The sequence below is a fragment of the Melanaphis sacchari genome, unplaced genomic scaffold (genome assembly GCF_002803265.2).
Source record: "Melanaphis sacchari strain LSU unplaced genomic scaffold, SCAv2.0 Contig0_pilon_pilon, whole genome shotgun sequence".
NCBI lineage: Eukaryota > Metazoa > Arthropoda > Insecta > Hemiptera > Aphididae > Melanaphis > Melanaphis sacchari.
The window spans coordinates 25,326,815-25,469,064 of NW_020270366.1; the positions used below are offsets into that span (position 1 = coordinate 25,326,815).

Here is a 142,250-nt window from a genome sequence, read left to right on the forward strand (position 1 = left end):
TACACAGGACGTGTTCTCCTGGATCGCGGTAGCTGCGGGATGACGCTGGCGGGGACGCTAGTCGTGAAGCGAACGCCGACGACGGTCGTTACGCGCCGCACAGCGATAATAATATGTTGATAATAATAGCATTCATAATAACGACTACGACGATGACGACGACAAAATAATCGTAAACAAAATAGTATTCAGATTATGATGTGCGGCCCAAGCGTAACTTCGGCCGATGGTCGACGGATTCTCGAGTGAGAATTTAATAGCCATTTATTTCTGAGGGGGAGGGGGAGAGATTGTGCACATAATCATTGGAATTAAGCTCGTCGTAATCGGTTTTGAAAAAAAAAAATGTTCCAGTACATGATAATATAATTATCGACCGGTTTTAAAATTAAAGAATTTTAATAACGCGTTATTTTGAAAACACAAAAGGTAAATAAAGTCCTAAAATTGTCTCCCTGGTATGATTCACATAAATAATTGTGATGCAGCGTAGACTATTCTTTACGTAGTTATTATATAATATAACATAAATAGTGGTTGTTTTGTTGACCTTGTATTTTACTTAGTAAAATGAAAAAGTTTGGTAAACTGATATGGTTAATTTTACGGCAAAAAAGTTTTTAAGCCGAGAAAAACTTATCTCGTAGAGAACTCGTGCGCAGGGACTTAACTCAGAAATTTTATGACAATTTATTTTCTTGGATTATTCTGTCTAATGTAAAAAAAGAAAAATATCAATTTATTAATTATTAATAATGCCAAGATAAGGATAAGCTTTCAATAACGACATATCTCAAAATTTATTTTTTTATGCATAAAAGTTTAGACCTATTAAACAATGATCAAGTTAACTATGTTATTTTTAAAATATCTATTACAAGTAGTATTACATTTTTTTTTTTTTTACAAAATCAAGATAGTCGTTAAGAAAATGGTAACTTTTACATAAAACCAGTTTCAACAGAATCGATTTTGTTAAACAATGATTCAAAAATCAATAACTATAGAAATTTATTTTAAACTTTATTTTTAGACAAAAAATTAATTTGAAATTTAGTATTTTTTTCGATTTATGAATGATGGTATTTTTGTTTCTCATAAGAGGTTTTTACCATTGTCAATAATTGTTGTTTTAGCATTGTATAGACGTAGGTAATAGTTAACAATTTATTAAACCGTTATAGAAAATTTTATGTATATAATTTAAATAAATATATATTATTTTCGATAACATTCATATATTATACAACAGTCAAATATTGCATAAACATCAATATAATTTTAATAGAAGAAATTTAGTTTTTATTACTTATTGTATTACCGAATTTTGAATGACTTGTCGTGTTGTATATGAATTATTAGTTATAACTTATAACTTTTAAGTTTGATATTGCATTGTTGTATAACATTATCATAACCTTTAATCCGACATGTAACTATAATATTTTTATGATAAGTTGAATTTTTATTACCCGAGTTTTAGTCTCGTGATTTTTGCAATCGAGATATTTATGTTTTTATTTTTAAAGGGGGCAAAAAACTGTTTCATAAGTTTCAAAACACAGTTAAAAAAGTATCCGATTCGATTTTTTCGTGACTATTTTATTAGTAGACAAAAATAATACTGGATATTTTTATAAATATTTTTCTAGTTCTGTGACGTAGTAGGTACCTATGTTTTTAAAAAATTCTTTACTTATACTATTTTCTTTGACTGTTGTATTTATTTTATTGTAAGACATAATATATACAGTATACACAATACAAGTAATTTTAATTTTTCTTATTTACAGTTTAAATATGACATATTATGTGTAGGAGAAGAGTGCGGAGAAATTATGTATGTTCATCTAAACAAGTGTATTATATACTTTATAATAATATAATCATTATATTAGCGAGTCCATCTAATCATTGATGCTTACTTACTGGCTACTATAATAGGTACTTAAATTTTTTAATTATTATGTAATCGACATTTTAATTTTATTGTTATAGTTCGCATATTTTATAATGTCTATCTAATCAAGACGTCAAAGTTGTGAATTTGATTATGTATTATCATTAGTTGTGTATTGTTACTGACAATTGACAATTGTGGTGTTAATATTTACCAATTTGTTTTGGTAAAATAAATTTTTATAAATATATTTTTAAAATGTAAGCTTTATATTTTTTAGCCAAAAATAAATATTATAATTTTAAGAAAAATTAAATTTCAAATACGTGCTATCTGACAGTCGGAATTTATATCCTTTAGAATCTATGAAACTCTGAAGTTAAATAAATTATAAAAATTACTTTGTCTAAATAATATTCAATCATTGTGAGTTTTGAATGAGCATCGTATAAAATTCTCAACATACATCATGAAGCAAAATATTTTTTTGATGCATATAAACTAAACTTTTAACGAGGTATTTAAGTATTTAAAGTATTTTTATGAGTGAAGTAGTTTCATAGGAGTACACCGTAAAATGTTGGTCCACTACTCTACTCATCTTAACTTGAAATGCTTATTCACCATTCGTACAATGTATAATTTTATGTATCGACTTTAAAGTATATTATATTTTGTTGCAAGAGTAAGCTATTTCAGTTACGGATGACGTTCAAAGGCAAGGGTCGAATTTTGCCAAAACTGAAATATTAACATCTCACTTAAGTTATAAATACTATTTATTGTTTCATTTTTTTTGGCATTTCATTTTTGTGAAGGTAAACAATTGCTACTATTCAAAACTAATAAATGTGAAAATTTCCAAACATGTCTTAATATTCTTTCATCATTGTGTTAAAAAAATAAAATAAAATAAATAAATAGATATTTTTTCGTTAAAAATCTGACAAAGGCTTAGTAGACAATAATAAGTTATGTGCTGCCTCTTTCAAAGAATCACGTTTGCGCTATTTTTATTATTTTATGTGGATCTATACGTGTAATTTGTGTACTTATCAACATAACGCGAGGTCGTGGTGGCGGTTAACTCTGTGTTCTGATGTTCTACGGAATCATTAAATTTATAAAATAGAGCTATATTGTGTAACTATACCATATAAATAATAACATAGCGTCATCGCATTCGCGTTCGCCTGTCACGCATTATCGTGATAAACTCCATATGTTTTCCCTTATACGAATAATGCAGTTTTACTTAACTTATTTAGTTTCCATAATAATTGTGTCTATAATTTATGTTATTTTTTAATTTTAAACTATAACAATTTAAATCAACAATATTTTATAATTAAAGTAATTTTAACTATGTATCTTTATTTATTTTTCAGATTTTCTAACTGTTTCAAAAGCATAGTGAACTACGTAGTAGGTACAATGTAGTTAACTAACATAACACTTACTAGCTAGTATTTGAAAAATTAGAAAAAAAAAACGTATAAATATGTTTATTTTTTATTTATTAACACACTTTAATCGGATTTAGAAAATAACTTTTTCCTATCGCAGTAGCACTAAAATATATCACTTTGTATTGGATAATTTATGTGTTAATAGCGTATATTTTTATTTTTAGGGGAAATAGTTTTTTTTTTGTTTTTTTTTTTTTTTTTTTTTTTTTTTAAGCAAAGCAAATATAATTGTTTTTTACCTCTTAAAGAAGTTTGCATGTTTTTCAATAATCATTCAAAACATAGTTAAATAATATAAACATTTATTTCATAGTACTAGAAGTTTAAAATAACATTTTTATTTTGCATATTTTATTAATAAGCACATACCTATTTCACATGTTTTATTAAAAAATAAATTAAAAACAATATGTATCATAAAGAATAGTATTTTATACATACTATTTTATAATAATATTTAATAATATTCAACTGGAAAATAATAAATTAAAATAATTAAATATAAATAATCCATCTACCATGTGTTCTGCTATTGATTATATAAACCATTATACCTGCATTTAAATAATCAATGGTTTTCCCAATTATTTGTATATTGTGAAAACACAAAATCAGTCGTCAAAGAATACGCCGAATACGATCAGTTGATGTTAATACGTTTTTTCGTGTGGTATGCGTTAATATAGTGAGTATAATATTTTGAACTAGATACTGTTTTTTTTTCTTTTTGTAAAAATTAAATTAAAAATGACTCAATTAATAATAAATACATTGATAATATTTAATAAAAAAAAAAAAAAATTTTAAGGCCATAAATACATGTAGGTATATTCAATCTTCAAAGTTTTTTAGAACATAAAGTCTCTAGTTCTACTTATAGTTTTGTAAGACGTTATTTATCTAATATTAATTGCTAGTAATAACTCTATGTTCATAAAGTTATAGTATAATAACATGAAGTTATTTTATGGACTGCATTACAGTTTAGGTTAGATATACCATATATGTTATATACTGTTGTTTTATAAATTAGTTTTTTTATTAATGCACTCGTAAATGTATTTATTTTTGTTTTCGAACTTACCAAATACGCTATAATTGCTAGGTATAATAAAAGTGCATTGGAGAATATAAAATAATATATACTCATTTACTTACTCATAGTCCTGTATAAAATTCTTTTTTATCAATTTGATTATATTTTTATATTATGTTCATTTAGTAATATATTTGATTTTAAGTATAGTTTAAACAGTGGTGTGTATATGTGAGGAAATGGTTGGGTTCAGATTTCTTCATGATATATGTTTTTTAATGTATAATAATTTAACACTATTTTTTACAATTTTACATTCATAAAAAAATGGGAAATTAAGTAATTACTTTGCTGTATACTGAATGCCGAGTGTACTTCTAAATTAATAACTTTTAAGTAAGTCACTGTAATGCATGTGTTAAATTTAAATTCAATCATAAATCATTGCATACAAAAAATGATTCTGAGTCTGTTAGCCTATATTAATAAGTATATTTAAAGTATAAATTTTAATAAATTTACTATTTAAACTCATTGTTTTTTCATAGATTAAAAGTAATTGTGAAAACATACAACTTTAATGTACATTATTGTACTTTATACGCACAATAATATTTTAAAATGCAATGTTTTCAAATCAACCTTTTATATTATTATAATAGTAAAATAAATTACTTTTCTAATAGTTATATCAAAAAAACATAACACGAAATATGTTTGTGGTATAAGCTGATAAACCGTTTCCACTTTTCGTATACATTATACCGTATAATTGAATTTGAATCGAACACATCAGTCACAGTGGTCTACTCGAAAATTACTGGTACTCACTAATTGTCCACCCTTTTTATTATTTAATCATAATATTGTATATCTACTAAAGTTTTGAAGTGGTATAAACATCAATATTAGTTTTTTATAACATTATAATGTGCAACTTTACAGCTGATTAATAACTGTAAAACCTTATAATTACAGTTTAGGTTTAAAATTTACTACAGAATAAATAATTAGTTTAACTTAAATTAAATAAATTGTTAATAAAGTTTAAGTTTCTCAATTTTTTTTAATGATCAAAATAATATACTAACATAATGTTAAATATATTTTAAATAATAATAATACAAATTGAAAATAGAGAATTAAAATTTAGTAATAATATTATAGTACATTTTTATCACAAGTGCTAAAAAAGAAGCCAATAGTCATATTACTCATATTATTTTTGTAATTATTGTGCTGTAATGTTTCAAATAAAAGCACTAAAAAAAAAATACTCATATTATATTACATTGAAAAAATACTAAGTATTTAATTTTAAACTTGAATTTGTTTGAGAAGTAAAACATCGGCATAATATTTTCATCTACGATCCCAGCATTTTTTCATGTGCGTGAAATACGTACTGTCAGTTTCTAATTTAAAATAACAATAATATCACACATTCAGTTCCCTTAAGATTATCCATGCGTGACGGGATTGTGTTTGTATGGTACAAAGAATTTCGTTGGTGGTTGTTTTTAATTTGTCTTAGTTGATATATTTTTTTAGTTTTTTTTTGATCAACTGAATAGATATATATGTATAGAAAAAAAATGAAATATTAAAAACCTTACGTTTTGAATCTATAAATTAAAACAAGTGTAAGTTTATTAACAATTTAAAAAAATCATGCATCAATCAAATTTGCCTTATTGCATTAATTTTGAATTTGGAGTATATTGTTAAACCATTATTCCCATAGGGCATGGATAATGATCATTTATTGTTAAAAATATCCACAGAGATAGATGCGAATCCGAAAATCGAATATAAAAATAGCTACCAAGTCTGCTAAAATTGAAAATATATTCGATGATATATATTTCTCTAGATTTTTTTAGTTTTACACACGAAATGTTACACAAAAAAACATTCGTTTTAGATGTGTTTTGACTTTACATTGCACCAATTTCGCGGGTGACTCATTTATTTTAATGAGCATACAATTTGTTGATGCTTCTTATATTTATTTCAGTTCAAAAATAATTGGTGACAAACTGAACAACTTTCATATTATTGGGACGAATACGTCTAATAAATTTGGTATAGGTATATATATATATATATATTACTTTGGACTTTGAAGAAAGTAATGTATTATTCGACGAACTAAATAAAATAATTCAAAGGTTTTTTTATTAATTATTATAAAACATAATGTACAATATTTACTATAAAAAATATGTAATTTTCAATAATAACTATACCTAATTTTGTGTTTTTGGATTTTATATAAGGATTTATGAAATATATTTTCCGAACTATAGCATTACATTGAAATTAAATCGTCATAAAACAAATAATTGAAACAAAGATATGATATGTTTTGTGGGAAACGTTGCACGTGGTAACTATACGGCTGATTGCATTAGTAATGTTTTGTCCTTTATTGTTTCTGGCATAGTCCTTTGTGCGGCTGAACGGGTATGACTACAGAATAGACGGCAGATAACTGATAAATAAGCACACTGACAGACAGGCAGCCATGGGGTACACGACCAGAACGGATCATTATAAGCACGTCTCAAAAGCGCAGTAAACTCACTCGATGTTGTTAATCAGCGAGTAATATCAATGATAAAATAATGTGTATTTATAATTTAGTGAATAGCGTATACTGGCGATAGTCATCCTACAGCGGTGGAGGAATATCGGTCTCCCAGCTAACTTATCATGCTACGTGATAGTGTATTGTCTGTGTACACGAAACACGATTTCTTTGTAGACGGTCATCTTATCTCAATTATGTTATTGCGTAGCATTGTTATGATATCAAAGCCGTGTAAAATCTATTTACTAAATACAGTAGTACATATTGTTTACGAAAAATCCGATACGATGCAATAATGATAAGTTAATAATTATTAAAGTTTAACAGTGCATATTATAAATTCTAATGTATAATAATAATATGATTATTTCAGTATTTTTTTTATCCTTTTAGGGTGTTTAATTACACGTTTAATATATTTTAGTGTATTTAAAAATTCTGACCGCTTTGACTGTAATAATATGCATAGGACAAGAGAGCGTGTATAAGAGTATTTCACTGTTATGTATCATTTCTCAATTATTAAGTGCTTCCTTAAGATTTAAAATAAATTTAACTAAACTTGGAAAATTTACATTTCCAATTACATTCTGTTAGGGTTGTAATGGAGTTTCTCACCTCGTTAAATATATAATATCATGTATTATTATTTATAATCATGATATGATAACAGTATTGTATATAATAATATATGGTCTCATGGTTAACAGGTAGGTACTAGTTGAACTCAGTTTTTACTTGTTGATATTGCTCTATATTATTATTTTATTTAGAGTTATTTAGAATTAATAAAAAATTTATTTAATTCTTATAATAACATACATATAATATGTACGGTAAAACAATAATAAGACGTGAGAAAAAACGTACAGTGAGATACAATATAGTGATAATTAAAATAAGATTTTCTTTTTTTATGTGGTTTTTATGTACTATCGTATAATATTGTAGAATCTCTGCGCCACGTTGTTACAAATAACGCAGATTAAAAACAATATAGGTAAAATTTTATTATTCTATAAGGTATAAAATAAAATTACACAAAGTAAAAAAAATAAGTGGTTTTCGTTTTTAATATTACGATATGCATTACCATATTTTTTAACTAATGGGAAATTAATTTAAACAGGAGATTCGATATAGATGCCGATATCGTTGGGCAGAAAACTAGTTAGAAGTGTATTACCTGGTTCTTATGATAAGCTTTTAAAGTCGCCTTAACTGGTATTATATAGTTTCAAACCTATCCACTTAAAAACTGCAGGAAATATTCATAAATTTTGTAAGTAAATTTTATAATGTCATTATACCTGTAACATATAGGGAAATTTTCTAATAATTATATTATAAATAAAAACGTAATATTTTTCAGTGATTTTGTTGTATTTAGCTGTATACAAAATCAAAACATTGTCGAACAATATACAGGTACTTAATCAATTACTTACATTACTATAAAAATGCACGGCTTTATTTATGAATATAAATGCATTAAAATATATATATATATATATATAAAATATTATGAAATACATTAAATTAAAAGGGCTGCTCACATAGTGACTTGCCTTACAACACAGTTTAACTATCTATAACTTACTGTACTCTATATTTATTTAAATCTAATAAAATTTTTTAAAAATTATAAATAAAACGTAGTAGGTACCTACTTAACATAATATTAAAAATGGCATTTAATACCGGGTGTAGTATAATACGATAATAATAGACACTTATATATATATATAAGTGGTAGTTTATTATGTGTAGAGATCTAGAGTATTTAATAAAATAGACAGAAATATTTTTGTTAGGTTTCTAGTAGTAGACCTTAGTTATTGAAGGAATCTAAATGAAAATTTGATATTTGAAGTCCAACGACTTCCCAATTCTTTACATTGTACAGATGGATTAATCTGAAGATTCATGATGTGTATATGACTTTTTTCTCTTCGTTCACTTTGGTATTTTGCAGTATGTCGTTGGTCTCTCATCGAATTGTGGGGTCTAGGAAAAGGTGACCAGACGTCCCGTTTAAAAAACGGGAGTGTTCTTTTTAAGTTATCATGTCCCATAGTCACAACAAATTTTGAACGGGACGTTTTTTATCAAATTTTTATAAGATGATCCCGTTTCAACTCTGTTTTTTCATATTATTACATTGTATCTTAAATAGAAATCAATGTATGAAACAAATCTAAAATAGTTATATAAAATAAGTTATAAATTAGAGATAATAGTTTTCGCGGATCGAGGATTGAAAGCTAATGCCGATGAACAATTAAATTAGCAATAATCACGAGACAGAAAAAAGGTGTGATGTATTTGAAACACTAAAAATAAACGGCATTCCTGTCAAAATTTTCTCAATAGTTATTGAACTATTGATTATTCCTGAAACAAATGCATCGGTAGAAGTAAAATTGTCAATAATAACTGTATTGTGGATAAATGAAAAACTCCATTTTAATATCGTATCAATTAAAGCGGTAATAATTACGAAAAAAAAAAAAATCACTTTAAAAATTAAACTTTAAAATTTTATTATTTCTTTTGAAACACCCAAATTTGTTAAATTCAATAAGTTCTTTAGAAAAGTATGAAAAAGAGTAGGATGTATTGAAGAAGGACTAATATAATTCATGAATAATAAAGATGAAGAATCACGTAATTTTTCTTATTCTTGTAAAAAAAAAAAAAATATATTCCTAAATATTATTTGAAAACTTATATATCATTTAGGTTAAGTTAGTTAACTCAAAAAAGGTAATTAATAAAAAAATAATTATTTGTGATAATATGATACAGATTTGGACTTATATACTCTACAGTTGTGAGTGTATGTGTGAATGTATATGGAAGTTATAACTGTCTTGATTTTTAATTTTCTTGAAATGGTCGCCCTAGACTTTAAGATGAGATCATATCCTCTTTTTCGGTCAACAGTTTAAGTATCCGCCTTTCGGTTCTGAATAAGTCTTTCTCCTATAAATTATTGACTGTGTTATATAAATAAATTTAAGGCAAGTAAATATTAGTTATTAGGTTATTGTAAACCAGATAATGTTTTGGAAAATATAATTAAATTGTTTGGTTTAATTTTAAGAACAAATAAAAAATAGTTTATAGAAAATCTTTGACGTTAAAAAACGATTTAAAATTAAATTGTATTTATTTGGGTCATTATACAATAATCATTCTATACGCCACATCATTATAAGATAAGTATCACAATTTAAAACTGATATGTAAATGTAAATATTAAAAATTATTTGATTCAATTATTGTTACAGTGGTAAATTTAAGAATTTGAGTTAAGTAATTATTTCTTATTGTGTGAGTACTTTAATAGTGTACACTACACAACTACAAATTAACAAAATGATATAGGTAGTATGAAGTGTCTAAATATAATGATAAATTCGTTTATGATGTTAACTTCCCTCTATTTCTCGACAATTATTTATTTATTTATTCTAAAAGTTGCTTTTAACAAATAAAATCAAATATATTATTTAGCTTATAATAGTTTAAGAAATATAATTTATAACATGTATTTTTAAAATTGTTGTTAATATTTTTCCTACCTAACCAACAAAAACCCTAGCTACTGTAAATTAAAATATATATTTTCATTATCTGTTAATTATTTTAGATTAATAAAAAGTAAGAGAATATAAGCATATTATTTGTTTTTTCATTTTAAGTTACGCACCATAGAAAATTTTAGTTCAGCAGAACACTAGCATTATACTAGCTTTATATATATATTTTAAAATTATCTTATTTAAGCCTGACAACTAAGGCCATTAGTTGTGGATAGGAAGAGTAGGTTTTTTTTGTGTTAAGTTTTTATTTGTAAGGTTTTATTTAGTAGAGTTAGAACACGTGTGTGTATGTGTGTGTGGCGTAGATTTGTCATTAAGAATTCGGATGGTCACCTATCCGAGAGCTGGTGATATCGACCGATGCTTGACTTGAGAATACGAGAACACATTAACGATTGAGATTAACCACCGCGCCACACCAGGCCACACTAACTTTATAATATTACAGTAAATTGACATTATGAAGTTATAAGAACATCATTTGTGGGTTTTGCATGCTATGTGTACGTACTAAAATATTATAATAAAAAAGCTCGTTATTTAATCATTGAAACATGAAATAGTTCTGGTTACAAACACAGATAATTTTTTTCACTTTAAGTTTAATAAAAGTTGAGTCACATTCACTCTAATAATATTAGAACCATCAATAATAGATAAGTTCTAATTTGCTATTGTTATAACATATGCCCAAAATATTCTTTTAATAATGATTATTGTTGTACTTTTTGCTATCATACTACCATGTTGTATTATTTTTGTGTGTCACTAATGAGGTTGAATAATAATATAATTATTATTATACGGATTATGAGATGCATTAATTTGTCAGCAAAGCAAATTTGCCACTTATAATTATAGAATATAATATTATATTGTATTAATAATGTTTTTAATATTCGAAAAGTATTTCTTTTGGCTATTGACAGGTGACAACACACTTTTTCGTTATGCCTGTCTAGAGATTATACAAGTGGTCTACTAGTTAAAATCTCCCACTCGTAACACGAAAGGGTACTTGTATAAATAGAATACTGTAGTCGTAATTAAACCTGCGTGGTATGAAGACGGTGAAACAAATTGCAGAAGTGTGGATTGAAAAAGTTTTAAGATCAAAGCACATCTCGTCGAGACTGCTGGACAATAAATAATTCGAAACAGCGTGAAAACTTTTTTTCCGGAGGCGTCCGCCTACCAACAATGGTTTTGAGACAGTGTCCTCACCGTGCGGCCCAAGCAATCTTCGCACATGGAATTTTAATTAAAACTGCTTTCCCGGCGTTTAAGTCTAGGGATTAAAATAATTGTTTTTGCCAGTAAATCGGGTGTAAATGTATAATTAATTTTTCGGTCTCGTTTGTTTTAACAGCAGTGGTGGTTCGTGTATGATTTCTACACAGTACACAGGTACATAATATTATATTCAACAAAATGCACCTGTAGGTACTTATATAATATAATATATTATTACGATCGCACTTTACGTTGCGCCAGTGATTGTATCTCCCCACTGCAGGGAGTAAGCTACCGGAATTTTTTAAAAATGGATATTACTTGTAGTTTATTCAATTATTATTATTTATTATTATTATTATTATTATTGTTGTTGTTGCTTTTGTTGTAATATTTGCCATCGCCGGCAAATCTCCCGTGGCGGACCTATAGAACTTTAGTACTCGCTTACCATTGCACCGAAGGACAGACTGAACCGGCTACAATTATCAATCGTCAGACAGTTAGTACAATCGAATTATAAAGTCATAAACACGTTATGAACAAAACATAGATGGTGTTGGTGGTCACAAACACAGTTTTACTTTTAACTAATTTATTTATCTTCGAATTTATATGTATCGTGTGATATTATTATATTCATGAACGCGCGGTACACAGTGTTGTCTTTCTTTAATCTCTACCGTCCGTTCTATTATGTAAAATGCACAATTTATTATGATTTATAATGCATTATACACATTTAACTTACAAAATTATTGTCATCTAATTAGTATTGTCAGTTACAGTGTCGCACATAGAAACAAATAAATATGATGGGAGAGAGGGGAATGTAATAAATTCATAAAAAAAGATTGACATTTCTATATTATATAATTACTACGTATAAATACTAATTATATATCTATTTTACTCCATAGATATACTACCTGGTAGCTAAATTACAATGAAATGTTTTAATCTAATTTATAAATTGAATAATTGTTAATCCTAAAAATATTTATCAATTTAACAAAGTGTTTAGTATGACTTCTAATAATTGCGTAGTAGCCTTATATGATAAAACAAAATCTTGTAAAACATATTTACAAAGTTTGAACTATCTTAATTCTATATAACTTACTGCAATTTATAAGTGACAGTTCTACATGCGCAAGTATTTAAAAATTATCAAAAAGTTAATAGCTTTTTAATATTGCATATTGTACATAATTTATAGTTTAAATTCTTCTCTTTGGACTTTTAAATAATAAATTTACTAGTGTTGATATCATTAAAAATTTTCCGTAAAATATAAACAATATTTATATATATATATATAGGTATGTACATACATAATATATTTTAAAGTTAATTAATTTTATAAATATATATTTTATTATCCAATATATTTTTATTATTATTTTTTATACGATGAAATATCAACAAGAAAAAAATGTAGGCAAGTGGATAACATTCTATTGTACATTAGGAGTACAGTGGGTCACAGTTTTATTATGGGTGTGTTAAATGTGAATTCAATGATAAATCATTGTTTTATACAAAAAACGATTCTGAGCAGAGACAGTTGGTTAACATATCATTACTCGTAGATAATATATTTTGTGATATTTTTTTATTGATAAATTTATTTTACAGTAGATTCTTTTCATAGAGATCGCCGATATATCGAATTTTTCATTGTACTATTACACTCATTAGAGTTTTGTTTTTGAGTTTTTCCAAAAAAATAAATTTAATTTTGTCGAAAATTTCATTCACGTTAAAATCCCTGTTTTTCCTTAATTTATTTTTGTTTTGTTTTTATCTGTAAAAAAAAAATATTAGAAAATTATTTTGAATTGGACTTTTCAAATTTTCAAGTAGATCCAATTTTTTGAGAGAAACAATTTCTATTTTTGAAAATTAAAGCATTTAATTTTTTGAACACCAAAGGATGATGAAATACGGAATAATAAATAAAAAAAAAATACATTTATTATTATAAAGTTAAGTATTCATCGTTCCGTTTACAATTTTAAATTTACTAATAATTAATACCTATAATTAAAAAATTTAAAATACCATTCTTACGTAAATCTTAGCTATGAATATTTGATATTTTTTTAAATTATTATCATTATATTGTATGATAATTATTTTTATATTATTTAATCGCATTAAAATTATATATTATACGAGTATATCGCAAATATTTCATTTTTTTAAATAAATCCTACGTTTCAAATTCCTATTTTTACAAATAATTCTATAGGAAGAATGTATGCTATTTGTTAGTTATACCACATAAAAATGAATACCTTTACATTATTTAAATTATTAAAATAATAACCAGGGTTCTATCCTGTTATCATTATATTATTATGTAACTAGCTTTATAATCGAGTAAATCATTATTCTTTTGAAACTGTAATTTAACGATTATTCTACATCATATAAATAATAAATAACTTATAAAACTAATTATTCTTCTTATAGAAGGAAACTGACCGTTTTATATTTTTAATTAAAATGTTTCCATCATCCAACAATCGTGCAGAAAAACGCATGTGTTTGAATCACACTTTCGATAATATTTACCGTTCATGTATCATACATCCGTTCGTGTATTAATGTATAATTATGACTCTTCACAAATACTTATTGTACTATTTCTTATAATTTTTATATTTACGAATCTTAATGATAATAATAATAATAATAAAAAAAAATAAGGATAGATGAGATTTAAAATTTTAAATATGGGTCTAAAATTAACTTTTTAATTAATTTAAGTGTGATTTCAGATCGTTTATCATATTTTATTATATCTAATTTTATACATTGGAAAAATTTAGCATATTTCCAATCATTTTTATTTGGTATTAATCCTCCTTTAACCTTAAAAATTTTAAATTTTCGATAATTATAATTTTGAAAATTTTCAGGAAGATATTATTAATACTACTAATATTTAATTTTAAATTAAAAAATGAATGACATAATTTATGATTTATACTTTATTATATTTTGTATCGTCAGGAAAAATATGCATATGATCAATTTGTGTTTACATTTCACTTGAAACTTAATACTTTATCAACTGAAATACATAATGAAAAAAAAAAAATCAAATAAAAATTAACATTTTCGTATCAAACGTGTTCGTAAAATGAAAATTTTCTCTTGGGAAAATGGAAGTTTTATTACTCAGATGTATAATTTTACAAGCAATGTACTAAAACCTAAATTGAATGTTCAAAAAAGGTTGTGAAACAGCTATCATAGTAAGGATATGACAGTGTTATATTATACTAGCTCACTGAAAACCATGCCGTAAATCGTTTGTATTTTATATGTTTTTTTTTTGTTTCTACACAAATATTTTAACGAGCAATAAAAATCTTTTGTGAATAAAATGAATATTGTATAATTTTATAGAATTCGATTATTTTCGATACTGTGATTCATTATGCATGTATATAAAAATAGAATAAATGATAGTTATATATTTTTTTAGTTATTTCTTCATTTCTATGAAGGTTTATTGATTTAAATATAAAGATAACACATTTCCTTATTTAAATTTTATTTTTAACACTCAATTTTTAAATAATCAATAAAGGAAACACAGAAACACATAATTGTAGCTAATTATCAATGATTGTAACTTAGTATATAGTTAATATTAGCAATTTTAAGTATTAACACATATTTTTTGAAAATGTTTCTTAGAGAATACAATTGAATTGATTTATTTCGATATAATTATGTTTATTAAATACAGTGACGTTCATTAAAAAATATTTTTAGAGAGCTTATGTGATTTTTTGCAATTTAGTATAATTTATTTGGGTAGCACATGATGTGCTCATAAAACATTTTAATATTATCTGTTTATTCCACTTATCATGACAAACGGGACTTATTGTACACATTATACAGTATAGTACGAGTATTGTACTTGCAGAATTATCGTACGGTTTTTATAAAACTTACACATACAATGATACATTTATGTCGAGAACTTACCTATATAGTTCGCCGTAAATCATACTATTCTCATTCTTAGTTATTATTGGCTAAAAATGAATAATTACTAATGTATACATTTATCTATCAAACCTCTACGTTTTATGATATATATATATATACATTTTTATCTACAAATCATAAATTATTGTTTATCAAAACTAGTCATTAACAATATATAATTTTATAATATTTGTATTAAAATAGGTATTTATTGAAAATGTATTGTTAATTTATGTTGTCAAACATAAACGTTTGTCATAAAATAATTAACTGTTATTAGGTGCGTGCCCAAATTTTTTTTTTCATGTATACTAATAAACAGTTCTATTATTTCAAACAATATTGAAGCAAGTGGCTTAATTAATGAATCAATTGAAGTCAAGGGCTTTCGATATTATTTTTGGGGAAGGTCAAGTGATGAATAAGGGAATTATTATTTTAAAATATCGTTAATTTTGAGAAATATTTAACGCAATGAAAATTAGTTTAATGCAATTTTAATTTTTTGAGAATATAATGTTTAATACTTATTATAGTTTTATCTAGATTATTAACTTAATAAATGATGTATCTTTTATTTCATTATCAATAAATAGTTATACACAACAGATATAGGATTTTTGGGTATTGATTGCAGTTTTAATTTAAAAAATATACTGTCATAACACTCATAACCATGTTTGTATTTTGATTTATTTATAGTCTTATTTACATTTTTTAAATTAAATTTATTGTATAACTTAGTATAATAGTATATATTAAAAGTGTGATTTTTTTTTTACCAAATTCTTGCATTATAGACAGTGAAATAATATGAATGATAAGTCTTCACTAATTTATAACGTTTTTATGGGTTAGAATATTTTCTTCATAGTATTTTATACTTAATAAATAAATTTGTAGCTTGTTAATGATATTTGTGTGATCAATTGTCATTTCATTAAATAATAATATAACAACTTGAAGACATAGTACCTTTAATTAAAGGTAACTGAGTTAATTAACTGGTGGCATAATTGTTTATCAAGTCTTATACATATTGATAAGATTAAGCGAGTTATAAGGATAATGCATTTTCATCGCATAATCGTATCTCAATAGGATTGAAATCCATCAAGTATTGTTCTAAGAATTCATTCTTTGAATTTCCTAGTCATTTTTAAGAACAACGTCAGTCATTCTAAAGTAACATTATATAAAAACGCAAGTAAGTCTTGGAAATTTGTATTGTATTTCTTTCTATTATCGGTCTGTTTTAGTGATTTTGTTTAATTTAGTTTTTATATAACACCAGCTATAAGTATCTTACAGATTTATTAATGCATGATGTTTTAATAAAGTTTGTCAAAAAATGTAACACCAACAAAGAACGAACAATATATTTGTAATTAATATCTATATAATTGTGTTTTTTTGTTGTTGTAAACTGTAAATATCATTATAGTATTATGATATATGAAACTTAATAATTAATTTGACGCAAAATTATAACACAATAAAAATTATAATATACGAGTGTGTAACATAAAAAATGTTTACACTATTGGTGGTTAAAACTCTGTCAACAAACGTGGTAAAATCTCTTGTGATCTATGAACATTATTGTCTTAAATTTAATTGTTTTCTTCAAATTTCATTCAGAATGAATACATTAAATTAAATTTTAGAATATCACGTCACAAACATTAGCCTACTCGTGTTCACTATATTTTAACCATTCGTTTAACAAAATAATCATATGTCGAAACAATAGCCAATTTACAGAGTTATTGTGTTGTATGTACGTTATATCATCAATCGTTACACTACTCCAGTAATATTGTTATACATTTATATTATCAGGCATACTGCGTGTCTGTGTGTTTATATAACATATTTATTGTTTGCATAATATGCATAATATATCTACTCGTAAAGTACTATAGTTTATTATAAATCTACGTATTTTACAGTATTTTAATAGCATTGATATTAATATAGGTATAGATATACTCGTAGTATATAGATATTTAATGGTCGAGACGTAATTGTTATTTTATTTATTTTTTTTTTTTTGTTGTGCTCTAACGTTTAAAGTTAACTTCCCTCAAAAAGTAAAATTAATAAATAATAATTAATAAACAAGCAGGAAAACCTTTTAATATAATATTTGTGATTTATGATACAACATAAAGATTTTAGGTAGTGACAATTTCTTTTAAGGTACCTAATTATATACATATATTCCTTTCATGCTCTATTATTTTGGTGAATTGTGTGTATTGTGTATATATTGTATAGTGTATACCGACTCAGTAATACTATTATAATATACTACAAATAAAGTAGTTCACTATTTTCGATCACGTAGATGTTATTATAAATCAAAACACGCGTACATTTTTTTCTACTCGAACTGCAATCATTATTTTGTTTATGCATTTTCATAGATTACAATTTGATTAAAAAAAAAAAAAGTTATAAATCGAGTCCAGCTGTAACTGTCGTTGTCTAAACTAATTTTGAGTGAAAAATTTGTGTATATCATGTATAATAATGACGTGTTATAAATTATAATATTATTTATTGTTCACTGCGCGTTTCGCGTATAAAATGATAAAAAATATATATAACTACTTATAAGTATTTTTTGTAGACTGTAAAATCAGCCTCATCTGTGTTTGGGTTTCGCGCGTGAAATCTAAGCCTCCTTCCTCGTAGGTTAGGTTTGCGTTTCTCAGAAACGTTCGTAAGGCCGTGGGGACATGGTGTTTTAAAAAGGTCCGTTTTTGTGTTCGATAACCCATTCGAATCAAATTTATTAGACCGCTGCAGGTCGTTTGCAGCTTGACATTAACACTATACAGACGGATCGTATTGTGTAATAAATTATGTACACGTCATCGGGTGTCGAACATATTACATTATTAAGTCTCTAACCGATCCAACGATATAATATCTCGGATATAGCAATTTAAGTGTGACGGGCGGGGGCCGGATTTGCTAATGATGGTTTTTCGGCAATTAAAAACTTACCAAATTACAGCGTGTAATCATAATGGTAATGATATCATATGTCCGAAACAAAACCGACTTACTCATCGCACACAACAGCCATCGATTGTGTGTGTAATGATACTGCTGTACTGACGCCTTTATCGACCATTTTCGCGTTCAACTATCGAGCGGTGTCGCGCTATGGAGATCGTTGACCTATTCTATTTAATAAAATATATTATATCCTTTAGAGAGTTTTCGGTCGATTGAGGTTGCCACCGCAAAGCGTTTAAAACGTTGGTGGTTGTGGTGTGAAACGTCGCAGGGTGACATTTTATTTTTTATGTATTAAAATGAAATTAAATGTCGCCTTAACCGCGGAGTCGCCCCACGGGTAATATTGCATATATACGCGTGTCGCGCGTGTATACTGTTTAATATATATTCCGTTATTAAACGCTGTCGGGTTTATGTAAAGACAAAGTAATACGATGACGTATAATGTAAATAATCCAATTAAAACGATCTAAACCATTAACCAAGTAAATAGCTATAGTTGTTGTTCTTTTTGTTTAATTTAAAATAAAATTAATTAAATCATATTTTTCAATATTATTATCAGCGCGACAACTGGACGACATAGTATAATATTATTTCATAATTTGTTCTTAAAACACATCGTTACACATTTTTTCAGCTGTCCCGGAAAACTTTCACGATCCCTATTCCTAATTTAGTACACCTACATTAACCGATTTATCATATCACTATGTCAGATCTAGGTGATCTCTACAGTGCGCTTATTATTTATATATACATCCATGATTTAGATTAAATTATATTATGCATCATACCCAATATACTCTTATTTGCAATAAGTTTATTATACTTATTTATAAAAAAAAAAATCATTGATTGTAATGCATTTGTTCTAAATATCGGTAGGTCTAAATTTGAGCTAGCTATATATTATGTCTAAACTTCGAATTTTTTTTGTTATAATATATAATAATATATTGTAAATTATTTAATTAGTATCTATCAAAGTAGACAATGATGTAATATTAAATTTTAAAGTTTTTTCATTATACTATGAGATTTGATAGTATAATACCTATTCATATAATTGGTAGGTGCATGTCGTGCATGATCTTCTCTAGTTTTCTGAATACAATTCAAAAGTCAATATACCTACGTAATTTTTTTTGGTTTTTGTTTAATAATGTGTTTTTATTCATTCTAACTTAAAATACATATACATAATATATAGTATTAACTAGATTAAAGATTTATCGTTAGACGTAGACAAAATATTAATCATTAGTGACATTTTAGACCATAATTGATACCATACTATATCACGCAGCGTAATATTTCTGAAACGTAAATTAGGGTTTGGATTTTGGTTTAAATTTCAGTAATTATTTTTAACACGTAAGCTTTTGTACTTCGGTTTCCTTTAGATTTCTTTGCATATGAAAATGTTTATCCAAATTTTCGCGTAAAATTAAAACTTTCTACGAGATCAAACGCTTTTTGATGATTTTTGTTTTGTTTATCGCTCCCACGTAAAAAAAAAAAAATCGTGTACCTATAAATTAATATTAATCGTCAATATATTAATAATATAAAGCCAGATTTCCTTTTATCGCACATCAAGCCTATACAGGCTTGAACGTATCCGTGGTTTTGATGTATGCATATTAAAGCGGTCGTTGTTTCTCTGTGCGCGAGTAACCGTTTGCACTATGGTCGTTTGATCCTATACTACGTGCTATTGATTTCAATCGTTTTGGCCATGTACGGTTCATTTGAATTATCAAATTAATCATCATTATAGAGTGGAAATTTTCACGCATTCGCACCCACGCATTTGAAACCTGTCAGTACCTAAAGAATTTGCGTGGGAAGCTCTTATACTTGAAAAAAACTCTCTTATATAATATGTAACAATATATTATATCTATTAAATAAGATTTTCTAGTACACAACCTTACCCCTCGGTCATACTCAAACATACTCATAAACATTAGAGAATATATTTTATTTCTTTTTTCTTTATATCAAAACGCCTTTTATCATATCATGGGTGTCTATAGGTATGTATTTGATCGTTCGACTTTGTATACATCAAACATAATAAATACTGTAATGTAGTACTTATATTTTATACACGAGATTAATGTTTAAGTTATTGGTGATTTTGTATAAAGTAATATTTATCACGATAAATTTAATGGAATCCATACATATTTAATAAACTAAATTACTACCTATTAGAATTATTTTATAAAATTCAATAAAAATGTTGACATTTATAATAATTAGTCACTAATTACATTACATAGGTATGTTAACAGTAAATTTTCTGCATAATAGTAATACAAAGAATAAAACAATAAAATATAAATAATATCGTAATATCATAGCACTATTGTTTTATAATATTATGTTTATGTACTTAATCTATAATTTATATATTTTATTATGTTTATCTACTCTAGAAAAATAATAGAATATGTACTCATTAATTGCACCCTCAAATTTCAATTACTTATTAGTTATGATTGTAATACTATATTATTATTTCTACTATTATTTAAGCGGTGTCATTAAAAAATATAAATATTTACAAAATGATTCTATTCATATTATATTATATTTATTATTATACACTTGTCTAGTATGTACTACCTACTGCTGGGGAGTAAAAAAAGAAATGCTTTGATTTTTATGCACAAGCACTAAGTTTTTTGGATCATTACTTAAATTTAATCAATATAAGGCTGTAAAATAGAAATTCTACAGTTTTACAATTAATATTTCAAATAATGTAAAATATTAAAAATCTTAACTTCAATGAAAAATTTAATTCAAAGACTTAATTAAACGCCTGCGTACAGTGTTAAAACGACTTATTTAAAGCAGGTACTTTGTAGTGAATAAGAAGTAAGTATGTCATTCAAATTAAAATTACCTTAAGTTTTTAATTGCCTTTACATAACGTAATGTTATGTTCAACAATATGATGATAACGTATAAGAAATGCTAACAACTAAAACAGAGTACTGTAGTAAAGGTTTATTTTTAACAGACTTTATTAGTCAACTCTACATTATGCTTTTACGACGAAGTGTTTGAATATTTATTAGGGATTTTCACGTAATTAAAATTATTTAATTATTTGATACGTCATGGTCTTTTAATTTTAATAATACTATATTACTACGAATAATTGTAATTTAAAAATCTACTTTTTATTTCAACTGTAATAATTATTATTTCTTAGATCGATCTTTTAACATATTGGTGGAAATCATATATCGTGTTTTTGTGTTGAAGACACTAAAATATTCACATAATGTTGTGTGTATAAATATAGATAAAAGACGGTTATATAATTATTAAATATCATTTTAAATTTATTTTACCTTCAATAGGTTTACAGAGAGATATTATAATACGATAGACTGGACGAAAAGACACAGACACGTAGGCCTCTATGATGAATATAAATGCATAACATCAAGACACATTATTGGTAACTAATTTATGAAGCATATTTGTATGATCTATAATTCATACCTTTTTTTATACATACAATTTATTTTATAAGAAAGAATATAACAAGTATTTTGATCTACCAACGTACCAAATATCCAATTTTCTACAAATAACTTCAATTTAGATTAATTATCAAAGCATTTTTCTATTAGAAAAGTATTTATAGATATAGAAATTGAAATAAATAAAAACACACATCATTGTGAAATTAATGCATTCATAGACACATTTAGAATCAAAAGAGATACGAGTACATTAAAATTTTTATTAACAATATCATGACTTAAATAGTATTATATGTTATAAAGAATAATGTTAGTTTAAATATCTTATCAATATTCAATCAATTATTTTCTTTTAAACATTTTCTTTATTTAAAAGTTTTAGTTATGAAATTAAAATAAAATGTCAAAACCACACTAATTTTCAAAACCACAAAACTAATTAATTTTTATATTTAAATTAGGTCGTGTAGAAAAGTTTTGAAAATTGTCATACATAAATTAATTTTAGGTAGTTTGAAAATAAAAAAAAGTATTGATTTAAGATGAAATATGAGTTATTTAAATGATTCAAAGTGATTGAAGTTTTAGTTTTATATTACTATGGATTATTATTAAAATATAATAATATTATATGAAAAAAAAAACTCAAATTGTTATAAACATCGAATGTATAGTTTTAATTTTATGAAAAAAATCAATTCATATTGAAATAAGTGTAGATTTTTGATGTAGTGATGAATTTAGTAAATACTTTAAATTGTTTTATGAAATTATATTTACAATTTATTTTATTAATTTCATTTTGAATAAGTTAAGAAATTTCAAATCTAAAAATAAGACTTGCATTCAGTTTTTTTCAAGCGATTTGGTCTTAAATAAATTGTATAAATATAAATATTATAAAATAAGTTAAGTGTAAAACCTATTTAAATTATTAATGGACATATTAAAATATTTTCTTTTAAATATCTAATCTCTGGCTGATGGAATTTATGGTGAGTTGTGGATTATAATTGAAACTTCCATAATATTACTGTGTATATTAAGATTAGTAAATGCCGTTAGACACATGCTACACAGTTTTAGTTATTGTCAGCGGTATGTTCTTGGCGAACCTTACATATTTTTTTTTTTTTAAGAACAGGGATCATGGAGATAAATGTTAAGTAGATATTAAAATTTGACACGGAATGTATTCATATGATATTCACTTCGGTTTGATTTTTGTTTGTCCAATGTGTTATAATTAAAATGATATCACATTATATTGCAATAATGTCAGGCTGAAGGTGTCATATATACATAATAATAATGTTATCAATAATATCATAATAGGGCAGTCCATATCCATACCATGGGCAGTAGACTCTTACGTTGTATTCTTGGTATATAAAATTGTTTATTATACGTTTTCTTTACACAGGTAGATTCGTTTTAAGAAAAATATTACAACCGTTCGTCGTTCAATCAGATGATTACATAATTTATATTAAAATGGAAGAGTATAATAATATTATGTTGGATTTAACGTGTGGCCGGTTTTTTTTTTTTTATAGCACCTTCGCACTTTTTTAGTAGCCTTTTAAAGTTGCTTTTTTTAGACCATCTATTGACCTATCCGACAACAATGCCGTTCCAGTTCGACTAAAATCGCAGTTCTCCTACTTTCGACATTTGCTAACCGCGGTAGCCGTTCGTAAATAATCCAAATGTGTCGTTGCGGGCCATCGACTTGGCAGTAACACGTCTCTTCTACCATGTATACACTTCGTCGAGTGCCAAATCCCCGGTGAAGTACTTTGAAAACGGAGTTCTCTTTCATGATTAATGCAGGTGCATCTACCGCATCCAACGGATAACCCGCTAGCGTTTTAAGTCCAAGGAAAGCTGAGAGGGTTGCATCACCGGCCGTCGCTGGTATATCCACGATATAGATCATCTATTTAATACATATTGAGTATTAATGTATATATGCTATAAATCTGGGAGCATGGTTAGGTTAGGTTAGGTTTGTTAAATTGTCGCATCAATGGTGGCATCTGATCAGAATAATTATGAATTTTTTGGAAACAAAACAATGATACACATTATAAACATTATTATAATATAAATTGTGTCAATATGATGATTTGTGACAATTAAATGCAGTTAATCTTAATATATTCTCTTTTATAATGTATAATTTTTTGGCATGGTTAACCTTGGCATGAGAAATATCGTATCTACAGACGATCAGTTTTGTAATCAAGTTTTTAAAACTAATACAGCTATTTTACACGATTTTAAACGTTTTTTAAAAACATAAAAACTGCCTCGAAGCATATAAAATTAATGTATCAGAAAAAACAATTGAAACATTACAAATAACTATAATAAGAAAACTATTATAATATGTGTACTTGGTCAAACGAATTATAATATTATCTATCTGAATAAATCTAAACGTTGAATGTGCATTTCGTGATTTTATGAAAATTGTGTACTATAATTATAAAGGTATGTTTGATTAAATTGTATTGTAAAGGAATGAATTAATTACATATTAAGTTATACATGATATAGTTAATCACGTCGAGGTTTAATAAGACACGAAAATATGTTGCTGAAAATTTATAAATTTAAAATATATTATATTAAAGTTTATTGTTTTATATTTTATAGATAGGCACTTAATTTCGTTATGTACGATTTGTAAAAATTATAAAAACTAATGATCAAGCTTCGCGTTCAGTTTTTGAAATGATTCAATTAATAAATGTTTTTTGTACGTCTTTAAACTAATATTTTGGCACGAAAAAAAGTGTAAATAATGTGATTAATTTGTGATTAAAATATTCTTTCCCTACGATTCATTATCATTACTTTATTCTTCATTTCATTAGGTTATTTACAACGTGTTAGATTACTAAAGTTGATTTATTCGATTCCAATGTATTTTGATGTATCAAAGTTACTGAAGTGTTCTATTGGTAAAATTAGTAATTTCATATATGTACACTTAACAGTAATTCACGCTTTGGGGACCTGTCTCACTATAAAAACTACTCGTGTGTACAGAACATCTATTCATAAGGGAATTAATGAAAATAGTATGAAGGTGAATTATTTGTTATTACATTGCTGTGACTAATGGTTACCAAAAAATACTATTTAGGAAAATAATATAAATTTTCATGAAAACGTTTCCTTAAACCTCGTTTTTTAGATTCATATCATCCAAATTGTTCGTTATTTCTTTGTTCTTATTAAAACGTGATTGAAAGTTCTGAGAGATGATTACAATGATTGCGTCTTGATTTTACTGAAAACAATATTATATAATTATTTTAGTAGGTGTATTTTCGCATAAAATGTTTACCGAGTAAATAATAAATCAATAAATACATTGAAAATTTATGTACTGTTAAATTGATTAATGAGAATAATTCCATGTAATAACTGAAAAGCAATTGTATATATTTTGTATTTTATATTTTTTTACATAATATTTGCATACACTTGATAGAGATTCTATTCATCTGATAAATTAGGTATATATAATAAATTAATAGTATAATAATACTGACTTTGAAATATTCGAGATAATCACATTAACCAATAACCACGTTAATTCAACCTTAAATTTTATTATTATTATAATATTATTGTACTCCTAAAATTACGTTTGAAATTTATAATGTTAATTAATCAGATATAATCTTTAGTGTAGATGTATTAAGGTCTAGGGATTTATGTCTTTTCGCCCACTTTGTCAATTTTATCTTTTATGTCATTAGGTCACCCGTCTAAAACAACCATCGTTAATGTCATGAATTGACACAAACTACATATATTTTATAGAACTTAATATTAAATATATACTTATCATAGTTGATATTATTAATACGTGAAATTTAATCTGCGTGAGAAATTCGAACAATCATTACGATATTAATATTTACTATATATTAATTGTATTGTTAGATCCACTTCAAAGAGTAATTTAAATTGTATACAAAAGTCGTCTCATTTTACTTGTTTGATCCACTCGTAAGATAATTATTTCAGAAACAGAAATTTTCACTAATAATAATTAGTTTGTCATTGGATATTATAACATTAATCAAATGCTATAACTTCCCGTATCGATAATATAATATGGTCATTGACACCGAGTATTGGCGTGAATATGTTCTATCTTGGGATAATATATTTCGCTAATAATTATTTTAAAACATAATAATACGAAAATACGAAAATACGTTCATTAGATTTTAAACTTGCGTTATTATAATAATTAATATTTAATACCCACAGAAAAAATTTGGCTGTTGCTTTATTTGTAAATATTTTTACTTGATAGGAAAATCATAAAATCAATTTTTCTCAAAATACTGCTAAATACGTATCACTAAAAATGGAGTTTTTGTGTTTATGTTTCAGTCTGCGTATTTAAAACATTTTAAAAATACAATTTTTACCAGAGTTTACTTGTAATATATTAATATTGTCAAGATAACTGACTGAGACATATTTCATACGGATCTAGTGAGTTTTATTTTGAGAATTAACATATACGTGCATAATATTTGAATTTGTATATATTTAGGGAATCGCTTATACTAGAGGTTTGGGGTTACAAAAAGTGACACAAATGTCCCCGATGATATGTTTTACTGATAAAAAAATAATAATAATAATAATTTTAAAAATTAATTAAAATCAGATAAATGTAGACAAAGTAAATAAAAGTACATGATAATTATTTACCCGAGTTAATAATATACTTAAAAAAAAAATAATGATTTAATTCCATACACGTTTGCTGTCGTCACCTATCTATGTCTGCGAATTTATTTTTAAAAACCCGTCGATAAATATTTATTTATATATTTCGATTGAGTTAGCACATAATATATTTTTTTAATTGTATCATCGTGAAAAAATATGTGTTAGTGTAGGACGTAGGTGTTAGTCACTGAGGTAAAGGTCGTACACGTTTGGACACAAAACGATATTTTTACCTGAAATTTAGTAGAATGATTGGGAATACACATTCAGGTACACTTTTTTTCAGACCCCAAAAATCAATACAACGTTTGGGTAACAAAATATTTTTAAAACAATACTACATTTGGGTACCAATGTTTAGGTGCAAATTTTTTACTTTGATACTCTTACACTTTATTTTTAGAACCTATTAGAGTTACCCAGGAGACTCCGCGAGGAGGTTGGTTCTTAATAGTCTCCAAAAATGTTTATTTTATTTTTTATCATTAATTACTTTATTTTATATAGGATAACAATTACGTATAAGTTTGTTGTCGCATATATTACGATAATACTCATAGAATACCTAATCAAAATAATATAAGTAATGATATTAATTGATTTGGAAATATAGTATATCACTATTGTAGATCACGTGTACCCAAACGTGTCTTGTATAATATGCGTATTGTGTAGCCAAACGTTCTCTGATTTACCATGTAAAATTATAATATATCTTTTATTTTATGTGTTCAAACGTTGTGTCTATTTGTACCCAAACGTGTTGGCTTTTGGGTCAATGTGTCTAAACATTCAGCGGTCGAGGTAAAATACCTTGGTAGTTTGGTAAAAATTTAACAAAAGAACACCATACTATAGGTATTCAAAAAAATACTTAATCAGTATTTCATCAGGTGTGAATTATTATAATTTTTTTTGTTTGAAATAATTTTCTCGAATGATTCAAATTTAAGTTCATAGTAACTAATAATTATTCAGTCAAGTTGTATAAACTCATCGTCATTAAATCATGTAATGTAAAATTTTATACTTCTTTATGGATAATTTTAAAATTAATCATACATTTTTCTATTCCATAACTATACTCGTAATTTGAATAGTGTAATCTAGAATACTTTAGTTATTGTTTCTCAGTTATTACAATTATTGTAGAAGACGCTTAATTTTGTGAATTAAAAATTCTATTATAACTTCGTGTTTAGTATAAATATCAAAGACTGCAGTAAACAGTAAATATTACTGTAAACGTTATTATAGTCTTAAAACTATTTTTGAAAAAATAACGAAAGTTTGGCATGATTATTATATTATTTAGAGAGGAATCATAATTAAATTAAATAAAGCACCTACATGTATTTTAAAATAATAAAAAGGTACTTTAATATAGATTGATAAACTATATTTTTTTTGTATTACCGTTTAAATATAAACTATAAATATATGTAAATTGAATAATACTTTAAATAAGTATTTTAGTATATTAATATTATTACATATTTTACACGAAATTATGGTAAACCAATAATAAGGATTATACAATTAAATAATAAAGATTGTTTTTTATTAGTGAATCGTATTAAAAATTTAAATAAGATTAGATTTACTTCTGCAATAGTCAATATGATGGATGCGTATTAAAAATGTTGTAATTTAATAATAATATAATATAACAATAATATGTAGGTATTCATTATTTTTAGATTAGACATGTAAACAATTTTCTCAGAACTTTTGTTTTGAATATTTACAATGCAATATAGTAATAGAACATACAATGTATTAAGTATAATTGTTTACGTCATTTGTCCTAACTAAATTTACTTATTTAAAGTTTAAAATCAGTTACTATATTTCATGTAACTTTGCTGATATACATATATATATATATATAAATGATTTTTTAAGAATAAATTAAAATTATAGTTTACTTAAACATACATCGTTTCATTTATTTTTTGTTTTTACTAGTTTTAGGTATTATGTATTTGATATTAACGTATTATGTTATTATAACTTTTCTTAAATTATTAAAGAAAACGAGAATAAAAATGTTTGTTTACATTTATCACATTAAGTTGTACATATAAGTAAACGTGTTCTTATGTAATAATAATACATATCGTATATATAGGGAGTAGATTTTAAAGTTGAACTAATATTATTTTATGATTGAAATATTTAAGTTGATAAATAAATTTATTACTCATTTTACAGTATTATGATCGCAATATACATTTGATACATATTCAAAATAATACCATGTATACTAGTACATATTACATTTTGAAACTATCTACCTCCACAGAACTTAATCTCAATTGTATATAGAACAAAATATACTGTATTGCATTTTAATTTCCGGTGCGTTAAAAAACATTAATGGTTAATTAAATTAAAATATTAACATTTTCGTTGTGCTTTTAGTAGTAATTTGAATGTGAATATAAAATTTAGCACTAATCGAATTTTACAGCAATAAAATATGTATTTATCCGATTAATAAATACAAAATCTTATCCAATATTATGTACAAATATTTGATTAGTAAACTATGATAATTAATAAATATTTTATTTGGTTTAGCGTAATGAATGTACATAATAATAATATGTAGTGTTATGTCCGTGCTAACTTGTTTTGCACTGGCATACTTCCGATTCATAAGAGATCAAAGGCTAGTGGGCCAACGGTGTTATGATAAATTATAATAGTTCCATGGGCATACATTCAAAGTGTGATATCGTAATCGCGGGAACAATATGAACATTATATACAGGCAATCAAAAATAAAAAACCATTTTGACGATACTGCATCCTGTTGTACATGGATATTACAACCGGTAAGTAGTATATTATGAAGTTAGCAAAAAAAGGAAGTCGTCAAATATTATTTAAGTTTATAAACTTAACTATAAACAGGTACAAAGTACAAAGAGAAATTAATTGTCCAAAATGATTAGAATTATTACTTTTTAATACTCTAATTCCCGTCGTTCTTGGTATTAATGTTAAAGAATACTAAATCCATACAAATATGATATTCATATACCTTAAAAAAGATTTCTTTGTAAATTCAGAATATCTAGATTTTTCAAGTCATGTTTGTATAATAAAAAAAAATTTCTAATTTTATTCATATCTTAAAATTTGGGTATCCGAAATGTTTTTATTTTTATTTATTTCTATAATATTTATTAATAGGTGTATAAAATATTAATTATTATTGTTTATAGATTTATTAATATTAATATTAACATTTTTAAATTAACCAAAAACATTAAATATACATTTGAATTATAAGTATACACTTACAATATAATAATAATAATATATAATATATAATAATAACATACCTACCGAACTGAAACTTACTTTTATAGATTTTTATCATTCATGTAGAATTAATATTTTTAATAATAATTTATCGAAATGGTAAATTGAATTTGTTAAAAAAAGAAGTACTACCGTTTAAAATAGATTTCAATTTTCCAAGCGTATTGAATATTTTAATTTTAAACTAAAAAATAATAATATTCATATCATACTAATAAATCTTATGCGTGAAAATCGTTATAAATACATTTGAACGTAATTGTATTCAAACGAATCGTTTTTATTCCTTTTTCATTTTAAAATAAAGTTAAGCATTAAAATTAGGAAATGTATATTTTAAAATGTATTTTTAGTGTTTTAAATACTAAAAGGTTTTAAATATAATCATAAGACATTTTTAGGAAACTGTTAAAATGAGTTGTTCATTGTATCTTACTTTTGTAATCTGTTAAATGTTAAATGCTGTCTAAGTGATGCGTGGTGCATAATGAATATATTCATAAAAATGTTACCTCACTTTATTCAATTTTCGATTTATTATAATTTATTATATATTAACACCAAACTTGACATTAAAATTTATTATTTAAGAATTCAAAGGAAATTTTACATAATCTTCAATCTTCAATTTGCTTCAATATAAATTCGAAATCATTGATTTTATTTTTAGAGCATGGACATTTAAAACATACGTACCTATACTATTATACTTAGATGTAAATCATTTCATAATAAACAAAATCAATAAATTAAAATAAATGTGTTATAATAACTAATAAGTGATAACTTTATACCTATAGACAAGTTTGTGTTTATAAAATATGTATGGTTTTATTAACTCTACAAATTGTTATAGGTTCATCAAATCAATTTACGATAAATATATGGTTAAAAGTTATCTTACCGACTTCATACTTAAAAATAGTTATTAGTTTATGTAATTTTACTACCAAAATATTATTGAATAATTTAAAGATTTATTTTTCATGGGGTGTATAATTTTCTAAATTTTTTAAAATTATTTCAAATTAATAACGTATTGGGTTATTACCGAATTATATATGTACTTTGTTATTAATGTTTAATTTAAAATTGTATTGATTTCTAAATGTCTACTGGTGTTATACAAATTATGTGCCTACTGCAAGGTAAATTAAATTTAATCAATAATAATTATCTAATTTAATTGATACTTAAATACTTAATTAAACGTTATTTACGAGTTTAAGATTTTGTGTTTATTATAAACATTACGATAATGTTATGTATTTATTTTATGGTAATACAATTTAAACAATAAATGTATTAAATATAGTTAAACAACATTATCTATACGTAGATAGTTAAGAAGAAAAATGGATTAAATATTTAATTATTGTGGTTTCGTGGGACGACTAACTATTAACTTTTTTGCATTAATTAAGCAAACGAAAACAAAAATTTAGATGATACAACTTTTAATAGTTTTTTTTTTTTTTTTTTTAATTTTTTATTGTTTAATTAATAATATATTAATATTTATAATTATTTGTTACTTTCTCACCGTTTTATTAAAAATTGTATTTGTGTTCTTCTTCTAATTTATTCTGGTGTACTTAAAAATATTTCTAAAATGTTATAAAAATGCATATATTATAAATTTGTACGCAAAACTAACTATTTTAACGTAATTCATACGATACCACAATTTATTATTTACAATTTTGACTTCAATTGTTTTGCCCAGCAACAAATCCAATAGACACATGTATTTGTTTGAATTAAAATGTATCATAAAATAGTGCTATTTTTATATCTTCTTATCATTAATATTATTAAGTATTGTTTTAGTAATAAAATTATTTTTCGAGGATATACCCGTATGTAGGCTATTGTGAACACACCCAATTTGGGCGTGTTCCTATTGAGAAAGGTAATAAATAAAAGGTAATAATTGTTATTGATAAATTCAAGTGAACAGATATTTTAATAAAATAGTCACTGTAATATTTTTATCTTATTTGTGCTCTAATATATTATATATTAAATAATGTTTTACCGAAATACTTTTTCATACCAATAAACTTATAGATTATAGTTTCCCCATTCATTATAAATAATAAATAATACATAAATCAATGATTATATCTATATATTATATTATATATTAAAGATGATTAGCTACATATAAGCATATTCGTTCAAATTGTTTCCTTTAATATACATTTATTTACATTATGATTTTACGAATTTTCGTTGATCTAATATTATTACGGTAGAAATTCATAAAGACCATAATAAAGTGTGAATAATATAACATAAATATGAGATATTATCAAACTCTTAAATTATTTATGATTTTGAGGTAAAATTTTTTTGTTTTATGTTTATTCAATCTGTTACAAAAAAAAAAAAACAATAAGAAAAATTGAGGAAGTAATATAATGAGGTAATATAAACTTGTTTTAAAAATTAATACTATCTTATTTTACTGTACATTTTTATGTTTTCATAAATAAAAAGTATTTAAATGTATTAAAAAATATGATTTGTCGTAATTATATTTAAAATTTTCAAAAAATCAAAATTTAAATAAATATATTATTCAATAATAAAAAAATTGTGAGTAATGTTGCAATGCCCATGTTTGGTGAATTTTGAAGTATATAGTATACAATATACATCTATATGTACCTATATAGTAAATTATTAACATCATTATAATCAATGATAATATTATGTTTGTATTAATTCAAAATTCGTCAACTTTCTAAAATCATTGTGTTGTCTTCAAGTAAAATATATTATAAATCTTAATACGTTAACTATGTCACCTGTATATTTTTTAGACTTATTAGCCATTACTCTGAATTTGAATTAATTATTTATGATATGCCCTCTGCGAAGTATATAAGAACTTATTTTGTGAGTAATTTGTAATATTATCTGTATTTCTCAATTTGCTAAAAGTTGTTGAGAATACGGGATTTACGTAGCTTAAGCCCAGTAAAGCGTGTATACTTATTATGATGTTGCTTGGGGGGGAGGACGAAAAAGAGACGCGCTGTAGTTACCTTTTTGCGTAATATCCAGGTGTGGCTTGTACTAGTAACTAATTAGTAATTACTATTTATAAAGTTATTCTGCTACTACAAATAATTATAAAAGTTTAATATTTTTATTATTATTAATATTAAGTACTCAAGCCTTACGTACGTCAGCACGTGCGACGAGACATGTCAGACGGTTCACAGTGGAGGCTGAGGTGACGTGTTATACTATAAATACAATAGTATCCGTATACATACATATTATTATTATACGCATACAGTATACAGGGTGATTTACTTTTAATGCACGAATGCACGACGTTAATAATTATTGCTGCCGATTTTAATTTATTAATTTTTCAAAACAATAATGGACTTGCATAGGTGAGTTACGTATAAGTGTTAGTTATAATAATTTTTCTTTTCTTTTTGAATGATTTACCGTACCTATTTACCGTATTTATAATTGTATATAGTTTACGAAACGTTTGCGTATATTATACTGCCGTAAAATACATCGGATTGGAAATTAAAAGTCGTGTCTTGATTTACAGGTATTTCCCGATATCTAACCGAGGTGTCGATACTTTAATCGTTTACAAACTATACCATTATAGATTACATTATCCAATATCATAATATTATATTATTATTGTGTTTCAGAATACCTGTTACGGGCAAAAAAACGCCAAAATATAACCAACGATAAAAATCTCACGGTATCTCATGTTAATTGTTTTCGATCGTCTTGCGGAAACATCGGCGTCACAGGACAAGCGCTAAGGTTAAGGAAATAATGAAACCTGCAAACGTATCGCGTGCGGCCCGTCGAAAAAAATATCATCCTGTATACGCCAGTAAAACATAGAGCCTTGTGCGTGTGTAGAACGCGGCGTTATAACCGGTGGTGGTCGCGTTTCCCGCACACGATCGTACCGGGTGGGATATAATTGTGTTAGTATGGGTGTGTTAGTGCGTGTTTGTGTGTGTGTGTGTGTGTGTGTGTAGCGTATCATAGACGAACGTGTTGTGCCGTCGTGTATCAATGTAGCCATATCAGTGTCGGGCAGCGTGCACGCTGCACTATACCGATCAGCCGAGTTCAGTCGGTTCAAATGTAACGCGCGCGCGATTCGTGCGAATCGATGAAACGTCGTCCTTCGTCATAATTTTCGTCGTACGTCCCCCGGGCAAAGGAGAAACCGTCAAAAACCGTTTCGATCGGTGCGAATCGATAGCTTCCGTTTTGTCCACCGCCCGCGATTAATATTTTACTGCGGAAGTCGTTCACGACACGTTATAGTCTTATTGAGTACGTTTCTGTCTCTTCCCGTGTCTCTCGCACACTCGGGCCGCGACCGCGAGACTTGTCGAACGGCGGACAAATATTGTTTGTACGTCGTCGAAATACGGTGCGGAAACAAAACTGAACACGAAACATGAAGACGATGAGGACTCAGCTGACGGGCGGCCGCCGGATCCGTCGTTGATCTCGTTTTTCCGTGCGACGATAATATAATAATATTAAAATAATATATACGGAACGCGTGCTCGGCAATAGCAATAACAATAACAATAATAACAACATAAGTAACGGACTTCCACGTCGTATTCGCCTACATTATTTTACGACGACAGCGGCGACGGGTGTGTGTGTGTGTATTTGCTGCACAAGTGCAGCTAGCAATAGCGAATTATATTCGCGCGCCACCAGGACTTGTAGGAGTCTTGCAACGCGTTGGAATGACTGTGCGCCGCACCGTGATCGCCCGAGTCGTAGCGGGCGCATGCTGCGTACTGGCCGTGGCCGTGTTCACGGCCGCACAACCACCAGCCATAAACAGCGCTGACCCCGGAACCGATTTGGCTCGCCAAACTCCAGTTGGAGGGTAAGTTTCACCATTACTTCTGGCCCTTTAAAAATCATCCTTGCCCACAATATCCCGTGTCTTTTGTGCATGTATTTACCCTTTTTCTAGTGTACTTATTCTTTTGTTCGGCACTGCGGTGCCATCGCGAGTGTACTGAACGTAATACTATATAAAATACACCCCCGAGACGCGTAATAGTATGCAATTTTAGTGATTATAAGAGCAACTTAGTCTATTTAACATTTTTTTTTTTTTGTTTTGCACCAATTCCACGGGTAAAATAGGGTGCAAACGATAACAACGGTCTCGCGCCGAGATATGTATAATGTATGTATATATATATATATATAAAGAAACCGTGTAAAAAACGTAACTAATAATTTGATTAAAGCCCACCCACACTACAATTGAAAGGGTTGACATGAATATGTAAATATACGTGTACATAGAGAGAGAGAAAAAGAGTAAGCCGTCGAATTTTGGTTCTATGGGATCCACCAAATTACTGATTCTAAGCCTTTTCATTCTAGCACGAGTATTACGTGCTTATTTTTTTTTTTCTGGTGATATAACCATATATGATTTTATTTTTATCTAAAGCGAGATTAAGAGCAGTTCATTTTTACTGTCAAACAGTGCTTTAAAGATGTAGTACTAGTACTCTATGTCTACTTTTATGGCGTATAGGAACATTTTTTTTTTTTTTTGAAAAAATCAACACTATAGTATGGCTATTATATTGTTTTAGTGAAATAAACAAAACTATAAGCCAATAAATTATTATTACACAATATTATAGTCGATCGTAGTTTATAAATCACAGTAAGTAGAGTAACTGCTAAATAACGTGTTTAAAAAATACAAATATATTTTGAAGGGTTGATGATGTTATAATTTATAGTTTTTAAATCATACCTATTTTATAATTGTAAAATTCGTTCTATTGTGCATATTAATTAATATTTTAAGTTGCTTTAGTCGTCATAATATTAAGTTAAACACCAATGTGAATATAAACACTTTTATTTATTTTTAAATAATATTAATAGTTTTCTTATTATTTTATTTGAAATAAAAAAATGTATGGAAATATATTTTTATGTAAAAAACCTGCTTAACGTAACAAATAACAACTATATAAGTTATTGAAAACGAAACATTTTTATTTGTATTTTCATTGGATAATAAATATTGTACGATTTTTTTTTTATACAATTTATATTTTAGTTCCCCACGTACGAAATGTATCAATAATATTTTTAAGCTTTGTTGTTGACACGCCTTGACGCCTTGTGTAATTATGTTTTTTTCCGGAAGATTTCAAGTGTTTTTAGAGGGACGCCATAGATTATTTAATTAATAATTCATTTCACGTAGTGTATCTTTTTTAGTATTGTCACGGGATAAGGTGCAACGTTTTTTTTTTTTCAATTTGTAAAAGATTATTGTAATTTTTACTCATACTCGTAAGTTTTAAGATATCTATGTACATACGTGCATTTTCACAATAGATACACAACAAGTACAATATACTTAAATATTATTAAAACTTAAAAGTATTGAGTTTCGCTTTTGTACATAAACTATGACAATTTATTTTGACACATTCTAATATTTGTATTTTGATTAGCATTAACTTAGTGTTATGTGGCATATTTGTAATAAATATTTGTCGGCAACGAAAGTCAAAGAAAAAATATATACTTACATTATAATGTAAACCTTTTACGAGACCGTATGAAATGCTAATTTTTCTTGAAATTCTTTATTATTATTTTTTAATGGTTTTTACAATAGTAACGTTTTTAAAAATAATTTAAGTTCAATTAAATTGATTAAATCATTTACGAGGCAACTATAAAATGAATGATATAATATTATTATATATGTTTTTAATCATATAACATCTTTACAACTCTAATTATACACTATACTACATAATACTAAATTGTTATTTTAATATCTGAAACAATATTAATGACTGAATACGGCGCACGACAATGAGTGCGAAATGCAAAAATTTAGTGATGTCACAGACAGGAAAAGTACCATACAATTATTTCTGTAAATTGAGGTGTCAGGGATCAAATAATAAGTGTCAAGTATTTGTCTGGTTAATAAAATGAAAATTATTACTTATTAGTTATTAGAACTAATAATTGTTTGAGAACTTTTGAAAGAAATCAATTCAATTTTGACACTGCAGTGAGTGTCTTATTACACTTATATACAATATTTTTTAAAAAATCGAGTAAACAAACTTGAAAAGTTTAATTTTCTTTGAAACTGTCGTATCCAGATAAATAATATTAGCTTTCTATAATTGTTTTTCTGATACAGGAATTAACGACTCAAGGGGCTACGAGATAATAAATGTGGACTGTATCTACGCTGGTTTAATATTTAATATATTCATATTTTTTAAGTAGAAATAAATAGGTATAATAAGTATAACTTTAACGTTTATCAACTAGTTCAAAAATTAATAGTGTGTATAATATAAATTTTTAACGTGCGCTAAAAATATTAGTCCTGCGTTCCTGCCTCTGCCATACATGTATAATACATATATAAGCTCGAGAGTGTTCAAAAGTAGTTTCCTTACATGTGTCATACAGTATAATAACAAATATTATAAACTTACCATGAAATCCACTTGAACTCATTTCATATAAATCATCCGAAATATTCCGGTTCACTTAACAAGCGCGTAAAGCTTTATGACGTTTAATAGCTATATGTATCAACCGTCACCCCTCAGGGTCCACACTCAACCGAAGAGGAGAAAATAAGGCGTTTATAAATACAATTACTATTATATTATATTCCACGTATACACACGTGCGTTTATGTCATTATTCTTGTTACAGGTCGATATAAAATTGTGTTTTTATTTTTTAATTATTCCTCGTGTCTGTCAGGTGAAATTATTTATTTATTTGTAAAGTTCACGCCAATATTAACAACATAATATACACTGTTACTAAACGAACGATCCTATTTTTATGTAACAATATATATATATATATATATACGGTTTATAATAAAAATTCCAAACGGTTTTAATATTGACACGCGCAGTTTTAATGTTATAATATACTTATATTAAAAAAGCGTTATAGGCGAGAACCTACTGCGTGCGCAATTCGCTATTATATACGTATATATGCGGACATAGTACATGCATATCATAAATATCATTATTTTTTGCTCAATTTTCAATTCATTGATTTAATAAGTGGAATCTATAATTTGATTAATTTTTATAATCCTAAAATAATCTAAATATTATAGGTTTCGAATTCGTTGTATTGGCATATTTTTAATTATAAATTCAATTATATTTCATGTACGCCTACGTATAATATTTTTTATATTGCTTAAATTTATTAAAAATGACAATTTTAATTATATTTTCATAGCCATACATATGTATATTTGTATAATTTTATAAAACGTGTAGATGCTTACATTTGTATAGTGTGATTTAAACGTATGTAACTTAATTGTTAATGCGCACCATTTAATATAATAATAATCTAAGTAATCGAAAAAATGTCGTTATTTTTTAAACAAAAACATAATTTTAATTTATTTTTTCATTTGTTTTCATTGTTTACAGTTTTTATGATAGTATTTTCAGGAAGTTACAAGTATTATACTGCGCATGACTTATAAATATAATAAATAGAATATGTTAGGTTTACCTGTGTTTAGAAATAAAAAAAAACACAATCGGACGGTTAATTGTTTAAGACACTGCACGTGAAACGCGATATACCTTATTATCCGATACGTATCGATCGCTATAATATATTATAGGCACATACGCACAAAGTATAAATCCTATGCAAACGATCTACCTAGCGCCCCAAATATACCTCGAGGCGTGAGGGCGTTCGATGTGCGTACGGTATACATGTATGGATAATTAATTTTCCGTTATGATCTCTGATGTGCGTACGATTCGTCCGTTTTACTTTCACACGGAAATCACGATCGTGCCCTACGCACACATATTATAACAATGTGGCTGGACGAATATTATTTTCCGTAACAAACAAACAAACGCGCGTCTCCTGTCGATCTAAGCACTTTTTAATATTATATTTAGGTATAATATTTATAGTGTTTGTGATAATTCTAATAAACGAAATTTTTACATAATAGTGCGAGTGAAACGCGCAGTGTTATAAATATCATCGTCGTATTAGATATCATACTACTGGCGAGTGCGTTAAAGTATGATTGTAAAGTATTTTATCTTATTATCCATCCGTATAAAATTATAATAATATTATGCGTATAGGTGTACTCAAAAACGGAGTGGCGGTCGTCCGAATAGAATATAGTGACGTTAAAAAGAAAAAAATATAAATCCGTAACACATATATTAAATTTGACAACACTCAAAAGAGACCTCTTTACGAAATCCAACGCACAAATTATAACACAGATGTCAGTCTCCCGATAATCTTCGTCGCGTCCCACGCCCGTTCACGTAATATTATTGTAATATTATCATCGCGGTCCGGCGGAACATGTGTGTTTTACGATAATAGATTTTTCGAAAAAAAGTCATAATACCATGCTAAAGCAGCCTTATTTATTTTTATTTTTTTTTTTATTTTTTTTTTTTTTATACACACGTCCGTTTAAACCTAATCACACGGTGCGATGCTGCGAACGCGTTACCAATAACGTTACATTATAGATACGATTTAAAAATGCGTGTACGGCGTATATTATACCGCATGCCTCACCATATTATAATGCGCGACGAATATAATGACGTTTGGTATCGTTGATATTATTTTTTCGAACACAGTTTTATGAAAGCTATTTACACTGATATTTATTGTGCTGTTATTATATCGATTCACGGCGTTTTTAAACACATTTCCGTAGTTAATACCTAAACTCGAAACAAAATAGTTTGAAAACGTTTGTTTTTGCGATTCGCGTTATAAGAAGTTTTTGATTCGTATTGATTTGTTACATTATATCCGTTTTTGTTATCACGTATCATATTACTATCCAAAAAGTCGTGTATAAGTTTTGCATTAGATAATATTATGTATAAATATAAACCCGATGTGCGGATGAGCGATACACCACAGTATAACTTATTATTACATTTGTGATAAAATATAAATTGATCTATTTTACGTGCTTTTACTTTTTTTTTTACAAAGAAACGTAAATATAATAGTTATAGTATATATTTACGTATATTATACATATATTTATATGTTTATATGAAATTTGAATTTTTTTGGAAAATTATTGACTCTTAAATGGCAATAAATAAGTTCTAAAAATAAAATACATAGCTCTATTGTATAAATTGATCGATAGATATTTAATGATCAATAATAAAAAAGGTTTATGTACTCGTATTTTAAAATTTTAGAATAACCTAATTTAACAAATGTTTACTTTAAATTAAGGTAACTAATTACTGACATATTAACCAAAAAAAAAAAAAGAAAAATATTAAATTGGAGTGTATAAAAATTGTATCATTTGAATATATATTATATTTTAACATAAATTAAGAATTAATTTTTACTAAGTTAAAAGATATCAATATAATTTGCAATGTTCTTAATAGATGGAAACTAAAAAAACACATATAATGTGTTAAATAGAGATTTAATACGTTGACCATTCAATTAGCATGAGAATTATAATATTATAAGATTTCACCATAGTTTGCTCTGACTACGGAAAGATTTTTCATAAGTTTAGAGAAACAAATTTTCGGAAAAATAATTTCAGAATTTAATTTGTGACTTATTAAAAAAGTCTTTTAAAGAAGTTGTTTAAGTTACAATTCAATTAGAACACAGAATAGATGATATTTTTAAAATAAATTATGTTACTTTAACATTAAGAACTCAAATGACAAGTGACCACATGATCTTTGGTTTCGACTATGGCCCCTTTTATGGATAATAAAATGGGTCATAACATATAAAAATATAATAATGATAATAATATTTTTTACATAAACAAAATGGTAACTTTATTTTACTGTTCATATTATATAGGTACCTATCATATATTCATATAACGAACTAATCCTCAAATATGTGTCAGATATTAGATGTAATCAGTCGTATGAGTATATTAAATTTTGAATAGTTTACTAATAATAAAATTTGTTAACATTAAAATTTGAATAGGTACTTTTAATGAATACGGCTAAGATTTTTATGCTTCTAGAACAAGCCGATACTATAATTACAGGCCGTGATATACATTGGAATATGAAGAAAAAAGTGACAGAAAATATCATAAAACGTAAAGGGACCAAAAATTCGTGTAACGAATTAACTGTTGAAAAAGCATCATTTTTCAAAATATTTAATGACCATAGTAAGCTAAAAAATTACGAAAGATTATCTTTTCAGAAAATTTTTAACCATAAATATTGCTATTTGATATTTTATAAAGCTCTTATTGCTTATCACTATACAAAACCAAAGTACGAAAGGTATTGTCCTATAATAGGGAATCTGTACAATTCTGAAGATAATGAATCTGATTGAGAAGATATTACAATTTATGATCACTCATAAAGATGAAAGTATAATAATAGATACATCTAAATGAAAACGTATTTTTCATGAACACAAGCCAAAAGTCCAGTATTCTTTTCGATTCTTATTGACAAGATTCAAGTTCTATTTCTCCTTTTTCGTTATAATTGGGAATTTGTACATCTTTTTCCTCTGAAGAAGAATTGTATTCTATTTTGGTAAGCTAGTACTTTCCTTGGATTTTATTCGTTTGTTTAATAAAATATGGCTTTTTTCTGGTATTCCATTTTAAGAAGATGAAATTTGGCCATGAATCTTAATTTAATTTGATTTTGTGCTATAATTGGATTTTTTAAAGATTGTACATGCTTTTTTTTTACTTGTAACGACATATTTTTTTAATTTTTTTTTATCTTTAACTGTGTTTTGTGATAATTATAATTATAGAATCTGATAAAGTCAGAATACGTCAATGAAGAATCATCAACAGTTATTTTCTGAAATCATTTTGCACGTAATGTATTGATTATTAGCTGTTGTCAAAATTATACCACAAATCTAAGTATCTATTTAACTACAATTTCTAAAACTGATTTAAATTACTTCCGAAAAATATCTAATACAAGAACAAAATCTATTTTATTAACTACCTATTTATTTAAAGTAACATTAATTATATTATGTATACGTTATCATCGTTATAAATTCTATTAATTGCGTGTATGATAAATAATAATTATATAAAAGTGCACCTAAAAACGTAATAATGCTTAATTTATCTATTATTTTCATAGTTGTATAAAATTACCCCCAAATTTACCATTATAATGTATATTATGAACATAATATTATATTATATTATCTGTATACCATTTATATATTACAGTGCAGTTCCGTATTTTAGTTTAACGCGTGCGAGTCCGTCCAATTAGGTTTGGGTTTCATATAGCGATATACTAACGATGTATAGACTTATATAAAGTATTATAATGATGGTATTTTATAATATTATTATTATTATATCGGTTTAGTATGCATTCATTCCTCTTAAAGAATATTATACAAAAATGTACGTTCGTCTGTCTCGCTAGTTTAAGTATATATCTACCCTCTACCTACACGTTCGTGAGTCGTACGACTTGTTGATGTATATTTTAATGTTTCTTATTATGATACAATGCAATACAATATGTATTATATTACGTTTATATAATTTGTCGCGATGTACTCACGTCCCACGCAATCCGATAGACCTGTCGTATGTATCACGTTATTATTGTTATATATCTGTGTTTATATATTTATTGAATTCTTAGACGGACTTAAAGCCCAATTACAATATAATTAGTATACAATAATACGTATCATTTAAAAACAACCATATACAAATTCTTCTTAAATTGATAAAAATAACTAAAATAAGATATAAAAAAAATATCTGTTTAAAATCAATAAAATAAAATAAATTACTTCCTTATTTAGGTACTCAGACACTTACAATTATAAAAACTGTTGGCAAGAGTATACCGATCTGCACATTAGGTGTTAAGTGGAACTCGTTATTGGACCACTATAATTGATTTTGTTAAATTTGAATTCAATGATAACACATTATTGTATATGGTGAAAAATGATTTTGAGCGAAGACTATCTAAATTTTGGTAACTATGATTACAAAATAATTATTTTAATAAAAATATATGATTCACTTAAAATCTCTCAATTTCTCCTTGGAGTTTTGTTTATTTTGCCCAAGTATAAAAAAAAAAAAAATAATAGACATTTTTAATTTTGATTTTTTTCAAATAATCTTATTGACAACTATTATCGTGTAAGTACCGTACACAGACGTAAAAAAAAAAAAACATGAATCATCATAAAATCAATACATTTATTGTTCCCTTCAGAATCTAAAAGAATCAACATACATATTAGCCAATTTCATTAATCGGCTTATAAGTGAATTAGACATTCAGTTAGTACCTAGTTGTTGAAGACAATATTAAAATAATTCAATACCTATATCTTAAATTTAATTAAGTTCTCTTAAACATGTTATTGAAATATTCATTTTTATCCATGCTCTTAAACGACGCAGGGTCATTCCCTATAATAATAACGATTTTATAATATTGTACTCGTGTTTGTAGATTTCATACCTCACACATTTTGTATATTTTTTCGTTTTTTAAACTTAGTAAATTTCCCAGCGGGCATGGAATATAGTTGGTAAATTAGCATGTATAATACTTAATAGTATTATGCACAATATTAGTTAATTTTAATTAAAGCAAAATAATTCATAATGATAATATTAATTAAAACAAGTACGATGTTAAGGTGTAAACATAAATAGAACATATCAAACTGGGATAGGTATTTGCGTTTTAATAGCCAGAACGGTAACTGATAACTTACACATCAGAAAAAGAATATTGTAAAAACGCATACGTAAAGGATGATAATATAATCGGTTCTAATAATAGTTGCCATATAAATTGCAAACATCCTTCGTATCTTCGAATATTGTTTTACATGACGTTTATTTAAACATTATAAAAAATTTATTCATTCGTAAGGGAATATTCGAATGTAAAATCGTATGCAGTTACGTAATTACAAAATAAATCAAAAAAATAAAAATAAAAAATTTATAAGTTTTAGCAATAATATTATGTTATAGAAATAGTGTGGAAATCTAGTTGAAACTAAAAAGCAAAATAAAATAATATTGTGATAGAAAGTTTTGAGATTTTACTCCAGAGTTTTATATTAGTCCAAAACAATTTTTTTTATTATTAATAAATTATAAAGAATATTAAAAAAAAAACTACATGATATACACAATTTAAATGATTTATCTATCTCTAGTAAGTAATGTTTGTGTTGAAGATAGAGTTATTAAATAACAATAGGTATCCGTTTTTACATAAATATTACTTAATTATAATTTACGAATATGATAATTAATTAAACAATATAGAAGAGAAAGTAATTTATTAAAAAAATTTAAATGTGTAAAATTTGAATTAAAAAATAAACCATTGTATACGATGATAATACTATTCAGGGCAGAAACGAATGTCCATTTTATAAATTTAAGGTTATTTTAAATTTTAATTTTTATTGTTAAATTAAAACAAAACAATATAATATAATGTATTAATAATATTTAACAATATTATCTATGCTGTTAAGCTTTGGTACGTAGCGAGTTAAAATTTCCTTATGATTAATTAATACTATACTAATAACTAATTTACCTGATTTATAAATGTAATTACTTAAACTATATATTTTGTATTTCCAAATTATAAAAACTACTATTATTCATTAAATAACACATCATTAATTAAATCCATAATGTAAGTATTATTATTTATAATATACTTTTACAGTTATTGTGTATTAAAATAGTGGTATTATTTATTAGTTCTTTCACAAGTAATGTAGTAGGTTGAAATAATTGTTGCCAAATACAAATCGAATACTATAATAGTTATTATAATATTATTTCATATTAAATCGACTAAAACTATAGTTTTACATAAACTTTAAATCTATATACCAATGTACTGTATAGGTTCAGGGTACAAATAGCTTAAAATTACATCTTTTTGTTTTGAAAATTGCATTGTGTATTAAACAGTAATATTATTAATAATGTAGTATGTAGGTTTACCAAGTTTCAAAACCCTATAAATAATATATTTTTTTTTAATTACAACCAAATAACTAAAATCGTTATTTTTCGTATAAAATATCTATTTTCAAAATCAACATTTTAACTTAAATACATATAACAATAATGTGCACATTCTTATGTAGTCTAATGTTTTGAATTTTCATGGGTAAAGAGTTAAAAAAGGGTAAATTATATTTTATCTTTAGGTAAGTTAAATAAAGAGTCTGTTAAAAATTAGTATTTTTTTTCCCTGTAATTTATATCTTAGTTTTTCCTAATATTTAAATGAAACGTGAAAAATATTTTACAGTTAGATGCAATTTGCTACCAAAAACACCCTAGAATTCGAAGATTTTGAAGTATTTTTACTATTTTAATAGGTTATCATCGTCTATTTATAATCATAACACATTTTAAAATCACACGTTATATTATTTTAAAACTAATAGATCTATTGATTCTTTTTAAAAATAATATTAAATATTCCCGGTTTATGGTTTATTAGAAACAGAGAACTAGAATGATTTTTAAATTCCCACTATAGATGCATTATTGAAATATTATCGACCTAATTTCACTTAATAACAATATAATTTATTTAAAGCTTCCCAACATCGTCAATTTGAACGAGATAGTCCGCAGGATAATTGGATTAATCTATAAACTACTCATAATATAGTCATGAGTGAATTAGTCCCATACTCCTATGCATCAATAACTGTAATATTATAATTAGATTTTTCTTATATTGTATAATTAATTTAGTGTAGTATTAGATATAAATGAATTATTAGTACTTTTCATGCAATCGCTAAGTTAAAAAACGACGATAGCGATAACTTTGATTTAGATGATGTACACATTTTTGTTTTTGAATATTATAAAAGCATTAATTAAATGTTAACATTTGATAATTATTATTATAGCGATAATTAGTGCTTTTGATGCTCTCACTAACTTCACGAATAAGTTAATAATTTATTATTTATTAATAATCGTTCTAATGTTAGTAAATCATACTAAACATTAAAACTACTATTAAATCCCAATCCGTAGATTTTAATCTATGTGATTAAAGATAAAATACCAGACTGTAATACGTGCATAAAAATACAATGTTAATTCAAGTATTTTTGAAAATAATTAAATTAAATATAATATAATATACCTATCTATCGTCATATTATATGTATACCTTAAATACTGTCGAATAATGACTACTAATCTAATTATTTAATCGTCTTCAATAAAAACACAATATTATGATCACTGCACAATGTTACCTCTATAGATAATAATAATGTGGTAATGGATTTTTCAATTTTTTTTTCCAGGCCAAATGTGTGTCGGTCGCGGTTTAGAAATTACTGTTGTCCTGGTTGGTCATTGAAACACGCGACTGGGCTTTGCATTGTCCGTGAGTATATATTACAGTTTATGATGTGTTAATGTGTGTATGTTGTTTTATTAATTACTGTTAAGTACTTTTTTAATAAACATGAAACGGCTGAGGTCATATTTTATAATATTATACTTCGTTAACAGAAGAATAATAATAACTGACCATTTATATTTTTATGTTAATACTTACATCTATACATCTATAATAATAAAATACTACATACAAATTAAATATTAACATAATATATTTTTATTTTTTCAAATAATTTACATACTTGTGTAGTATTTTTGATAAACGTTATCGACACATAAGGTATAAATAAATGTTTCCTTTGTGTTGAATCTCAAATATTGCTAAATGTTAATGTAATCTTTTGTATTATATAACGATTCACAAAGGTGCCGAATTCTATGTATGTTAAGGTCAGGCCACGGCCCAAACTTGATTTAAAATTATGACAGAAAAAAAAACAACAACAACAAAACAAAACATTATCTAATATATGAGATTTTTTTTTATAGTTCAACTACCTTATTACTTATAGAAAAATAAATCAATAATAGCTGTTTATTTAAACTATATGTACTATAGCCAAATCAACTATAAGGATAATATTTTTTAATAATGGCTCAACTCGAAATCTAAAATTGATAGTTTTGTATAAATTATTTTACTTGGATTGCAAATTGAAAAATGTTAAGATTGTGTATACGTATATATCAATATTAATTACTATATTTTTCAAATTTTTTTAATTCCCATAAATTATAAGAAAATTGTTATGGGTTATTATTTTTAACACTCAAAATTTAAGTCAAAATAGTTATTTGTTTGCATTTTAATTTATAACAATATATGTATATACCAATATTGAAACAAAAAAGTATTTGCTAAATAATTAAAAAAAAAAAAAAAATGATCTCATTTGAAAAACAAGGAATTTTCCTTCCTAAAAAACACTCATTTTGAGTTATGGACGTTATGTAAAATGAAAACTAAAAAATTTAAATCATAGTTAAATATAACTGCTTACTCAAAAATTGAAAAATCAAACTTTTATAATAAATGCATAATAAAGTAAAAGGAGAAAAGAGAACTGAGCATTGTTGATAAATCAGTCTATAGTCTATCTATTATACATATCACTAGTTCGATTTTGTTTATTTCGCATTTCGTTTCCAGCCGTATGTAATAGGCCCTGCAATGGTGGTCGATGTATCAAGCCCAACATGTGTCTCTGTGACGAAGGCTCTGTGAGGTCGGCATGTTTGCCTGACGACCTCAGAGATTCTTACAACAAAGACGACGAACAATTACGATTGCCTCAGGCATCTGCGTCAGACAAGTACGGAAAACTGCCATCGACCGGAGGAAACAACGGGATCATCAGCAGTGATAGCAGTATTGGCGGTGGTAGTGCCGGCGGAAGTAGTGGAAGTAATGGCAGTGGAGGAAATAATGGTGGAATAAACGGCATCGGCGGAGGGAATAACGGCAAAAATCACGGCAATGGAGGCATAAGTAACAGTGGCGATAGTGCTAGCAAAGACTTTGGTGCTGGAAATGTCAGCCGAGTCGCTACTACAGCCGTCAATTCTTTTGCAGTAGCGTCGCGGAACGCTTGCAAGTTTCCATGTTTGAACGGCGGAACATGTCAGGGATCGGTTTGCGTTTGTCGACAGGGTTACGCCGGCGAAAACTGCGGTGACCGTAAGTGCATCGATCTAATACATATATATATTATTTATTATAATGTCACATGCTCTGTGAAGAGTTGTTAAGTTATTGAGTATTGCGATATATACCCCGCTAAACACGTCCTTATTCCTAACGGCCCGACGTAATTCTAGTGAAATATGTACTTAATTCTAATCGTTTCACGAGTTTTCTTTTTTTTTTGTTTTCAGCCATCTGTCGAGACGGATGCTTAAACGGCGGCCGATGTATCGGTCCCGACCGATGTGCGTGCGTGTACGGATACGCTGGACGCAAGTGTGAAGCCGGTAGGTAAATATTTGTTCATAAAATCTGTGAGGAAATATTATATGCGCACGTGTCTGTTTGCCTAATGGCCTCTGGTTTATAACCACGACTTGCGACACGATGTGTGACTATTTTAACCGGTGGTTTACTTTTATGCTTAGGACACGTTTCTTGGACTTTTTCCAAATTAGCATTTTACGCAGATGAACAGTATAATTATATAAACCTATGTTATATAATAGGTACACGTGTATGGTGTATAATGAATTGAATGATTTAACGCGAAACCCTTTCAACGGAAACGACGTTTTAAAAGAAATAGATTGTGAACCAACTTGACAAAATCTACCCGTGATAATATAATATTATAAAAAAATACTATAATTTATAATGATATATTAACAGTATGCAAGAATATTATAACTAAGATGATAATATTATATATATACAGCCAATAACATAAGGACCAATTATAGGATATAAGGATGTTAATTTCAGTACATTTTTTGTTTCTTTTTTCTTGTCTACGTTAAACATGGTAAAATTGCATAATAGAAATAATAATATTCTTAATCTTAACTTTCATCATAAGTCAATTCAGTTTAATATTAAAGTTAAAAATGAAAGATTATAGTTCTGCTGAATAAAAATCTGCTACGTTGTGCATAAGACAGACACAAAAGAAAACAAACAATGCATCGATATACCATTTTAATTTTACACATATCTTATTTAAATGATGCATGCTAGCTTATATTAATTAGCTGTAAGATAAAAAAAAAAAAATAAGTAGGACAATAGAAATATAATTTGGTGTTATATATTAATTATAATATCTATTTGTATAATAGTTATAGTCACACTCATACATTTTATAGGTATAATACAATAAATAGTTTCAAAAACATTTCCTAATGTATTTATTTTTTTTACATTAAGGGAAGATTTTATCCTATCTATCATTTTATAGTATTCAGGGAAGTAAATGTCTTAGTTGTTAAAAGATTTTTTCAGTTTGGCCTCTATTAAATCTATATCGTTTGTGTCCATATGTTTGATTATTATTCATAACTATAGACATAGCGACATTATGGTGTGTCATCAGATAATTCCATAGATGAAAACACGTAAAATTACAATATTTAAAAATAATTTTAAATTGTTACATAAAATAATATAACGAAATCATGAATAAAATAATATAATATTAATTAATCAAGTTATTAATTATACATAGGTAATCTACAACTTGGAGATATATTCATTTTAATAGTTCTAACTGACTATAAGGATTAATACGTTCTTAAAACCATATCGTATATTAGGTAACGATATTTTTGCATATAAATACATTTTAATCAAGACTCAGTTTAAGTTTTGTAACATTAATAGAAATAGAAATATTTGGCGCGTAGAAACATTGACTATCACATATTTATATCAATATTAAAACTATGTTTCATTCAACAGGATTCAAAAACTGTTAACACTAATAAATTCATATCCAAAATTAAAATCAAAGTAAGAATATTATAAAATTATATGCTTTGTAACAGATGATCACGTAACCGATATTGTATTACAGTGTTCAATATATATATGTGTCTAAGTGTACGTCAATCAAAAACTGTACATAATATAGTGCGATGTTAGAAGAATGAATAAAATAATATAAAAACAGTTCACTAACGAGTTCTATAATTTGGAAAAACTGTTTAATAGATAATATTTTTCTTGGGCACAAACGAGCCGTCGTTTATTAGGTCGAAAATGAATGATGAGCGCAAACGAGTTCCACCGCCCAATAATATGTATAGAATAAAAAAATAAATCTACAGATAAGACAGTGTTTTGTGATCGAGTCAACATTTTTTGTACAATATATAAAATAGGTATAATGTACCTATTTGTATTTTGTAGACATGGTAATTTTTAAATAAAGACTCCGATTGAAAGTAATTTAATTTCCATGTATTACAAAAAAGTTAAATACCTTCATAATAGAAATGTATTTGTAAACCGTACGACATACTTAGTAAATATTAGATTATACAAAACGTGAATAACTGTATGAAATAGATATTTGTTTTATCGCCTTTGTTGCTTTTAGATTACCGAATTGGCCCGTGTTACACCAGGGTGATCAATGATATGTGCCAAGGACAACTCGAGGGTGTTGTTTGCACCAAACAGTTATGTTGTGCAACAATTGGCCTAGCTTGGGGACATCCGTGTGAACAGTGTTCGCTGAGCTACGATTGCGATATAGGTTTTCTCAAGAACTTGCACTCTAATCAATGCATAGGTAAGTGGCTTATAAAAATGATTTGGAGCTCGTTACGATAGGTTAAAAAAATGATATTCTTTCCACAAATAATATTTGGACGTTAATTAAGTATAATATGTAATTACTTTGGACGAACGACAAAACTGTGAAATAGAAACTTGATGGATGTCCACTACAGGTAAAAAATGTTTTCATAAAAAAATAAAATGTAATTTTAGATTAAGTAAGCAAATGATACTATTATAGTATAATATAACATAAAAGCTGCTAGAGGTTGTTTTTAACATAAAGTTATAAATCAATGGTGGTATATTTTTAAATTTAATTTTTTTTAACAGTGTTTGTTAAAAATAATTACAACTAATTAAATCAAATATATGATAATTATTTACTATTTTTCGTTGAAGATTAATTAATATTTTAGAACAAACATTACGCTCTACGTAAGAGTATTTATTTATCATATTTATTTTTATTTTTTATAATTTTTGGTTTTGATTATGTTATTGGTATGTATTTATTATAATTGACGATTTTCCAATTATAATTTAATAATTTAGTATGAAACATATTTTTAATGATATACGTCATAAAAAAAAAAATTATTTTTGATTTATTTTCAGATATTGACGAATGTGAGGCAATTCCAGGTATTTGTAAAGGTGGGGCATGTGTAAATAGCGTGGGGTCTTTCAAGTGTGTATGTCCCGAGGGTCGAGTGCATAACCAAGTAACGAATGTTTGCGACGACGAAAACGAATGCAAAAGAGGCGATCCGAATATTTGTCAAGACGGTTATTGCGTGAATACTGACAGTTCTTATTATTGTATCTGTAAACAAGGATTCGTGCCCACCACAGACCGAAAAGGGTGTATAAGTAAGCTCAAGGTTTTTTTTTCCGGTAATATTAAGGTTTAATAAAATGTTCATAATAGAAAAACGGCATAAAAAAAAAAAAAAAGAAAAGGTAAATAGAGAGAGCTATTTGTATATTTTTTGTTTTGTTTTTCATTTCTTTGTAGACACTCAACAGGGCCAGTGTTATACGAGACTTGCCTCGGGTCAAGACTGTTCAGATCCGTTGCCGATGAAACTATCTAAGAAAGACTGTTGCTGCGGTAAAGACATGGGAAAGGGCTGGGGAAGTACTTGTGAACATTGCCCGCTCCAAGGAATGGGTAAATTATACAATAAGTTGGTTAACGTGAGGTTTATGTCAAAATAATACTTACATAATTTATTGTCATAACTTAATACTAATACCCAATTAACTATAGATATACTTATAAAGTTTGACGGTTTACCGTATAACGCGTATTTTATTATTATATTTCATTGATCAGAAATTTTCTTAAAACTTTTTATTAGCAACTAGGATTATGCAAGTTATTTAATTATGTATTGCAATTTAAAAAATGCAAAACTTTTCAATTTTTGTTTTTAAATAATTAAAATAATAGAAAGCCAGATTCGGTTGTTATATTTCTTATATCTTACCTATATAATTAAATGTTATAATTTAAGACACAATTGTTGTAGAAATGCGTACATACTGAGTTAAATTCACAGTATTTTTCATAAGTAATTACTAATTACCTTTTTAGTCTTTTAAATTGTTTTTCTATTATATATTTTATTTCCGATTAGTAATATATAATAATATAGTAGGTATAGTGTTCATTACTATTATGAATAAACTGTCTTATAACTAATAAATAATACGAAGTTAAGCTTAAAAATATATTATCATTATTATTTAATTATGATTTCTAAACTATTGAAATTCACAAATTCTCTATTGTAGTAAATGCAGTTTCGATCATTTTGTATTGTTCACACGTTATATTATGTCGTTTTGCGATTAAAAATGTATTTCTATAATTTAAACCCATATGAATATATGGCTAATAAAATGTTAATAGCTATTATATTCTTATGTATAACGCTTTTATAACTTAATATCAATACATTTATGTTTATATATATATATACAGAGAGAGAAAGGAGGATTAACTGGGTATACTGAATTTTAAAAGAACTTTTTGTAAAATAAAGTGTAACATATTTATTTATTTATTTTTTTGATCGAAAAATATTAATCCAATTAAGTGATCACTCAGCGTGTATCATTATAGAGTACTTTTATCACGTTTCGTGGTTATCATATTTCCCAAGTCATTTGACGATTTCGTAGGGTTATCACTCAGAATCCGATAACGATTTAGTTAAAATATATTAACATGTGAAAATATTGTCTAAATGGAACTCTTTGGTTGATGTATTTCTTTATTTAGTTATAATGCAAATTGCAAATAATATAATATTGTATCGACATTACTAGATATAGTGTTGACAACTCACCGTATAAGTATGTAGCTTTTCAACGGTGTGATTTTGACCTGTATGCGTTTGGGAGAAAACACCTTTAATTTTTATATCAATACGATACAATGATAGTTGATAGCCGTTAGCTAGTAGAAGCATACTATGTGTTATAACTTATAAGATCTTCAAGCTATTCATCATGATATTTTTGCTAATTCTTAAAAACTTATGACTTTCAGCCGAGTACGTTAAACTCTGTCTCGGCGGCAAAACTAATCAAACGGTGCTGAACTTGGTGGACGAGTGCGGTTTGAGACCAGAGATTTGCGGATCCGGTGGAAAGTGCATCGATACAGTGGACGGGTACGCTTGCGAATGTTTCACTGGTTTCACGAAGAGCAGACACGAGGAGTCACAAGTGTGTGAAGGCTAGTCATCTTATGTGTAAATAATACGCTTGTGCCTGCACAGACACGCATATTTTCGGAGATCGTGTTAAATTTTCAATGGACTTTTCGTTTGTTTTCTGTTTCATTTTTACGCAGATATCAACGAGTGCGCGCATCAGGGGATTTGCAACAACGGACAGTGTATAAACACTCCTGGAAGTTTTATATGTTCTTGTCCGCCGGGCTATGATTTGGCTTCAGACGGAAAACATTGTATAGGTATATAGATACTGGTGTGAACTAACTGTATCTTATATATATACATGACTCGTTTTTTTGTATCCGTTTATAGATCACAACGAATGTGAAAAGAACGGCATGTGCGCGAATGGAAAATGTTTGAACGTACAAGGGTCTTTCCAATGCCGCTGCAAGTCAGGATTTGTCATGTCACAAACTGGCCATTCGTGCATAGGTATTATATTATTATTATTATTTTATTGTAATAGTTTATTTGATGAAAACCGTATGTTTTAAAATTGCCTACTACGCTGTCGATTTTCGAGGACTAGGATATTTTGTAATGTATACCATATATAATAACAATTTTTCAATTATTTAAACGCGATAATAATTATATTATAATTATTACTTTTCAGGGTTTATCTTATAAAGTTTGAACGTCATTAAATTTTTGCTATACACCGAAATTAGTTGGCTATAAAATAATTGCATCACTAAAATATCGTTTCATTACATTTGCAGATGTTGACGAGTGTTACGAAAACCCAAAAATATGCCTCAATGGTAAGTGTCGAAACACTCCCGGTTCCTACATATGTGAGTGCCAACTGGGATACACGGTTTCGCCTGACGGAACGTTTTGCACAGACATAAATGAGTGTGAAAAAAGACCGGGTCTTTGTAGCAATGGAAAATGCGTGAACACCGAAGGATCGTACAAATGCGTCTGTGACTCTGGTTACAGATTGACACCCGATCGACAGAACTGTATAGGTATATTTCTTCACGAGAATTTATGTTTTGGACGATGTGACATATATCTTATATCTAAATAAAACTACAAAACTTCCAATTTATAATTTTATCGAAAAAATGACATATCCTCCAAATACACCACTCTGCATATTCAGTGCATAGATATTCGTGGTCGGAGATTAATTTATTTGTTTTAATTTTTTTAGACATCGACGAGTGTTCAAATAACGGTGGTCCTTGTCAAAACGGCAAATGTATAAATATGGCTGGGAGTTACCGTTGCGAGTGTCAAGACGGATTTTACTTGGGACTCGACGGACGTACATGTTTGGGTATGTGGTTTTCGATAACAACAGCTCATGCTCATCTATATATAACCAAACCGCTAAACACCATTGAAGTTCATAATTTATAATTATATATTTTGTTTAGACACACTCCGTGACCTCTGTTATGCCAACTTTCAGCAAGGCTCTTGTCTACAACCCCTAACCGCGCCCATAACGAAATCCAGCTGTTGTTGTTCGTATGGTGTACTTGGTCAGACACCTGGATGGGGCTCACCGTGTTCGAAATGCCCTTCACCCGATAGCTTGGAGTTCAAAGGACTCTGTCCTCAAGGTTCTGGAATGACATACAATGGCGATGGTTTGTATTTTCCATATTTTTTGCATTTTGAGATTTAAATTACTATATAAATAACAATTTTGTTTCAGACATAAACGAATGCGCTCAAAACCCAGCGGTGTGTTCCAACGGCGCTTGTGAAAACACAATAGGTAACTATCGATGTATATGCAATTCCGGTTACGAAGTGGACGATACGGGTAAGATTTGTAAAGATATTAATGAGTGCGACATGGACGACACAATATGCAATGGCGGTCAGTGCCGTAACACACCAGGAAGTTTTCAGGTATAAATATAAATACTTTAATTAACCTGACATAACCTTTTTCATAATATTTATCATTTTTTTTTTTTTTTAGTGCACATGTCCTGTTGGAACCGTATTGAACTCCGAAAGTCAAGCATGTCAGGATGTAGACGAATGCGATGAACTTGGTCTTAACGCATGCGTAGCGGGCCAATGTATTAACACGGTTGGTTCTTTTGAATGTGAATGTCCACCTGGTACAATTTTAGATAGTACCGGACGAGTTTGTTTAGGTAATAATAATAATAAAAAAAAATTATAACGAAATAATATTATTACGAGTATAATGTATAATATATATGAAACAGAAACGGTATTGTTTTCTAATTATTCTCTTTCATATTATGTAGACAATCGTCGTGGATCATGCTGGACCCGTTTAACTGGCGGTAGGTGTGAGAACAATCTCATGCAACTCACTTTAAAATCTGATTGTTGTTGTTCAATTGGGCTGGCTTGGGGTAGTCCGTGTGAACCGTGTAAGCCAGAAGATTGTGGTGGTGAATGTAATAAAGGATATGTGGTAATGTGTTTAAATTAATGTTTATAGTTTTTTTTTTTATTGACATTTTTATATAGTGACGTTTTTTAGTCTGTAGGTAAAATATGTCGTGATATAAATGAATGTGAACTGAGCCCTGGTATATGTAGAGGTGGAGGTACTTGCGTCAACACAGAAGGATCGTTTACTTGTGTGTGTCCCCCTGGTTTGACATTAGATACTACTGGTAAGGACGAATTTAAAATAAGCAAACTAGTAAATCATTTTAGAAAAATATACGTTTCTTTTTATACAGGAACTGTCTGTTTGGACGTACGAGAAGAGAAGTGCTACACAGATTTTAAGCACGGTTCTGGTGTTAATCCATTAGACGGAATATATCCAAAAAGCATTTGCTGTTGTTCTACTATAGGAAAAGCTTGGGGCGGAGGAATAGAAGGATCTCTTGGTAAGAGTGAAACTTGTCCTCGACGTGGTACTCCTGCTTTCACGGAATTATGCCCGAAAGTAAATAAACATTAATTAACTCAACCTGTTCAATTACGTAATATACGTTTTAAACTTTATAGGGACCTGGTTTTATTGATCGAAAAGATATCAACGAATGTATTGAGTTTCCTGGTATATGCAGTAACGGACGGTGTAAGAACACCATGGGAGGTTTTACGTGTAAATGTAGTCAAGGGTACACTTTGGACGAATCTGGAATTCGTTGTGTTGGTACGAAAGTTTATTTTGACTTTTAAACATACGCCAGATCACATTTAATACCCTTAAAACTGTGACTGTTTAGATATTGACGAATGCAATATTATGCACGGTGTTTGTGGTGATGGAGATTGTCAAAACATACCGGGAAGTTTTGTATGCAAGTGTAAGGACGGTTATGAAACATCTCAATTGATGCAAGTTTGCATGGGTAATTGTTTGATATTAGTAACTAATAATGATACTAGACATTAGGAATAGGAAATCTATTTAAAAGCAAAATGTTTGTAATTATTACAATTTTAGATATCGATGAATGTGAAAGAACGCCTGGACTATGTCGTGGTGGTACGTGCCAAAACACACCAGGCAGTTATAGATGTGAATGTCCTCCTGGACATGAACTATCAGCCGACAAACAAAGCTGTAAAGGTGTGTTCGAAATAAATACGTTAATTAAATAAATGCAAAAGAACACTATTAATTATGGATTGTGTATTAATACAGATATTGACGAATGTTCAAGAACTAGTGGAATCTGTTCTAATGGCGTTTGTGAGAACATGATGGGAACATACCAATGTGTGTGTGATGATGGATACAGGCAAACAGATCAAAAGTTTTATTGTGAAGGTAAATAAAAATGTTAAATTTTAAACTTATTAAGATAGTATTTTTATTTTATTTTTTAATCTCTACTAAATTTTAAACTAGTAGTATGCTATAATTTATTGATGAATGATAAATGACTTTTACTATATTTTTTAAAATATTGAAAACTACATATCTTGATTATTTTTAATTTTTTTTACTCCACATATTTGTTTGAGTATTTATACTATTTTATTTTTTTATTAGATATTGATGAGTGTGAGATAAATAACGGTGGATGTTCGTCCATATGTATCAATGTCCCAGGCAGTTACATGTGCACATGCAAGTATGTATTATAAAAATAATTTTTATTTTTTTGATACAACTTGTTTATTGCACAGGACCGGATTTAATTTGTTAGCTGACAAACGAACATGTGTAGATGTAAACGAATGCGAAGAAAATCCTAGAATTTGTAACGGTGGCCAATGCAATAACACGATAGGCAGTTTTCTGTGCTCTTGTTCAGATGGTTTACTCAAAGGAGCAGACGGTTCATCGTGTATAGGTAAGAATTTAAGATCTAATAGATCTGATATTCTTAAAAAAAATTAATAAATTATATTTTATACAATAAAAAATGTGTAATATTGTATTTTAATAGACATTAATGAATGCAATGATAAGGACGTGTGTGGAAATGGAGTTTGTAGTAATACCATTGGGTCATTTACTTGTCGTTGCGAAGAAGGATATTCAGCTAAATTAGACTCTGGGCCTGCTTGTACTGACGAAGACGAATGCGAGATGGGTACCCATAGATGTGATTTAAATGCAGCATGTATAAACAACCCGGTAATAATAATAATAATAATACAATAATCCAATAATAAAACCAATAATTATGGTTAGGTATTTAATTAAACAATTAAAAATCATTATTTCGTATATTATTATGTTATTAGCAGAGCTTGCATTTGACAAAAAAAAAAAAAACATTAATTGTCATACGTTATTTATAATTAAAACGTTATTCAACTTTTGCGTTTATCATTATTCAGAATTAAAATTTTGAATACCTATATTTTATAAATTATATAATTAATTATTATTAAATAATTGGAAATTAATTATTACCATGATATACCATATAATATAACTTTCATGTTGTTTAATTATTTATTTTTATCGTTTTCTGTTATAACCACGTTCACAAATTTGAACTGTTTTTTGTCAAATATAACGTTATAATCACAACGTTATTATAACGTTTGCAAGCCCTGGTTATTATATTAAAAAAAATATATCTATAAGCACAAAAAAAAAATTAATATTTTTTATAATCCTTATATTATGGTATAAATATTATATATATATATATATTATGATCTTAAAGGGCTCCTACAGCTGCCGATGTCAAGATGGTTTTACCGGCAACGGATACAACTGTATGGATATCAACGAGTGTTTAACTAATAACGGAGGTTGTGACCAAAATGCACAATGCATAAACGAAGAAGGCTCGTTTAAGGTAAAATATATAATTTTTAATTTTAACTCTAGATAAGAAGTGCTCAGAACCTAAGTAATAATTTATAAAAAAAAAAAAAGTTCAAAATTTTTATTACAAAGTTACTAAAACAAACTCAAAAATATATTACTAATTATTAGTTATTAATTGATAATTTTAGTGTGTATGTGATGATGGATTCCGTGGGGATGGCTACTCGTGTATAGATATTGATGAATGCGCTGAAGATTCGACTCTTTGTGAAAACGGTCATTGTTTAAATTATCCGGGATCATTCAGATGCGAGTGTGAAATGGGATTTATTAATCCAGATGATAAAAATGAAAGATCTTGCAATGGTAAGATTTTAATTACTATTAATATGTATAAAATGTATATATATATATTTTTTAATGTTTGTTTACAAAAATCTAGTACTTGAAATTTATTTTATTAAAATATTTTGGTGGCCGGAGGGGGGGGGAAATGTAACATTATTTTTAAAACAGTCAACAAATTTCTTGTTATTATTTTAAACATTTTAAATGATTAAACTTGATCGAATATATAAGTACCTATAATAGTCCCGAAAAGGAAGGAATCTCTTGGACTTGTCAGTATTAAAAGTTATCTTATTTTTTCTAGTACTATTTATAGTTAATAAATTATCTTGATTCTATTACAATCATATGATTGTCATTAGAAATTCTATATTTTTATTTGTTATTATAGTTTGAAAATATTAATTTGTTAGAATAGACTGAAATTCAATAGATTTTATATTTAATATATTTATCAAAATAATTTATTGCAACAATAATTAAGTAATACATGTTTCAATATTACAGAAAATCACTTACAACTTGAACTAACATGTCTTAGATTCTTACACAAATTCCCTTTTTTCCTAATTATTAAAAAAATGTTTTCGATAGATATAAATGAATGTCACATGTTCAATAACCTATGTGTGTACGGTATTTGTGAAAACATATTTGGGACGTTCAGATGTGAGTGCAGTGGAGGATATCAATTGGACAACACAGGAGGTAACGTTTTATTAAAATTTTTCACTAAGAATTATATTATACATATTAAATTTCATAAAAAATCATGACATATAGGAAATTGCACTGACGTAAATGAGTGTGAAAGTCCCCAAGCATGTCTTTATGGCGAATGTATTAATAACGAAGGCAATTACACGTGCAAATGTCCACCAAATTATCAACTAGTTCCAGCTGGAAACGCGTGTGTCGGTTTGTAATATTTTATTTTATTTTAAATACGGGCTTCGCCCAAAGTAAGTAAATTTTAATTAGACAGAAGTACGATAAACCATAATTAAATTTTAAATACAAACAGTAAAACAGTTATATCGTTAGTTTTGAATATCATAACTTTGTAACGTAGGTATTTACTGATAATTTTAGTATTATAAGTACTTAGCATTAAAATATCATATAAATACTATCTGAACTGTTTCAATATCGTTCTGAAGTCTATGTTTTAGAATAAAAATGTTTTTGTGTCAAAATCATAGATAAGAGGGAAGGGCAATGCTATATGGAAGTGGAAGATCGAGGTGGTCAGAGAATTTGCCATCACGAGATGGGATCAGCTGTATCGAAAGCCACGTGCTGCTGTTCTGTAGGTAAGGCCTGGGGCTCCAGATGTGAATCGTGCCCTGGAGTCGAAACGGAAGAATACAAGACTCTCTGTCCCGGAGGAACAGGATACAGGCCCAACCCGACCACGGTAAATCATAATATTAAATACCTATTCGTTATAATACGCGTATACTACGGTCAGCTGTATAATAAGACTATTAATAAACATTTTTTTTGGTTTGTTGATACGCATTTTTGTGTGCTCGCTGCAATCCGATTGTAAAGGTGATACTTGAAGACGTCAATGAGTGCGAGGAACACGACAACCTGTGCACAAACGGACACTGTACCAACACGTTCGGTAGTTATATGTGTTCGTGCAACGAAGGTTACCGTCTGGACAACACCAGTACATTCTGTTATGGTAACGTAAGAAGCACACGCTGATCGGACACCGTGTGCCCTCGCATAGTTATACCTTTTTTTGACTTTTAGATGTGAACGAGTGTGACGAGAACCCAGACATCTGTGGCGTGGGATTTTGCTCGAACGAAGTCGGCACATATCGTTGCGTTTGCCCGGATGGATACATGCTGTTGCCCAATGGAAGTACGTATAGCGTAACCCGCGTGACCGTCGCCATAATCATTTTATAAATTGTACATAATAATTGTATATAATGATCATTCAATTTTATGATTCAAAAGATACAATAATATGACGTATTTAGCTGTACAGGGCAAATCTAGACGAATCGATAGCTCTAAACGGAAATCACGTTTAAAGTCTTTCACGTCGTGTCTTGTACTCTTGTGTACAATAAACGAATATCCTTCAGTTACACTCTATACTGTTACAGCGATAAATGTGTGGTTTTTTTGTTTATTTCGTTCGATGGTAATTAATTATTATTGTTTTTGCAGAAGAGTGTGTGGACATGCGAAAAGACAATTGTTTTTTGAACTACACGAACGGTCAGTGTTCTGTGCCCATGTCCAATAGTCAAACTCGAATGATATGCTGTTGTTCAATGGGTCAAGCTTGGGGATTGCCATGTCAACCTTGTCCGGCGTCTAGTACGAGTAAGTTTTACATGGGTTTCTCGTCGGTTTTATCCTTACACACTTCACCGGACTCGCTTGTCTTAACTCTAAACTTTGAAACATACATGTTAATACTGTTTGAACATTTCCAATTGTTTGAGGCATTTGCGTTGTAAACTAAATTGATATAAATCGTACATAGTTATATATACAATTATTGAAAAAGATACAAATTAAAAAAATATAGTTATTTTTCAAAAATATTAATCAAAACTATTGCGCAATTTGTTGAACGCCGTAATTAACTGCATATGATTATTATATGACACATATATGTGTAAGTTATGCATCCGTAGATTTTGTATAGTTTAAATTATAAGTTTGAAAAAGCTATTGGTTTTTATAAAATCCATTAACTAAAAATAGTTTAAAGGACCATCTAATTTTATTTTATTTGAAATAAGGCACTTAAACCACTTTGTGTTATACATTAGACTTCAAATCGGTTCTTACATTAAATAATCGTTATTTTTGTGTATGTCAACAAAATAAGAGTTGATTGTTGATTATTTAGTCAAATTTTTATACATGTTAAGTGTGAACAGTAAACAATTAAACCTATATTTTAAATAGCAATAACTAAAATAGAGATATGTTTACAGTGATATAATGTAATAATAATAATGATGATAATGATAACATTTTACATGACTATATAAATCGTTTAATGATTTAGATATGATCAAACATTGGTGTATACATTAAATACGTATTTAAATGAAATCTGTATACAAAAAATAAACGAAATAGTTATACTAGCCATACGTAGATATATATTTTAACTAGAATATTTATTATGTTAACATCATATTATCATAATTTATTAGTTATATATTTTATCGACAAGTTGCCAAGCTAGAAAATTATTTCAATCGTATTAACTAGTTGACGATAGCCTTTGTCACTTTGTAACGTTATTGCTTTTTTTTTCTGCTTTTTCAAGAGGAATACTTACTCCTATGCGGGTCAAGGCCGGGCTTGATCATGAACCCGATGACCAACCGTACCGAAGAAATCGATGAGTGTACACTGATGCCGAACATGTGCAACCACGGAACATGTGTCAACACGCCTGGAAGCTTCCATTGTTCGTGCGATAGTGGATATGTTTACGATGCCAACTCCCATCAATGCATCGGTGCGAGCGCGTTATGAGCCCGCAGTAGTTTTCTGAGTCACTAATATAAAATGTATATTTTTTTTAGACGACAACGAATGTTTGCGTATACCAGCTCCATGCCGGGGCATCGCTCAGTGCGTCAACACGCCCGGTTCCTTTGAATGCCAATGTCCCGAAGGGTATAAGCTTGGGTCCACCGCCAGAGAGTGTGTGGGTAAGTCGTTACGTCCGCCGCTGTTGTACCAAAATAGCTCAAAAATAAAAACAATTCAATGAAAACTTGATGTTTAAACAGACGTCGATGAGTGTTTCGAGCGAGATGGAATATGTCGAGACGGTGAATGTACGAACCTGGACGGTAGTTTTCAGTGTATCTGTCACAACGGGTATGCGCTAACGGCAGCTCGCGATACATGCGTAGACGTAGACGAGTGCAGTCGTCATCAGAACGTGTGCAACAACGGCAGTTGTCTCAATACTGTGGGATCGTTCAAGTGCAGTTGCTTCGATGGGTTCAAACTCAGTCATAATAACGATTGCATAGGTAACATTTAAATTTTAAACGCAATAATAACATAATAAACTTAACCTTAAAAAAAAGCTAAACATAAAATATTATATAGATACAGATATGTTTAACGTCTAATAAACAGCATATGAATAAGATATATTTATTGGGAATAATGGAACTGCAGTTAATCGCATTGGAAATGTAATTAACTATATTTTTAAGATTTTAATGTTGCACGATAAAAATCCAAACATTTAGATGTAAAAACAAGAATATAAAAATATTATTTTAACCTGAAATAATATTCCATAATATGTGTATATACATAAAAATTATATACAAAATATATATCGATTAGTTATAAGAATAAATCAATAATAAATATAAAAAATATCAATAATTTTTGAAAAAAAAAAAAATAATATTAATAATAATAATTGATATAATATTATTCTATTTACACTATGTAAATATTTTATTATTTTTATACAGATGTGGATGAGTGTAGAATGATGCCGTTCTTGTGCAGAAATGGTCGATGTAGGAATACTATTGGTGGGTTCAGCTGTGAATGCACTTCCGGTTATACACTTTCGACCGATAATCAACATTGCAGGGATATTGATGAATGTACCGAGGTAATTTATTTACATAAACAAGTCTACTTACGTGTTGAGAGTCAATATATGCATATTATAATGATATATAAATGAGTAATTTTGTAGAATAAAGGTGTGCGGTTGCATCCTTTATTTTTAAAATAGTACAAATTGCCCTGCGCTCTGCAAAAAAAATGTTCAAAATTAAATATTCTTAAATAATAATATCACTTTTGTCTTGACATTTATCAATATTGGTAAACTTACTGTCAATTATTTCTAAAATATGAATATTTAAATTTAATTATTCTATTTAAATTGATGCAATTATTCAAAATAATATTTGTCGAAATAATTGAAATCAAAAATATATAAAAATACATCATTTTAAATTTATTTGAAGTGATTAAATTTCAAAAGAGCCTAATTAAACTTCAAATATCCAAAAATAAACATGAAATAACACAAATATTCTAAAAGCAACTAAAAATTTTGAAGATCAAAGCGTATTCCCTCGCCAAGATTTTGAATCAAATGTAGTTTTCATAAAAAAACGGTTTTTCGGGGCCTTTCATTGTATAATTTTCGAAAATGATATAAATCAATACATAAAAAGGTAGAGCGGCATTCCATTAAACGTTATAAATTTGTTTCAAACCGATTTACAAACACCATACACTCAAAAAAATAGAAATTATTTTTTTTTTTGCAAAAAAATTCAACAGGTTGCTGCAGGACTCGTAAATGATAATTGTTTTATATTAATTTTAATTATTTTTAAGCTCAGTATTTTCCGGCTCCTCTTCTCATTTTTAATATTGAGTTTCGAAACTAAAAACGTATTCCTCCACCTATATTACGAATCAAATGTAGTTTTCATAAAAAAACGATTTTTCGGGGCCTTTCGTTGTATAATATTCGAAAATGATATAAATTATTACATAAAGAGGTAGAGCGACATTCCTACAAATGTAAACTTGTTTCAAGCCGATTTACAAACACCTTACACTCAAAAAATTAGGAATTATTGTTTTTTTTTTTTTTTTTTTTTAAATCAACAATTGTCTCCGGTCCGTAACAGATTGAAAATTGTATTTTTTCACTATTTTTATTGTTTATTATTTTCTGGCACCTCATTTAATGACTGACATATTGACACGTGTATTTTACTTGATACGATTAAACATCTACAAATAAAAATTAACTGAATTATAATGAGTAGAAATGTACTACTTTATTTGATTTATTGGTATGGCCTTCTCTGATACTATTAAGTCTAATATTACTTCATGTTGGAATCGAAACTTATCACATATATAACTTTTGTTTTATAATTTTTCAGTATACTATGTTTATTCATACCATATTAATAGATATAGTGTATTGTATTATGACGTACATAGCTAATAAATATTCTTTATTTTATATTAAATTATGATATTAATGTGCTTACATTTACTTACGTCATCTGTATAATATATACATATTTTTTATAAATTTGAAAGGAATAATATTGTAAACAATAGGTAGCCTTTATAACATGAATTTATAATTTTTTTTTAAATTTTTTGATGAAATGTTTTGTATTAAATAAGATATACTTTTACATGGGAATTTAGACCATTTCAAATTATAATTTATGAAATTTTACATGTGATTTCTATGGGATCTTTTCCTCATCGAACTCAGATCTGCTTGCAGATAATTGACCCTAAGTTAATTCGAAATTATTTCAGATACCGGACACTTGTCCTCAGCCGGGGAGATGTCAAAACTTGATGGGATCGTTTTTATGCACCTGTCCACCTGGATACCGATTATCGGCTGCCAAAAACTCGTGTCTCGGTTAGTATTATAGTATACCCATCTACCTTTTGTTTTTCCCCAATGAGTAACAACAACTACCTAAATTTTATCTATTGTGTTTTATTTATTATTATTTTTCTTATTCTAGACATTAATGAATGTCAAGAAATGCCAAGTATATGCGATGGAGGTACTTGTATGAACACTGACGGCGGCGTCATATGTGACTGCCCCGAGGGTTTCGTGCTTAGCTCCAATGGCATGAAATGTATAGACACCAGACAAGACCACTGTTATGATAAATTTATGTCCGGTTAGTATTTTATATTAGTGTAATAGTTTAAAAGTAATCGATTTAATTTATCAGGGTGCTGTTCAAATTGCATCAACTGAAATGTACCCCATACATTTTAAATGTTTGTCTTTGGTAAAAAATGATCAATAATTAAATAATAACTTTAATAATATTGTTAATGCCTTTTTTCGAAAACTTGTTGGTAATTTCTTGTGCGTACGTCCTAATAGTTTTCAATCTAACTGCATTAATTATTTACTAACATAATAAAATGTTATGTATTTTATCGCGTTCCGCAGGAAACTGTTTGGCTCCCAGAAAACAGAGAATCACCGAGAAGGAGTGCTGTTGTTCGATGGGAGGTGGTTGGGGTAAACTTTGCACGGCATGCCCGAAACCAGGAAGTGGTAAAGACAAATTATCTTACTTTATCACATTATCATAAATTATTATCAATATTATTCGCGTTCATGTTTAAATTTATCATCTACTTCACAGATGCATTCGCGAAACTATGCCCGGAGGGTGTCGGCCGTGGGGACAAAGGCGAAGACCTGAACGAATGCGACTTCATGACGAACCCGTGCGACGGCGGTGAATGCATAAACACAGACGGATCTTACCGGTGTGAGTGTCCGGCCGGCTACGTTCTGGATTCAACAGGGAAAAAATGCGTCGACGAGAACGAGTGTAAGATAAATGTAAACATTTGCGGAAACGGAACGTGTACGAACTTGCAGGGTGGCTTTGAATGCATCTGTGCTGATGGATTTGCACCGGGACCGACGCAGGTAAGCCAAACGGTTTTATGACTTTTAATGCGCAAATTCGTGTACAAAGATGTATTTTTATTTTATTTTTTCAAAAAAGATCTGCGAAGACATTAACGAGTGTCTGGAAATGTCCAATCAATGCGCCTTCCGTTGTCATAACGTCCCCGGATCATTTAGATGCATATGCCCATATGGATACGCCCTAGCACCAGACGGTAGACATTGCCAAGGTATACCATGAAAATAATACCTGTATGATAGAAACTTTGTTTTACATGGCATGTCTAATAATTAGTATGCCGTATTTTATTTTTATATTTATACTATTCAACGGTTTGCAAATCACAATAATTTATAGCAAAATATATTTTATCAAAAATAACTCATAATGTTGTTTTTTAGACGTCGACGAGTGTTTGACGCCAGCAAACAATTGTAAATTCGCGTGCAAGAACCTTATCGGATCTTTTGCTTGTATTTGTCCTGAGGGTTACGTACAAGTCGGCTCGGATGAGTGTAGAGACATCAACGAGTGTGCCGAAAACATAAACGCGTGTCAAAACGGATATTGCGTCAACCTACCGGGCACTTACAAATGCGATTGTTACGATGGGTTCAAGACCAGTTACGACGGAAAACAATGTATAGGTAAGTACTTTACCACAGCAACAACAATTATTCGTGCATTGTGTATACAATTTATAGTGTATTCACCTACATAATATTATACAGAGTGATTCACCAAAGGCTTACAATAACTTACTCACCACAATTGTATCTTTTAATTTTTATTCAAATTCTGAGTTTTCAAATCTTTTGGTATATCGTTTTAATTACCTTACTAAATAATTTATTTTTAATTTCATTTAAAAAGCGTTATATGTCTTATTTTATACAAAATTGTTTTTTTAAATAAAAGCTATTTTTTCCGCGAATTTCAAAGGATAAATACTTATTACTTTTAGACTTAACACTATTGAATATAATTTTTATAATACTATAATATAGTATAAGTCTTAAAAGTTAATAAATCGATTAAATATGACCGTTTGACAAAGTTATATATATATATATATATATATATATATATATGTGTACGTTATTTTTCATGTTTATATAAATAATATAGTTTATCATTGATTTATATAGGTTGTAATGATTCAAAAATTAAAATAAATGTAATTAAAGGATAAAATAAGGGTATAGGTCGATAATATTGATGAATCAACCTGTATAATAATAATAATAAGAATAATAATAATAATAACATTGTCCTTTACCCGTGACACGGTTACAATGTGTTGGACCGATTAATAACATTTCGATTCCCTGTAAAAGATTCTAGAGTCGGATTTTGCTACAGACATTTGCTGAACGGTAGGTGTATCAATCACGGCGGTGGTAATGGCGGAAACATCACGGGTGCCGTGGCCTATAAATCCGTGACAAAAGCTGACTGCTGTTGCTCCATGGCTGCCGCTTGGGGACCTCAGTGTCAACCATGTCCGTCTCCGTCTTCAGATTCGTTTAGACAACTGTGCTTAGAATCCGGTTACACGATTGATGGTCAAGGTGAGTGGCGACACGATGGTATATATAATATGTAAACATAATATTATTATAGCTGATCATCGATGAATTGACAATATTAAAATTACGTTCAATGTTTTTTCACTTATTTTTTAGCTATATACATTTTTTCATTAAAAATTAAGTAAAACAAACACTCTAAAATTATGTTTCTATTATGAATTTTGGCTCAAACTATAAGTATATAAAGAATATCTAAAATCAGAAATTAAAACATTTCCTATTGCTGATTATAATACGTTAAATTATATGAGCGAAGACAACAAAAATATAAGGCGATTCATTTTGATTTACTCGACTCTTCGATTTTTCTCTGTATTAATTTAACAAATTCTAAACGGTTTAATGAACTTTTCTAGTCTTGGTGGATAATAATAGAATATGTATTTACTTGCAACAGCCTTCGCTGTACTACTACGATACACGATTACGTTACGTGCAGGCCTATAAATCCAATGTATGTGTTTCAGATATAAACGAATGTGAGACTTTACCAGACTTGTGCGCCAACGGTAGGTGTATAAATACGCTGGGATCGTACAGGTGCAGTTGCAACAAGGCGTTCAAAGTCGATCACACCGGAACGCATTGCAACGGTAAGCGAATCCGCCGTTCACTATTATGTTTTAACGGCTAGGTCAAGTATTATTTTTTCGTGTAAAAGTCCTGTGTTAGGATAAGAGTTTTGGACAACGTTTAAATCGTAACGTTTGTAATCTCACACGTATGCGTTACGCGCGTATTTAATGTGTTGCAGACGTAAACGAGTGCTTGTTCAATCCGTCTCCGTGCGAAATGTCGTGTCAGAATCTGGATGGCGGCTACGCGTGCGGCTGCCCCGTTGGTTTCCTGCTGAACCCCGACAACACAACTTGTCGGGACTTGGACGAGTGCACTACTGGCCAACACATTTGCCAACAGTTGTGCATCAACACTCATGGGTCGTACAAGTGTGGGTGTCAACCGGGCTACCGGCAGATCGGAGATCACTGTGCAGGTACCTACCTAACAAAACCACATAAAAATCGTGTTTTACTTGCTCACGTCTATAACGTTCTATTTTCGTTAAAAATAGTTTTTAAGACTTTTCCGAGTCCATCAATCAATCACTAGGTAAGTGACTCTGTAGGCATGCGTGGTTTAACGTCGTGTTTTAATTTTAAAGTTATTTATGTCGACTGCGTTGGAATTTTAAATTAGTTTATGACTTTTTGATTTCTTGTGAAATCCGTCCGGAACATCATATTATTTACATTGTAAAAATATAAAATTTGGTTAAATCGGTGTAGACATATTTTTTGAAAATAATACTGTAAAGAACTTATATAAAATAATGCTTTTAATACCAATACGACGTAGGTATACAATTAAAAATAAACAACAATTATTAGATTTTTATTCAAATATTAATAATTGCCTTGCAATATTATAAACTTGAACTAGTTGGTATGATATTTTTTCTATAGAACAAACATAACATTACTGCGACAAGTATTCATTGATATTAAATTCAAAAAATGTCTAACTTTTACAGAAATATCAAATAATATTCGTAATAATATTTAAAATATAAATTTTAATATTTTATCTAAAATCAATTTGTAGTCTAAAAAAATAATTGACATAATATAATCATAAATTCATGAAATAAAATAATGTAGACCTTTTCAACTGAATTATTTTTGTTAAAATATTTTAAAATAAAAATAATGTAACAAAATACAGTACTGTGTGCTGCCACCTAACGAATTATGTTCGTTGAATACGTGACAGTTGTTTGTAGATATTATAATCCGCTAGATAGAGCTTATATAATATATGATACAATTTTTTTCGAGTAATATTTCATTGCATTTTTGTAACAATATAATTGTAATTTATAATTAAATATGTGAAATTTTCATTTGTTTTAAGTTAAAACGTATTATAAAAGTTCATTATTTAGTAGAAATAGTAAAATAAATGTCAGTTGTGGCTTTATAATTAATATACAATTATTATGATACTATTATTACAATTTAAATAATGATATTTTAGTTAGCTAAAGACTACAATATAATTATTTCAGATTACGTTTAATTCAGTGAGTGCGGTTATTCCCAAAGTTGAAAAAAAATTGTCAACAAAAACGTTACTATAATATAATTTACTCATTGAATGTCAAATATTATTGTCATAGACTAGTAGGTACTAGGTATGTTTTACAATTATTGGAGGTGGCTCGCATCACACATCCACAAACGTTATTGTGAGCCACGATTAGTCATGTAGGTTTTGTATTATAACCTGACTATGGAACGATAGTTTTGGATAATTATATCGTTCATTATTATGATTTTATTAAATGTTTCCGTCAACAAATTTTATATTAACTTTTACTCATATGACTATAAATAATATATCCTATCTGATAACTACCTACTGTATTATTATTATTATTATTATTTTACGATTGACTAATATCGACGATTTTTTTCACGTATAGACATCGACGAGTGCCGACAAGAACCAAACATATGTCCATCGCCGGGCAATTGCGTCAACACGTTAGGAAGTTACAGATGTCTGTGTCCGAAGCAATACAAACTCGACAGCACCGGTACTCGTTGCGTAGATCCAAAGCAATTATTACAATCCAAAAATCAACAGAACGAGTGTTTTGGACTCGACTGCAATCTGAACGTTCCCGGTAATAACAACAACAACAACGGGTGTCATGATCAACAGGTACCACAAATTTATTTCATTATGATTTTACTTTATAAAATTACTACGATACGTATCTCAAAAATTGTAATTGACTAATATTTTACCATAACGAAATTAACCAATTAATCACACATCATGTAGGTACATTCGTACATCATTATATGACAGAAATAGGTACGTACAATTTTCAAAAAATATCATCCGTCAGTTATCTACATATTTTTGCTAGCTGAATAGGACCATTAAGAGATGTAAACGAAGCAAATTTCCGAATCGATATTAGATATTTATATTCCTGCCTGTCACCAGAGCCCAAAAGGCATAGTTCGCAGTAATATGGAGATTATGCATAAACGATTATTTTATGTCTCTCTATAATTTATTTACCTGTTGAAAATAGTGGTTTAAGCATGTTTGTCGCTTTGGGTATATTTTGAGTCGCAATATTTGCAGTGATAATCAAATAAAACTGTTCTGTAAATATTCGAGTTGTGTGCGTGCAATAAAAAAAATAATACATTTGTTAAATGCAATTTATTAAACTTGCGCCACATTAAACACTCTATATGTAGAATTAGTCACATCCATAACTTCGTCACGTGACGAGTCGCAAAAATGCCACTAGACGTCAATAATATGTTGAAACACGTTGGACGCGCACTTAAGTGTGTTCTTATTAATATTTTTTAAAATCAGTTGACTGCCGACGACGGTATAGGTATGGAAAATAAATATTACATTCGACCAATTTGCGTCGAACTGCGGTCAATAATATTATATTCGTTGGCATTTTTTGATCGTATTATATTATATTGTTTGATACCAAATTTTTGTTTGAATTTAGAATGCTCAAAACGGTACTTCCGGCGGCATAAACGGTAACAATTGTGGATGTCCAAAGGGCTTCCGGAAGTCGGGTTACCGCGGAGAATGCGTGGACATCAACGAGTGTCTTGACTCACCGTGTAACTCTAACCTAAACTGCATCAACACGCCCGGCGGCTACCAATGTGTGTGCGCCAACGGACAGATTTACGACCCTCAGCACGGTGCATTACAAGGATGTAACGGTCGACCGTCGTTGTCTCAGGTATGAAACATGTTTATATTGCATATTTTACGTCGACATGAAGTATAAAACATAAACGATTGCACGATTTACACGTTTTAGTCGTTCACGGTAAAATGATTACACTGTTTTTTAATCAAAACCTTACTTAAACATTCTCGTGATGCACAGTTTTTGCCGATTTGACAACATTATTATAGGTAACTTGTATAATATTATAGTGTGGGTTTTTTTTTTATCAGTCTTTCTGGTCTGGTAATCATAGGTCATCATTCTTATCTATTTTTTGCACCCAATTTTTATACATTTTTACTCAGGTTTAAACACACAGTACCCCTTTCACTTTATCTCAAAACCAAATTTTGAATCCAGGTCGCTGTAAATTGTAATAATGTCACCCGAATACCAGGCTTATTAGAGAATTCTCTAGTTTTCGTGTCTATAAATCATCTCTAACTCGTATCGTCTAATGTTATGTATTAGTGTTTACTTGTTTTTATACGCGATCGAATAGTCGACAACTCGGTTTGTCAACTTATAACTTTTACCGTATAGTTTAATGTAGGTACAATATTATGATTAATATATCAAAATGTTTTTATCACAGTATGGCGGTATTGGTGGTGGTGGTGGCGGCAGTGGCATAGGATGCTATGGAAGTCCTTGCGCATTCGGTTGCACTCCACTCGGACAGAGTGGTTTCTCATGTGGATGTCCCTCGGGCTACCAACGGATTGGCCAGGTATGAGTGCATGTAAACTTAATATTATATACATTCCGGAGGTTTTAATGGTATTCTATTACGTTGTTTAAAATATGGACAAATTATATTGTCAACCTATATTATTAAAAAAAAAATATATATGATGGGTACCTATACCATGGCTAATTTTTTATATATAAAATTATCCGTAACTCGAAAATAATAATAAACGAGAACACTCAAATTGTATATAATTTGGTTGTCATTTTGAGTGAAAAAAAATATCACTAACCTATCTTATATTTGAGAGCCAATATTCATGTGATCCATGTTATAAAATATGTATTATTATACTATAAAAAATGTGAACTTTGTACATTAATTATAAAATATATCAAGTTTCTGATTACAATATTATTTACCCAATCGTTTGCTACTGCAGGGTCATTGTCTATCGACCATAAGTCCCCTGACTAGTGCCTCGAACATTGGACCACCAGATCTGGGTGACATCCCGACGTTTCCCATTGAACCAGAGTTGTATCCCAAAAGTTCGGGCGGAAAAATAATATCGACCGAAGGCTGTTTCTCGTGCAAGGTAAGCATATAATAATTATCAACTTCTTATTATAAAACATTTCGATTGAATATTATATATAATAATATATATATATAAAGTATACATATAGATCATTCTAAACGACTATTTAGTCGAGGTATTTACCTCAGCCGATCTTTGTAATTTAGTATATTTTTTATTTTTTTTTTTTATTGTTGGCTGCTTTAGACATTTTTAGCTAAGAAGCAATTTTTTTTTATGAATTTGTGGTTTCCAAAAGTATTTATTATAAGTTGTTAATTTATATACTCGAATATTCCCTATTCATTAAATATTATTTTTAAACAACAGTTTTAAAAAAAATATTTTATTTCAAAATTTTAATTTATTGAAATGCTATGGGTTATTTTGAAATATAAAATCATCATTTTTTTTCCAAAATTATTTAATTTGATGGTTGAAAATTAGCATAGTTGGTTGTAATTAATAATTACTTTAAATCTAATATTATATATATTTTATATGTGCGTCTATGTGTATTTTCACGCATTCATTAATGTATTTAATTTTGGTACGTATGTAGATAAATGGAGATGGTAGACTTCGCCATAGGAGGACGACAAATATAACATCAGAAATCATGACGTCGGATAAAAATAATGATCGCTTAATGGTAAGTTCCTGCGAAATTATTTTGGTTAAGACTGTAAGACAATTTTCACTACTTAATCTGATGATATATTCATCATTGAATGATTGTAAATATCAATAATGATGATTTTTCGGCTGTTTTACAGAAGATACATAGACATAGGCATCATCGGGACGACGGAACGCACAAGACCATCAGAATGAGAATTTCTGACGCTAAACGGAACACACGAATTTTGAAACTGCTTCCAGCCGTCAAAGTGAGCGTTGAAAGACTTTATTTTCTTAACACAATTAAATTATTATAATATTATATCATATGACTAATTGTAATAACTGTGATAGAAATAAGGTCAAAACATTTTCTATGGCGATTTACGATTAGTATAAAATAAAGTTTTCTACTTTAAAATAATAAAAAAAAAAAAAAAATATGAAAAATATGTCAATTTTATGGGGTGTGAATTTTATCTTTGTATAGCCATTTTTCTATCGTTGAAATTGTCTGACTTAACTTTCTGTACGGCTTATTGTACTATTATTTTGTACTAATGTCCAATGTAAATAAAAATTGCCATTATTTTTGACTCTTAATAAATAGCCGATTCCAATCGCCTTAATGGTGGCTGTTATAATCACGACAGGCAATACAATATTTATAAAAAACATGGTCGGCAAGGTTTTCCGAGTTGGAAAATGCCGTTCGTAAGTTAGAAAAACTATATGCGTCGTCATAGACGTCCTTTAGAATTTGCAATTGCTGCAGATATACCGATTGATGCACCGTATCTAAACGAAAATACTTCATATTATGTATCGGAATAATACCTGTAACACTGACCACACATAGCTCATTAATAGATTCCATGCGAATATCTGATAATTTTACCGAAGTTCTTCGGAAAAATCTGTCACAATATTTTTTTTAAACTATTTACATCAAACATTCTCATTTTCAGGAAAATTACAATTACTTCGTGGTACCAACCGGTGACTCGACCAACAAATTCCGGATAAAACGAAACTCTAAAGGCATTTGGGGATTGCATTTCCGGCGTATTCCCAGGAAACCTAGCAAATATCATCTAGCCATAGACGGTCAACGCACTGCAGCCGATGGCCAAATCGAACGTCAAAAGCTTCCGATTTTGCACGTCAAACTAATTGTGACCGGAAACTGAACACCATGAATTTTTTCACTGTCTTAGGAAATGAAATTGAATATTTATACGAACCGACCGAGTTAGATAAATAATATATAAATAAAAAGTATAACTTGCATAACTTGTGTTACTTGTAATTTATACATAATATTATTAAATAATATTAAGTAACATTTGTACTTATAGTATTTACCAGCTATACCATATTACACATACAAGTAACTAAAGATCTTGATCAACAGATTTATCCTTTTGTTTAAAGTCAAGTCAAAGGCGATATCAGTTTAAATTAGTATGAGTATTTTTTCTTAAAAGCAAAAATAACTATACAATATGTCCTTATATATTATGACAAAACAATTTCTTTAACATTTTTAGCTTAACTCTTCTATCGATTGGTCATTTAAATAAACTGAAATTCTACAATTACAATATTAATTTCAAATGTTAAACAATACAATGTAATTGATAATTATTAGTTATATATATCATATATATACAAATTTATACCTACTTAATAATATATACGAAATGTATACAATTCGAATGTTATCGTAACAATAATGGACACATTTTGTTCGTTTTCGTGATCAATCACTGTATTACTTTATTTTATGTTATTTTAATTTATTATTAAACTCTATTATAATATTAAAAATTTACCTATATATAAGTATTTTTATAAACATAATAGTAATTTTAAGTCATTTTTTGTTTACTCACATACATTTTATCATACAAAAAAAGTACATAAAATAGTGCATATTATTATTATATAAGGACATTTTATTATATATACAGTTTTATTTATAGTTTTATATTATGTAAAATAATCGTAATTATAATATAAATGTACAATAACTGTAGCAAAATAAAAACATTTAAGTATATTATATTATGTGTAATAATAAATGGAAACATATTAAAATTAACATTTACCTAAACTAAAGCTAAGGCTAATCTTAGTATAAGTAGTATCTTTACCTTGGTTAAATATTATTTAGTTGTGATCAAGAAAAATCATATTTTATTATTTTAACTAGCTATCAGCTGGTTGTTGTCGTAAAGTGCTTTTCAGAAGCTTTGTTTTTACTTTTTTGTAATGGTTTGCTAGTCAAACTTATTTATACTATACATACACGTTATTGCAGATTATATAAGTATATTTTTATAGTACCTAATTTCATCGTCGTTTAAATAAATGTGAACTTAACTGTTGACCTTTATCGGTATAATTTTATTAGGTATATAATCTTCCCGAGTATGCAGTACTTAAAGTTAAACTTTAATTGTAAAAAATTAACGATGATTTACCAAGTTTTTAATATTCCACAATAATATATTTCACGATATTTGTTTAAAAGCTTTTGACCATAAATCATGAAGAAAAAGGTTGACACCAAACGACGGTATTCAATTTAAAAATGATAAATTATCACTTTCACGAAACAATATTATAATATTTGGTGTACAAATATGGTAATATATTATGTATTATAGTATGTAAATACCAAAACAACTTGCTAAATACTGTGAAAATTTCAAATTCACTTAAAAATATGGAATTATAAATGAGTATGAATATTTTTGGAAAAAAGTTTGGTTGACGGTATTGAAGGTATCATGGTTGAAAATATTCGGAGGATAGTGGAAAAATATATAGGTTATAACTTCATGCAGGTACCGGTATTTATGACTTATGTTGTATCCTCAAAATATGACTGTGATATTTTGAATAAAAATATAAAATTTATAATAAATTCATAAGATTTTGATTATTATAGATTCCAAGATGGGCGATGAATGAATCGCTTCCACAGTCATATAATACGTTTTTATTTGTCTGTGCCACTCTGTAGACACCTTTTGAAGCAATACAAATTTTGAATTTGGAAAGTTATTTGTGATACCAAAATTAATTTAGATAGTATTTATTTTGAGGATCAAAATAGAAATGTCTTAGTATTTTTTTTTTTTTAAATAATTGGAGAAAAAACAAGTAAAGTTGCTGTACTGTATAATTGTGTATATAATGTGTCAAATGTACTTTCTTCGTCATTGAATATATAGGTCACTTATAGTGCCCATAAGTAAAAGTTTGGAAGGAGAAGACACAATTTTAATTTTTATTAGAAATCAAAAGCAATAATATTACATATTTTATTGTCAGTATAAAGTAGTAATTTTTAACTGTAAAATATTTAATAATAATAATAATTATAATAATAATACGACTATAAGTTTTAATTAAGTATAAAATGGACAAAGGACAATTTATTTTTTAAGATTTATGATGTATTCAATTATTATTTTAGGAAACAGAACAATACATTTATTATTAATAACAATTTGTTTTAATTTTTTCGTGCCAACAATATCGTAAAAATATTATGGTTATTATTCTACTGTTCTTAATCGTACCTACGTTACGTTTAAATATCAAATTAAGAGGTGTTTATTTTAAAACGATATTTCCTTGAAACCAGACATATTTTGTAAAACTCGTCATTCTAAGACTTAAATCGTTATAAAATATTGTATTACCAGCGTGAGGTGTGTGGCTGACACATAAATCTAAGTATAAATGTTTTACCAGAGGAGTCAAAACGTTCAGGGAAATCATGAGGCGAAAAGTAATGTCTTGTATATAAAAAAAGTTTAACACGTCGTGATAGGGTGTATCGATAGTCATACAATCAACGGTAATATCATTCATTGTGGTGTCTCGCGTGAAGTACACATCGTCCTGCACACCCTTCTCGGAGGACACATCGACGGCTGCGATTTTTCGGATCCCGCAGTCCTAAGACGGCGGCGGCGTCGTCGGTTATACGCGTCTTTCAATATACGGTCACACAAGGCACAGGCGATATTAAATGATAATTAATAACGATCGGAAACCGGATGAGGGGAGATTTCTTGTTTCCCGCGCCCGTCGTGCTGCGCCGGCTATAACGCGTAATGATATAACGTACGATTTTCATACCTTTGCCCGGACCGCAGCGGCGCGTACAAATTTCGTACGATCAAAATATAATATAACGTGTATGAGACTGAATGTGTCTGCAGTACAGTTCTAACCGTATTGCGTATTATTATTATTATTATCATCATCATCACCGTCGTCCGTGACTTTGTTAGCCGTGATTAACGACGCGTGTACATAATATAATAATGTATAGGTACCGATCGATAGACCAGCTATCGGTGTGTGTGTGTGTGCGTACGTCCGGGTGACAAATAGCCGTCGCCCGGTACAGTGGAAATAATATATAAAACGGTCCATTGACAACGGTAAGATTAATGATGACGAAAAGCTGACGCCGTCGTTGGACGAACATTAAATCGTATTATATTATAATATTACTGTTATTTCCGTAAGCTATGTGCGTGCGCGCGTGTGTATGCGTGTATGTGTATGTGTGTAGGTAGTTATAATGTCACATAGGTAATATTTTTATCGTAAAACACGACGTATTATGTGGTACACGTAAAATGCTGTGTATACCTGTGTACATATTTAGCTGCTACGATTTGTCGTGTATTATATTACTATACAATACACCCAACTCCATCGCCGTATAACATAATGCGTCGTATTTACATTATGATGATAGTAATAATAATAATAATAATAATATTCGTAGTATTTTCACACGGTTCCTATATGGAGGTATATACACGCGTATTATAATATAATAGTAGGTACATAAAGCTACGTTTTTCGTGCTATTATTATTTTTTTTTTTTTTTTTTTATAAATATATCTGATCATGAGTTGAAATTAAAAAAAATCACAAAATATATACAACACAGCAACACAGCGTGAGTATTAAAATATTCAATTAGTATATTATTTAGGTACCTACTTTAAGTTTACTGAATATTAACTAAATGCATGCTATAATTATTTGCTAAGCAACAAAACAGCACTGTTATTATTTTTGTTGTAATTGTTTTTTTTTTTTTTTTTTTTTGACTAAAATATCTATTAAAAAATATATAATAGAAAAAAAAACAATAAATCTTAAATTCCTCAAAATGACTCATCATACAGAAAACATTGAACATAAACAAATCATTGAAGAATCAATTGATGACAATCAAATTAATGACACTCCTTTGTATAAAAGTAGTGATTTTATATCCAAACAAATCAAAAGTGAAAAATGTACGATGGATGAAAATATACTACAACTCCAGTATCCTTTACTAAAATCAAATCAATCTCTTTACACATAATTATATATTTAACTTAGATTACCGACTATACTAGAGTATAAATGATATTTAAAGACCATTTTATAATACTTAGTTAGTTAAAGGATGGTAGATGATACTTTTTATATGAATATTTAAGTTCCAGTTTCCAATTTGTAAAATATAAATCCTTATATTTTATAACTTAAGCCATTCATTCGGTTATGATTGCTGTTTCAAAATGTTCAATATATGTGCAGCAGATAACCACACAATTGTGTATGCTGCAGGTAGTTATATTACCATGTTTGACATCAATGATGGGCAATTGGGTTTTAGAAAATGTGCTGGTAATGGAGGAATAGGGTACATAGTTGTAAGTTTATTTGAATATCTATTGTTGTTTTACTATACATAAATAATAATTAATATATTTTTAAATAGAAAAATCCTGTTTTGAACCATATAGCAGTAGGAGAAAATTGTAATAATCCTCTGATAATTGTGTACGAATGGCCAACATTTGAAATAGTTAGTGTTCTTGAGGGCAGTGCTAAACAACAAATATGTTGCTTATCATATAGGTAAAACAAAATATACCTATGTGAACTTAAATCTTATAATTTGTTTAACGACTTAATTTAATGTGAACATGAAATAAATTAAAGTTTTGTTTTCAGTGAAAACGGTGACTATTTGTGTTCACAAGCAGGAAAACCAGATAATACTCTTACAATTTGGGATTGGAAAAAATCAAAAATAGTCTTGAGGACCAAGTCTCACACTCAAGATGTATATATTTGTAGATTTTCAAACTTTATACACAACCACTTGGTAACCGCTGGTTCAGGACATTTAAAATTCTGGAAAATGGCCAAAACTTTTACCGGATTAAAGCTTCTAGGCCAGCTTGGACGCTTTGTAAAAACGGAAATATCAAATGTTATTGGAGTTTTCTCGATGGCCGATGAAAAAGTAAAGCCATACCTATAAATAATAATTTAAGTAAAATAAGTCATTGTTATTTATTATACAATGATAAAGTATGGTTCATATGAAATATCTCTTACTTATATATACAGAAATCAGTAATCTTAGTTATTAAAACGATGCTGTTTGAATTGATATATTATTACAATATCTAAGCTTTTATTACACTAAAAAAACATCAAATGTGTATATATACGATATCAACGAACAATTTTTTTAAAACATTTATTTCTGGTTAAAAAAATATAGCAAATATTATGATAATATTATGATTAAAATATAGATTCATTAGTAAAATTGTATATACATAATATAAAAAACAAGTCAAACTTAAAAATTTAAATTTTATTGAGACTTATAAGCAAAAGTAATTTACTGTAATAACTTGATCTGTTGTTGTATATGTTTTTTTTTTAAATTTCGATTTCAAAAAAAAGTTACCTACATTTTAGATTTGTAAAGTCGTAATTATTATATAATCATAACGTTAATGACTATAGTATATAAACACAATAAATTGTTAATTAAGTATACATCTATATATATGCACTTATATGTTTAATTTATATTTATTCGAAAAAATGAAAAATGAATTAATTTAAATAAAACTTATATTATACTTTTTATAATTTTATTAGCTGTTAATATAATGTTCATAAAAAATCACGAAAAAACGATTTAAGCATAATTATTATTTATATTATACAACTACCTACACATTTAGGTTTTATATTGATATTATACGAATAAACAAACTAATCTACTATAGTTACACTAATTGCTACTAAAAGCACCCTAATTTTATTCAGGATTATTTAACTAATTATCTAAAAACTATTTTACTGATTAAAACACTAAAAATATTCTGTGGTTTTGAATTCCGATCCATTATAAGTGTGTAATATTTTACTATACAATGAATCCATAATGTGTGCCGTTTTAGTCTATCAAACGTTTCAGAGTCACAGATCTAGTGTATAGTTTTCGGTTTCATATATCTGTTTGCTATGTTTATGTTTAGGTGATATCAGGCTGCGAATGGGGTAATATTTTAGTGTGGGGAGAAAAATTCATCGAGATCGAGGTGAAAAGGAAATTTAGACAACCATGTCATTCGGCGCCTATCATCATGTTTTTATACTCCAAACTCGATGTGCTGTTGACAAGTATCAGCATGGACGGGAGGATTAAATTTTGGAACTACCGTACAATAGACATGGCCGATCCATCTGAAAACAATCGTGTATTGGAAATAGAACCAACTTATGAGATTAGTGTTCAGGACTCTATCGGTGAATCTAAAATCATGGGTATGTCCAAGATCGACAGCAACCCCAAATTATACGACTATTTTATTCAGGTAATAAATGACAGAAAAATCTAGATTATATATGCATATCTTAGACTCATAATATTATAGTGTATACGTTATTGTAAAATAATACACCTCTTTAACGTTTGATGTATCAGTAGTGAAACCCAGGTGTTTTATTGTTAAAAAGGGGTAGGTTAAATAAAAATTGTCTTTTTTTAAATTTTTATCAATATAAATTTAACTATTATACCTTAATTTAAAATTAATTTGTAATAAAAAAAATAACGTTCAATTATTAATATTACTTATGTAGCCTAAAATAAATATATTGTTATTTTATTTGATTGACCAATACTTAAAGCGAAAGGAGAGAAAAATCTACCCCTTTTTTTTGTCACTAGCGTATATTTATATAGACTATAATTCAAAAATGATGATTTAAAAAATTAAATAATTACACAAAAACCAAATATGTATGTAGTTGATTTATTTTATCGGGTTACTAAAAATCTGTATACCTAAATTATTTTTACAATTATATTTAAAAATGAAATAAAATATAAAATAATAAATATTTTATATTTTGTTTATTTATTAAAAAGATTTACAATCTATAGAGATAAGAAAAATAATATAATACATAAATTTGATCATTAATATTGGTTGGTAAATGACGGGAGGATAGCATTACCACCCAACCTGGTATTTTTTAGATAATATAATGTTTTATTTTTTTTCTTAGGTTTTCTGAGTAGATCTCTAGGCCACCGCCTTTTGAGTCCCAAAGAATATTTTCGGGAAGTGAAAAGAAGGATAGTTGTTTAATTAATAAGTTACTGTAAGAGTTAAAAACACATTTAAAGTAGTAATAAAGACATTTTTAGGTATTATGAAGACTTTTACTTATAAAATACCTAAATACAAAAAAGAGAAATTTTGTAAACAGATCAATTGATATGCTTGAAGTGTTTTAGTATTAGAGGATTTCGTAAAATTCCATAGCTGAATACCGTGATATATCCAAGTGAAACACGATTGCGGGCGCTTTACCTTTTTTGCAACACAATTTCGAACAAAATTAGTGAAACGTTGCCAAATTGTGCGACACAGTTTACCGAGCTTAATGATAATCAATTTGATGATAGGCTTATCGTTCGATTTCTAGTGTGCATCATTTATACCTATAAAGCAGTGCTTGATTTTTTGTATAAAGTTCTTATCACATGTTTGCTCACCGGAAAATGTTATTTTAATACTTTACTCCTACAACTGCTATTGGTATCATACTTTATTATTCAATTATTGTATGATGCATTTTTTATCGTATTCATTATTTTTGTAGGACGGCAACGGGGGTATGTGGCTTGTTGACATCGAAGTGTCAAAGAATGCGAAGCCTTTAAGACGATTGGCTAAGTTCCACGGTGGTATGATTACCTCTTTGCAACCATCACCCATCGGTTATTTCATTGCTACAACGTCAATGGATGGTTGGCTCCACATATACGATGTAATCAATAAAAAGTTGATATTTACCCACAATTTCAAAGTACCAATCACTTCGTCGATTTGGTTACCACAAAAGGTGTGCGAAATTTATATTAAAATCATTAGAATCGCGACTGCGATTATACATTATTCCTAATTACTATTTTTTGATGGAGAAATGTTTCATAGATAGCTTGTTCGAGAAATATCTTCATAGTTGGATTTCAAACTGGAATTTTGAAAATAGTTACCATACCACTTAAAAATAATATCGAAAAAAGAATATTAAATTATTCTGAAATAGAAGAAATACAAGTATTTAGATCGTTGTTATTAATATAAAAATTTTATTTTAATTTTAATATTTTTCTTATTAGTCCTCAAAGCCTCATAAAAGTTCTATCAATTATTTATCTTTAAACAATAGTGCGAAAATTCTTTTATGTGGAGGTGAGGATAAAACAGTATTTGCTTATAAAATAAAAGTTGGACCTATAAAATTGAGTCCTATTGGTTTTTTTTCATTACCCGGTAAAGTCACTTTTGTTCATTGGAAACCATCAAAAGTAAAAATATTTTAGATATGTTTATTTGTTAGTTAAAATAATGGGTAATAATTTTCAATGTTTAAATTGATTTTAGAAAGATATTGTATTAATAAGTTGCGCTAGTGGACATATTGTAGAAGTGAAAGTTCCTACAAGTCGTCCGTCGTATACCATAGAATCGTTTTTATTGAAACTTGAATTGCGTGAAATACAAACAGTCAGCATTAAGTCAGAAATATGCCAACAGCAATATTTATTGAATTTGGAGAACAAAAAAAATGATAAAATCAATAGAAAAAAAGAGAAATTAAAAATTATCAGAGAACAAAACCCTGGTGTAGAAATTGACGAAGATTTATATTTTGAAGATTCTGAAGAAGATGAAACACCGCCGAAAACCTATATTCCTCCAATACCGAACTCCATATTGTTTGCCATATACACTCCATCAGAGAGCGGTATATGGGTATCGATTGATGGATACGACGCTGGCTTTTTATACGAATACGATCTTGAAACATCTAATCCAGTAGCTAATGCACATATAACAATACCAGATAAAAATAATACTCCACTGACAGCAATTAAAGTTGTGTAAGTATATCTACATAAAACATGCATGTTTACTATATACTATTTATTGGACTAAAGTATTAATAATATTACAAATGTAATGCTTGATATATATGTACCAGCTTAGAAATAATTAAAATTTTAGGTATGGTATACTTAAATACTACAGATATTTACGTGATAAATGTTATATTATGTTAAAATGTATACATAATTTAATACAGTATAGGTAGATACATATGTAATATATTTTTAAAATTACCTCTATTTAATTACGGTAAAATATACAAATTTTAAATTTAATTTATAAACGTTTGCTAAGCTGCATTTAATAATATACCCTTTGTGCTTTCAACGTTAAAATAAACATATTTATTTTATTTATATTTTTAAGTGGAACTGATCCAATAAAAATTTTTATGGGATTTGCTGATGGCAGAATACGTCTTACAAATGTTAAAGACAATGATATATCAGATTTTGGAGACTATATTGAATATTCTGTTCACGATAACAAAACAGGAAGAGTAAATATGTTGTGCTTAAGTCAAGATAACTATATGTTATACACTTGTGGCGATGATTGTAACATTTTTAGTTTTATGTTTCAATGTAATAATAAAAACATTGAAGAATTGCCTCAGTCACTTGTATTAGTTGTAAGTAACGAAATAAAAACTTATCATTTGAAGATTAAAATATATTTATTTAAAAATTAGGAAGAAGAAATTATAAATACCAAAGAGAACTAAAATTAAGTTTTGAAGACATAAAAATACACATTAAAACATTTAATTTTTCTATATCATACTCATACATCAAAAAAGTTACATGCTACGTATTATGAATTATATATTGGTGTTTTGTCCAATTATATTTATAATATATTCAATATAGGTAGTACATTTCCAAGTATATAAATTTAAAAAAAAAAAAATATCGCACTAATATATATATTTAAAGTCATCATTATTATGAAAATGTAAAATTGCGTATTATAATTATAAATACGATTTATTATATATAAAAATAATATTAAAGCTAAAATATTTTTACGGTGTGTCTATTAAATAGTTGAAATATTTGGATATTATTATAAAAATAAATACAGTAAATTTAATTCATAACCAAAATCAAAAAAATATGTATCACACTTGTTGATTCTACCAGCGAATACATTTCTCTATTTTATGGAAAACGAAAACCCTCTAAATATTACATTAACAAATAGTACAAAGATTAAGATTTTAGAGTGATCAAACATTTTTTCATGGTAATAAAATAATTATTACAAATATTTACATTATTATACCAAGAAATAATACAATAAATAAAATTATAATGGTTTTGTGTCTGAAAATGAAAGTATTCTCAACATACGATTGCCGCTAAATTAAGAAATAACATGGAAAACAGAGGTACGTCAAATCTGTTATAAAAAAATGCACCGTTAGGAAATAATGAAAGAAAATTACGTCGAGTTGAATGGAAACGATGTGGAAACTTGAAAGAGAATAAAACTGAAGTGTTCTGGATGTAGAGATATCATGCATTGAATTAATGGTACTTATGTCTCAGACTTTCAGATGCTCTCCATTAGGAGTGAGCCATTGTAGTTATGAGGAGACAAAGACGTGTTAATAGTAAAAGAAAGATGCTTCTGTCAGAACTCAATTTAGTGTTTTTTATTTTTAAGTTAGAAGAGATTTTAACTAGATACTATTTTTATCATGCAGGTTATCGTTAGTTAGGGCATGACGTGTTCGTTGCTGAAATTCCAAGGTGGTCATCCATTCGGAAACTAGTGTGTTCACTATGTCACGTCATGCCCCATCAATAACTGTTACTTTGTTGGATACGATAGTCTTTGATTGGGCAGCTATAATTTTGCATAGTTAAAATAATTTTATAATATTATAATGCAGAATACTTGTAATAGACTATTATAAATAATTTGCTTATTGATTAATTTATGCTATTGATAACTAGTTTGCTGATTACTTGTTTCCATTATTTAGTGATCCAAATTGTTTTTGCAATGACAGCCTGAGAATGATATAAAATAAAAGTTGATCTCCGGAGAAAATACATGTACGTACCTGCATGCACGTATGCATAATAGAAAGTTAAATTACTTGTATTTCCTGCATAATATATTGCTTGGTTCACGATAAGATATAATCGTTCTAAATGAAATATTATTATTACATATAGGCATTTTAAATGTTTTCACATATATTATTTTAAATCAATTATTGAAATTCTGAACAATTTAATATAGTTTTGAATGTTTCAATGCGTATATTATGTAATAATATATACAATAATGTTTACTATAAAAATGATATATTTACTACTCATGCTCCATTCTACCGTATCACGGGCCCGCCTCGAGATCTAATAATTTAACAATCGGACAGATAATAACAATTTACGCTTATTATTATATTATTATCATTTGCTCCGTGAGATTTATCGATAAACCACACCGTAGTAAGCACACTTTATATATAACATATATATGTATATTGTATATATATATATATCATATTATTACATAGAAACTTTAAGCTAAGTTCGTGTCTTCGTCTAATTAAAAAGTCTTGAATTGAAATTTATTTCTCGTGTTTCAATAAAACCGTCGGACGACAAGGGTACACATGTATTTCCGGCGATTTCGGCGAATTTATGGTCCGGCACAAATGCAAAAACCACCCCTGCATTGTACGAGAGGAAAAAAAACGTACGCACACATTAGGTATAACATATATCGTATAAATAGGAGCGTTTGGCCTGATATATGTATACGTATAGGTTTAAAAGGAGACAAATTGATGTTGACTCTGCTACCACCGGCCTCCGCGCCGCCAATACTCTTTCGTGAGATTGATAAATGGTCCGGCCCGAATCGCTCTAGGCCGTAGTTGTGTGTGGATTGAGGTGGTGGAGTACGACGGTCAGTGCGGTCGTGCGGAAGGGATGGGGAGGGGCGGAGGGACGCAAAGAAGAACCAAAATAATAGGGATTTCGGACTGAGATTAATGATTGACCTCGCGGTTGACTACGCGGACAATATAAAAGCGGCTGCGGCGAGAAGTTGTCTCGCGAATCGGGTGTGCGTGTATATATCGATATTGATTTCCCTTGACTGTTCGATCCGACCAAGCGGGCTAAAAAAAAAATACGACAATTTGTATTCAACACGTCGCTTAATGCTATGGGATAGATGAACGTATTTATACCACCAAAAAAAAAAATCATCTGATCTTCACGCTTCGTAAATCCTTGTTATCCCGCGCCAATAAAGGTATTCGGCGCAAAAGAAACATCTATTTCGTATACATTATAATATATTACACAGGTATTGTTTTTATTAGACAAACGGTATTGTGTATTTGTCTGCACGATTCATGTAATATATAGTATCGCTCAATCAGTCAGTCCAAGATAATTGATTATATACAATGTAGGAATTATGTTTATCTCCGTAGCTTATTATTTTTATTGATAATGACATTGAATATAAACATTACAATATTATTATGAACAACGGTGTAGACGAAAAATATACCTAACGTTATTTTATCACACATTTTTGCATATAATATTTACTTCAATCGTTATATACTTACATCACTATTTAGTATTTGACAAATGATCATATCTCTCGTTAAAAGTTTTTTTTTTTCGAATCAGTAGCAATGTCAAGGGGTTCATTTTATTAACCGTTGAATGTTGATTTTGATTTTAAAAAAAAAATCACTTTTAATTCTGAAAATAACATGTAATTTAGATGAATAAATTAATTTTTGTCAAAACTCAAAATTAAATTATCAATGAATAAGTCTCGCAGTAAAAAAAAAAAATAACGACAGGTATACAACGTTGTATAGGGTCAATTACGGTTACAAAACATAATAATATACACGTGGTACAATATGTGTAGGTACATATCCCTAAGTCTACGTAAATACGTTTTGCATATAACTATCATAATATATTGTGTAATAATATGAAGTGATACAATATCACGACATAATGAAGGTGAGGGAGAAGGTGTTCGGAACGGTTGTAATCTCGTCGCGGAGTTGGCATGAGCAAGAGGAGGCCGAAAAAAAGATTGTCTGCTGTGACGAAGTATATATATAAAAACACATGTATATTTGTACACACAATATTATAATATGATGAGAAGCTGCTATTGCGGACCGGATAAACCCTTTGGTGCGTGAAAACCCCTCATCACGCCATAACAATATACACATAATATTATAATACATATGGCTAGTGTGTATGCGGCTTAAACGCGCGTGTTCGCTCGCATTAACACCTTGTGCATTATAATATTACATAATATAATAATATAATATATTTGAATTGAAAGTGAGTCGATCGTATATTAAACGGTCGCTACCGCGCGCTGTGCATGCCTCGTGGTATTATATATTATAATCGGATGAAATCGATTGCGAAGAATATAACAATAAAAACGTATTATTATTGTTGTTGCGGATACGAAACAATATTATATCGTACGTATAAATACTTCCTATAAGCACTATGACGCGACCGACCGAACAAGCATTATACATTATACATAAAGTAGTATTATATAATATGTATATGCGTGTATGTATGTGTGTGTGTGTGTGTGTGTGTGTTATGAAAATTATGGCGCTTCATGGATGTGGGAAGTGGATGATAAAAATAGGACACAAATCCAAAAAAACGCAGTGGCGCGAAGAAGTTGAAGTACCACATGGTTAGTGTATTATTATTGTACGTATGTGAAACCACGCGGGTTTGTTCCGGTCGGATGCCGGATTTGTCGCCTCGCGGTCCGGAAGTGACAGGGAAGGGTTATTGTTGCGGCGTAGTGTAGGCGAAAAACCATGTTGCAGAATCTCGGTGCGGGATGACAAAGCGGAGCACAATGACTACACCATCGTCGCCGCAACAAATGCCACCTGCAGACGGAATTAATTCCGGAACGTCCGTCGAATCTCCCTCTCGGCCACCCCCACGGACACCACACCCCATCAGCGGCCAGGCGGAATGAATAATCTTTTATCGTGATTTCCGGTGCGTGCACATATAGGTACACTATACTATTGCTTATATAATATAGGTAGACATATATGTTCGAGATTAATATTATTATAACATAGTGGGCGCGAGCCGGACGGAATCCGATTTGAGGTATTACGTGCGCGCGTGTACTCTCGAAATGTGTTTGGACGTGTAACCGGGACTTCGAACAGTTGCGCTTTTTGACGCTATGATATTATAATGCTGCTATTTTGAGCCGAAGACCGATCCACAGATAGATAATTGTTATGATTGTGAATTCATGATTTGTGCGTCGCTTTAATAATAGAATCTATTTCACGCATAACAAAGTGAAATTAATTTCCGTAATTTCGATTGTGTGAGTCCTGGGTTAACATTAGACTACATCACATATATTATATAGACTATAAATGACAGATACTATTATTGCATCCCTCAAACAAAAAGGTATTCATAAATAGTTAAAATATTAATTTTTATTTAAAGCTTGAATATTGTATTAAAATATTAAGGCGATAGTCTAGTGATAAGTCCTTTAATTATTGTATATTATTTGTCTCTTACTATTTTACATTACCAAATCATTGAAATATAATAGAGACTAGTAAATAAGTTTTCTTTTTTGAATGTTAGCAAAATTTTATAATTATTTAGTTCAACTAATAATGTTGATACTTATTTTGATGAGTTTACCTTCAGATTATAAAAATAATGAATAAATACATTATATACAAAAGGGAAACACGTGCTTAGTTTCTGTTTTACTTATTTAATCATACCATGTGTAAAATAAGGAAACAATTATTCTTTTTCAAAAATGTTTAAATGTACTATAACGTGTGGAGCATAGAGGGGAAAAAATTACTTAATCTTCAAGGTCGTATAGAATACTTGGCGATTAATCAATCAGTTGGACTTGAATTTAAAAGCCGAACTAACACGTCTGTATGTTCCAAACTTCTAAATCAAGTCAGTCGTATGACTGTCCAACCGAATTGACTCTGCAAACCATTAAGAAAATTTGGGCTAAAATATGGGCTAGTCATCAATACGATTTGGTCTGTTAATGGAAATGAGAATTCAGTACAAACATTAGTAGAACATAAAATTTAATTTAAATACCCATTAATTGCTAAGTTTTTAGCTCCGTCAAACATTAGTTATGCAACTATGGATTTCTTCTTAAGTGTTTTACATTTAAGTAACCTTAATTGCAGTTGAAAATTCGACTAGTTTACTTTGAGAAAGAGTAGAGGAATAAAAATGAAAATATATGCATTAATAATACACAGATCAGTCGTTCTCATCGACAGTCTACGGACATCGGTGTGGGTGGGTGGTCGGACATATATCATATAAACATAGGTACGTATACCGATAATATTGTAATATTGTTGCGTATAGCAGTTTAATAGGCGTATGTGTATCGTTGTGATTTAAATTCGTCCGGCAAAAGTACACGCTCATAATGGCGTTCGAGAGCCTTGCGTACATAGATGATTACAAACAAAATGTTAAATTAATTAGTTTTAAAATCCATAGGGAGGTTTCGCACGTGGTCTCCAAGGAGAAAGAGCTTCCACGACGACGAGGGACTACCCGCCTGATACGTACCTACATTGTATTTTATTATATTTTATTACTCGTGTTTATTCTATGCTTATTATGTACTACGCTTACAGTGTACAAATCATTTCATCACTATAACAGTTATCGATTGAAAAAACGATTCAAGCGTAGAGATGAGGGACATTTACCGATATTATGTATCACCATGATAATAATAATAAAATGCTTATAATATATCATACCTTTATATTATACATGACGCGTGTTTGTTCTTAATCACGCGAGATGCGTATAACATAATATAATATCACAATATTCGTGTTGATAATATTATTTTTGGAAAAGGTTTTTAATTAATTAATTCATATCCATATTACATACATATTACATGGTTCAACTATCTTCATCTCAGTTGTTTCACCATATATTGTATAAATCCCATGGCGATATCGCTGTATATATTATATTATAATGTTTTTAATAATATTATATTACATTGATCTAATATGTGGACATGTATACGCATATACTTACACACACACACACACACACACATATACATTTATATAGTTCAGACCTATATTATTATTGTGTAAATATTTACACGTACGCAATACCATATAGGTATTTTACAATATATTCAATGATAATAATAATTAACTTTTGGAACACGACCAAAAACCACAGCAGCTATGATTTTGTGGACGCCGCATTTATAATAGTTTATTTTTATTAGGACTCGGTCTAAATTCAAAAGGTTTGATGTTTCATAGTATACATTTAGTATTACATATTATATTATCTAGGTATATAAAATATGTATATATAAACTGCGTTCTATCTATTACACAAATTATTATATACTATGGTAATTAAAACAAATTGGGTTCAACCTAGATACTAAAAACTTTATAATGATTTGTTTTTATTAGTTTTGATTTTTGTAAAATTAAAAAAATTAAATGGGGGAAGGAGAATTTTTTATTTTAAACTCGAGTGTACTAAATTTAATTTTCGTTAATTTTAACGAATATTTTAGAAACTGTTATTAAAACCATCAAGAAAGTTGAGACAGTAATTTGAACCAAGTTTAAAAATACTAAGTGTTATATCCTGCAATCTGCCACAGGTCTAACTATGTCAAATAAATTTGCCGATGATGATTTGTCCATGAACGTTAAGATACCCGAAACCGAGATTCATCTACATAATATTACGGTACTTCGTATTTTATGTTTGATCAATTTTTCCCGGTAAAAATCGAATTATACAATTATTATAGTAATTTTAAGTTTTGGTCTGTTGCAGGCGATTCATATATAGCTGAAAACGAACATTTTGGCGGGTCGGCCGGTGACTGTTGGTGGCGGCAGTGTGTGTTTTTGGTGAGAGGGTGGGGGGATAGAGCTAGATAGGACTGGATTAACCGCGAATCGATAGCCATAAAAAGATTTGCTTGTCGGAAAAAAGACGAAATAAAACTCCGACATCGGACGAAAGAACATACAAGTGCACAATATATGGTTACTGCAAAAAATCGACCTTGGCCCGTCAAAATCGCGAAGTGAATTGCGGCGCGCTCTGCAGATGATAACGGTGGCAGGATCGTTTGACAAGGGTGGCGTGGGTATAATAAAACGATATTTTCGTCCTGCCGCCGTCGATACATCATGCCACACGAAGGATACGCGGTCGCGACTCGTCGCCGGGACAACGCAGATCCGCACGAACGATTACCGCTGATGAAGCGAACATTCGTCAACTGTCATAACATCCTACACACACACATCAGAGTTTATAGACTCCTCTGAGGTTTACCGTTTATTTTTTTTTTTTTTACTCCGTCCCAGTTTGTTGTACGTATAATATATATATATATATAAATAGACTAGTCCTCGCTGTGGTGGTGGTTTTTTTCGTTTCGGTATTTTTTTTTCTCTCAACTCAGTGTTTTATTTTTTACGCCCGTTATCGGTCCCCCGAGAGTGCTGCGGTCGCAGCAAAAGTCGGTCCGTTTATTTTCTGATGTATATATAACGCTCATCATATGTAAGTGTGTGTATAAGCGGCTCCCTCCCCTCCTCCCATCACTTCCGCAGATCGCCCTTCGTCGTCTTTAGGTTCGATTATTTTTTATTTTTCCCCGTCGACAATGACGACGACGACGACGACGATCTTCAATCGAGCCGGACTATTGAACATAATAACGGCATCAGCTATACATAATCATAATATGCTACGGAGCGAGTATCGTTATATATAAGTAATATGATACATTATGCCGCAGACATAATAATTTAACGTTTTCTATCTTTTTTTTTTTTAATCCTTATATACGAAGTGACACTATAATGTATTATACGAACATACCCAAGAAAAGTGTTTACGGTCGATCCGCGGAAACAATCGCAGTGACCAACATATTATTATATTTTATTATACCACGAACGTAATACGCTGCAACCCATAATATTACTTAATATCGCAGTATAGTATGCTTAATACTTATGTAGTACAATTTAAATTCAGGTTTGTATAGAATTATAACACGTCTCGCATCGTCCGTCTTCGTTTATTCTGACTGAAAAAACTAGTCAAATTTATATTTGTCATGAAAGGTATTAAAATAAAAAACAATATTCTCAAGGAAGACAATAATCTATTGTTAAGGTTCCCAAATTGTAAATCATAACTGATCCACGAAACGGCAAAAAAAAATAAATAGGTCTTTAATAATATTGTGGATTGCCAAAATTAAAAAGAACCTCTGATCTATTAAATATTAGTTCATTATACCATACCTATAGATTCAAAGACTTTTTTTTAATTATTTATTGTTCAATAAGGAAAAGAAAAGGAAATTAAAGTAATCGCTCTTTTATTTAGTGTATTATAGGTAATGAGTGTTTTTCGTCGTTGAGAAATAAGTCATTGTAGTGAATTATGCATTAAAATTTAAGTTTGAATTCAATGATAAATTATTGCATACCTACAAAAAACGATCTCAAGCGAAGGCGATCTATCAGCCTAAATATTACTAAGCGCGTGTTATGTTTTTTTTATATTACTATAGATAAAATAATTTATTTTAAAAATAATAATATAGCTGGTTGAAATAATTTTTGAACAAAACATAACATTTGAATATATCGTTGTATATGCAAAAAATAATAATTTACGTACATAAAAATGTTGTGTCTTCAATCCTCTTAAATAATATCTTGGACGATAAAAAAATAACAAATATTATTACTCAACGTTTAAATCTAATATATCATTTTAATATTTACAAAGAAAAAAAAAAAAATTATAATCTTATTTTTGTAAGGACTTGTGTGTACTTATTACCTATATATTAAATGTATAGGTGTATAGTATTTTGACTCCATGTCAGACATTATAACTTGTGTGTATATAATAAATTTACATATAATCGTCATGTTCATTAAAATAATAATCTAGACCAGTGATATGCGTAATATTATATTTAATGTAATTATTAAATATAATAAATGATATAATAATATAAATATATAATAATATTAATATAATATAATTATTATAGTTATAATTATTTTATCAAATGTTATTATATTATATTTAATTTGTTTTAATTTTTTTTTTTTTTATATTTACATTCTTATTACTAGATTAATCGGATAAAATATAGTCAGTATTGATCATCAAATGACTTTTTCATTGATTTAACTGATTTAATTTTATTTTGACAGCCGTTGTTACAATATGAAATTTTTCTGTAAATTAATTTGTGTATTAACATTGGTTTTTCGAAAATTCAATGGTATTTATACCAAGCGTATTCATTAAAATGATTGTAAAAATTATAAATTCAAATGGATAAAGAAAACTTTTCATGTTGATAAGCATTTAGAAACCGAAGTTCCTTTTTATCGGAGTTGTAAAAAAGGTGAATACTTTGCTCGAGCTATCACGAGTTATTCTATACAAAATATAGTAATCCATAAAGACCCTCAAAATTCTATGCTTTACCACCCACCGTATTTTGAAGAAGTTTATGCCTTAAAAGTTATGACAGATATAAAAAGAAGAGCCAGTGAATATCCAAAAACAACCCCAGGGTCCCAGCACAAATCTAGAGGACAGTATAGCAATAAGTACCACCTGATATCCTAATAGATTATCTTGAGTGTAAAAATATAAAAAAGATATAATAACACAAAAATATATAAAAAATATGCCATCAAACCTTCGAAGAATGGAAAAATTACATGAATTACCAATTATGTTTAAACAAACTCTAACAAGAGAACAATTTTTACCATACGATTCATTTAAAAAATCTATAGTTATTAGTTAATATGAGGAAGAATAATCATTTTTGTAATAAAATACTTTTTGAGACTTATAATAAATAGCTCTGTCTAGTTTGTTGATAGAACATTTAAAGTTTTTCCAACAATATTTTTTCAGTTGTTTACCATATTAGAAGCCATCACACAAACAACTAATGAAACTGATCAAGTTATTGGACTTCCGTTGGCGGATGCACTTTTTGAGCCAAATAAAGAGACCAACATCGAGTTCATGTTACGGCGAAGTGAATTTGGGATAAAAAATAAGAAAGAATCTTAACATGGTACATACGAAAATATAAGAATGAATATATAATATTTTTATCAAATATGACAAATTTGTTAATAACAATAATATATTTATTTACCTCACGGCAATTGTTCGTTATTTAAAATTTTAATACACTTTTATTTATTCATATTACTTTTTTTATTATACTAATACATTTTAAAATTAGTAATAATTATTTGTGTTTTGTATTAGGAAAAAATATTTCGAAAAAATAAATAACTTTAAGGAAAAATTGTCAAAAAATAGATTAAGAAAAGTGTCTCTCTACGACCCTAACATAATACGAATATATAAGTATTTTATTTTATGTGACCATTTAAATGAACTCGGCTGGATTTGATTTGCCTGTATTTTTGATGGTTTAGTATGATCTAACATAATAATCACTTAATTTTATCATAGATAATATTGATTTTTATGCGTAATTTTCAAAATCATTCAACGCTAATTTTGTTAGTTTCTATCGCTAGACTGCTGTTCCTTTTGAAATTTTTTTCAGATTCAATTATTCTGAAGGATACTATTTTATTCTTATTTTTTATCAAGAATTTTCTTTGTATTAAAAGTGACTTAATTTTTGGTCTAAGTCCTAAATAAACTCAAAAAAATTAAGCCGATTAGATAAACTTCCGTTGTAAATGCACAACGGGTGTTATGCGATTGATAACTCACTGAAATGGTCCAAAAACGTACGTGAAATGTAATATTTATATTATTACTCACACTCAACTATACAACCGTAGTTTTTAATATTAGTACCATCGGAATCAAAATTATTACTTCTTCGGATAAGCGTGAAATTTGTTCGTTTTCGACAACTCATCGATTCGTATTTACAACATGGCTTTGATCGCTTGTTAGCAACAGTTGTACATACGTATTAATATACCATTTGTATGTATAAAATACGACGTGTGTGTTCGGTATTATAACGCTTGTCACCACATCTTATTGTATAGTAGGTACAAACGATAGTAATAATATTGCTGTAAAAATCTTCGTATAAAAAAATGAATTTCGTGTACGACTTTATTATATGTATGATATAGGTGCCATAAATATATCGTTGCTTATAACTATAATATTATGTATATAGTCGATAATATTATTATTTATTACATAATATTATAACTTCTTTATCACAGGCATTCGTATAGATACGTGATATTTTCATTGTTCGTCAGGTGGTTACAATAATATATTATAATGTTGTATGGAGTCAATTCGTTGTAACACTCGTAACAATAATAATTACCGTAGTATAGATGCATCTAAAATGTAAAATCTGATCATAGAAATGTCTTTATACGTATATACATATTATATACCTATAATATTATTGTCGTCCATGAAAAGGAAAATATAATAATGATAGAAATCAAAAAATCAAGTACCCATTCGTCACACAAAAGCACGTTAAATGTATTATAATAATATCGTCGCATATACAAATATATATACATATATATAAATATATTATTTCATTGTGTTTTTTTATATTTATCATATGGGAACGTGATTTTATTTAAGATGCATGCAGGCGTTCATGACTGGTATTCGTGCACTACTGCAGCCGCCTCGGAGGTTGAAGCTTTAAACTTTAAAATAATCCGTAAATTTTTCAAAAAAATTACCAAGCTGGTATGTTACAAGTATGTTCTTGTAGATCATTCGCAAAAGAATGAGACTAAAAATATTATATGAATATATGTTTATCTACATATTAAACCGAGTTCTCACTAAACCATGTTGTGTAAACAGAGCCGGGTTAAGATCCAATGCCGCCATGAAGCAAACAATTTTTGCCGCTTACTCCTTCACCCCCTTCTCATAACCAGAAAAAAATTGTTTAAGTAGCTTAACTTATTCATGTATCAATAAATACATTAAGATGAATAACTTTAAAAAAACGCGATTTAACTTAAATTGAAAATATATTAATAAGTAAGTTAAAAAATTATAATATCTAATAGATTTACAATATTGTAGTTAAAGTCGTTTATAATTATCTCATGATTTATAGTTGAAACAATTAAAATATTCTGTATTTAAAAATCTTTTTTTCTGAATTTCGTTGTAGCAAATTATTTATATATTAGTTTATCCCCACTTTATATTTTTATCCAAATCAGATTCAATGCATAATATCGAAAAATTAGACATTTTTTCATAGATTAAAAATGCTCGTGAATCGTGATTTATAAATACATTTTTACGAGTCCTTTCTCTAGTAGCTTATAGTAGGTGGGTACTCTTACATTCTATAAATTTTAAATGTAAATAAAACCGTTTTTTATTTAAAAACCACATATTACGTGATATCTAGGTGAAGAAATAAGTTTTAAATTTCGAAACTTCATACCCACCACAAGATATCAATAAGTAATTTTATGTTCAAAAATGACCCACCACCACGTGTTATACATGTTTTAACAAAAAAAAAAATAACTCCTATTTTTTAGTGTAAGGTGTTTGTAAATCGGCTTGAAACAATTTTACAATGTTTGGTAGAATATCGCTCTACCTCTTTATGTAATAATTTTTATCATTTTTGAAAATTATACAATGAAAGGCCCTGAAAAACCATTTTTTTATGAAAACTACATTTGATTCTAAATCTAAGTGAAAGAATACGTTTTGAGTTTCGAAATTCAATATGCTCATTAAAAAGAGGTAATAGAAAATACTGAGCTTAAAAAAAATAAAATTATTAAAAAAACAATTATCATTCACGAGGCCCACAGCAACCTGTTGACTTTTTTTGCAAAAAAAAAACAATAATTTCTATTTTTTTGAGTGTATGGTGTTTGTAAATTAGCTTGAAACAAGTTTACAATGTTTAGTGAAATGTCGTTCTACCTCTTTATGTAATAATTTATATCATTTTCGAAAATTATACAATGAAAGGCTCCGAAAAACCGTTTTTTTATGAAAACTACATTTGATTTGAAATCTAGGTGAAGGAATACGTTTTGAGTTTCGTAACTTCATGTTCATATTAAGAAGAGGTACCAAAAAATAATGAGCATAAAAAAAAAAATATATATAATTTGTTTAATCTTTTTTGGGGCCACAGCCACCTGTTGATAAGCGTATTTAAATTTTTATGTGAAAATAATATTAAATCATTATTATCTTACGTATAAGAATAAATACGTTTTTTTTGATTTTGCTCTTCCCTAAAATTTTATATTATTGCTCCTCTTATTTATAAAACTACATAAGTTATACTTTCTGTAAACGAAATTATTACGGAAAATGATAAACATAAATAGCTAAACAACACAAAATAAAACATAACGATTAACAAAATATATATCATCCAACAAAACATAACACAAAGTTATATATAGTATATCATTAAAAAAAAAAATAAGAAATAATTTAAATTATTTAATTAATAAACTATTAAATAAGATAAACATTTTAATTCCGAATAACGATAAACGCAAAAGTTGAATAACATTTTAATCGTAAATAACGTATAACGAATTTTTTTTTTTAAATGCACGATTTGTATGTAAATGCATAATAAATAATGTTTTAAGAAAATTTTTAGAAAAAAGTTGAAAATATATTATTTTTATTTATAGGAAATAAACATAAGCATACTTATTTAGATCATGCAAGCAGTGCTGAAATAGAGCCCGCGTTAACAATGGTTGAGCTTAAAAAACTATGTTCATTGTGGAAAAAGGACAAAACAATTTGTCCGTTTCATGTTTTGCTGTGCAAAAAAATAATTTATTTATAATGTGTGAACTTAAGTTGTGCGTACCTATTTAATATATTAAGATAGTTATTGAAAATAGTATTGATTTACACAATTATTAAATGTTCTGTTATGTTATTTGATTGGTTTTTATTTGATGTATTATTATTAAATAAAGCTCACACACATTTGTGAAATGTTAACTTTATATTAATATATTGATATAGGTACCTACATTCAGTATTTTTATAACCATTTTTAAAAAAAACCTGTGAGGAATCTTTTATGTTGATTATTTTTAATCTTTTTTACAAGTTACTTCTATTCTAATATGTTTAAATTATATACATTTATACCATTTACCTTACTTATGATTCTTGAACATTGACAACCAAATATTTAAAATGACAATGAAAAAAAAAACATACCAATGCAATTAATGCATATAATTATCTATTGATCTAATGTATTGGTTTTAGTATATACTGTTGAAAGAATTATTTATCTTTTTGTTGAACTATAAACATCATTAGCTAAACTGCGTCTCTATATAATCAAATCGTGCGATTAAAGGAATTCCATAAATATTTACACCAAACCTTCAGTTTTTGTTTCATATAGGTACGTAAATTAAAGATTACACATTAATTAATTACTAAAAACTATTTTTACTTTCACGTTGCCATCCATAACAAATTTTTAAAGCGATTGATTTCATTAATCGTTTTTGTAATTGGTACATGGATATTTAGACAATTTAGTTTTCTTCGTTAACAGACAACACCAATGTTTGAAAAAGATAACTTTACTACACTAGAGTAAGTATATTATTTCAAAACTGTATATAAGAAGAACTCTATATTTTAATGATATTATTATGATTATATCAAACTGAAATCTTGATGAGGAGAATTTTAATCGCTAAGACGAAGTCAATTATTCTTACATTCACGCTCAACCAACGAATGATAATTAATGAAAATAACTTGTTTATTTTTCGTTCTATGATTGCACGTGAAAACTGTAAACTGTAGACTTAGTAGAGCTTCAGACAACTTCAAACCGCTCCCTCGTGTACAAAAATTTATCTACAGTTTACAGGATGCTGTCTGTTTATATACGAATTTCCCACAAAAGACGAACAGACGATATTTTATACATAACAAAGTATTAAGCAGTTGACTAATACAACTAACACAGTTTACATATTATTACAGGTGAGGTGCTATCCGGGCGAATTTCGGTGAGGTACAAATGCACCCGTGGAAGCGGATGTGTGGAAAGTGGACAAAATCGAAGGAAAAAAAAACGCCGGAGCGAAAAGCCAATGACATGGAGCAATCGCACTGGAAACGGGCAAAAGGTCGTGATAGAGGAGTGGTGTGTTAGTGGCGGGTCACGCCAAAGGTCACGCCCGAAACGCCCGGAACGCCGGCGTACCGTGCGCTTTAAAAGCCGCCGCCCACAATACAGGTCGGCCACTGCCACCGCCCTGCTCTTGTGTTATTTATTATTGTTATTGACGAAAGCAATTTTCAGTATTACATTATGAAGAGAACCTACCCTGCATGATATAATGATGTCTGCAGTAGATGCTTACCTATTGTGCGAGAATGATCATCAGTACTTAACTAAATATTCATTTTGTAGTATATATTTTTTTATTTTTTTATTTTTTGGTAAATTTTAGAAGACTCAAAATTAAAACATTCTTTTAATACATGCAGTTTCTTGTATATTTTATAATTTGACTTTATAAATGAGCTCTACGAATGAATCAATTTTTTACTAACGCGAATTCTCAAACAATAAGTGTTTGAAATTAAAAACTTAATGAATGTTCTCAATTAGTGGCAATTAAGAAATTGTTGTTTAGTTCAAAATTTATAAATTTTTAATATTTATACCTAAAACTTAACAACTTAATGCAAGGTTCTTTATAAGTTTTTCAAAAACAGTTTTTGATATTTATTTTAGTTATAAACAAATAATAAACAAATAATCGTATATACTTACAATTTTCACTAAATTATTATATGATCATTTTCTATACATGATATAATTTTCAAAATATTTCGCATCTTTTTAAGCTATTTATAAACAATTGAAATGTTCGATTTTTTATTTTTTAATACTAATAAAAAAATATTTGCTGGGTCATACTTAAAAGTTGTATACAAGATTCAACGTGTATTTTTCTTACATTTATAAAATATAATAAAATTTCCTAAGCACATTTTTTTTTTTTTTTAATCATTAAAATTTAGAATTTTTACTAAATTTGTCAAAATCGTGAAAATTAAATTTGCAAAATATTTTGTAGTTAGAAATTCATAAAACATTTATTTTTTACAGCTATGATTTGAAAATTTAATACAAGATTTCTTATTAGTTATTATTATTATTGGAACTTAAATATAATCTATACATACACATAAACACAATTATTTTCTATGAATTTTTTAAGTTTAAATTTGAATATTAACTATAAATTTAAACAACGAATAATGGTTTTATTATTTTGTTATATAGAGGAATCTTTCTTATTCGGACATCAGTAGTCCGGAAATTTGGTTGATCTAAATCGGCGAGAAATACCAAAAAAAAAAAAAACGTGAAAGATTTTTTAACCTATAATAATTTTGTTTGTATAATTATTTTTCGTATTTACAGTTCATCGAAATCAACTTGACAAAATTTATTTTTATAAGTAATTCATCGATTTTAAAAATTGTTCTATTTATTTAAATATTATTTACAAACGTCTTAAAGCTGATTTCGTTTAATTCGTTTATCCAAACTTTCGGTTTATTATTAAAATAATCACAGTATTATCTTCGGAAATAATTAAACCAATCTACCGAAATACTAGTATAGTAAAATAAATTACGTACACAATTATAAATCGTTAAATTTAAATTTAACACATTAATTAAAATGACCCACTCCGCGCCTATTGTACAGTAGAGTTATGCTCATTTGTCTACCTTTTAGAATTCACTTTATATAGAGTGAGACTGATGGTAAATGGTATAATGGCTTGATAAAATAATTAACAACAATGACCAACCATAAAACGTCAACTAATTTTTGAGGCCTAGGTGAACGAAACTACAAAAATATATACAACACAAATAGTTATATTTATTTTCTGAAGTTTTACAGCACATTTAAACCCAACTTTTGAATTTAATTTCCTTTGAAATTTTCATGTAAAATAGCATAAAATAGTTTATGAATAAAAAAATGACCCATGCTGTCAAAGTTTTAGATCAATAAAAAAAAAAAATTAAAACGCATAGATATTTTTCTTTACCAATTTTGTAATGTCATCAAGATTAGTGTAGAAAAGTTACAAAACTGGAATGTGTATTATCCCTGTTGTATCAGAAAATTTATGGCAAAATCTATTATACTCTGTAGGCTTCAATTTGAATTTTGAGCAAAATTTTATTTCCATCTTATTTAACTACTATAACTACTTACGTTACACATTTCTATTACATTGTTATCATTTTTAATACTAGGGAAAATTGATCGATTATAAATATATAAAGGCGTTAGCAGAGTCCTTGATAACGCATGCATATTGAACGATGTATTTTTTTTAATTTCAATGCGAGAGCAATACCTACAACTTTTATTCTTGAATACAATTCGGTTTATTATTTAAAACGGCGTTGATCGTTGTTTGTCCAGACTATATCATGAACCGCGAAACGCTCGTCATTCTCCTATCGTCATAATTATTATGAAACGTCAAAGTCGATCGGATAATAGTGATAAGTTATGTACCTTAGAGTTCATAAGTCGTACAAACGAAAAATCGGACCATCGAACGAGACACGTTATATTTGTCAGTTAAATAAAAAATAATACTGTCCCCTCTTCGCCCGTCAGATTATATCACGGATTGTGTCTGCATCTGCGACGTCCCATACGTATACATTGGGGTGTACCGACGGTATACTTAAACATAACATATGTATATGTTATACACGTATATGTTTTGGGAAAAATCCTCTGAACGAACATCTACATGCGTAGGCCTGGTCGAGTCGTCGCGTACATACTTATACCTTTTGTAGTATAATATGTGTGCATATATATATATATGTATACAGTATATACATATTATATCATTATCTCTTGCCGTCCCACAACCATCTCCAATGCCATTGTCGCCGCGCACACCTATTATGTACGTACATTAATATAATACGCGCCCGTAGTACGTATCGTCGTCGTGCTCACTGGAGTGTGCGCCGCATCACATTAAAGTTCATATTATTATTATTATTATTATTATGTACAGGGAGCGTACAACCGAACAAACGTCGAAGGGAAACGACGACTGTGTATTATTATGATGTACGTATGTGTGCGTGCGAAGCGCTTTTCGGTCTGAACCAGGAAACCAGGGTTGGAGGATGACGGCGAGATTTCAACGGGGTGACGACATGACAACGCGCCGATGAGAGAAAGAGAGACGATCTGCCCGCGTGTATACATCTATATTCTATATATATATTATGTATATGTATATTTATACTATATAATATATCATACACGCGTAAAGTGTCGAAGAGCCATTGTGCGTGCGCTTCGTAAAACTCGATTTGGACGTTTTTGAATGCACATTATATTATTATTATTATATATTGTCGTATCGTATACCGCAGTCGTACACACATAGATAAGTGATTTCGATCGGTGCTCAACTCGCGACTCCTTTTGTACGGTGACGATATAATGTGATATAGCTGTCGCAGAAAGCGGGGAAATGCACTTTTCTCATCACTTGTGCGAATTTTTCTTTTTTTATTATTATTATTTCGTGTGTTTTCTCCTTTCGTTACTCCCCTTCCCCTGCACATTATCTGTCGTTTTTCGCTTCGGCGACAATTATTATCACGCCACCACCGTCGATTATACCTTATATATATATATACACACAGCATTACATTTTTCACGACAATAAAATTGTCATCACCGCCAACATTACCTCTTAACATTCACTATAGTATATACCTACATCCCCACACTATATACTGAACACCAAACCGACAACACGGTACATGTAGGTGCAAAAGACTCTCAGAAAAGTTCTATCCGCGTATATATTATAACATATTAACATACAATGTTTGCCATATGCGCGAATTGGACCATAAATATACAGACATGCGATAAGTTTTATAGATTTGAATCCGATGTTTAGATCGCCGCTTAGAGTTTAATGTGATGTTTATTTTTTATAGAACGGTTGTTAATATTATGAAGTGCAGTAGAGTACGCGTCGTAGCTAACTGCTAATATTATTATGATCGAGGTAAATGAAGCGTTCTAGATTTTAGATCGACATTTGTCAATAAAAAATAAAATACATCATTATTTTTTGCATACTTACTATTATAAATAATATCACTATTTTATAATAATTGTTTACATCATTACAATATATTGATTAAAAATCTATATACATATATTTTTTTTAACGTTTGCAACAATGCTTACAAATTGTAACTATACTATTTCAATAACACAAATAAAACACATTTAATCAATTTATAAAAACACCTATCTTTAGAGAATTGATTAAATTATATATGATTAATTACATTTCATTTTTTCTTAAACAAACACATTTTTACTTAATAATCATCCTTATGGATAATCGTTTAAAAATATAATGTAAGTGCACACATATACTTTTATACTTGTAATATTTATATTATATAGTTTTTATTGTAACAATTCATTTTTTTTATATGTAAATTCAGTGGTCAATATATTATGATACAATATAATATATATATATACTATATTATAATATATCAATCGAATTAAATTAAATAATTTAAATCTGAGACTTCAACGCATATAGCGACGCCGAAGGCGTATTTCAAATCATTTTTCTGTATCATGGCGATAGCAGATAATTTGTTCACTCTCAAGAAAATTCATCATAAACAATAAAACGTATACATTACTATGTTTTATTGTGAAAGTATAATAATATATTTGCATCGATTATGCCAAAAACAGAAGTAGCGAGCTCTGCGTGCAGACGACCATTGTCTGTCGAATCGTGTCCTGAGGGAAAAACCAGCGGCGAATAACATAATAGTAATAATACGCGTGGTTATACCTGTATGTATGTATAAAATATATATATATGCTCACTTCATAAGACGACCTTATCTGTCCCGCCCAACCAACCACGGTATAAAACATGCAAATTATTTTCCGCCTGTCAATTTCGGTTTCGCACCTCTGCTGACGTGCGCTCGTATATAGTCGTATTATAGATCTTTTCGACGGTTGCGCTTATATTTCCCACCCGCACCATTCACTGCCAACGGTCGCGCGTAGATCCTTCCCGAGGGATTTTCCCTGGTGACATTTCGATTCCCCAGTTTTTATATTTTTTTTCTCACGACGTTTTCACCCGCGTGAAAGGCAAACACACTGAACACACTTAGGCATGCAATATAATAACGATAAATATAATATCTAAAGAAAAAAAAATGAGAGAGAAAGAGAGAAAGAAAGAAATGAAGGAGACGTGTTTCATGTCATAGCAGTCGATATCGTGACAGTTTTGATACGACGGCACAGCAGAGGTGATGGAAAATATGATGTTATATGTATATGTACGAGTATATATATATAAAGTACAAGATTATCATAACGCGTGCTACCCGTGATTTTTATAAAAGTTCAATAAAACTGGCACGATGACAAACAACTATGACTTATATACCTCTGGGACAGGATTTGGTCGCAAATCCAAATGAATAGTATTGGTGTGACCATCACTACCTCCACTCACTAGTCACTTCTATTGAATGTACCACAGAACTTTGCAAATTGTATACGTAGTAAACCGACATGAATTATGGTTTTGATCAACTATGGTGATAGTTTTTTCTTAAAAATCACAATATACAAAATTTAAAAGAAAATATGTGATTTTTGTTTCGGCATGACGTTTTTTTAATGATATCAACATTATCGAGCCACATAGCTTTATAATAAAATATCATCATAATATTACTTATTATTTCATCTTAATGCTTAAGTAAATAACCATATCTATGAACAATATTATAATAATTAAAATTATATCATTAATATTTATATTTATAATTATACTATATATTACAATAGCTAGCAAATTACCAATAACACCCAATAAACATGTATACTTACGAACTACAATAATATATTAAAATAATTATCAAAAAATTTGTAATAATATAATAGTTATTTGTTAAGTAATTTATATCATAAAAAACATGTTTTTATAATACAAATGTACTTATATAAAATATACAATAGCAAATTAAAACAAAACAACAAGTAAAAATTCGAATTTATAATTAGAACCCCTATTTTGACATTAAATTCTGTCAAGTCTCCATCAAGGATTCTATCTCTACCAAATAGTCCATAATTCAGCCATCAGTTTGTCTTCAGAGAAGTACACTGTCTTATTTTTTAAAAGCAAAAGAATAATAATTTAATAGTCCAAATGATCTTTTACTAGTTGCAAAATTTTAAATTAATGTCATAAACCGTATTTGAATTATTGTTTTAATTGTATTCATTTAATGTATATTAAATGTACATCTTAATTCTATTATCATCCGATCATCTGATCATCGACGCCTATTAGGTAAGAAAATATATCGATATACTTTGATACATCAAGAGCAAAAATAACATTATCATTAGAAGTAAAAATAATACACGTAGATCCCGGTGTTCTAATAAGTAAGTAAAAATAATCTATATTAATAAATCTATATTCACGATCCCGAATAAAATCGTAATCATATATAGGCTCTAACAAATAATAAACGAGGAAGCAAAAAAAAACATGCACACTCTTAGCTCCATCGTTTATGTTTGAAAGGATCTAACTATAAACATTTAAAAAATTAATATATTATTTTAAGGAAAAGTTTCATCAATAACTCTGACCAAGTTTATTTTTGATTCATTATATTTTAAAATACTATGTTTACTGACTTTAACCATATTTGTATATAATAATATTTACAACTATAAATATAATTTATAATACATCTCTATGCTGATCAACAATTGATAATAATTATTACTACAATAATAATAAAAATATAGGTATTATACTATTATATTAGATTTATTAGAATATATCTTAATAATACGTCAAGCGTCGATTAATCAATTGTTGATATTATTGTATTCATACCATATGTATGCTATATTAATTTATGTTTTTATTACTCGATTATATAATGTGGCCACCGAAGAAGTTAGCGTAAGAGGTGCTCCCGAATACACGAATTATTACAATTCAGTGATTAAAATTTAATAATTTAATAAATAATTTTTAAATACATTCATCATTAAAAGAAATTAAGATTAATCATAAATTGAATTAAATTTAAAAATAGTTATCTATTAAAAGATTTTATTTATTTTATGTTTTAAAAGATATATATAATTATTTTTTTAATATTCTTAGTTAGCTAAGTATAATTTTGTTAAATGTACTAAGCCAAGTCTAGTTACTTTTTTGAAGAAAAAGAAAAAAAAGTAATTTATGATGCGATGTTTAATATCTAATTAGTTATAGAACTATAGAAGCATATTTTATTATACAGAGTGGTCCATTTAACGTAAGACATTTATAATAAGAGTCCTATAATGAGTGAATTTTTAAATGGATCTCTATGTATATAACTCTGGACCTGTACATAAATATATAATAGATTAGGTTAATTTCTTATAAGTGTGAATATAATTTTTTTTTTCCATTTTTTTGGCATTGTCCAATGCCAATAAATCATGTTCTCTACAATGAGTGAAAAGAAGTAAGAAGAATTATATATAGTTTCAACGTATATGATACAGTATGATGATAGTAAATAACGACTCACGTGGTCAAATATATCTTTATGTTGATACGTTAATTATATTTCACTTCGGCGAGCGGTAGACCTTTTGCCTATCGAGTTTTTCACCAGACTCAATATTGCAGCTGTAAGAGTACGTACTATATATTATAAACGCTTATTTTAAACTCAAAAGCAAATCGCGATAGTGCCTATTACGTTTTTTTTTTTACCGAGCAATAAAGGTACGACGAAGCTGTCGCTTAAATTATCGGCGGCCGACCAAAGAATCGAGACAAATCGACGCGATAACGACGACGAGGTGATACGTTTTATTATTATTCGTATTTTTATTTTATTCCCATCCTGCGGTCCCTTCGCTATCATGGTAAGGGGGTCAGAGATGTTTTGTATACGATGACTGTACCACCGCAGTTGTAGTCGTTTATGCACGCAATCACACGCGCTTATCTGCACACCACTGCGACCGCGGCAGTCAAAGAATCGCTTTACAATCCTCGCCATTAACCCTATAACGCCCTTTCTCTGCCGCCGCCGCCGCAGTGGCATCACGTCTTTTGTTCTTATCTGCCCCAAAAAACCCCACTCATGCCCTCCACTGATGATACCTCACTTAATCCGAATGCAAAACCGAGGCAGCGCACAAAATAGCTTTTTAACATCACCGTCGCCACAAACTGCAAATGTATGTATGCGCGCCCACACACACACACTCGCATATACATATAGATAGATCGGATGTAACGTAGCTTAAATCGTTGGCTTTTTATTTCTTTAAGGTCGATCGGTGGAATTTCCGAAAGTCTGAGTCTGACATCTACCTCCTCCCCATCCGAATGCTACATAAGCCGTGACGCAAACCTCGGCCTCCGGGTCCTACAGCTGTCGGTATCCCGAGATAAACACTCGCCGATAGCTATACGCAACCAAGTCGAATATACATATTATACAGATACGGATGATAATTCGGAGGTAGGTATATACACGAAACTTCAAGTGTACGCAAATCCTTTAAAACCGGCTGTTCAGCGTATTTCGCGTGTCGTTAACTCACTAGATGTTCTATTTACCGATGCCGTTTGAAATAATGTATGTGTATGATGCGTATAAACGGTACTTGTACCAAACGCGCGTAATAATATGCATATCGTTGTTTTTTTTACTTTCTGAAGAAATTTATTACCAATCGAACAATCTTCACGTATATTATATACCACGTAATAGCTAGGATAGATTATGTTTGTGACTTTTACATTTTTTTTCATATTTTTCCTAATTTCATTCTTTTACAGGTAATTTTTTCGAAAGCTATTTATTTAAAAAAACATAAATATATTATTTTGATCGTACCTATAAAGTTTGTAAATATATTTAGTAATGACTAAGTATAAAATACAATTTAAATATAATTATATTTATAAAATTTTATTCGATTTAAATTTGAAAAATATGTTTGACATAGTATTTACTAACATCAGATATACAATATTATTTTGTTAGTACATGTTATATTTATTTTTGAAGTGTAACAATTATCACTAATAACCCATTGATAAATTTATAGTATATAAAATATACTTAAAATGTATAAAGCATTAAAACTTCCAATAAGTATTATAACTAATTTTAGTACTTATTAAAATAATTTATAGAAATCAACACTAATATTTTAAATTAAAATAATATAACGCATAGTTTTTCTTATTAATTATTTCATTATTATAATTCAATATATTTTTAGAAACTCAAGTAACCAAATACTATTTTAATTTGAACTGTTTTAGCGCTACATACCGACACTTAGCTACCTAACTAACCAATTCTTATATTTTTATGTTCTCGAAAAATTTCAGTAAATAAAACATATCAACAGTTTGCATTGTGCAACCTAATACCAATTAATCAAGAAACCAATTTTTCTTCATCCCTTTTGAATGGACAAATTGTGTTTATACATAACTTTTTAAAATGTATATAGTATACATATAATATATAATATTTTAATTACGTATATAAATAAGTAAAAAAAAAAAGATAAACTGAATTATTATATAACAAAAAAACTTACAACAGTCTAATTTTAATGAAACCAATAAAAAATTTTTTTGGACAAAAAAGCTAATTACAACTTAAAATAAGAAACTTCGTGTGCTTAGTTAAAAAAATTCTGAACCTTAACGGTCTATCAAATTACAATATATATCTTGATATTTTATTATACAAATAAAATTATACATTGTAATAAGTAATTTATTTCGCTATTAGTAATATGGTAGGTGGAACTAACTTTTTTCAAAAACAAATCATATATATTATATAATATTTAATATAATATTATCGATGAGATAAAGTTTTGAATGACTTCTTAGAAGTATTAAAATCAGTAACATACTCATAATATTATAAATATGATTATAATACCAGAAAAAGAGGCCATTACAAGTTTATAGCTAAATTGCCTACCTAGAACGCCGCGTGATCATGATTGTAATAATGTAAATAAAAAACAATTAATTTTTAATAATATATATAATTAATATTAGTTATTATGAATATATTTATATTTTAATGGTAAATATTAGATTTTTTTCCTCAATAGAAGTATATTATGTTGTTTTTTTTTTTTTTTTTTTTACAAAAATCTAAAAAAAAAAAAAATATATAATATTAGTATTTATATTATAATAGGTAGTATAAGTAGTATAAGTACGTAATAAGAATAATACATAATATCATCACTAAATTATCATATAAATTATAAACGAAAAACAGTTGATTTGCCAAAAAATTACCTTTGAACTTATATATTCGTTACAGTTTTTGTTCATTAAAACGCAGTTAAATAGTATTTAATATAATCTTATTAAATTCACAACCCATTAGATATTCCTTGATTAGGTTAAGTTCCATGACTCTGTATGAGTTATCTACACCATATAGTCACACTCACGTAATAAACGTGTTTTCTGCTCGAAAAAATATTTACGACAAACTGCGGGTGATCAACAAGTGTGAATTCGATTCGCTCGCCGACTGACTACTCGTTATCATACGCCGCTGCAGTAATAGTCATCTCGTCAAATGTATACATAATTTAATATCACGTGATCACGTTTATCGAGGTTTGGCAAATATTCATTACGTTTGTAGTCACGTAAGTACTTCAAACATTCAAGCACGACACGTACAAACATTTAATCGTATCATATACTTATACGCATGACGATCAAACAACAAAATCGAGTAATGTAGAAGGACGTGTGAGTTTACATTTTGTACGTGTGCGCATTATTAGAGCGTCGTCATTGCCATCGTCGTCGGCTCTCGACAGCGTAGTTTACGAGGGTAAAAGTGAAAAAGCCGTGCACGATAATTACAAAGGACTTTTGCACCCTTTAAGCGCGACAAAAACGGCCGGATTCCGCATCGTTGGCGGGGAGGGAGTGAGGGCTAAACTGCAGCGAAGGATCGACAGACGTCCGTCGGTGACGCGCATGTTTACGCTTCGAACGTAACGGTCGTGTTTGGTTTGTTCTAATTAAAAAAAAAATTAAACCCACAGATTTCAGTGACATCCGTTTTCTCTCTTACCGCCACTCTCTCATACACACATTTCGTCTCTCTCTCTCTCTCTCTCTCTCTATGTATATACATATATAAAGTCTCCCGTATAATTTTATATCTGTTTTTTATTTTTGTTAGCCGTTGATTAACGGTGTTTGATTTGTGCGACTTTTTACCTTTTTTTTTTTTTTTAACTTTTACACAACGAATTATTTCAATGAGAATCTCGTGCGTCGTACCTTTATATATAATGCCATACACCGCATGTCACACATGAACAATTTTTCGTTATTTAACAACACGATTTCAGGACGTACTTGTGTTTCCCGAGAGATTTATCTCTACGGCGAACAGATTTCCATTATACCTGATAAAATTCGTATTTTAAATAAACAATCGTTTAAATAATAAAGTATATAAATCACAAATCACGTGTACCTATAACACTTAATGAACCCATCGCGTACGTTATCGAGTTTTAATTTTTTGTCGTCCCCATCGTCATTTTTATTTGAATGAAAACAGAAAATCGATACAATTCCTAAATTACTATGTTTTATTTAAAACAACACGAGGATTCCGAAAAGCCTAGTCATCCGTTAAAACATGCAATCGTAGTAGCGTCATGTGATTTTAGAGTAACGTTTATTCGCATTTTAAATGGATATAGTATGATATATTGTTGAATAATATGATTTGATTGAAGAATAATTGAATAGTAAAAAGACAGATAGGATAACCTTCTTTAAGATGAAAGGACTTTGTGAAAAAAAGAGACTTAAAGAAGGTGGGTTCAATCAAACGGCCGTAAAGTTTTAACATCAAAAATATATATAATATAACTAACATTTTGGCGGAAATTATGACGTGCAGCTGTTAATTAATTGCATAAATATACCACGGCAATATACCTAATAACTCGTGTACGGGGATGAAAAAATCAAATAATTTTCGTTATGCTCTATATTTGTGTGGTCGGGGCGAGGCTCCTCATCATCAAATACTTTTCGCGTATTAAAACAGTGAGTGGGTTTCATAATATATTAGCAACGTAGGTATAATGTATATATATTATCATCGCCGTCATCATCATCATCATCATCATATTAATAACAATATCGTGTACGATATACACTACATGAACTGCAGGCAAAGCGGTCGAAGTCTTGCGGTTTCACGTTTTCCCGCACAGCGGTCATTATACGGAAGCAGGTGCGCGTCGTCGACGTTATATTGACTTCCGGGTCGTCCGGTCGCGCGTCTATATTATTATAGGCGCTGCACAGCCCCCGCTGCAGGTGTGAGGAAATGGTGGCTTCGCGGGCAGTGATTCAAAGCTAGTGCCGTACACGCACATCCTTCAGTGACGGGGGCGGAATGCCGGATAGGCGAGCGAAAGGGGTGCGCAGTCGAATCGCGTATATTATTTCACTGTTCGATACGATGATACATTATTAAACACGATCATGTCATGTGCGCGTTGTACAACCGTCATGACGTCGTACACCACACCACGGCACAGTATGATATATAATATACGTAGCGGCGCGCACTGCACCGCACCGGAGCTCTCATGTTAATTACGCGTACCATTGTGACCGCGCGCGTATTCGATTTCCGATGACGAGAGGAGGGTACTCGCGCACGAATATAATACTAAAGCGGCACACGACACCGTCGACCGACATTAACACTCCACTCGTACATATATTATATTATTGTATGATATGCGCATACATACGATATCGTGGTGTAAAACATCATCGGTGCGGTATATATACATCGTATTGTAATCGAGTTATGGATGTGATTAATCAAAGTGGCGGTCGACTTGTGTGTACGCGACGACGACTATATGACGGTGATAATAATAATAATAATAATAATAATAATAAAATATAGTGTTGGCGAAGGGTTTCGCGGCCGGTGCGGTAGTTATGTATGATGATCGCTAGCGGTTATTGTTATTATTATTATTATTTTTTTTTTTAAATTTTTAATCTGTTTAATTGGCGAACCGGGTCCCAGATGCTATACGACGCACCGGCCGACGTTAGCCCCGCGGAAATTACCGGCCGCAGCTGATGGTCCCGCCGCCGCGCCACTGGATAACGATGATTACTAGCTACTATACTATTATCATTACACCACGACCAGCTTTAACTACTACCACTATAATACAACCGTGACGATGATGATGTTATATTCTCGTCGTCGTCACTTGCCCGCGACGGCGAACCCCCAGGGCCCGATTCTTCTTCGTTATCCGTCGACGACAAACTTTCACGAACGCAATAATTATCATCATTGTCATTATTATTATTATACGGCAAAGAGCTGATTCAAGCCCCGCCGATTTTTTGGCCATCACTATATATAATAAATATACTATACTTATTATAATGATGTAACCGATGTTTTCTTTTGTCTTTTAACAATTTTGCAGTTACCCATTTTTTTTTTTTTTTTTTTGCGAAAATCATAGCACTATGCTGATAATAATAACGCCGTAAGTAACGTCGAAAAATTGAAATTAAGTTGAAGGCCATTTGTAAAGACGATAATTCTGATTTTTAGTTTTCCGAACTTAACAAGTACAGTGAAATGTCAGATGTGTCAAAGAAACTTAAAACTCGCAGTACTTTTTTCGTAATTTTGTATACGAATATAAATATTTAAATTTAAATTTGATTCTTATGATTTAAAACTGTATGATAAAAAGTCATTTTTTTTGTTTATAAAATTTTGTTTCTTTTTTAAATTTGTTTTATTATATTCACACATTGGATAAAATCTAGATTTTAAATAAAATTAAGTAATTTCCATGAAAATGAATAAAACTGATGAAAACACTAATTTATATTTGATTTATGATGTTCATGTTTAAAAATAAAAAAATTATGTAACTTTTAATTTAATTATAGTTATGAGAAAATAAAAGTATAAACAAGATATCATATAATTGTGCACGAAGAAGTTTGTGATACAGCGGATACAAAAGGGTGAAAAGTTATGATTCTGTTTTAAACAATACGTATACCTATAGGTAGGTAACAAAACATTAGTTGATGGTTTATCTGAATTTCCTAAGCGTGCTCAACTCAATGAATTGATTAAAATATTTTTTGTAGAATAATCATATCTTATCGTTAGCATTAAAATCATTAATTGAACAACGATAATATAAAAGTAAAGAGTGTTTTAAATAATCCAAAATCTTCGTACCTAATGAAAATATAATAAGTTAGACAATTGTCCAATTAAAAACAAATAAAAATTATGCCTCTTCATAGAATGTGCTTGGTAATCACACATAATTATACTCATATAGTCGTTTAGTCCTAGTGTTATGGGCTACGAGATAAACTAATAATATAAATATAATATAATATAATATTCATGAGCTACGATATATGCTAATATGTAATATAATGTGTAATATTGCTATAGGTGTTAATAATAGTGATCTAAATATATATGTGATCTAATAATTATAATGTATACGAATATTAGATTCATATTTTGTAAAAACATTGTAATAAATCAAAATAGTAGTTCTTAGGCGAGGTCGTTTTGCATTTACAAGAATTGCCAGTAAGACGATAACATCCTGGAGATTGTTGTTTCAAATGTGAAAACAATTCCAAGAATTAATCTAAATTGGAAGGTTGACGATTACAACAACAAGAGAATTTTCTTGTATATAAGGGAGTCCGAAGACCAACAAGGGCAGATGTACCAGAGCTACGAAGAACAGAGCAACTTCACGACACTCAGCCACTTCTTATATCAGTTACATGTATTTTATTTATACAGATTAAACATTATTGTAATTAAAAGTTGTACAATTCATTTTAATAACACCTTGGATCTGGATCTGATATTGGCACGCAACACTAGCATAAAATACAAACTGTATTCAAAAAAAGTCAAAATTATAAATTCACCATCAAAGTAGTAAGTATGAAAATACTATATTAAGTTTGGAGATTAGCTGATCACAAAATTAATATGTAACTAGGTGTATAGCGAAACATATTAATGACCTAAAACGCAGGTGTGGGTCCATCGAAAATAGTAAATTAATTTTTATTTCCATTTTGCACAAACTACTGCCCGTGCCCGAAATAAAACGCTCGCCTACTCTAAGCAAATATTATCGTCTACAAATATTGATAAAAATTAAACCCGACACAACATTTTCCGGTCTCGAAATTTTGTTATTATATGAACGCGTATGTCGTAAATATGGATATGCGTAATGTGTAGGGAAATCATCCGTCATTGCAGTGAACACGCGTCATTGTTGTAGTGATGCAGAGCTGCTGTTATTACACCATCATCATTATATCGTCGTCATAATCATAATCACCGTCGTATAAAACTATTCCGGTACCCACGTGCAGCCTACGGCAGGCGCACGCGACAGCGTCAATTTTCTCTCTCTCTATATATATATATATATATAATATAATACTTGAGTCGCGCAAGATGAACGAGTCTACCGGGAAATGCGAGACGGATGTGATCGAGTATGGACCGGACATGATATAATATAATATATAGCACCCTCCAGCCCATATATATTTCTTGTCCCCGGCCGAAGCGGTTATATTGATTCGATTCTCGCGTACCGGTGAATTAGCGGGCGGGGTGAGGTCAAGTTTTCTCCCGCCCAAAGTAATATCTAAGAGGGCTAAAGTTCATGTTACAGTCTGTTGTTATATATCCATTAAGTACGAAGACACTATTTTATAATATGATATGTGTATCACTACGGACAATAATAATCAACGATTGTGACTTATGTGTAACGCAACTCTAGAAAATTTAACGACGTATCTGATCTAAAATAATATTCCTTTTTCAAGGTAGGTCAATATGGCATCGCCACTTTCTACTAACTAAAACAATTTGAAATATTAAAAAAAAAATTATATTTTTTAAATTATTCGACGAGCTATTTCTAGATGTCCGAAAAATAATTTTAAACGTTGATTAACATATCCCAACATATAATAATAAATTTAGATGTTAAATTAAAAATAGGAACTTCATTTTTAAATATGTCTACATGATTTGATACTTTGGAAAGTTTTTATAACACTTTAAATGACTTGTTCGATCGCACTAAATTTCCCTTTTACTTTCTCTGTTACTCTTGAACACTATGGACGCCGCAAGTTGTGTATAAATGACTATAAAATATGCTTTTAAAGTGTTTTCATCTTTTAAACTTGAGGATAGATTAGGATTTTAACAACAAAACATTATAGCGTTGAACATCGAAAATACCAATAATTCTTTAAATTAATTGTAACTCACAAGTACTAGTTGGTTGTCTCTACCTACTTTTAAGGAGCTTTCGAAACAAATATGCATAATAAACTTTAGCCTACAATAGCCATGTTAATCAATAAACATTATGATAATAATAACAGTATATGCGTTAGTGTCGTCATACGAAGATGTTTAAATATTGATGACAATATTTATTTACACAATATGATGCGCCTTTTGTCGAGTGTCTCAATATTTCACCTTTCCGAGTTTTTGCAAGACTTGCCCATATATATAGCTAGTAAGTCTCAAAAACCTCACTTCATCCTAATCATCTCAAAAAGAAAATTTTATCAAGAAAATTTAAGTATATATGTAAAGATATGTAGTGATCTCACAGAGATACCTAGGTGTATATTATTATCACACGGAACTCTGGGGTATATACATTATACTGATCGTAATAGTATGATCAATTTTATACAACGTACGGAAGCTTTGTTTATTGTTAATGTTTGTAGGATTATTACAATGAAACGTACAGTAGCTTATGATAAGATAAAAAAAATAATACTTTTTAAAACCGTTTTTGAATAACATAATAAAGCATTTCACATTTATATTTGTTATAATGTTTTGCATATTACATGCATGCAAAAATGTTAGCGCTCTATGACTGTCAATAACATAATACTCAAAACCAGTATGATCTTTTTGAAACATTCAAATATTATCAAATCTAAGATACAGTAGCTGTGGGATGTGACAGTCGTTATAGATCACAAAAAAAAATGTAATAGTGTATGGATATAAATTTTACGGATATTTTTTTGTGCACAACAATCCTTAATACCAAAACACGTAAAACGAACATACGATGTGCGTATAAATACAATTTAATAATAAATATGATACATGTATGACGTTTAAAATCAATAATGCACATATAACAATATCTGCAACGGTCGGGAGCAAACGCGTCACTTGTAGTGATGTTACTTCATTTGTAGCGATTGACATAGTGTCGACACCGGGGCTTGCATTTGAAAAAAAAAAAATATAAACGTTATTTAAAATTAAAAAGTTATACAAATTTTGAATTTATCATTATTCAACTTTTACGTTTATCGTTATTTAGAATTAAATAATGTTTAATACATATGTTTTATAAATTATAACTAATAATTATATAATTATATAACGTTTTGCGTTATGTTTCAAACTTTTTTTTTTTTTTTTTTTTGTCAAATATAACGTTATTATAACGTTTGCAAGCCCTGGTTGACACAGTACACACAATGCTGTGAAAAATGTCATTTATCGTTACCTACAACCTTTATGCCGTATTACAGATGACAATTAATATAATTATTATGAAATATTTAATAGACGTTACTGTTATTTTATTTATTTATCGCACAACAGTCATCAACTTTTTAAAAAAAAACGTTGAGCAACTCACAACTGTTTGTGTAATCCATCACTCATCACTAGCGGCTCGCTATATAAATAAATAATTAGAAGTAGCGATATTATATATATATATATATATATATATATATATATATATATATATGTAATATATTATATATTTTTTGGAAAGTAGCTAATTGTAACTTAAGCGTGCAACAAAAAAAAAAAAAACACTATTTTGTCCCGAAAACTGCATAAGAAAAGTACGTATACACTATAAAGGCAGTATGCATATACACATTATGCCAGACGAAAAGCGAGCGTGAGCTGCACAACACTAACTGCGAATGTGTATAATATTATATATTATTTGTTCACTTAATTATGAACGACTGTTTTCCGGTCGGGCTTATACATTTAAACGCACACGATTAGAGGGGCTTACGACAAAACCTTTTTCGCGATGGGGTGGAAGCATCATCCCTTTCTCTCGATTCATCTCATTCTCTTCGCATATCTCGCTGCCCCTCGCTCTCTCACTCACCCTCTTACACCTTCATCTCGTTCTAACACTCTCGAAACACTGCTACCGCGCCACTGATCGCGTTGCCGCGGCGTAATATCGTGTGCGGTAAGCCGCTGAGAGTGCGGTAGCAGTGCGGTTACGCGACGCGGTACCATGTATAATACACCGACCGCCACATTTTTGTGTAATGTGGTTTGGACGTATACGTCGCCGACCTGATGAGGGCGATAAAAGTGTTTACGACCAACAAAATGCTAATTCAAAACGACTATACGCCGAATATGTCGTGGCGCGCAAAGTCGGAAGTGACATTGAATTTATTTACGAGATGCGAACTTTGATTCAATTTTTTTTTTTTTGCGAGGGTGTGGTATACAATTTAATGATTTCGATTTTTCATTAAAATCTGTTAAGTTTGTCTGTGGTGGTGTTAGCGTAATGTATAGTGGTCGAAAAAATACCCTGACTTTCCAAAGTAAATCACGTACAGTTATTATGTTACCGTTTAAAGTAGATCATGCATCGTATAATGTAGTTCATTATAATTAATATAGTATTTAATGAAACACACTGAGCTGCAGCCCGTATCTCTTACCTCTGGCAATTCTCTGGACCTATCCATGCTCTGCCTAGTATCCGAGACAAACAACATTTAACCGTTTCAAAATCCCGTGTCAACACGTGTTATTATATAACAATCGTGCGTATAACAATGTGTATTAATAATAATAATCATAAAACTGTTATAATTCTCGCACGTCAAAAACCACCGTGAGGCAAAACGCTCAATGGTAAATATAAATAATGTAATCATGTACATTGGTAATATAATACGCGAGTGCGATCGTTAATCGTTTTAATAATGATGTATGAGCAAGTATTACATATTATATTCTACACGTTCCCGTTACGTGGGTGGAAATGTAAACGAGATCACAATTTTTCTAATATTATTATTATTATAATCACGATATACTCGTATCTCGCGGTATTAAGTAGGTAAAAAAAAAACTTGTATATATATATATAGCCGTCGTTCAGATGTCGGCAGTTATTTAAATTACACTCACGCGTGCATATTATATGATAATATAATAATTATAATAATATAACCTCTAACAGGATGATTCCGCATGCTCGCATATCATTCCCGAGCCAAAAATATTTTATATGTACATGACTGATATTTTAGATACTTTTATTATGTACAAAATATAATTTAAACAATAATCGTCGCAATTCATAACATCTGTTTTTGTTTCCCTGAAAAATTCAAAGATATTATTTACGTCGATGTTTAAAAAGTATTTGAATGGTGAGCACACAAGTTTTTAAGTATATAAGTGTTTTAATAGTTATACTATAATTTCAAAATAAAAAATGGAGACAAAAAACCGTGAAGCATCCTGTATACAATACAAGTATGCAGTGTAATTATAGTCATATTTCAGCAGTGCACGTGCGTCGTTCTGTAAAATGCATTTTTATTTATTTATATTTCTCATTTTTTTTTTTTATTCATACACAATTATTATATTATTGTTATTATATATTATCATTACGTCGGCGTTCGTTAAAGTGAACGAGCGAAGACGGTAAATCGACAAACGCGATATAAACCATGAGATGCTCAGATACATAATATAATGTACCTCAGATTCAACCTATATACAATACAGTCGTGTAGATTTCGATCGGATCGACCAGAGTGTTGGCGCGGGCGTGTAGAGCATATAACAATTATATTATATAGAATAACATACGAGTACACACACGCTTATTATAGTATGCTATTATTTTACATTATCCATGTCGTCGTAAACGCGTCGGTCCGTCGTCTCGGCCAGGTGTCGTCGACGGTTTACGACACCGATTACGCATTCTTTATTATTATTACGATATCGTGTGCCCCGCCATGTACGACTCGTCCGTTCGTCGACTTTTTACGACGTCTGTTACGAAAACCGTTTTGTTCTTCATTCGGTTTTAATTGTTGCGCATAACGCCGTCGTCGCCGCGGCGTGTCGAATTTCGATTTTGTACGCCACCACCGCCGTCATCACTAAATGCAATAAATACCTACCTATAACACTGCATCTATACACCAAAGAATCATCATGTGCATACAGGGTGTTCGTTTTATCATAGATTCGACGTGTATAGATTTTGTTAAGACGGTAGTTACCGATTTTTGCAATTCTTCTATCAAAAACTGTGTGTTATTTCCGTGTTTATTTGTAATTTCGACCTAAAAACACTGAAATTGAATTTCGATTTTTTCAGAACACCCATACAATTTATACCTTTAAATACTTAGATCAATATTTAAGCTAATTATTTTCGAAAACAATCAGTTTATAAAAGCACATTGAAATACTCAAAAAAATCATACACCAACACATAATATGCAATATTAATGTAATATAGATACAATATAAGGCATTTAATAATATTTGTTATGTACATTAACAAAATAAAGATCAATAGTTTAATAATAATATTATTGTACCAACGTTTCGAATGTATTTAATTTATTCGTGACGTATATGTAATAGTAATATGCATATTCAATTATAAATTTTACAGATCAAAATCAAAAAGGCAATGCGATTTTTATGACATTAATTTATTTTATAATACTAAAAGCATAATAAACAAAATAGTACCTCTTCATTCATCTGTGCATGTCTATATATAAATATATATCATGTACTCGTACTTTTAAAATAATAATATTTATAATTATACTATATAGTGATGCACAAACATCCATCTCAGGATGTTAACTAATGATGGTAATAAAAAAAAATAATGAATTATAATAATATACTATAGGTACGAAATAGCGAACAAATATGTGTATGTAGATGATAATCGTTCTACTAGATATCATAATATATTGATGTAATAAATAATAATAATGTGTGAACTAATTTACTATATACACTCGTCACATAGGTATGATAAATGTATTATATGATAAGAAATTTGACAAAGAAATATAATATTATGTGTAACGTAACGCTTTTTTCGGTAGCAAGAAAAGTCAATGTTGAGACCCGAGATTTCCGACGCATTTTGACGAGTGATTGCGTGCACGTTATGGTAATATTAACGAACGTGCAGTCGGTGTAGGTAATAAATCGCGAGGTTCACTTCTTCCTCGGTTCCACGTTCCAATCCACCACCACGCAAATATCGTATTATATATATAAAACAGCGACAACAGTTTAAAATGAATAAAACTCTTAATTAAATTGCACGGCACATCGCGTATATTATTATGTTTCCCTATCCCTAACACTAACAACCTCAGAAGTCGAGGTGGCGGCTTTTTCATGTTTTTGGGACGCGTGCGAAAGGGGTTTTCCTTTTTTCTTCATATTATATAGTGCTGTAAACTTAATGTGTAATACACGTATACCACCGCCGCAGCTTCGTTCATGTATACCACAATAACAATAATAATAATAAGTTAATAATAATTTAAAAAAAAAAAAAAGAATTTTCCTCTCGAATTTCGGGAAACATTGCCGCCGCCGAGAAATTAAATTAGCGCGTCGCAAACTATAAAAATTAATAACCCAAGTGGCGCGCCGCACGGGGATCCGAAAAAAAGGGTTAGAAATGAGCAATAACCCACATCCGTGCGCGAGGAATAACCCTTTTTCGCTGCGACGTGTTCCTTTCGTCGTCGTATTACGACACCGCTACGACGGTAGTTCGTAATTATTATTATTATTTCTATACATAATATTATATTATATATAGCTGAAAGGGTGGCTTGACATTTCTTCAGACGAAGATCCTTACCCCTTGGAAAAGCAAGAATATATTTTTTTCTCGAACTATCGACTTCAGAATATGTTGTGAATACACCAATCTTAAAAAATTAAATGTAAGTTTCGTCATGTCAACTACTCGTATTTTAGTTTTTTTAATAATTATTAATGCAGAAGTGAAAACGTTAGAGCATCGGTAAGTCACGTGAAAAATAATCAGCGATTCGCAAAAATGCTACTTACTTTTGTGTTTTATATTTATTTTAAATCTCCAAAGAAATGTATACATTTTTGTATAAATTTGTTTATTATTTTTAAAACACGGTTTATTTGTTGTAACAATACAGTCTGTATTATATACACATTATGCAATTAACTATAATAACTATATATTATTGGATTGTAATAATTGTAAATTCTAATTTTTTCGTAAAAATATCAATAATGTGTAACAACAATATATATTTTTTAATATGACTTAATACTTATTATTATATCGAAAAAGTTTTATCGTTGTTTTTCACTTAATTTAATACTCCGAAACAAAATATTTTCTAAAAATGTTGATACATAAAAATCAAATTTCTTACAAGTTATCTTTTTTAATTTATATAATTTATATGTGGTGGTAATGACACCACGCATAACGATAATCGATTATTACTACTAAATTTAAAAATATTAAAATTTAATTTTTATTTTGTAATGAGATAAAATAATAATGTTCTAAAATAAAATATCTTAAAAAACATTAGAACTATTCATTATGACGAGTTATAACTTTCTAAAGAATCATTTAGTATAACTATGATGGTGTAATAGTTATATTAGTTATTTATAGGTGATTTTATCGACTATATAGGTGCCTTTGCAGCTGTAAAATGCAAGCTTTATTATTATATACCTACAGTAAAATAATAAATTTACCACAAGTTCACAGTCAAATGCTATATTTTTTTTGACATTCGAAATTTTTTCCATACTTAAAGCAAATAATATATATATATATACAACATTATAATATGTATTATGTATGAACCAGTATACACACACATAGTCAGATAATATATCTGCAGACAATAATATAACATCATATATTTTATGATAGTGTGTAGCGAATTTGTTCACGTCATTCCTGTGTCATCGATTTAAAAACAAACTGTAAAGTGACAACCAATAATATAATATATATACCTATATAGTATTGTATTAAATCGAGTAATGTACTCTGGCCGTATAATTTACTGTCAGCGATTTGATGTAATGTTTATATATTCTGCAGATATTTCGATTGGAAACACGACAAAGCTTTTTAAATCCCTTCTGCCCTTCCAACTGCCGAGAACTATAGTTAAAATTACGCGATCTGAAATAAAAAATACGCGAAACAGAACGGTGACGTTTATACGCGCCTATAATATACAAATATAATATAAAATAAAATAAATGTTAAAAATATTTATTTATTTTTTAAACTAAGACGTACAATACTATTACTTTTGATCGTCCCGGTTGACGTCATCTGAAGGTTTTTTTTTTTTTTTTAAACCCGTTACTTCGCATACGTATGCGATTGAAAAGATAACCTTTCATTCGAAATTGTGTTTCACGTGTCAATGTAAAGTTTTGACGAATTTATTTTCCTGCATACTACAGTTTACGAAAAGATTTCTGGCCATATCTGCAATGTTATCAAGAATTTAGACACTATGCATCGTAAATATTTGTGCTCATCTTGATACTGATAACGAATTACAATCTTAATAATATTTTTTTTTTTAAATTTAAGATTTTTTTATAAAACTTTATACTTGTTGAACAGAAAATAAGATGTGATAAAATAATAATATTTATAACAATAAGTTTGTTGCATTTTCTTCAGTTGAGACATTTTGGCAATGGTTAAAAAGTTTGGTGCAACAAATTTTCAATGACAAAATATTAAATGATAATATAATAGTATATAATTTGGCTGTATTACATATTTCATACGGTTTCCATTTTGAAGGATTTTTAACAATGACTCATTAAATCGGAGTGAATAAGTTATAACTTATGTACCTACACGTGATGAATTTCTTCAAAATTTTTGAATGTTGGTATAATTTTTTAATTTGTTGTTAATTTTTGATTGTGATGATTTACTATTAAATAAACTCCAGTTGGTTTGCCGTGTTTGTTCATTACATTTGAATAACTCAAAATGTACACGTTTAAATTTCAATGATGTTCTTTTTTTTCAAATTAATTTCGGAACATTTTGTATCACTTCATGAATTTAATTTTTTTCTCATAAACTACAAAATAAATCTAAACTATGTCAAAAATATAGTCTTCATAATAGTTTTTGAAAATTTCACAAATCAGGATTTGAAGAAATGCATAGTTTAAAAAATACACTGTTTAATATTATTTATAGGTACAGATCACATACTGATGTTGTAATGTAAAAATAATATTAAATATCGATATTATTTTATGTTATTTAATTTATACTTGAATTAAAACATTTCTCGTGTAAAAATACCACTGGCTCGCTGGCCTGAGGGTCCCACGCGTTACCATTAATGCATATCTCTGGCGTCGCGTTTACAATAATGACGTCTTTCTTTCACATAATTTCGTATACATACAATGTACATTACACATCAAATAAATATGTGCGTATAAACACAGTTCATATATTACGATATCACGTTATTATCGTATCGCCCGTTAGCTGTTTTATTATTCAGTCCGCGGAATTCGCACGCGGTCTAGGCCCCGCGGCCAAACGATTGTTTTCACCGTCGTGGCGACGACGACGTCGTTCACGCGAATATGTTGATTTTCCTATACATGGCTACAAGCGCGTACGTACGCGCGTATAATATTATATAGTTTTATATTTTTTTACGGCGGTCGTGAAAAACACTCGCAAACCTTCGTTCGATAAACGGCGAGTGGCGAGGGGAGGGTTTGCGAATGAGGACGGGACAGATGCATATCGCATTACCCCCACACACTAGTTCACGCCGGCAAATATATATATATACATAATATAATATAATATGCGAATAATAATAATACGGTGTGTCTGCGCGTCATTGTCGTTGCCGTCGTCGTGGTCGTGGTCGTCGACTTAATGCAGACATAAAAGAAGAAAACGGGGAAAAATACTTTTGTACACAACATATAGTGTACGCAGCGTGTGCGTGTATGCGTGATCGTACGTGTCGGGAAAATAAAAAAATAAAAAAAAAAAATATGAAAGAAAAACACTTTGCGGTGGTGGAAATGGTGACGTTGTGAAAGACCGGTGCGCACTCGTATAATACATATATAATATATAAATATAAATGTGTGTGTGCGTATACGTATATTCGTATACAGAGTACGCGATTTGAATTTCTAACCGGCGGCTGGTCCGACTGCACAGAGGGTGTTTATATATGTATATATATATATATATATATATATGGCCGTTGAACGATGCATTTTGTGTTTTATGGGAAAATACACACATATACTGTGTCGCCACCGCAACAATCTACTTAACTTATCCGGCGCACACACACGCACACGCGGAATACTCGATGAGGGAAAAGTCCACCGTCGCCACGCGTTGGGTGTCGACACTTTTAACAGAATTGCTTTCCGACTGCCGAACGCAAAGTGCGTTTGTGTGCGTGTCGGGCATTTTTTCTCTTTCTTCTTCTTTTTATACACACACACACACACACACACACACACACACACACACACATACATATATATGTACGTGTGGACGCGATTTTTTATCGTCCAACACATTACGCGCAGGCCTCTGGGGCTATTTGTCCTGTCGGTCGCTCCGCCACCGATCCATTTAATAACGTCCCGGGGTGTCGTTGCCAATTTCCTACATTATTCAATAAACCCTCTGCCGGGACAGTAAGTTAACGTGTGCGTGCTAGGCGTTTCTATACACAATATCCGACCATATCACACACACAACTAGCATGCGCATTTATATATATATATATATGTCTACAGACGTAAAAAACTAAACCCACTTGCGATTATTCGATTACTTCATGAATATGTATTCCATGGCCATCGCGTAGAAACACTTTTTTTGTGATGGTAAAAGATTTATATGGGTATATAAAAATACGTTTGACCTCTGACGTTCGCGTATAAAATTAATCTGGCCGTGTTTCCCTGGCCAAAGAAAATTAATAATAACTCACTAAGTGAAAAGTTTTGTTCAAATCATATAGCCGAGTACACAAAGTCATTTCATCGTCATTTATCTTTTATGGAGGTTAAGAATAGTTCTGAGCATTGTAACAAATAAATAAGAAAATAAACTGTATGAAATAATTAAAATGTAATATCGTTGTTGATTAGGTATATCATAAAATACCAGTGAACGCCGCCCGACAATAATATTTGTCCAATCACAACATGATCTGTTCGTCTTACTGGTGGTCCACTTAATAAATAATACTTGGTAATAGTACTTAAAATATTATAAATCTTATAAACATGATAAACTATAATAAAATATATAATATAAAATTTTACTTTCTTAAATTAGTTAGTCATTTTTTTTAAAAAAAATTTGAATAACTTCATCTGTAAGTATTTCTTTTTTCAGTGGTATCATAACACAATCAAACCTTATGCTATATAATGATTAAGATTTTTTTTATCTTAATTGGGAGACTATTGACGTTGTTGATTTCATCGTTTTAATTATAAATCGTAATCATATAAGGTAAAATAATTATTAACTTAATATGAAATAATTTCATTATTCATCATCTGATATTTTGATAATCATATTTTTGATCGTTTAATCGTGTGTTATACTATTATTATCACAAATCGAATGTTATATTTGTTGATAAATTAATAAAATATTAGATATATGTATTTTTTAAGTACCCTGTGGTTCAATTAATATTGCTACAATAATTATTAATAAAATGTCGAGTACCTACCCTCCAGTATTGCATTTACCCATACACCCCTCCCCTTATAACTCACAAATCACTTAACACGCCCCTCTTTGATCATACATTGTATAGATAACACGAAAAATACACACTCATTGCCGTATTTCTTCAACTATAGCAAACTTGACATTTTATAGATAAAGGTTAGATTATGTATAAAGATCACGTCTAGATTAATTCGTAAAGTGGATAATATGTTTGTTTTATCTCTATACGGATGCTTTCGATACGTTTTTTCTCTTTGAATTATTGGGGCTTATGTACAGATATAATACTATAATAAATATCTTAAACATGTAAAATAAAATACAATACTTATATTACGTATGATATATTATGTAGGTCACGTGATGTATCTGCAGGCCATAAGTGCGTATTATAGCAGTCGCAGTTATCACAAGCTTAACACGTCATTGGAACCCAAACGCGCGTCAAGAGACTCCGAAAGGGGGAAGGTGGTTGTAATGGTATAATATAGGACCGAGTGTAGACACAGAAAGAGTATAGCGACTGACGCACGCAAAACGCTACTACGCATTATTTATTGTATGGAAATGACACGATGCCGATTGGGAAATACGATAATATGGCTTTTGATATTGGTGTATCATGATGGGCGTGTGTGTAAAAGTGTAAAAACTACAGAAGGTACAGTTGTCAGATGAGGAGTGGCAGGAGGATTATAGTGCCTTTTCTCATACGCAACAATTAACATGTGTATTTAATCATATCAATTTTAAATCGTATTATTACACATTTATCCATATAAACATAAAACATCTACAAATATTATATATAATATATAAATGTGAATAGCGTTTTAATTTATGTATAGGTACCTATTATTTTTTTTTATTGCAAAACGATGATTTATCAGCACATTAATTACACACATTATAGACTGTGAATCACGATTCAACAGTGTATTGACAAGATTGTAATGCTGACACAATTTTTGTATTAATTTATAATTAATTTTATCCTGTATAATTTATCCTTCCATATACTCGTAAGTCATAACATTTTATGCTGTATAATGAATAATTATAAAAGTAAGTACATATTATTTTTAAAATCAAATCAAATTTGTTTCTGTTTTTTATAACGGTGGTTTTATAATTACATTTTTTTATTTTAATTAAATTAAAATATTATATAAGTTTTAAAAATTTATATTTTCACTTTCAGAAAAATAATTGTAAACTATTGAGTATATTTATTAATAAAATAAAGACTAAATATTAATATTTTTATAAAAGTATGTTAATTTAAACATATAAGTTTCTAAGAAAAAAAATCATGAATTAGTGTGAAAAATTTGATTTTTCCAGTGAATAAAGTATTATTAAACATAAGTAATTAAACCTCACATGCTATGTAAAAACACATACATTTATTAAGGTCAAAATGAAAAAAATACCCTAAATATAGTCCTACATTGGCATACTTTGATTGTTCAGCGAATTCACGCAAAGCTGTATATATCTTCACACCCTAATACGTCGCATGGGCAATCAACTATTGTTCACTGACGCGATGTAGGCACTTTTTTTAACACATTTGTTATCCACCGAAAGCGATTTTTATTTCACTTTTGATTTGTGTAAAGAATGAAGGGTTGTTCTTGCTATAAATATCAAAATAAAATTAATGCTTAAACTCGTAGTTGATGTAATTTTTACAAAAATATAAGTTTGTCTATTTATTATTATAGTTTATAAATTTATTAATTGTAAGTATTAATACGAAACAAGCAACCTTGATAACACGTAAACAATTTCTGCTGTCGTTCTTATTGTTCATAAAAAAAATATATATATTGTAATTATTACTATGAAAATAAACATGTAAGATGCAATTATTGAACTTGGTTTCACATTAAAATATATTTAACCTTGCGGTTATCTCCATTTTCTGTAAATAAAATAACATTTTTTTACCATAATCTACTAAAAAAAATAATTTTTTAATCTTTCGAATTCAATAAAAATGAACGTCTAATAATATTAAAATGTAAACAATAATTATAATTTATAATAATATTTGTTCTAACATCACAAAATACAAATACAATTGTTTTAAAGTATTTTGCTTATTAATAAAAATAAACTGATAGAACTTATTGATTGACTATATAAAGAGAAGATTTTATAAATTTTAATTAAATTTTAGTAAAATATTATTATTAAATAAAGGAATTCGTGATAAACTGATAACTAATAAAATATTTTTGTAAAATAATAAAATAAAATAAACTGTTTGGAATTGGTATAGATCAAAGATTGTCGTCGCGACAAATCGTATCGTCAACTGCTGTGATCGAAATTCAAATATTTATTCATTACTTTTAAGTAATATAACGATATGCGATTGATTTAATTTATTTTGATTATTAATAACTACTCAGTATTAAATATTAATAATAAAAACCTGTTATGTTTTTAATATTTAATAATTTAATAATTTAATATGTATATCATATGTTATAATTTGCTTTTGCTTAAATTAAAAATAGATATTCTTCTTTTTTTTTTTTTTACCTTTCTTATTAATTTGTTTTAATTTCTATTTACTATTCAGTGAACATTAAATATTTTTTTTATATGAGTTTAAATATTTAAATTTGTTATATTATAGATTTTTAAAATAGCTTTTACGTTATAATATGTAAATATATTACACATCTTCTGTTTCATATAGTAAACCAACTTTTAAAAATTTAGATTTGCAAGTTTATGAGATTATAAACTTTTAAATGTAATAATTGAATTTTTTTATTTTTCATTAAAATGAAATATTTCAAGAAAATAAATTTCATGAAATTTTATATATATATATATATATATATATATTAAGGTTGCAACAAGTTAAGGATCAGACAAACAGACAAACCACCATTGGTTGGGTTTCATTCACGAATGTCTGCCGAGATTTAGGAAATACTCCGTGGTCGCCCTATGCATAACACCCTGCACGGCTGCATCGCAGCCGTCGGTTATAGCGTTAACGACATAACGTCATTATATCGTTGCTGACACATAATGCGTTTGCGAACCCGAAAAGAGTTGCGTTATTATATTATATTTTATTTCCAACATCGGTGGCGGTGACTAATGGTGGTGTATATTCCATTCGCCCTTCACATGATATTATATTATTTAAAACGATTACCGCCGTTACGGGACCGCAAAATGTCGAAATCCAATGTAATTATATTTACATTTCTAAATAATAAATAACAGATAATAATAGTAATAATAATGATAAAAAAACAGAAGCAGAAACGCCGGTCATCGTTTCGATTCGTTCAGGTCATGTGACTTTAAATAATCGAACCACACGACCGAAAACAAATAACGAATTTTTAAAGAAACACGGCCGCTGCACCACCCAACTGCGGTTCCAAAAAAACGAGCGAATGTATAATATAATATAATATAATAATATTATATGCTATAAATATAAAATAACACAATATTACACATGACCACCCGCCGCCGTTCCACGTGCGTGTCCGGTTTAAAGATTTGGGGTTGAATTTCACCCTGTATACAATATTTATATAATAATAATACGAACGATCGTAAAATGTTATTTATATACATTCTAAAAATAATAGTGATTTCATTTCGTTGATTCTCATTTTTTTAAAAAAAAAATAAAATACTGCTACCACTCCTTTGCATTTGGTCAACGGATCATTTGTTCCGAGTATCGGGATGAACGTCTGCGCTGCAGTATACGACTACACCGCATTTATGTGTACTATAATAACAATAATGATAATATATATTATATGTACCCTCGCCGAGGGTTTATATTGTGAAATACTTATATTTTTTATACACTTATAATGTTCTTCCGCCGGCGTTACCGGGGTAATATGTCTTGCGTACCGCGGTTGAACATAGTAAACATTTAGGAATAAAAAACGATCGAAATTTGAAATTTAACTGTTCGGAATGAAACGTATATCCGGTTAATATGATATAAATTTATATTATAAAAAAAAATGAATATCATGTAAACCCATAAAATAAATAACATTTAATATATCATATTAAGCGGCGGCCGATCGAGTAATATCGAGTATATTATATTATGTGACATTTTGCAGATATACTTATAATATTTATATTATATCATATTATTTTGATATGTACGCGCACGATTTTGAATTTATGAATAAGGTAAATTTAATAGCACTGTAAATCACAACATTTTGGTTATTTATTTTTTCACTAATCGAAAGTATAATGACACGGTTCAGTTAAACGGTTTGGAAATTGACGATGGGATCGAATGCAGAAATTTGGAGCATTCTATCAACGGATTTCATTGACTATACCATAATACTGTACCACAAACACCAAATAAACATTTTCAGGTCATCACAACAGAATTATACTTGAAACTATTTGTGAAATTTATAACTTTGTATTTATTGTACAGACGAGCACCGTTAAAAAAATTTACCGATGACAAAAATGTACCTCACATTGGTCGGAGTTTTTCTTTAATAATATTTAAAGTACTATTAAAGAACATATTATTCGTTGAAATCGATTTTTTTTTTTTGTTTTTATGATTTAAATGAATGATAATATTGGCTAAAATTACTTATTATGAGCTTATTTTTTTTGAGATTTATACGTTTGTGTGGATAAGTAACTATGTATCTAATATATTTAAATATTTTTTTTTAAATAAAATAAATTGTTTTTATTTTCAAATGTAATAGCCGATGAACCCTTTATAGTAAATAGAATAAAACTTGGGTAGTTATACCAATATGTTTTAATCTAACAATAGGCCTTTTGTTTAAAATCCAGATTAATATTGATATATTATTGTTTCTAATGAATATAATAAATGGACAACGACGAATTGGAAGAAAATGAGCGTCTCAGTGCGTATTTAGATTTTTTATTTAACACAACCGAATTGATCAGTATTGAAGAAGATATCGATGAAAATGAACTTGATAAATCGGCAGATACTGACAATAAATACGAAATATTCAACAGAGCTTTTAAAAAAATCAGAGATGACACAAATAATAAGTCACTTTATAGAAGCATTAAAGAAGACATAAAAGAGTTATCATGGATAAAATATCAATTGTTGGTTGAAGGTAGACAGAAGATGTATGACAAAAATCTAAAAATAGAAACCAATTCGACTATAACAGAAAATGTCATCAATGACGAAATGTCTGCCACTAAAGTAGAAACGTTATCGTTTAAGTACGTATGGGAAGAGCTACAAAATCTGAAAAGTACCAAAGAATTTTGTAAGTATTTAAAGGACAACCCACACTTGAAAAAGCCAAAATATCTCATAGACGTTGGTTTTTTCAACAACAATCAAAATACAAAAAACAACAAAAAGAAATCTTCATCTGCATACATAAAATAAACAAAGTTATAGATTATAAGTTTTTCCTCATTTCTAGTGTTTTAATAAATTAAAGTCTACAATAACTTTTCTAAATCCTTATTTTCCTTTATTTATGTCTTCCCATACATCCTTTAACGACAACGTTTAATCACTTATAAGTTGCGGATATTTCATCGGCAAATTTCTCTTATAAAATGCTCAGTTGATTTACAGTTTAAATTTTTTTTTTTGAAAATCTTTTATCTATTTTCAACTAACCGATTATCAACAGTTACAACTCTTTTATATTTATTTTAATGCTTTCTGTAGTCAGCTGTAGCGAGATTATACGGTATTATGATGACTTAGGAATGCTAATAATTAACATCAACCAGTTAAATAGTAATACTTTTTAATTTAAGTTTTGACTAAATTTCAGTGTGCAATATATTTAATCACGTGTTATACGAAATCATAATAGACTATGGATGTTGTGAGGTTTTTATCTATTTAATAATATTTATAAATTATTACTTTTTTTATATATATTTATATTAATTTGCTGTTTCTTTGTAGCTTGATTCCGATTACAGTTGTTTCGTTCGCTATTTGTTCTATAATACAGAATATTTAAATATTAAGAGTTAGTTTAATAATATATTTTTAGCGTGTACTTAACCTAATATAATTAAAGTTTGTTAAAATAATCATAATTTATCGTCAACTAGGACAAGGAAATAAATAAACAACTCAAACGCAAATCATAATAATGTAATTATTACCATGTACCTAAAAATCAACACATGCATACACACACACACACATGCGTGCGTTAGATTCCTAACATAACCTGTGCGTATATCTTATATGTTCCTGTAGAATTGATGACTATTATATATATACTATAGTTTATAATTTCATGGCTGGTGGCGAAGCATAAAGATGTCAGTTCGTCAATCACCGACCGAGAGGCACGACCCTAGTCTTTATCGTACACATTAAATACACTGCAATAATTTTACGTATAAGCAATTTATATACTATGAACTATAATTATGTTATTATTGTACGTTATAAATTATAATATACTTGGCAAGTTAGAATAATGGTGGTGTTGGATAAAGCGACGGACGCGTGTCTTCTTGTGAACCATTTAATCACATCGAATACACACACTTATACACAATTGTACACAATTGCACTAAAAACAATATAAAATACTAAGCAGCACCACAGACTGTGCTACAGTAAATTATGAGGACCAATTAAAACGGTTTTGGACACATCACTCGACAATCCACCAGCTAGTAGGACTAATAGATTTAATTAAACGCAAACAATAAAATATGCATGATAACTATACTTTCTTGACGTCGTTCAGCCGTTTTTGACATCCTAGACGTTTATACAAATTTCACCCACTTGACGCTTCAGCTTTTCTATTAACAATCATCAAATCATTTATAGAAGATCGAATCTTTATTATTCACGGTATAGCAGACACAACAGACAAAAACAGATATTGAAGGTAAATGCTCAAAATCAGTTGCAAAGTAATGTTCAATTGCTAAAGAGACCAAAAAATATATATGGATTTCAAACCTGAAATAAATCAATATTATATATATTATAATAAGCCAATCAATCCTACAGTCATCTAATACCTATTAGTACAACACTTGATCAAATTTTAACTTTCAAGGGCCATGTTGAATAACATTACGATAAAACGAGCTACTAAAAATAGGGATATGCTATATTCGGTCTTTAATAGCCGTATGACTCAATTCTAGCACAACTTAAATCACCTGCCTATTTCTATATACGTTGGCTCAATCCTAATTTATACCAGACACACCTGGGAACCCCTACTGTCGTATTCAAATTGGAGAAAAATCAAATAACTTCAAAAACATTTGTTTATTTTTATCAACGTTGTAATACAAAAGTAAAAACACTAGAAAATATTATAAAACTGCATATACATCAACATTTTTATGAAAAAATAAAATTATATTCAGTTTTAAAATACTTAATTATTTTTCTCAAATACTTGCTGATAAAAAAGTATTATTATGTATGAACAATATATACATAGTAAATGTATAATACGTATAACCGATTTAGTGGCTTTCCGTGTAATTAAACGGACGTTATTGGCTGGCACACAGGCATGGTATATATTACAAAGGGGACAACACCAAATGAACGGAGGAGGAAAGACAAAAAAAAAAAAAAAAATACTTATAAAGAAAAAACGAAAAAAAATTGTTCGAAAATAATAAAGAGAAATAAACCACAAAACCTCGATGATATAGCCACCATCGTACGTAATAATAATAATAAAAACCAAGGGATAAACGAGACGTCCGGAACCGCGGTAATAACAATATATTTATGAAAAGGCTGAGCAAACACTGGTTGATCTCTATGTATTATCATACATATATATATATATAAAATACTATTATACTACGATAATATACATGAAAATACCGGTCGTAAATGTGTGTGTGTGTGAATTGCGTACGTCAATACATCAAAAGGCCGCGGACAAAAAGAGTGGTTCGTCTACACCACAGCTTTTCTCTTTCCGAAAACTACCCGGCCTACCACTGCGGTCTCTGGGGCTTTTTCACCGCGGATCCTCGTCGCCGTCCCGTGGGTCAGCTCTTTATCCTGCCGTCATGCTCTCTTATACTTTTTAATTATCCTCGCGCTGCCCGTTGCGTTCTCGACCCGAACACTCTTCTTCTACCATAACCTTTGTTGACTTTGGTTACTGCGACGGTGCAGCAGCTTGTACATTATATTATATTGTAAACGATGTACGTTCGCTTTTCGATATCGTGCTGAGCACGGGGCAATCTCGGCCACGGATTTCATATGAGCATAATATCTGTGCATATATACCTACGATACACGGTATAATAGAGAAAAGAAGTACGGTGCCTTTTATTTTGTTTTTTGTAATGTGAAAAACCCGAATTAATGAATACGACCTCAAAGTACTTACCTTTAATATATCATAATATTCGAGCACCCCCGCTGAACATTTAAATATAATAAAATATTTCAGTGTTCAACTGACAGCTGTCCACATGCAAATTTAAATTTCTTATTTTATACATATTTACGCTAAACATACACAATATGTATAATTATATTGCTATGTTTTCTTATGTTCGTATGATATTAAAAATATAATATTATACGTATATGAAATTAACGAAAAAATGGAATTGAAATTTTATAAAAAAAAAAATTAATCTGTAATTTCAATAATGTGACTACAAAAATACTACTATAACTATATTGCAGATATTATACACTCAAGCGCTTTGATAATATTTTAATTTATTTTTATTTTTGTATAGTATAAAAAAAAATTAACCATCAAAGTCTTTTTATTAAATAAGCCAACCTCTATGTATACCGATGCCTAAGTATCTTTAATGATAAACCTCTTCATTGATCCATAACCATACGTCATTTTTATTCAATTGAATTTGTCATAAAACATTCTTTGATAAACTGTGTAATAAAAAAATGATTTTAAAAAACTATTAATAAAAAGTCTAATCATGTAACATTATTAAATTACTTTAATGTAATAATTAAAAATTAATAAATTATTAGTGCATATCTCCTTTGAATTCTAAATGATTTTTATAAATATAAAAATATAATATAGATACTTTAAAGTTTATACGCATTTACTAGTAATAATAATTTATAATAGAATATTAAAATATATAATTTTAAATTCTCTAAATATGTACATAGAATGAGAACATCTCAGACACAAGATGCTGCTGTTATTAAATTTAATTGTTTATAATCTTAACATCTTAATATAAATACTACATTTATAAATACTTAAATGTTGTATTTGATAACTAAAAGTGAAGATGCAAAAACATGTAAGTACATTCGTTTGATGCATCTTCTACAGTTTTGTCAGTGTAGACCAGTGATTCTTAACCGGTGTTCCGCGGAACACTGGTGATTACTGCTCCATGAACTTGGCTAAAGTGTTTTGTCAAAATTTTAAAATTTGCGAAAAAAAAAATATAAAATTATTGGGATAATTTAATTTTCAGTTTCATCGTTTTTAATGATTGAACTTATTAAATATTAAGACAAAGAAATGTAAAGGGCTAACTAATACAAAAGAGGAAATGAGAGTAGTGCTTTCATATATAAGACCAAATATTGAAAATATATGCAATAATCATCAGGCCCAAATAGCATATTAAATAATCTAAAAATTTCTTCAAAAGTTGTATTTATTTTATATAACTTACCAATTTTATTATAATAATATGTAATAATAGATTGACTAAATACGAGTATCAGTATCATTATGTATGTTATTTTATTAAAAAAAATTTAAAGTATTGTTTTATTTTACGTCTTTACGACCTAGTGCTCCGCAAAAATCTTATACAATTAAAAGTTTTCCGTGGTTCTAAAAAGGTTAAAAACCACTGGTATAGACTATAAACTATAATTTATGTAATGTTACAATATAAATTATTTTTACTCGCTTATTGACCATCTTTTCATATTATTTCAATAATACCTACATCAAGATACTACTCAAATAAATTACGCATGTTTTTCAATGTATTATATAATATAACTTTTTTTTTAATTAAAAAAATGTACCATCTTAAATCAAACATACAAGAGAGTTATGATTTCATTTTAACAAAATAAAAATAAATAAATAAATAAATAAAAGTCTGAAAATGAAGATCACATTTATAACAATAACAATTTTAAGTTTATTCATTCTTACATTTAAATAAATAAAATTATGAATTTTAACATACATACATAAGTCAAATATAATGGATTTATAATTTTTCTTCTTTTACTTTTTCAAATCTACGTTTTACATAATTTATAATAAAATATGCACTAATTTAAAAATGCGTTCATCTTAAATCTAACAAAAGTTTATCATTAATAACCAGATATATACAGTTAAAAAAAAAAAAAGTATAAAAATTACAATCCTATACGTTATAGCACACCTGGTGGTTGATGGCTGACCCCTGACCACAGATTTTATTTTAGTTTTAAAATCTAGTCAAGCGCTTTTCGGTATTCAGAACTTAACTTTCTAGGTCGTCAATAAATGACCAGCCCCTGACTTAAAGGCCAAAGCCAGATGTAACTTTCGTCGTTGCGGTCACTTCTCTTATTATTTTATTAGACACAGTGATTTTTCCTATTATCTAGCACCCTTTTCACAACTATCACGTTTCAATAAATTAATGTAGGCACCTTGACCTTGAAAAATACTGTTTCAAAACAGAATATCAATCTGATACTAGTATTATTTCTATCTCTCATAGTACTAACTGGGCTAGTAGTTGACATCAGTTAATCAACTTAAAGTGAAATCTTCTCCCACTATTTTGATTCCCAAAATAGATGGACCGTAAAAGCTAAAAGAACTGTAATATCCCGTCTTCATTGGGTGCGCGCGAGTTCTTGCATTCTCTGCTGGTCAAGTTATGTTTTTATTAACGAGGTCTCGGGGAATCGACCTCAGTGTGTAATATTAATATTAGAGATCAAAGTTACCTCATTTAAGTAAAGCAGATTACCAATCCGGGTAGATGTTGATGTGCCATGAGTGTGGATACTTGATGGTGACCGTACGGATCATCGTAGAATCTTTTTCACTGTCTGCTTCGACTGCATGTCGCACACTCTCTTCAAACACGTAACAGTAATAGTTATATACACCAGACGTGAGTCTAAAAGCCTTAAGTCAGTAGTCGGCCCCGCTCGCCATTATTCACACTCAGTATTTTAGCAGCATGTGCCCTACCTAAGGAATAATTTACGATGTCGATAGATGGCAATAGTTACATAACATAAATATTAATGCGGGTAGTTAATGCTTTAGTTTTTATATACTTAAATTTAAATCCATTGTTTATGATTAAGCTTAAAATTTATTTAAATCACGTTTTCTTAGATAATGATAATATTTTTTTACGAAATACTTATAGCAAAACAAATGAATTCAATAAACATATTAACTTTAGTACTTAAAATAACGAAATATATTATTATTTTTTATATAGGTAGGTATTCGGACCATAGTCATATTATAATATTGCGAACATGTTGGCTAGAAAGTAATAATCAGTTTAATCACAACACTGTGCTGGCTAATTAGAAAAACATATATTATAATAATATTTAAATCTAATGTTTATTTTAGAATGTTTATTGTCAGTCAGTAAAGTTATTTGAACACTAACTTATAGTTTATATTATTTTTGTTCTTCAATTATTTATCTGTTAATTTTTTTTCATTTTTAGTGTATTATTAGTTTTTTTTTTTTTAGTAGTTGTTCTGTTTCACAAAACTTAATCTTAATTTTAAATGTGTATTAAAAGTGAATAATTTTTCAAGAATACTTTCCAAATAGACATTGGGTATTTTTATGTCTTTGTGTTTTCTAATATTAATCACATCACTTGAGCTATCATTGGTATTCAAAAGGACATGTAAGATTTTAGATGTTTAATAGATATAATGATACGTGACAAATATCTACTCTGTTACACGGTTATTAAAATAAAAGCGGCAGTAAACAGTTAAGTATAGTTTAATAAATAATCTTATTTAAGTTTTTATCTTATTTTAGGATATTATATGGTACTTATTATAATATTAATGGATACGCGCATTTTAATTAAATTTAATTTCAGTTGTATGTATACAGTGTTAAATTCAGTATACAAAAATATATCAATATGAATGAAATTACTTCACAATGTTAATGTTAATATACAACATTTTAATTATAAAGTAGATAATCATCATTAACATCATATACGTCCTAAAATTGGCATCGTCAATGAGGATAATAGAAGAGTTTAGATGTATCATAGATAAAATGATACATGAAAAATATGTTTCTTTTCTGTAACACTATTATTTAATAACATAAAAGCGATAGTAATAAAGTAAGTATAATTTAAGAAATAATTTTGATAATCTAATTTCAGTTTTTATCATATTTTAGTATCCATATTAGATAATATTATAAAATGAATGGATACATATTAATTATATTCATTTTCAGATGTACGAGAATGTGTACAGTGTAAATAATTTATTTTTATTTTATAATTTTATAATTTTTTTATTTTAATTTAATTTTATGTAATAATATGAGTCACCGTCAATACCGCGAATCCAAAAAAGCGAATATCAAAATAGCGACGGCAAAATAGCTAAGTATAAAATAGCTAAAAGGCATAATAACGAATGTTCAAAACAGCTAAAGTATATTATTTTAAAATGATCATTATTGTACGTGTTTAGAAATACATCAGAGTTTAGTCGTAAATCAAATTAAATATTAAAAAATTAAATATAAAAATTAAAAGATAAAAGATATTATATAATATTTATAATTTATACTTGTAGTGATAAATTATAGGCTATGCCTTTCAAATAATTTAAGATATTTCTTTCTGTATATTGTTTTTGAATTTCTAAAATTCTTAATGCAGTATCTTGATATTTTTTTCTTTTTTTTTATTGGATTTTGTCCGCTTATGTATTGCTCTATTTTCATTTCTGTGTTAGTCTGTTCTTGTTTGAACCCTTCTATAAGTTTCCAAAGTGTTGGGTGACACGATCCAAGTAAATGATTAAAACCACGATTCCAACCTATAAAATATGTAAAAATCTATAAAATATACTTAATATATTTTAGATATATTTATTTATAAAAATTAGTTACCTTCGACTGAATTATTAGTCTTTGGCAAATCTATCGCGTCATAACAATTCCACATTTCTAGAGGAAATGTTGGACCTCGACGTCGTTTACGCACCGTCTTTCCAAGCCAAGTATCTTCAAAGTAGTCCAGTAGTGGTCGAAAAAGTTCTTCGTGTTCTATGTAATAATCACTTTCACATAAGTGCTCGAAACTTGCTATTACGTCAGATACTGGTACATAAGCAAGTGCTGGTAACAATCGTATTTGAATACAAAATTCTGCATCAGTTATATATTTTTCGTGAATCGTGGGTATCGATTGTATTTTTCGCCATACACATTGACTTAAGTGAAAGTGACAGCCACGAGAAATTATATTGGGAAAAATTTCCTTAAATGCCAATATCGCACTTTGTTCGAAGTCAGTCATAATAGTTTTAGGATTTAATGGTATATGCGATTTTAGTGTTTTGATTAAATAAGAATATGTTGAAGTACTTTTATCAGGTAATAATGCAAAAACTACTGGTATTACAGTATTATATATCAATACGTGAATAGTGTATATTTGTGTGAATATAGAAGGAGCGCTCTTAAATGTACCGTCGGCGAACCAATGTTCAGATTCAGACATTAACTCTAATCCCTCACGTGTACAAAATATTAAAATTCTATTTTTTGTAGGACCATTAATTTCATAATTATCAAATAACAAAAACTTACTTCCATTGTTTGTTTGTTTATAAATGTCTGGAATTTCTCCTAAATCTTTCAAGGTTAGTGGATTAGGTGGAGAATGTTGATTACATTGCCTAGTTCGCTGAATAATTCTTTTAAGATTTGGTACACTTGTGAGACTCCCTTGAATTACATTGGATGATGCCGTTTTTACAATATCACTAATAATTTTACTTGGATTATGTTGAGTAGTTAAAGCACTTTTTTTCATTTCTTCAGTTAGTTGTTTGACTTCGATTTTAGCTGGATTGGGGACATGTACATGTTTGAATGAAGAATCTTTAATAACCAAAT

At 28.6% G+C, this 142,250-nt stretch overlaps 5 protein-coding genes across 6 annotated transcripts in view; 3 read left to right on the forward strand and 2 right to left on the reverse strand.

The window, feature by feature from the left end:
* Window positions 1-24,004: 24,004 nt before the first annotated feature.
* LOC112600715 lies at window positions 24,005-27,434 on the reverse strand. Its single transcript, XM_025348025.1, has 3 exons — window positions 27,402-27,434; window positions 25,592-25,663; window positions 24,005-24,337 (listed from the first exon to the last, which is right to left on the reverse strand). The coding sequence occupies exons 1-3, from the start codon at window positions 27,432-27,434 to the stop codon at window positions 24,005-24,007; spliced, it is 438 nt and encodes a 145-aa protein (XP_025203810.1).
* A 7,137-nt stretch (window positions 27,435-34,571) lies between these two features.
* On the forward strand, window positions 34,572-75,966 carry LOC112598569 (fibrillin-1-like). Of its 2 annotated transcripts, XM_025345093.1 has the most exons (53): window positions 35,274-35,419; window positions 46,966-47,048; window positions 48,216-48,743; window positions 48,941-49,036; window positions 51,127-51,321; window positions 51,927-52,181; window positions 52,327-52,482; window positions 53,869-54,057; window positions 54,175-54,297; window positions 54,371-54,493; window positions 54,784-55,035; window positions 55,224-55,349; window positions 55,450-55,665; window positions 55,734-55,933; window positions 56,007-56,187; window positions 56,305-56,477; window positions 56,547-56,682; window positions 56,752-56,963; window positions 57,026-57,176; window positions 57,250-57,375; window positions 57,471-57,596; window positions 57,672-57,797; window positions 58,023-58,104; window positions 58,160-58,326; window positions 58,423-58,613; window positions 59,155-59,289; window positions 59,450-59,627; window positions 60,204-60,317; window positions 60,393-60,527; window positions 60,812-61,026; window positions 61,164-61,302; window positions 61,374-61,487; window positions 61,802-61,960; window positions 62,925-63,119; window positions 63,187-63,315; window positions 63,397-63,645; window positions 64,105-64,250; window positions 65,948-66,056; window positions 66,166-66,330; window positions 66,612-66,719; window positions 66,811-67,103; window positions 67,183-67,315; window positions 67,488-67,733; window positions 68,424-68,657; window positions 69,146-69,271; window positions 69,433-69,672; window positions 71,161-71,402; window positions 72,229-72,474; window positions 73,061-73,195; window positions 73,599-73,754; window positions 74,299-74,388; window positions 74,513-74,626; window positions 75,326-75,966. In XM_025345093.1, exons 1-53 carry the CDS (start codon window positions 35,274-35,276, stop codon window positions 75,545-75,547), a joined length of 9,126 nt encoding a protein of 3,041 aa, XP_025200878.1. In that variant the 3' UTR covers window positions 75,548-75,966. The 2 variants fall into 2 exon arrangements, with proteins under 2 accessions (XP_025200884.1, XP_025200878.1); XM_025345099.1 differs by lacking the exons at window positions 69,146-69,271; window positions 69,433-69,672; window positions 71,161-71,402; ... (4 more) ...; window positions 74,513-74,626; window positions 75,326-75,966 and having other exon boundaries at window positions 34,572-35,419; window positions 68,449-68,532.
* A 4,633-nt stretch (window positions 75,967-80,599) lies between these two features.
* Window positions 80,600-95,896, forward strand: LOC112600792 (cilia- and flagella-associated protein 44-like). The gene is made up of 9 exons (XM_025348098.1): window positions 80,600-80,704; window positions 81,741-82,079; window positions 83,377-83,619; window positions 83,712-83,837; window positions 83,900-84,088; window positions 84,165-84,298; window positions 84,392-84,664; window positions 85,038-85,170; window positions 95,735-95,896. The coding sequence occupies exons 1-9, from the start codon at window positions 80,600-80,602 to the stop codon at window positions 95,894-95,896; spliced, it is 1,704 nt and encodes a 567-aa protein (XP_025203883.1).
* Window positions 95,897-132,948: 37,052 nt separating this feature from the next.
* Window positions 132,949-133,494, forward strand: LOC112600802. Its single transcript, XM_025348106.1, has one exon. It carries the CDS (start codon window positions 132,949-132,951, stop codon window positions 133,492-133,494), a length of 546 nt encoding a protein of 181 aa, XP_025203891.1.
* Window positions 133,495-140,920: 7,426 nt separating this feature from the next.
* The window catches only part of LOC112600828, a 4,818-nt gene continuing 3,488 nt past the window's right edge, over window positions 140,921-142,250 (reverse strand). Inside the window, exons 3-4 of the mRNA XM_025348144.1 lie at window positions 141,240-142,235; window positions 140,921-141,166 (exon numbers count right to left, since the gene is read on the reverse strand). Of these exons, the coding sequence (XP_025203929.1) occupies window positions 140,928-141,166; window positions 141,240-142,235 (1,235 nt within the window). The 3' untranslated portion in view covers window positions 140,921-140,927. The remainder of the gene's footprint in view (window positions 141,167-141,239; window positions 142,236-142,250) is intronic.

Excerpts from the sequence above, each read along its gene's own strand:
- LOC112600802 (XM_025348106.1), top strand. The coding sequence starts at position 132,949 with ATGGACAACGACGAATTGGAAGAAAATGAGCGTCTCAGTGCGTATTTA.
- LOC112600715 (XM_025348025.1), bottom strand. The coding sequence starts at position 27,434 with ATGTGTATTCCCAATCATTCTACTAAATTTCAG. Across the intron at positions 25,664-27,401 it reads ATCATTCTACTAAATTTCAG|AACTTTCAATCACGTTTTAA; the intron begins GTAAAAATATCG and ends ATCATCTCTCAG. Across the intron at positions 24,338-25,591 it reads ATATGAATCTAAAAAACGAG|ATGATCTATATCGTGGATAT; the intron begins GTTTAAGGAAAC and ends TGTATTAAATAG.
- LOC112598569 (XM_025345093.1), top strand. The coding sequence starts at position 35,274 with ATGACTGTGCGCCGCACCGTGATCGCCCGAGTCGTAGCGGGCGCATGC. Across the intron at positions 60,528-60,811 it reads AGCTGGAAACGCGTGTGTCG|ATAAGAGGGAAGGGCAATGC; the intron begins GTTTGTAATATT and ends TCAAAATCATAG. Across the intron at positions 63,120-63,186 it reads CAACTCCCATCAATGCATCG|ACGACAACGAATGTTTGCGT; the intron begins GTGCGAGCGCGT and ends TATTTTTTTTAG.
- LOC112600792 (XM_025348098.1), top strand. The coding sequence starts at position 80,600 with ATGGCCAAAACTTTTACCGGATTAAAGCTTCTAGGCCAGCTTGGACGC. Across the intron at positions 82,080-83,376 it reads TATACGACTATTTTATTCAG|GACGGCAACGGGGGTATGTG; the intron begins GTAATAAATGAC and ends TTATTTTTGTAG. Across the intron at positions 84,299-84,391 it reads ATACAAACAGTCAGCATTAA|AGAACAAAACCCTGGTGTAG; the intron begins GTCAGAAATATG and ends AAAAATTATCAG.